The sequence below is a fragment of the Bos grunniens genome, chromosome 2 (assembly GCF_055505025.1).
Source record: "Bos grunniens cultivar Pamir isolate PY7600 chromosome 2, Bosgru_T2T1.0, whole genome shotgun sequence".
Classification (NCBI taxonomy): domain Eukaryota; kingdom Metazoa; phylum Chordata; class Mammalia; order Artiodactyla; family Bovidae; genus Bos; species Bos grunniens.
The window spans coordinates 44,119,771-44,263,949 of NC_141166.1; the positions used below are offsets into that span (position 1 = coordinate 44,119,771).

The following is a 144,179-nucleotide window of genomic DNA, read 5'->3' on the forward strand; positions in this document are numbered from 1 at the left end:
TTCCCAGGACTGGGGAAAGATGAGAGTGGCTGACACAAGGCATAAAACCACAGCTTCGCAGAGAATTTCATCTGCGTAAACTACAGTGACTAATTTAAACAATGAAGTATTTAGTGCTTCTGAGCCTATTTATAGTAGAAAATTAATGGGTCTTTCACACTTGATTTAATGGCCTTTTAAAGAGAATAAGTATAATCATGCCACCATCAAGGGAATGAGTGATACTTACAGATTGAATGATGATTAACTATAGGAAGAAGGGGACAAATTTTTCTCTAGCACTTTGACAGGTGAGGTAGCCTTGAGCTTTAGCTGGAAATAAATAACTTATTTTTGTGAGTATGTATCTGTGTGAAGCTGGAGGCTTTAAACACTGTGGGCAGCAGGCAGAAGGCATGGACTGTGTACCTCTTATAGCAGCTGAAATTTCCTTTTTAGGGTTTCTTTTAGTAGAGCGTGGTTTCAGGTGATTTGCTCTTTTTTTCCTTATAATGCTAGGTATTCCCCCCCTCAACTCTCTAATGTAGGCATTCTATTCAAGAGGAAAAAGATCTATCAAACTAAAGATCTGTCTAAAGATCTATCAACACTTAAGGTTTTTCACTGACTTCACAACTTGCCCCTGGCTTTGATAGTTTTCAGCAAAGTATTGTGTGCAAAAGGGAGTCTTGTTCAAACATTTAAATATGAAGATAGGCCTACATCAGGTTTCCTTAACGTGGGCACTATTTTAATTTGAGGCTAAAAACGGTTTGGTTATGGGGCTATCCTACTCACTGTAGATGTTAACATGTCCTGGAGTGTGAATCAGAGAGCGGTTGTAAACTGTGTTTAAGAGATTGGGGCTTTGGGGTTAGCAGATGCAAGCTATTATATATAGGATGGATAAACAACAAGGACCGATGTATAGCACAGGGAACTATAGTCAATGAAGTGAGGTGAACTCAGGAGCATGCTCAGTTGTGGCTGACTCTTTGCAACCCCATGGCCTGTAGCCTGCCATATTCTGTAATAAACCATAATAGAAAAGAACATGAAAAAGGATGTGTGTGTGTGTGTATATATATATATATGTATAACTGAATTACTTTGCTGAACAATAGAAATTATCACAACACTGTAAATCAGGTACACTTTAATAAAAAAGTACTCTCACTTGGGGCTTGCTGGGGCATATTGAGACATGTTTGAGAGACAAGAGGATGTGATGGGACCACCAGCTCTGCCAGTCCCTTAGATAGTCTCTGAACAATACTGTTTCCTCATCTGCTATGTAGTACCTATCCTTACAGAGTCCTGTGAGAATTAGGATAGAAAATTGCTATCTAATGAACATTTACTGTGTTCTAGGGCCAGTTCTAGATGTTTTGGATGAATCAATTCATTTAATTCCCCTATCAGTCTATGACGTAGATACTATAATTATCCCCATTTTAGAGCTGAGGGACCATAAACCATTTGGTTGTAATTGCAGGGGCTCCAAAGAGCTCCGGTATCATAGTCCTTTACGTCTCAGCATAGAGAAGAATTCAGCGAGAGCAAAGCTGATAGATAAGAAGTGATTTATTAGAATAGGATGCTTGTGAGGCTTACAAGCATGTGGGTAAGAAATGCCACACCCCGAGAACTTAGTGGGCTACAGTTTTATAATCAAAGGAAAAGTTGGGAGGGGGAGAACACCTCATGTCTTTCTGGAGTAAACCTCATGTTTCTAACATCAGCTCCTCCTCCAGGATGGGTAGGGGAGTTTTCTTGTCCCTACATGGTCAAGCTAGGTTCACAAATTGTTTTTTATGTGTGCAGAGAGCATATCTTAGGGATCATGAACTTACTGAGCTCGCTGGGCAGGATGTGGGTCTCATGCCGCTGTTGTTTTATTGTTTTGGGGTACGTCTTGTGCTTCTGTTGCATGGTTTTGTTGTAAAGCAAGCTTGCTTGGTTTTGTGGTTGAGCAAACCTGATTTCTCAATAATCATTAATTTGCAGGTGGTTGTCGTTGAGCTGCTAAGCTGTGTCCGAATCTTTGCGATACCATGGACTGTGGCACGCCAGGCTTCCCTGTCCTTCATTATTTCCCAGAGTTTGCTCGAATTCATGTCCGTTGAGACGGTGGTGCCATCTAACTATCTTATCCCCTGCCATCCTCTTCTCCTTTTGCCTTCAATCTTTCCCAGCATCAGGGACTTTTCCAATGAGTTGGCTCTTCTTATCAACTGGCCAAGTATTGGAGCTTCAGTTTCTGCATCAGTCCTTCCAATGAATATTCAGGATTGATTTCTTTTAGGATTAACTGGTTTGATCTTGTTGCAGTCCCAGGGACTCTCAAAAGTCTTCAGGAGCCTCCAATATTTTTTCTACTTACAATCTCCTAATTAATTACCTACTTTGTCCCTTTGTCTCTTCTCTGGTGGCTCAGATGGTAAAGTGTCTGCCTACAATCCGGGAGACCCAGGTTCAATCTTTGGGTCAGGAAGATCCCCTGGTGAAGGCAATGGCACCCCACTCCAGTACTCTTGCCTGGAAAAGCCCATGGATAGAGGAGCCTGGTGGGCTACAGTCCATGGGGTCGCAAAGAATCAGACACGACTGAGCGATTTCACTTTCTTTCTTTCTTTTCTTTTGTCCCTTTACTCTGTCCCTATCAAGTGGAGGGAATGATGTCATACAGCAGTTTAGTGACGGAGTTGAACTGTGAGCCTAGGCACGAGGGCTTTCAAATCTCCATTTCTACCTCCGTATCACACAAGCCCCTCTAAGATTGAGTGGATACAACAGTCCCCCGTCTATCTGAGGTTTTACTTTCCATAATTTCAATAGTTACTTGCAGTCAACCACTGTTTGAAAATATTAAATATAAAATTCCAGTAATAAATAACCCAAGTTTTAAATTTCACACTGCTCTGAGTAGCCTGATGAAGTCCCTCACCACCCGACACCATCCTGCTAGGGATAATATGAATCACTCCTCTGTCCAGAGCATCCAGCTCATTGGTCACTTAGTAGGTGATTTGGTTACTGTCGTAGTATCACAGTGCTTATGATCAAATAACCCTTATCTTACTGAGTAATGGCCCTAAGCATAAGAGTAGTGATGCTCACAAATCAGTTATGCCAAAGAGAAGCCATAAAGTGCTTCCTTTAAGTGAGAAGATGGAAACTCTCAATCCAATAAGCAAAGAAAAAAAGATTGTATGCTGAGGCTGCTAAGAGCTACAGTAAGAATCTTCTATCCTTGAAATTGTGAAAACGGAAAAAGAAACTTGTGCCAGTTTTTCTGTTGCGCCTCAAACTGCAAAAGTTATGGCCAGAGTGTAGGATAAGTGTGTGGTTAGGACGGAGAAAAGCATAAAATTTGTAAAATAAGATATTTTGAGAGAGACCACACTCACGTAACTTTTATTACAGTATGTTGTGATAATAGTTCTATTTTAAATTTAGTTACTGTTGTTAATTTCTTACTGTGCTTAATTTATAAGTTAAACTTCATCGCAGGTATGCATTTTAGGAAAAAATATAGTACATATAGGGTTGGGTATTATCTACAGTATCAGGCATCTATAGGGGGGAGGCGGGTCTTGAACCCCCCCCCCCAACCAAATAATAGGGGACTATTGTATAATACTTTGTAAAGGTTAAAGCAAGAAATCCATTGTTAATAACCTTCCAGGTCATACCCAGACCCCTCTCCCTTGGGCCAAAACATCTAAAACACCCTAAACATCTTAGTAATGAGCCTCTCTGCTTTGATATTTTTCATTTGCATTGTTTACTTTCTATTTCTACAGATTAAAATTCTACACATCCTTTGAGACCTAGCTCAAATGCCACTGCCTCCAAGGAGCCCCTCCCCTTAATTCCTTTTAATTACTGCCACAGGAGCTTCACACCTCCTTGGATCACCTTCACACATCATACTAATATTATGGAACTCATCATCCTCTAAAGCAGTGCTTATCCCCACTCTAACAGAAAACTCCTTGTGTTCATAAAGGACCCTCACAGTGACAAACTCTCACAGAAGCTGACACAGAACCTCATCATTGTACCTATTGAAAGTGGAAGATTTCTAAATTAATGGAGAGATTTCTAAATTGAGAGGAGTATTGGATTCAACAACAATGATTTCTACCTGTAACCATTTATGTTTGAGTTTGAGTAAACTCCAGGAGATGGTGAAGGATGGGGAAGCCTGGTGTGCTGCAGTCCATGGGTTTGCAGAGTGATACACGTCTGAGCGACTGAACAAAAACCACCATGTACCTCTATTTTACAAGGATAAATCACTCCCCACAATAGTTTCACTAAAGAGAGAAATCTTTAGTCTCTCCCTACACCCAGAAGCAGAGAAGATACAGATGCTGTAAGCACCAACAGAGCACAGAAATCAGCTGAGCATAGCTGCTTGCATAAAATAGAGAATGAATGCTGCTGAGTGAGCCACGGTGACAAGAGTCCTGCAAGTTGTAATCTACCATATGCAACTCTCTCCTCACTCTAGGGAACACTTTCCTACTTGGTTGCTGTTGGGTCATTGCTGTTGAATCCCACCTTACACTGATGGATGATTTGCCATAGATGTTGAAAAATATCTCATTGATCACATTTTACCAACTGTTCAGGCAAGAGATCATGAGAGGAGAGAACGGTTGACATGGGCCTGATGACTTTGCTTACAAAAGCTTTTTGTAGCTGTCATTATCTGGGATTTGCTCCTGTACACTACAGTGTCAATTTCTTAGACAGATTGAACAGGGCTGCCAAAGGCATTCTTCTTTGTCAGATGTTGCACTTATTATTGAGTTTGTACCCAGGGAAACATTTATCTCTTGTGGCGGTGTTGCTGCCCTGCTTGCTTTTCTGATACCAGATCTGGCCCCAGTGAAGTTTAAGGAAGTCTTGTTAGAGCAGAAGGAGTGGGTGTTGAGAGAATGAGACTAATTAGCTTGAAGATGTGTGATCAGGGTGTCAACACAGTAAATTGCCACAAGGTTGGAGAGTCAGAGGGCTTCCACAGTTGGAGATGTTCCGAATTAACTCATTGAGATCATGATGTGTTTCTTAGATACACCTTTCAGTTCAGTTCAGTTCAGTCACTCAGTCGTGTCCGACTCTTTGCGACCCCATGAATTGCAGCACGCCAGGCCTCCCTGTCCATCACCAACTCCTGGAGTTCACTCAGACTCACGTCCATCGAGTCAGTGATGCCATCCAGCCATCTCATCCTCTGTTGTCCCCTTCTCCTCCTGCCCCCAATCCCTCCCAGCATCAGAGTCTTTTCCAGTGAGTCAACTCTTTGCATGAGGTGGCCAAAGTACTGGAGTTTCAGCTTTGGTTACTGGAGATACACCTTTGGTTGCCCTTTATTCCAGACTTTGTTTCTCAAAGATGCAAGTCCACAAGAATTTTTTACTAATGAGAGGCAATAGCAACAAAGCAAGTAGTATTTGATTTCTTGGTGATACATGGTGTTTGGGAATTTTTTAATTAACTAATTATTTTATTTTTAACTTGTTTTTAATGTGGACCAGTTTTAAAGTCTTTTTTGAATTCATTACAATCTTGCTTCTGTTTTATGTTTGGTTTTTTTCGTGGAGAAGCATGTAGCATCTTAGCTACACCAGGGATCAAACTTGTATGTAATCCCTGCACTGGAAGGCAAAGACTTAACTACTGGACCACAAGGAAGGTCTGGGTTTTTTTGGTTTTTTGTTTGTTTGTTTGTTTGTTTAAATAATAATCTAACTACATCCTAATACAAAATATCATCATAACACACACAGTAAAATCCGAGATTCTGGTTAAAATGTCATTGTCTCCTGGGGTATTTTTCCCTTTTCTATCTACCTTTAAAATAACCAGGGGACCAGTACCTCCCTGAAAGAAGAAGCAAAGTCTCTATCAATTGCATTATTAATTTCTAACTAATTGCTGTATAAGACCATATTTTAGGATGCAAGGGGGAGATAGAATGTAATTTCTACTTCTGATGCAAGAGGCAGAAATAGCCCAACTTTGATGAATGATCAATGTTAGAAAAACCCTTCTCTTGCTCCTAACTGTGATCCAGATGTGATTAAAAACAAACTAACTCTTAAGTATCCTAAGCTAAGGAACTCTGCTTAATTTTCTCCCCCAGGCACAGTCATATAAGGGGGAAAAAATAATGCAGCAACTTGACAAGTCCCCCTCCTCACAAAGGTTTATTTGTTGCAAGCAACCAACTTTCCTTCCATCTCTGACTTTTCACAGCATGTGAATTCAGAACACAGCTCCTGTTTAAAAATAATATTTCTTCAGAATAGAAAAATAAACTTGCCTGTACATGGAACATTTCCAAAGTGAGAACATGAACAAACAGGTTTTTAATTTCAGGTGGAAAGTAGATCTTTTGGCCCAAATTTAATTGCAGATAAGAAACTCTTGTCTAGGACTTAACTAGCTACCATCCAATGATGGCTTATTTTATATACACAAATTAAAAGAAAGTATTGTTTATAGAGGAAAGGGATAATTAGTCATATGAATACACTGATACATTCAGAGATGTTAGTATTTCAGAAATCAAGTAACTGAGGAAATTTTTGTCATCATCTTACAGCGCAAGTACAAGATGACAGACTCCTGCAAACAAGTAACATTAAAATGCTTTCCATGTAAAAATCAACAACCTGAAGGGCTATACCTTACAGTGCAAAGTAGAGAACTGCTTGCATGACAGCTTCCAACATCCATGAGAGTTTAATCTTTATGAACTGTAGCTTTACCCATGACTCTCTATTCCAAAGAGCAAGAGTCTGACTTCCTGTTTTATAGTCTGCTGGGTTTTGAAAATTGGAAGCACATTGTTCAATTAAGAACCAATTAATGTGACATTCCAGCATGAAAGAAGCATTGAGGCAAGAGGCACCCCTTGGAAACTAATCAGTTTAAAGTTTCATTGACTCACAATCTGCTGTATCTTAAAGACATGAGTGTTTTGCATTCATATCCCCTCTACCTCTTGGAACTTGTCTGAGTTGATGAACTATGCAGGTTCAAGTTGGGCCAGGATCACATGGTGACCCTCCCAGAGCAGCCCAATCTCTGCAGAAATGTGCCCACCTTGTGTGTACTGTCTCCCTCATGTTGGTACTGTCATTGCTTCCCTGCTGATGCTTTTGTTTGCCATGTGACTCAAAAGATAAATAGTAACCGGAAACTCAAAAGGCATACATCACAACCCAATTCTCTTGAGCACAGTTTGCGGCCCTGAACTTCAGTTTCCTCATCTCTTAAATGGAAGCAACAGGATCTATTAAATAGAACTAAGTGAAGTATCTCGCTCACTACCAGAGAAGATAAATAAACCCTGGTTTTTTGAATAAATGCCAGCCTCAGCAATTAGTCCATCAACTTAAATTCTTCTTGCAGTTTCAATTAGATTGAGAACTCTTCCCTGGTTTCCACTCAGGCTGTTGTGCAACATTTCTGCAAGGCTAACAGCTGTCTTATTCCACCCCAGAGAGAGCTCTATTTCAGCTGCTCCTGCATTCGTAGTTCATAAAGCACTCCGGGATCTAGTGGGTGAAAGGCACTCTTTAGCATTGCAAGATGATATTTGCTAGTAGTAAATAAGGTATGGTAAAAAGGCAAGCAGTGATGATACTCTTTTTAACAAGTCACTCAACACTCTAGTTGCATTCACTCTATCAAGAACAAGTTGAATACCAAAGAATTTGAAGTGACAGATTTCATAGAGGATTTTTTTTTTTAATGTCCAAAGCTCTCATAAAAGAAAAAGAAAAATACCAAAGATGGAAGTTCACAGTCTCTCAGCATCATCTCTCATTTCAAAATGAATGCACCAGGAGATATTCTATACTGCTGTTTGGCAGATTGATTTAACATCATTTAAGGCAGCTTTTCAAATAATATTCTAAAAAAGATGGTTTTACCCACATTCTAGTCTGACCCAGACAGCTATTAGTATATTTGATTCCTTTTTCCTTCATTCTGTCCATTCATTTCTATTGTCATTCAGCCATTCTCACCTCTCTCCACTGTGCTCCTGATATTAGGAGACCTCAAATACTGCCTCCAGTAAGTTCTCCTTAGAATCCCCTCTTGGCATCTCTGTTGTTTATTGTCCATTTGTACTCCTGCCCATCATTTTTCCTCCTCTGAGCCAGAGAGCCTAGCCATGGTGCCTCCTGCACCCAGGCTTCCTTGACAGCTGGCATTAGGTTGGGTTTGGTCAATGGGATGTTAGGAGGAGGGAGGTCCAGGTATTTCTTCCTCTTCTCTCCTCTCTACTCTGCTTCTTTCTTTTGCCAGGGGCTTCATCTCTCCATGCTATAGCTCCTAGTACCAGCTTCTCATCCAGAGCTCCAGCCAACATTTCCTTCCCCTACCCTTCTTCCTAGCAGCAATAATGAAATTCTGCTGTTGCTAGTCTCTGCCTGCAGGTTTCTTTATCCCTGCTCATAGCTCTGCCATAAGTCCTTTCAGTTAATGATTTGAGCTGGATTCCGAGTCCTAGAGAGCTAGGACTCTGATTCTACTCCTTTTTATCTCACATACACACAAATGAAAAGACAAATACAAAACTGCGTTGAATGCATTTGGGGTTTATATTATCTGATTTGAATTGATTGACTACTGCCTGAGCTCTCTCAGACTCTGAATATACAAACCCTTATTTCTGTTCTTAGTTACATACTGCAACTTATGTCACATGATAGAATTAATCATGAAGGAATACTACTTTACTTGGGAATTATGTTGATATAAAGGTAGTAATGAAGTAACAATTTAAATGATGAGCAAATTAGTTATATCCAAATACTTTAATAACAGTGAAAGTGAACTATTAGCCAAAATAAAACTTCTACTTATTCTTTAAAAATAATAAATGTCTTTAATTAGCTACTACTGCTACTAGTAGCTCTCTTGGGGATTAAGCCTAATTTCAGTATTGTCCAGAGGAGTCCTATTAATTTAAAAGGTAGCAGGTATTTAGTAAAAGAGTTCAACTTGAGGAAGTATAAATTTACTCTCATTACATTATAAAGGATTATATTTTTTTAAATGGTAACCAAATATTCATAGTTTGTATACTTCCTTTCACCTTATAATATTTGTCATGAAGATGAATTAATGTTGTGCCATTTTCTGCTCTTATTACAATCTTGGGCCTGAGATGAAATATTGGATGTTTAATACTTTTACAAATTATAGCCAAAAACTGTATGATGTTGACCTTTTAAATATTCTGGTTGCTGACTGGCTGGCATTTCCACTCCTCCTCTTCCTGCAACAATTGCTACTAACATGGAAAGAAAGTTTAGGATAGATAGCCAATGAGAAAGCAGAGTATTAAAAAGGTCAACAGAGTAAAATATTTTCTATAAATTCAAGAAAATTAAGACATTAAAATTCAAATACTATAGCTCATAAGCGAAATATGTAATTAATACTTATAACCCTGTATTGAAATCTCATTACCAGTATAAAAGTACAGCATGATTATTCAAGAGTTAAAATAATCTACTCAATATTTTAAAACAGACAGAATATTTTTTAAAAATCATTAAAAATGGACACAAAGATCATTTTCCTCTCTTTCCTTATGGTAAAAATAATGTATTATTTCTTCAGCAATATTCTAATATCAACAGATAGCTATAGACATGCATGGAAACTTATTTTGAATAGTTGTAATGTTATTCACTGTTTAAAGAATTCTTAATTTAGATTTTGGCAAATAAAAACACCCAAACATTTTAAATCTTATATTCATATTCACTGTTTTATCTAGCACATTTTAGTTGTTCAATAAATTATTGGCTGAATGAATGTATATGCAGGAAAAGTAAAACAAAGTATAGAATTATAATAGAGCTTGCATTTTAGGGGGAGGGGAATATGAATCATCTGGCTTCCCTGGTGGCTAAGTGGTAAAGAAACTGTCTGCAATGCAAGAGACCCGGGATTGATCCCTGAATCTGGAAGATCTCTTGGAGGAGAAAATGGCAACCCACTCCAGTAGTCTTACCTGGGAAATCCCATGGACAGAGGAGCCTGGAGGGCTACAGTCCATGGGGTCACCAAAGAGGTGACTTAGAGACTAAGCAACATAAGAATCGTCACAAACAGTAACAACAGCAACAACAAGAAAAGGATTATAAACTACTACTGGGCTTCATGGTTCATGGGGTCTCATTCTTCTTCCAGCACCTGATACAAAGTGACTCTTCAAAAATGCTGCATGCATAAATGAGGAAAAGGGAAAAAAGCAGCAGGAAAGGGTATTATTCATGGTGTAAATTGCAGTATCACCCATCTGTATTTTTAGTCTGTTTGGCATTCTGGCCTTTCGGGAGTAGTCCAGTCCTAATTATTACTACTTCCCATCCTCCACCATTTTCCCCTCACATCATGATCACCTGATCTTGGATGACAAAGAGGTCTTCCTCCTCGGCTACTATGTTTGAGTGAGGTGGGCATTTAGCACAATCAGGGTTTGTGACTGTCCACACTGAAGGACAGATAGAATACTGAGTGAGAAATATGCTGCTCTTTTTTTTCCTGATTCCCTGGCAGTGAGGACAAAGTATCCCTGAACTTCCTGTGGCCATCTTTGCCACCAGCTAAAGATGATCAGCTGGAGACTGAAGCCAACAGAGGAGAAAGCAAAAATTGCTAGGTGAAGAGAGGGAGAGAAGGCAGGGTGACATTATTTCAATGCCTGGATAGGGCTTTATTTAAAACTTGTGCCACCTCTTGAATGTCTCAGTTATTAATTCCCTTTTTGCTTATGCTAATTAAGCTAAATATGAGTCTGTTACAGTTTGAAGACTCTTAACTATGGAGTTATTGTGAAGCTTTCTAAAGATCCACATGCACCCCAAGCATTAAATATATATTGAATAATACATACAACTATTTGTCAAATGAATGTGGATGCTTTGGTTAATAAATTACAAATATATATGAACCCAGAACAATTTTGTCATCACTGAGTAGAAAATGACAACCCATCCCAGTATCCTTGCCTGTAAAATCCCATGGTCGGAGGAGCCTGGCGGGCTATAGTCCATGTTGTCACAGAGTCAGACGTGACTGAGCGACTGAACATGCACTCACGAATTACTGTACACTAACCCTTATGGCAGAAAGTGAAGAGGAACTAAAAAGCCTCTTGATGAAAGTGAGAGAGGAGAGTGAAAAAGTTGGCTTAAAGCTCAACATTCAGAAAACTAAGATCATGGCATCTGGTTCCATCACTTCATGGGAAATAGATGGGGGAACAGTGTCAGACTTTATTTTTTGGGGCTCCAAAATCACTGCAGGTGGTGACTGCAACCATGAAATTAAAAGACTCTTACTCCTTGGAAGGAAAGTTATGACCAACCTAGATAGCATATTAAAAAGCAGAGATATTATTTTGCCAACAAAGGTCCGTCTAGTCAAGGCTATGGTTTTTCCAGTGGTCATGTATGGACGTGAGAATTGGACTATGAAGAAAGCTGAGCACCAAAGAATTGATGCTTTTGAACTGTGGTGTTGGAGAAGACTCTTGAGAGTCCCTTGGCCTGCACAGAGATCCAACCAGTCCATTCTAAAGGAGATCAGTCCTGGGTGTTCATTGAAAGGACTGATGCTGAGGCTGAAACTCCAATACTTTGGCCATCTCATGCGAAGAGTTGACTCACTGGAAAACACCCTGATGCTGGGAGGGATTAGGGGCAGGAGAAGGGGATGACAGAGGATGAGATGGCTGGATGGCATCATCAACTCAATGCACATGAGTTTGAGTGAACTCCAGGAGTTGGTGATGGATAGGGAGGCCTGGCGTGCTGTGATTCATGGGGTCTCAAAGAGTCGGACACGACTGAGTGACTGCACTGAACTGAAGCCTATTAATATGTGTGTGTACTGCAAAAATAATCTACACTCGGAGATCTTCATACTTAAACAAATTAAGAAAACATTTTAAGTCAATCTGTGATCTATTAGTATTATAATTAATCACAGTTAATTCTAAGAGCTAAGTTTCTCTGATCTCAGAACATGGATGCAGGTCTTACCTTGTCTATGAAACAATCATTAAACATCTATCACTATTTACATATGTAGAGCACTGTACAAGGTACAAAGACAAATTCAATCTTATGGTTGTCTTCAAGAAGCTTAAAATTCGGAGGGGAGGACAAAGGATATACACATGACATGCAAATCAACAACACCAGGCCAAAATAACTTTTAAGGGAATGGTGCCAGCCACAATTCTCAAGGAATTTGAAGCTCATTTATTTTGCATATATAAAAATGGCAAAATCGTAGAAGTTGATCCTAAAAGAGTGTCCATGAGAGAAGGAGATGCCTAAAACAGTTCAAACTCACTCAAAGATGCCTGCACTTCCTGAGCATGTGAGGCTAACTTCTGCCTTGCCTCTTGCTGGTCCCATTGTATAACATGTTCTTTGCTTTCTCATAGTGGACACCTCTCTACCCTCCCCCCGCCCCCTGCCCCGCACCCTGCTTCACCTACTCCTACTTCAAGGCCTTCTTCAGTGTTGTCCATTTTGCTAAATAACACTGTTGGTCCTGACCTCTACTCTGCCCTCTGCCTCTGGGGGCTGAACCTGGGGACTGCATCAACCAAGCTTTCTGGTCTCTTGGCTTCCATTCAGGCTGAGCCAAGGGGAGGCCTTGGTGTTGAGCTGAGAGCTAGGAGGGAAGACAGGACAAGGGTATTTCCTCTTGGGCAGCCTCCCTGCTGGGTCACTGCAGGTTGACGTATTCCTTCAACCAAAAGCCATAATTGCTTTCTCTGAATCCTGGTAGTGCCCTTTCCTCTTGCTCCTTTTAGGTTGAGAGCTGGAAATGGCTCCACAGTTGGTGGGTTTACCATCATGCGTTTTCCCTAACTCTGCCACTTTTTTATAAATCATCCCTTCATTAACCTCCCTAACTGATAAGTTTCCTTTTCTAATACCATCTCGTTGGTCCTGCACTGAACCCCAGTTGAAGTGCCTACTCCTTCCTTTGGCCCCACTCTTATCCTTGTAATCCCTTGAATCATAGCATGGATCCTACCCCACTGCCCACTTTGTTTCCATGTTCATCTCCTCTATTGTCTGGGAGCTCCTAGAGAGTAGACTGCATATATTCCCCAATCTTAGGGCCATAGCAAGTGCTTTAATGCTGAATGAATCAATGAACAGCTGAGAATACTGCCCTAAGTCAGAGTAAGTACCATAGATGTTCATATTAGAGTAGTGGGAATTTCACAGTATTTTGAAGGGTATTAATTCTTGTTTCATCATGGTGAACTCTATCTTGTCCAGGGTTTGATCACTCAAAGCTTACCAAGGTTAGAAAATCCATTCTTTATTTCACTTAGACTGTAGTTAATTTGTTCAAATTTGCCAAACTCACGAGATAAGGATTTTTTCTTAATAAAGTAATTCCATGTTAATAGTGGATGATAGGAACTATAATTGCCAAATGGATAACAGTTTTATTTTCCCCAGAATTTTATTGTGCATTTTCAAACATAAAAGTTTAGCAAATGCAAAACACCCTTATAGTCACCTCCTTGATTTAATAGTAACATTTTTTTTTCCATTTTTACATCATTTAACCATCTATGTTTATAGGTGTACATGTATGTATACAGGGCTTCTCCACTGGCTCAGCATAAAGAATCCACCTGCAATGCAGGAGGTGCAGGAGATACATGTTCAATCCCTGGACTGGGAAGATGCCACGGAGGAGGAAACAGCAACCCCCTCCAGTATTCTTTTGTTTTTATATATAGTGAAAGTGAAAGTCACTCAGTCATGTCCGACTCTTTGTGACCCCATGGACTATACAGTCCATAGAAATCTCCAGGCCAGAATACTGGAGTGGGTATCCTTTCACTTTTCCAGGGAATCTTCCCAACCCAGGGACTGAACCTGTGAGAAAGAAAGGGTCTTTCTCACTGAAGGCAGATTCTTTATCAGCTGAGCCACAAGGGAAGCCCAAGAATACTGGAGTGGGTAGCCTATCCCTTCTCCAGTGGATCTTCTGGACCCAGGAATCTAACTAGAGTCTCCTGCATTGCAGGAAGATTCTTTACCAACTGAGCTATCAGGGAAGCCCTGATATTTTATATATATTATATATTATGCTGCTGCTGCTGCTGCTAAGTCGCTTCAGTCGTGTCCAACTCTGTGCGACCCCATAGACGCCAGCCCACCAGGCTCCCCCGTCCCTGGGATTCTCCAGGCAAGAACACTGGAGTGGGTTGCCATTTCCTTCTCCAACGCATGAAAGTGAAAAGTGAAAAGTGAAAGTGAAGTCGCTCAGTCGTGTCCGACTCCTAGCAACTCCATGGACTGCAGCCTACCAGGCTCCTCCATCCATGGGATTTTCCATGGATGTACTGGCAAGAGTACTGGAGTGGGGTGCCATTGCCTTCTCCATTATATATTATAGTATATATATAATATAATAATATATATATTTATTTATTTATGTGTTGGCTGTGCTGGGACTTCATTGCTGCTCGAGCTTTCTCTAATTGACACTAGTGGGGGCTACTCTCTAGGTGTGGTGAGAGGGCTTCTTGTGAAACAGGGGCTCTAAGCCATGCTAGAGCCTTAGTAGTTGCAACTCTCAGGCTCTAGAGCACAGACTCAATAGTTGTGGTGCACCGGCTTAGTTGCTCTGAGGCATGTGGGATCTTCCTGGATCAGGGAGCGAATCCGTGTCTCCTGCATTGCAAGAAGGATTCTAGACCACCAGGGAATCCCCCCCACTCCAGTATTCTTGCCTGGGAAATCTCATGGACAAAGCAGCCTGATGGGCTACAGTCCATGGGGTCACAAAGTGTTGGGCATGACTGAGCACACACTCATGTATATATACACATATTAGATTTATAATATTTTTTGCTGAACCATTTGAAAATAAGCTGCAAACACCATTAAAGCTTCACCCCTATATACTTCTGCAGACTGTGCACAAGCTCCTTCCAACCACCCTACCAGTATCATGACTAAGAACACTAGCAAGAGTGCCCCATTAACATCTAACATGCAGAGACGCAGTGTGTTTGCCAGCCAGACTTGGGGAGCAGGGGCAGCTTTGGCCCTCAGAGCTGCTCTGATTTAATCAAAATTTTATCTGGCCTGCAGCATTTTTTCCCTAAATGTCAATATCTGTCAGCTTCTGCTGCAAACGTTGAGATCTACACATTTAACTGCACATGTATCTGAGAGTCAAGAGTAAGGGGAGTTCTTTCTGGGCTTCTCTGGAAGCTCACTCTCAGGGATGGGGCCAGGACTGCCGGAGACTGCAGCAGGTTCTCAGCATAAAGTAGCTGCAGCTCTCCCTCCTTTATTTCTTCATCTTTTTCTTAATCCTAGGCCAGGATATCTTTCTTTCTCTGGGCTATACGTCTATCTTTTTCCAAAATAAAGGAAGGAGAAACATCTAGCTGTTAAAGATGACCCTCCTATGGACCATGTAAAATAATCCAAGCCACTCCGGGACTCTTGCTGGGGGGTGCCCTGGCCCACCCTCTCTCATCGACACTCAGTGGTTGTGCTAAAATATATGCTTTAATTGTTGCCTCAGTCAAAAAGCTTTATGTCCTTTATTTTTAATTTGCAAAAAAAAGTGAAGTCCCTAAACTAACAAATTTTAGTCATTTTCATTGACAATTTCCCCTCTTTGCAGAGCAGTTGACTAGCTATTAAAAAAAAAAAGTTTTTCACACTTTGGTTGAAATAACAACATGGCAAATGGAATTAGGCTCGAGGTTTGAGGGCTACTTGGTGAATATTAACTTAGCATGAGGGGAAGTGGATGGTCTTCAAGGACCTCCACTGTGTTGGGGGCAGTGATCCACCAAGCACACAGGAGGAGTGAGTCAGGTTCCCAGGGGTCATGTCCTCTTTCCTTCTCCCTTTACTGAAAAGCAAGTGCTGGTAGGAGGGGACACAGGTATTGTTCCTCTCTCTCTGCTTCTTATGGCCCCTCCAGTTTTGGGTCCATCTCCACAAAGACCCCAGATCCTGCAGGACAACCAGTCCTTTCATGACGCCAGTTACCATTAAGTACTTCTGTTAGCACAATCTCTTCCCAATTTCCCTCCATTAACACTCTGATCCTCACCTCATCATCCACTGTTTGCCTTCACAGGTCTCTGCTATGGAGCTAATTTCCTATATTATATATACCTTACAGACATGTGCAGTAGTTTCTGTTTCCTTAGCTGGACCCTAACTAAAACATCTTTCAAGTATGGCCACTTGGGTAACTTCCCGTAAGAATGGTCAGGATGAATTCTAATTAAATGAGGATTTTCTTCCTAAGTTATTTAGTGCCTACTATGTGTAAGGCACTGGGTCTAGGCACAGGAGAAGCAAATAAATAAATACATATTTATTTATTTAGAGTAGCTCACAATTTGGTAGAGGAAATATATCAGCAGATAATTTTAATAAATGGTGATAAATGCTATAAGAACACAGAAAGTATATTCAGAATGCCCTCACAGTTTTGCTTTACTGTTTAAAGTAAAGTGATGTGGCACAGGAAATGAGCACTAGTTAAGAGCCAGGTTAGGTCTATTATCACTAACTAGTTGTGTGGTTTGGAGCAAGTCATGAAACCTCTCCAGGACTCTGTTTCTTCATTTATGAGATAACATGTGCATTTTCCTTCTAATTGCCAACAGTATTACTATGACATTTTCAATCTTTCATTTAAGAATTCAGAGAGCCCACTAGCATTTATTTTAAAGTTCTTGTCAAGAGCATGACTCACCCCTGTTTAACCTAGGAGTCCTGCTTCTCCAGCTGAGTATACAATACAGCACAACACAGAAAATCATGGACACACACACAGTTGGCACTCCAGGGCCTTTCTGGGGGGATGCAGGATAGCAACTTGAACAACTGGATACAACAGACATCATCATCTGAGAATCAGCTCAGAGGCTGGAGAAAATGATGAAGAGCCCCCTGTCCCCAGTTCTGGGCTCTAGACACACGGGTGAGGTGCATCCAGCTTGAACAAGGACAGGTCTTCCTGGCTGAGTTCTTCATAGACACCTCCATGATTTCACAGCCCTTGATTGGATGGTTTCATTCAGTAGGAACAAAACCATTTAAGGGGGAGCCATACAGGAAATCAATTATTTAAATGTATTCTTAAAAGTACATTCTCACTAATATGATTTTTAAGTTACTACATCATCTGGGATACTAAATCCCTTAATCAATTAAACTATTACACTTTAATATTTAATTCCTGCCAAAGTACAGTTTAAATAATTTTTCCAAATAATATTTGTATGACCATTGAATATACTGAAGGGTCTCACAAGACCCTACACTTTTGTAGAAACATAATGACTCCTTTAGTAGATGACAAACTGATATTAAGACAACATTTTCAGCCCTATAATATTATTATAGGTGCTGGAGGTATAGTGGTAGACAGACCGGATAGAGACTCACCACAATGTAAAGAAAGTGAAGAGAATCTAAGACGGAAAAAATACAGTGGTTGGTGGGCCTTTTAAAGCAAATTTGCCATATTATTCTCAAGAGAGTTATGATTTTAAAATGTACTGCAAATACATGGAGAAAATTCTGCTTTATTTCTATTCAGTGTTCAGCACAAATCAGGTTTAAATTTTGGCAGCAAATTGAATTTTAGAAACAATGAGCTTCAGCCCTGTGCATTATGGGAAGTACAGCCCACTTGCTGAGTCCTCTGTTCTAAAGGGGAATGCTACGCACTTTGTATGGCAGACCAGAGGCTCTTCATTTCCGTGCAGAAAGTAGGTTTCACATCACAGGAAGCTCCTGCTTTTCTTTCTCTCCAATGCTCCTTAGGTTTGTGCTCAGAATGGAAGGGCCTCCCCTGCGCCGCCCCCGCCCCCTTTCCCACGGCCCTAGAATCTGTGTCCGTTACTTCCTGGCAGTCATCAGCTGCTGGGTTTTCCTTCGCGTCTATTTTGAAGGCAGGAAACACAGAGGAGGTGCCTTGGAGACTGAAGGCAGCTTGTGCAGTGGCATGACCTCTGCTCCACCCCACTTGGCTCTCTGCCAAGGGCACTGGGGCAGCCATGTGACCAAACCTGATCTTCAGATGCAGAAGAATCTCCCTGCCCCCACCCTGCCTACACTGGTACCCAGCTATTGGAGTCAGTTTTGTTCCCTTAAAGCTAGGGGATTTTTTGTTGTTGTTGTTTTTTAATTAGGTCTGATGACAGGAAGGACTTAGTGGATACAGAACTTCAGCAAAATCTGCAGTTAGGTATCTGTGACTTTCCAGACATAACAAAGGCCAGGAATGCACACTTCACACTGTCTTATTTAAATAGCGCTCTCAACCAAGGGTGCTTCATAAAACACCTTGAGCTTTTAATTGCTTTATTGTGTTCTTAGCCACAGTCTTGACTGAAATAACAGAAGGTATGAATCTATCTGTTAAAATTAGTTTGCCTGTATATAACAGAAATGCTTTCAATGATGGTGGCTTACACAAAATAGAAGTTTAATTTTTATTCATCTACAAGGAAATTGAAACTAACTCAAGTTCTTTGTAGCTCATTTCTCTGCCATTCCTGGAATGTGGGACTAGAATAGTTTTAGTTTTTAAGTTTAGGGCACCCTTGATAGCTTTAACACCCTTAAAAATTACTCAGGCCTCTCAAAGAGCTTTTTTTAATGTGGGTTACTATGTTAAAAATGAAAACTGAGAAATTTTTTTACACATTTATTTTAAAATAATACTAAACCCACTGCATATAAACAATAACACAGATTTCTGAACATTAATGATATTTTCAAAAACAAAAGAAATTATTGAGAAGAACATTGTTTTACATGTTTTTAAATCTCCAGCTGACTTAATTAGAATACAATATGAATCAAATATCTATTATTGCATGCAGTCCCTTGCAATGTATTACTTTGGTTGAAGTCTATGAAGAAAATTCTAGGCTCCACATAAATATGTGATTGGAAAAAGGGCTTTAAACCTCCCACACAAGAGTTTAGGAGAGCCTATGTGTCCTCAGTCTACACTTTGAGAATTACTGTCTTAAACCTCATAATCTAAAATAGCTGCTGGAGCTCCAGCCATTATATACATATTCAAGGTGTCATAATAGAGAAAAGTTTGAAGAAAAGACTGGTACTCTGCCTTTAAGAATACCTGGAAGACTCGCACCATTCCTGCTTACAGCTCTTCAGCCAACTTTTTCACATGGCAACATTTAACTGCCAGAGAAATGTTTCAGTAGACAGCAATGTGCTCAGCTAAAATTCTTTTTAAAAGAAGGGGAGAAAAGCTACTGAGAAGCAATTAGTAGTCTCTGCCACAGGAAGCGTGAATTAAAAGCATTCCAATGACCCAAAGACTTTATGTGCTGTTTCCATGACTGCAAATTATCAAAACACCACAGATCCCTTTAGGAGTCTCCTGTGAAGAAATTATTGTTTACTTTGTAAATGATTGGTCTATAGTGTTCAAGTGCATTTGAAATTTTCTGCAGAGGAATGGGGTGTGAGATAGAAGTCACCAGCTAAGTAAAAGAGACAAGGTCTGGGCTTTCTGACCAGAACCAGCTTGTGAAATGGTAATGAAAACCCTAACTAAAGAAGAACCATGGTGCTAAGATTTTACTGCAGCTGTATGGACATTTCTTTGTCTTGAAAGACTTTGAGTAACCTTCAAAGAATAGCTGTCAAGAACAGAGTTTGTTGGAAAAGAAAAAATCTTTTTTTTTTCTAGTAAAGAGTGACAGCACAGAAGTTTCCTATAGTTAATAAAAAAAAAAAGTGTTAAAAACTAATTTAAGAGAAAAAGGTGCTATTATTATCCCTATTTTTCTGATAAGAATTTGAGACACAGAGAAGTTCAGCCACTTACCTAAGGTGATGAAGCTGATGAAGGCTAATTTGACACCATACTCCAAGTTCTGGCACCACTAAACAATCCTACATGTATAATCTAAGGGGCACCTGAGGCAAAATCTTGAGAGGGTCCACTGGATGAAATAGAAATTTATCACAATACAATTTAATAATAATGAAATGTTGTGAGTGAGTGAAAGTTGCTCAATCATGTTCGACTCTTTGTGACCCCATGGACTGTTTCCTGCCAGTCTCTTCTGTCCATGGAATTCTCCAGGCCAGACTACTGGAGTGGGTAGCCATTTCCTTCTCCAGGGGGTCTTCCCAACCCAGGGATCAAACCCAGGTCTCCTGCATTGCAGGGGGATTCTTTACTGTCTGAACCACCAGGGAAGTGAAATTTAGTGAGAGCCACTTATTTTCTGCAACTGGATGCTGTTTATTTGAATATGTATTTAGTATTCTGTGTTTAAAAGGAAATATTAGCTATTACTAAACAATGTCCTTTCAATTTGTTAGACTGATCTTTCTGTGAATGATTGTTAGTTCATCAAGGTAACCTTGTACCCTCTCTGCCCCTCTCTTTTAGTAATTCAAACTGAACACTGCAGACTCACTCACAGCTCTGACTTCAGATGTCCCTTCCCTCATTAACCCAGTGGCAGGCACCTAAAGTAGGAACCTATATGCCTAATAGGAAGTGGCTCCTAAAAGGAAGTAATCAACCTCATGGGACACATATTAATAACCCAAACCTTTATAGCAGAGAGTACAAATTGGTAGCCTGTAGGCAAAATTTTGTTTCAGTTCAGTTCAGTGGCTCAGTCATGTCTGACTCTTTGCAAACCCATGAACTACAGCATGCCAGGTCTCCCTGTCCATCACCAACTCCCGGAGTCCACCCAAACCCAGGTCCATTGTGTCGGTGATGCCATCCAACCATCTCATCCTCTGTCATCCCCTTCTCCTCCTGCCCTCAATCTTTCCCAGCATCAGGGGCTTTTCAAATGAGTCAGCTCTCTGCATCAGGTGGCCAAAGTATTGGAGTCTCAGCTTTAGTATCAGTCCCTCCAACGAACACCCAGGACTGATCTCTTTTAGAATGGACTGGTTGGATCTCCTTGCAGTCCAAGGGACTCTCAAGAGTCTTCTCCAACACCGCAGTTCAAAAACATCAATTCTTCTGCGCTCAGCTTTCTTCACAGTCCAACTCTCGCATCCATACATGACCACTGGAGAAACCATAGCCTTGACTAGATGGACCTTTGTTGACAAAGTGATGTCTCTGCTTTTTAATATGCTGTCTAGGTTGGGCATAACTTTACTTCTAAGGAGTAAGCATCTTTTAATTTCATGGCTGCAATCACCATCCGCAGTGATTTTGGAGCCCAGAAAAATAAAGTCTGACACTGTTTCCCCATCTATTTCCCATGAAGTGATGGGACTGGATGCCATGATCTTCGATTTCAGAATGTTGAGCTTTAAGCCAACTTTTTCACTCTCCTCTTTCACCAAGAGGCTTTTTAGTTCCTCTTCATTTTCTGCCATAAGGGTGGTGTCATCTGCACATCTGAAGTTATTGATATTTCTCCCGGCAATCTTGATTCCAGCTTGTGCTTCCTCCAGCACAGCATTTCTCATGATGTACTCTGCATATAAGTTAAATAAGCACAATATACAGCCTGACGTACTCCTTTTCCTATTTGGAACCAGTCTGTTGTTCCATGTCCAGTTCTGTTGCTTCCTGACCTGCATATAGATTTCTCAAGAGGCAGGTCAGGTGGTCTGGTATCCCCATCTCTTTCAGAATTTTCCACAGTTTATTGTGATCCACACAGTCAAAGGCATTAGCATAGTCAATAAAGCAGAAGTAGATGTTTTTTGAAACTCTCTTGCTTTTTCAATAATCGAGCGGATGTTGGCAATTTGATCTCTGGTTCCTCTGCCTTTTCTAAAACCAGCTTGAACATCTGGAAGTTCATGGTTCATGTATTGCTGAAGCCTGGCTTGGAGAATTTTGAGCATCATTTTACTAGTGTGTGAAATGAGTGCATTGTGCGATAGTTTGAACATTCTTTGGCATTGCCATTTTTTGGAATTGGAATGAAAACTGACCTTTTCCAGTCCTGTGGCCACTGCTAAATTTTCCCAATTTGCTGGCATATTGAGTGCAGCACTTTCACAGCATCATCTTTTAGGATTTGAAATCGCTCAACTAGAATTCCATCACCTCCACTAGCTTTGTTCGTAGTGATGCTTCCTAAGGCCCACCTGACTTCACTTTCCAGAATGTCTGGCTCTAGGTAAGTTTGAGTGATCACACCTTCGTGATTATCTGGGTTGTGAAATCTTTTTTGTACAGTTCTTCTGTGTTTTCTTGCCACCTCTTCTTAATATCTTCTGCTTCTGTTAGGTCCATACCATTTCTGTCCTTTATTGAGCCCATCTTTGCATGAAATATTCCCTTGGTGTCTCTAATTTTTTTGAAGAAACCTCTAGTCTTTCCTATTCTATTATTTTCTTCTATTTCTTTGCATTGATCACTGAGGAAACCTTTCTTATCTCTCCTTGCTATTCTTTGGAACTCTGTATTCAGATGCTTATATCTTTCCTTTTTTCCTTTGCCTTTCACCTCTCTTCTTTTTACAGCTATTTGTAAGGCCTCCTCAGACAGCCATTTTGCTTTTTAGCATTTCTTTTTCTTGGGGGTGGTCTTGCTCCCCGTCTCCTGTACAATGTCACGAACCTTCATCCACAGTTCATCAGGTACTCTATCAGCTCGAGTCCCTTAAATCTATTCCTCACTTCGACTGTGTAGTCATGGGACACATATTAATAACCCAAACCTTTTCAGCGGAGAGTGCAAATTGGTAGCCTGCAGGCAAAATTTTGCTTATGATATGCTTTATTTGGTTCATAGAGTGTAGTTTTAAAAAATTGATTTTGGGGAGAACAAAATCCCAAACCAAAATTTCCCCTAAGAATCCAGATGAGAACCTCTGCGCCTTTCAGATAGGCCACATTCTTTCCAGTTTCAGCTTAGCCCCCACCACACCTCGCCTCCCACACCCAGTCTCTTCATGCCATTATGTTACCTGTCTGTCCCCTGCGGGCAGTGGAGTTTGCAACTCTGTCTTTTCAGATATTAAACTCCAAATCGTATTAACCCCCATATTCTACTGTAGCAGAACCTGTTCTGAAATGATTCCTCCTGCAATTTTCAGTTGAACCGATTACTTAGTCACAGCTTATCCACATGGTGGGTTCTGCAATCAATGGAAGCATAGAAGGTAGGAGCCAAATTGCCTGCTGGTGGATAAATGATGGGCTGAATATGACAGGCCCAGGCCAATCACAAAATAATGGGGCAAGTGTCTGGAATACAGTTGTACAGAGCCTGGTCCCTAGTAAAAGCTGAAATGTTTTTGATGAAGGGTTGATGGTACACATGGAGAGCTTTACTAGCTGGAATGCTGGAACCTCTGTTCTGCTTTGATTATCACTATCCTACCTGTGAAGGTCATTGCTATTCACCAACTATTTCTGGCTCTCTGACTTTGGATACATGGTAGGCTTGCACTCCCTGCCCTCTTGCGGTTGGGTGGGGCTAGGTGACTAGTTCTGCCAAATGTGTTGTCATTGGAGGGACATCTGTCACTTTGGGCAAGATCATATATCTGCCAGAAAAAGACCCTCCAGATCCACCTTTTCTCTGACATGATGACCAGCAGTGTTTGAGACCGTGACAGCTCCATTAGTCTAGAATTCTGAGTGTCTGCAATAGGCAGAGGCTTATGCCAACCTAGAATAGACATGTTACCAGAACAAAATAAAACTTTATTAATAGCCACTAACTCACTAAGTTATTTGGAGGGTTTTTTTGTTTGTTTGTTTTGTTTTTTAAACTGCCCATGAACAGTATGAAAAGGCAAAATGATAGGATACTGAAAGAGAAACTCCCCGGGTCAGTAGGTGCCCAATATGCTACTGGAGATCAGTGGAGAAATAACTCCAGAAAGAATGAAGGGATGGAGCCAAAGCAAAAAGAATACCCAGCTGTGGATATGACTGGTGATAGAAGCAAGGTCCGATGCTGTAAAGAGCAATATTGCATAGGAACCTGGAATGTCAGGTCCACGAATCAAGGCAATTGGAAGCGGTCAAACAAGAGATGGCAAGAGTGAATATCGACATTCTAGGAATCAGCGAACTGAAATGGACTGGAATGGGTGAATTTAACTCAGATGACCATTGTATCTACTACTGCGGGCAGGAATCCCTCAGAAGAAATGGAGTAGCCATCATGGTCAACAAAACAGTCTGAAATGCAGTACTTGGATGCAATCTCAAAAACGACAGAATGATCTCTGTTCCTTTCCAAGGCAAACCATTCAATATCACAGTAATCCAAGTCTATGCCCCAACCAGTAACGCTGAAGAAGCTGAAGTTGAATGGTTCTATGAAGACCTACAAGACCTTTTAGAACTAACACCCAAAAAAGATGTCCTTTTCATTATAGGGGACTGGAATGCAAAAGTAGGAAGTCAAGAAACACCTGGGGTAACAGGCAAATTTGGCCTTGGAATACGGAATGAAGCAGGGCAAAGACTAATAGAGTTTTGCCAAGAAAACACACTGGTCATAGCAAACACCCTCTTCCAACAACACAAGAGAAGACTCTATACATGGACATCACCAGATGGTCAACACCGAAATCAGATTGATTATATTCTTTGCAGCCAAAGATGGAGAAGCTCTATACAGTCAGCAAAAACAAGACGAGGGGCTGACTGTGGCTCAGACCATGAACTCCTTATTGCCAAATTCAGACTTAAATTGGAGAAAGTAGGGAAAACCACTAGAACATTCAGGTATGACCTAAATCAAATCCCTTATGATTGTATAGTGGAAGTGAGAAATAGATTTAAGGGCCTAGATCTGATAGATAGAGTGCCTGATGAACTATGGAATGAGGCTCGTGACATTGTACAGGAGACAGGGATCAAGACCATCCCCATGGAAAAGAAATGCAAAAAAGCAAAATGGCTGTCTGGGGAGGCCTTACAAATAGCTGTGAAAAGAAGAGAAGCGAAAAGCAAAGGAGAAAAGGAAAGATATAAACATCTGAATGCAGAGTTCCAAACAATAGCAAGAAGAGATAAGAAAGCCTTCTTCAGCGATCAATGCAAAGAAATAGAGGGAAACAACAGAATGGGAAAGACTAGAGATATCTTCAAGAAAATTAGAGATACCAAAGGAACATTTCATGCAAACATGGGCTCGATAAAGGACAGAAATGGTATGGACCTAACAGAAGCATAAGATATTAAGAAGAGATGGCAAGAATACACAGAAGAACTGTACAAAAAAGATCTTCACGACCCAGATAATCACGATGGTGTGATCACTGACCTAGAGCCAGACATCCTGGAATGTGAAGTCAAGTGGGCCTTAGAAAGCATCAGTACGAACAAAGCTACTGGAGGTGATGGAATTCCAGTTGAGCTATTCCAAATCCTGAAAGATGATGCTGTGAAAGTGCTGCACTCAATATGCCAGCAAATTTGGAAAACTCAGCAGTGGCCACAGGACTGGAAAAGGTCAGTTTTCATTCCAATCCCAAAGAAAGGCAATGCCAAAGAATGCTCAAACTACCGCACAATTGCACTCATCTCACACGCTAGTAAAGTAATGCTCAAAATTATCCAAGCCAGGCTTCAGCAATATGTGAACTGTGAACTTCCTGATGTTCAAGCTGCTTTTAGAAAAGGCAGAGGAACCAGAGATCAAATTGCCAACATCCACTGGATCATGGAAAAAGCAAGAGAGTTCCTTGCTATTTCTGCTTTATTGACTATGCCAAAGCCTTTGGATGTGTGGATCACAATAAACTGTGGAAAATTCTGAAAGAGATGGGAATACCAGACCACCTGATCTGCCTCTTGAGAAATTTGTATGCAGGTCAGGAAGCAACAGTCAGAACTGGACATGGAACAACAGACTGGTTCCAAATAGGAAAAGGAGTTCGTCAAGGCTGTATATTGTCACCCTGTTTATTTAACTTCTATGCAGAGTACATCATGAGAAATGCTGGACTGGAAAAAACCCAAGCTGAAATCAAGATTGCTGGGAGAAATATCAATAACCTCAGATACGCAGATGACACCACCCTTATGGCAGAAAGTGAAGAGGAACTCAAAAGCCTCTTGATGAAAGTGAAAGTGGAGAGTGAAAAAATTGGCTTAAAGCTAAACATTCAGAAAACGAAGATCATGGCATCTGGTCCCATCACTTCATGGCAAATAGATGGGGAAACAGTGGAAACAGTGTCAGACTTTATTTTTCTGGGCTCCAAAATCACTGCAGATGGTGACTGCAGCCATGAAATTAAAAGACGCTTACTCCTTGGAAGGAAAGTTATGATCAACCTAGACAGCATATTCAAAAGCATAGACATTACTTTGCCAACAAAGGTTTGTCTAGTCAAGGCTATGGTTTTTTCTGTGGTCATTTATGGGTGTGAGAATTGGACTGTGAAGAAGGCTGAGCACCGAAGAATTGATGCTTTTGAAGTGTGGTGTTGGAGAAGACTCTTGAGAGTCCCTTGGACTGCAAGGAGATCCAACCAGTCCATTCTGAAGGAGATCAGTCCTGGGATTTCTTTGGAAGAACTGATGCTAAAGCTGAAACTCCAGTACTTTGGCCACCTCATGCGAAGAGTTGACTCATTGGAAAAGACTCTGATGCTTGGAGGGATTGGGGGCAGGAGGAGAAGGGGATGACAGAGGATCAGATGTGAGATGGCTGGATGGCATCACTGACTCGATGGACGTGAGTCTGAGTGAACTCCGGGAGTTGGTGATGGACAGGGAGGCCTGGCGTGCTGCAATTCATGGGATCACAAAGAGTCGGAAACGACTGAGCGACTGATCTGATAGCTGCGGATAGTGACTGCATGCATGAAATTAGAAGATGGTCGCTTCTTGGCAGGAAAGCTAAGACAAACCTAGACAGTGTTCTATAAAGCAGAGACATCACTTTGCTGACAAAGGTCCATATAGTCAAGGCTACAGTCTTTCCAACAGTCATGTATGGAAGAAGGCTGAGTGCTAAAAAACTGATGCTTTTTAACTGTAATGCTGGAGAAGACTATTGAGAGTCACCTGGACAGCAAGGAGATCAGACCGGTCAATCTTACATGAAATCAACCCTTGAATATTCATTGGAAGAACTGATGCTGAGGCTGAAGCTACACTACTTTGGCCACCTGATGTGAAGAGCCAACTCATTGGAAAATACCCTGATGCCGGGAAGGATTGAAGGCAGAAGGAGAAGAGGGAGACAGAGGATGACATGGTTGGATGGCATCACTGATTCAATGGACATGAACTTGGGCAAACTCCAGGAGATGGTAAGGGACAGGGAAGCCTGGCACACTGCTGCAGTCCATGGGTGGCAAAGAGTCGGACACAACTTGGCAACTGAACAAGATAACCTAACCAAGTCTGACTAAAATATTCACTAAATACTAATAAATACTAAGTTAAGATTTTTTTTTAATCTGATTTCAGTGATTTGAGCCATCAATTTAAAAATAGTACAGATGAACCTATTTTCAGGGCAGAAATAGACATAGATGTAGAGAACTGACATGTGGAATGGGGTAGGAGGGGAAGAGGAGGGATGAACTGGGAGATTAGGATGGACATAGACACTACCTCGTGTAAAATAGATAGACAGCTAGTGGGAACTTGCTATAAAGCACAGAAAGCTCAGTCCGGTGCTCTGTGATGACCTAGAGGAGTGGAATGGGGGTGTGGTGGGAGGGAGGTACCAGAGGGAGGGGATATATGTATACATGTAGCTGATTCACTTCACTGTACTTCAGAAACTAACACAAGATTATAAAGCGATTATACTCTAATTTTTAAAAAGCAGCAATGAAAATGCTTCTTTAGGTTCTAGATCACCCTGACTCTGATTCTAGATCCCATTTTTGAAACCTGCTGTTACCCATGAATTCTTCTGCCTTTCTAGTCTGTATCCTTTATCACTGAACTGGTCAATAACAGAGCTTTCCTTTTCGCTAAGGGGAAAGATCCAGCAAGCCTCAAGAAGTAGTGTGACTTCCGAAAGCAGACTAGCCAGGTCTTTCCAGGGCTATATTTTGCAGCAGCCTGACATTCAGAGCCCACAGAGAAGTAAAACCAGTGTTGCCCAGCTCCTCAGAGCCTTGGCACAGTCCTGCCTGTGGCACTTCTGTATGTCCGGTGGTTACAAAGCTTGGAAAGGCCCAGGACCTACTGCTCTTTAGAAAGACCTGAACCCGACCAAATCCAGTCTGCAATGCAACCCAGTTTCTTACAGGTTTCTTTCTCTGTGTGTGTATGTTAACATCGCATCTGTAATTTAATTTACCTTCCAAACTTGGAATGCACTTTATATTGTTGCTGTCAATATTTTAAAAAGAAATCTCTTTTAAGTTTATTTTTCAAAGTGCAGGAATTATCCCCAGGGACCTACTGCTTGGAAGCATATGATCTCATTCGTTGGCAGAAATCACCTTTCTGAAAGGGAAAAGCTTTCCTCAGACCTTATTTTAGACTGTTTTGATCTGAAAAAATCTGAGCTTGAGATGCTCACTAGTGGTTTTAATGTATTATTGGAGAAGTTAGCATCTGAGTAGCTCTTCATTCTGAGCTTTTTAATATGATGTTTAAAGTATTTCAGTAAATCTAGCAAGCGCTGTTTAGTAGGCAGGATGGCCCAGTTGGTGGCTTCATAATCCATTTTCTTTATCAGCAAAGAATTTATTGAGCATGTACTAGACTATGACTGATCTCCTCAGCAGACAGGATTGTGCCTTCTTCAATGAAAGTGCCTTATATTGCAGACACTTGTAGCCTAGTGCCTGCAATATAGTGGGTGTCCAAGATATGCTCTCATAATTACTACTCAAAGTGCCATGCAAATGCACCCAGAGAAATACAAGGAAGTCTTTGTATTTGATGAATTAATAGTCTAGAGGATTAAAGTAAATGTACAAAGAATTGTAGTCTGTGGCAGGAAAGAAAGAATGATTTGAATATTAGCAATGTGATATCAGAAGTGTGATGACGCAAACTCCCACCTGCTATATATTTTGCACATCGCAATGTATACATTTGCTGTGTGACACAGGGAGCTCGATCCAGTGCTCTGTGACAGCCTAGAGGGGTGGGATGGGGTGGGACATGGGAGGGGGGCTTAGGAGGGAGGGACTTATGTATACCTGTGGCTGATTCATGTTGAGGTATGGCAGAGGCCAACACAATATTCTAAAACAATTATCCTCCAATTGAAAAAAAAAAAAGAAAGTGTGTGATGGAGAAGGAAGAAATATGTGATGATCCAAAATTAATGCAGGGACTTGGGGTCCTGGGTTCTGCTGAGTCTCCACTGACAAGCGCTGACTGTAAGAAAGTTGTTCAGCCTTTCCGAGCCACTGGGCATCCAACCATTAAGTGAGGAATTGACAAGCTTTCAACAATTACAAACTTTAAAAAATTGATTGCCCTTGCATGCATTCTTTAGAATTTTAAGCAAAAATTCTCCACTGTTTTAACTTCCTCCCATAAATTTTGGTAAGTGTGTTTTCATTTTCTTTCATCTCAAAGTATTTTCTGATCTCCCTTGTGGTTTTATTCTTGGACCCATTAGTTATTGAGAGTGTGTTGCTTAATTTCCGCATTTTTGTGAATGTCCCAAATTTCTTGTTATTGATTTCTAACTTCATTCCAGTGTGATTGGGAAACACATGCTTTGTATTATTTCAATACTTTTTAATTTTTTGAGATTTATGGCCTATCTTATGACTTGTCCTGAAGAATGTTCCATGTACACTTGAGAAGAATATGTATTTTGCCATTATTGAGTGGAGTTTTCTACAAATGTCTTTTAAAGCTAGTTTTTTCATAGACTGATTCAAGCCTAATTCCTTGCTAATCTTTTGGCTAGTTGTACTATCCATCACTGAAAGTGATATATTGAAGTTTTCCATTATTGTTGAATTGTCTAATTCTCTCTTCAATTCTGCTTGTTTTTGCTTCATGTATTTGGGGTGCTTTGTTGTTCAGTTCAGTCACTCAGTCATGCCTGCAATGTGATATCCGACTCTTTGCGACCCCATGAATCGCAGCAGGCCAGGCCTCCTTATCCATCACCAACTCCCAGAGTTCACCCAAACCCATGTCTATCGAGTTGGTGATGCTGTCCAGCCATCTCATCCTCTGTCGTCCCCTTCTCCTCCTGACCCCAACCCTCCCAGCATCAGAGTCTTTTCCAATGAGTCAACTCTTCGCATGAGGTGGCCAAAGTATTGGAGTTTCAGCTTCAGGATCAGTCCTTCCAATGAACACCCAGAACTGATCTCCTTTAGGATGGACTGGCTGGATCTCCTTGCAGTCCAAGGGACTCTCAAACATCTTCCTCGACACCACAGTTCAAAAGCATCAGTTCTTCAGCACTCAGCTTTCTTCATAGTCCAATTCTCACATCCATACATGACCACAGGAAAAACCATAGCCTTGACTAGACGGACCTTTGTTGGCAAAGTAATGTCTCTGCTTTTGAATATGCTATCTAGGTTGGTCATAACTTTCCTTCCAAGGAGTAAGCGTCTTTTAATTTCATGGCTGCAATCACCATCTGCAGTGATTTTGGAGTTCAAAATAATAAAGTCAGCCACTGTTTCCACTGTTTCCCCATCTATTTGCCATGAAGTGAAGGGACTGGATGCCATGATCTTCGTTTTCTGAATGTTGAGCTTTAAGCCAACTTTTTCACTCTCCTCTTTCACTTTCATCAAGAGGCTTTTTAGTTTCTCTTCACTTTCTGCCATAAGGGCGGTGTCATCTGCGTATCTGAGGTTATTAATATTTCTCCCGGCAATCTTGATTCTAGCTTGTGCTTCTTCCAGCCCAGCGTTTCTCATGATGTACTCTGCATAGAAGTTAAATAAACAGGGTGACAATATACAGCCTTGACGTACTCTTTTTCCTATTTGGAACCAGTCTGTTGTTCCATGTCCAATTCTGCTGCTTCCTGACCTGCATATATGTTGTTAAGTGTATATATATATATATATATATATATATATATATATATACACACACACATTTTATATATACATATACACATACACATGCGCTATATATATATATATATATATATATAAAATATATATAAAGATATATGCATTTATTGGAGAAGGCAATGGCACCCCACTCCAGCACTCTTGCCTGGAAAATCCCATGGACAGAGGAGCCTGGTGGGCCACCGTCCGTGGGGTTGCTAAGAGTCAGACACGACTGAGCGACTTCACTTTCACTTTTCACCTTGTTACATTGGAGAAGGAAATGGCAACCCACTCCAGTGTTCTTGCCTGGAAAATCCCAGGGACGGGGGAGCCTGGTGGGCTGCCGTCTATGAGGTCGCACAGAGTCGGATACAACTGAAGCGACTTAGCAGCAGCAGTAGCAGGAGCAGCAGCATGCATTTATTTGTGCAATATATATGATACACATGTATATAACACATATATATATATTTTACAATATAATATAGCTATGTGATGTATGTAATAAATAATACCTATATATGGTGCATATATATATATATGCAATATTTTCTTGACCCTTTTATCATTATAAAATGTCCTTCTTTGTCTCTAGCCGTAATTTTTGCCTTCAAGTCTTTTATCTTCAGCCACTTCAGCTCTCTTAATGATCATTGTTTATGTTATACTTTACCTTCAGTATATCTTTTTCCACTATTCTACTTTCAATGTATCTGTGTCTTTGAATCTAAAGTATGTTTTTTGTAGACAGTATGTATTTGAGTCATTTTTTTAACTCATTCTGCCAATCATTTCCTTTGACTGGAATGTTTATTCCATTTATGCTTTACTATAATCGCTCAGAGAAGGCAATGGCACCCCACTCCAGTACTCTTGCCTGGAAAAATCCCATGGATGGAGGAGCCTGGTGGGCTGCAGTCCATGGGGTAGCTAAGAGTCGGACACGACTGAGCGACTTCACTTTCGCTTTTCACTTTCATGCATTGGAGAGGGAAATGGCAACCCACTCCAGTGTTCTTGCCTGGAGAATCCCAGGGACGGGGGAGCCTGGTGGGCTGCCGTCTATGGGGTCACACAGAGTCGGACACGAGTGACGCGACCTAGCAGCAGCAGCAGCATAATTGCTAAGCTAGTTTTGTAGATTGTGCATCCTAAAATTCATGTGTGAAAACCCAAACCCTGAATGTCTGCACAGCCAGCCTCTTCTTTATAGAGAAAAAAAAACAGGGTTTTTTTGTTCATAGTGCCAGTGTTCTCAGTTCAGCATCTCTATGCCCTAGCCTTCCTTGAAGCTGAAGTGATGGCACGACAAGAATTCTTACCAATGAGGTAGAGGCAGAAGCCTACTGGGACTTCTGGAAAAGTTCTGCTATCAAGAAACATCCAGTATTCCTTGTTTCTTTTATTTATTTATTTTGCACTCCTGCTTAAAATGGAGACATGAAACTGAAGTTTGGGCAGCTGGTCTCCCTGGAGGCAATGAACATGAAGGTAAGAACATGTGGTTCGGAGGCTGAAATATCAAGCTGAAGGGAACATGGATCTTCTAAGCCTCCACTTCTCATGTGAGGAAAATGAATCCCTGGTGATGAGGCCACTATTTTTCAGGTGTCTGTTACTTGCTACAGAATGCATCCATAACTTATATTCATCAATTTTAAACACCACCTATATCAAGTACCAAATGCCCATAGATACATGATTCTCTTTCTACACTTTTAAGCTACCCCACTGATTTTTAGAATACATTTCTATGATAAAATCACACTCTTTTAACAGCTATAGATTTACGATATGTTTTGCCATCTGTTAGAGTAATGCCTCTGTTTTTTTCTTAAAGGCCTTAGTTAATTCTGTCCATCTTCGCTTCCATATGAATTAAAAAAAAAAAAAGCTTGTCAAGTTCTGTGAAAATTCAGTAGAATTTTGAGTGAGATTACTTTGAATTTATGGATTCATTTGGGAAGAATTAAAATCTTTGAAATTTTCAGCATTTCCATTTAGGAACATAGTATAGTTCTACCTTTATTTATATCTTCCATATTTATTTAGCTTTTTCATATTTATTTCAATAGTTTTAGTTTTACTTACATAAGTTCTGCATATTCTTGTTAAACTTATTGCTATGTATTATTTGGTTTCTATTGTGAGTGGGATTTTTTCCCTATTGCCTTTTCAAATTGGTTTTTTCTAGTTTGTAGCAAAACTATTATATTTTTATTAACTTGATTTTGTATTCAGCTAGCTGGCTAGATTATTTCCCTAAGATGCTTTCTAGGATTCCCATTTCAGCTCTAAAAGTGCTAGAACGTAGGCGTTACAGAACTTTGTAATTGGAAGGTGATACTTGGTCAAGGTCAAAGGAAAAGCTTCATGAAAGGGGTGAGATTTCATTGCTATTATTATTTAAGACTTATTTTTCTGGTGGGACTATCTTAAGTCTGTTTATTATTTTTAGCAACAAGCTATTTCTGCTTCCTTCAGGCTCCTCTGCATTTTTTTTTGCTATTATTTAATCCCTACCTGCACAATTATTTCCAAAGGTTCTATTATATGATAGGCTGAGTAAGCGTTGCATCAAAAATTCCTAAAACATCTCCAGCATTGCTCACAGTGTTCTTAATGGTAATCAATAACATTTTTTGTTCCCAAATCCAAAGAGCTAAGACCTGAATTCTGATTTCCTTACTAGGAACTATGTTGGAAGACAACAGCCAAGTTTTATTAAACATTTTAAGCTTTGGCTTACTAGGTTGAAATTGAACTTAGAATGGTTCTGAAAGACTGGCTGGTAGCCAAAAAGTCTTATTGTCTTCTTTTACTCCACAACCCTCACTCACATTCCCAGATCCCTAAGAAATGTGTCGTCCATTGGTAGTGTTAACAAATATTTAGCACTCAATCCCCAAAGTCTTGCTTTCAATCATGGGAATACACATGCTTTAATGGACCAGTGTTCAAAACTTGGACTTAACCATGACAGCTGTATTGCATGTCATGCGTGTATCTTCACATCTGGAACATTTTAGGCCCTTCCAAACTAAATGAGCAGTGGGGGAGAGGAAGGGAGAGACGGGAAACTCTCTTTTCCAAGTCAATAAGTCTCTGAAATATTTCCTTAAACTCTTTGAAGATATCCGAGGGATAGTGATCTTTGAGTCAAGAGGCCTGTATTAAAACCTGTCTCTACTATTTAATAGCCATACCATTCCCATTATTCATCCTCAACCTTCCCAAGTCTTGCTTACCACTCACAGGAATGTTTAAGGGGAAAGTGAGATGAGGCTGACAAAAGAACGTGTCAAGTGCCCTGCAGAGGTGAATTGTTAGTAACCTCAGAATGCTGAACACGTCTCTTTACCTGATGTAATGTGCTTAGAGATGTGTAACCCAAAGGCAAAAGGAACCCCCAAATGGTCCCAATACATAGGAAAATCATACTTCAGCATGATGAAAATTTTATAAAATATATCATTAAATAAAAACTCATGACTTCATGATAAAATATTAATGAAAATGTTCAAAAACAAATCATAAAATATAAATACAAAATAGCATTGTTTTGATGTTCGAACTAGTGATTTCAAAATCTAAAGAGAAAAAAACCACTGTGACAGCTTGATTGAATCCAATGAACAGAATCACTACAGTCTTATCAAGCCCCCTACTTAATATCTTTCCTTAGTGTTAGCATAACCTTTTCTGATTGGTTAGATTCTGTTTCTCGACTGTGTGTAGGAGGCACTGACTTTCAGATGATCATCATCATTACCATCATCATCACATTAATTTCTGTTGCTGTTGTAACAAATCCCCCCAAACTTGGTAAAAACAACACAGATTTATTATTTTGTAGTTTTAGAGATCAGAAGTCCCAAATGGGTCAGCAAGGATGTTTCTTTTGGAAGCTCTAGGAGAGAATCCGTCCCTTGCTGTTTCCAGGTTCTACAGGTTGCCAGCCTTCCTTGGTCAGTGACTCTCTGCATCTGTCTGACCTCTGCTTCCATCATCACATTATCTCCTTTGACTCTGATCCCTCCTGCATCCCTCTTGTGGTCATCACATCAGCCTACCTGGATAATCCAGGATACACTTCCCCCATCTCAAGACCCTTAGTGACCTCTGCAAAGTCCCTTTTGCCATGTAAGGTAACATATTCACAGGTTCCTGTGGAGGTGGGCATCTCTGGGGGAGGGGTTTTATTCAGCCCATCACAATCATCAACAATACTAACATGAGCATTTTTTGTGTGCCAAGCATTATTCTAGCAACCTCAAACACATTAAAACATAAACCCTTATGAGAAAGACATTATTCTCTCTACCTTAAGGTCATGACATTGAGGCACAGAGAGGTTAAATAACTTGCCCAAGGTCAGACAGTTAGGATTTCAACCGAGGTGGGCTGACTCCAGAGCCCAAACTCTTCACCAGTATGCTTGTGAGAAGTGAACAGATTGGTCCACCAGACTTTGAGGAATCAGGAGCTCCTAAATATAGTTATTGAAGAGGCTGTGATTTTATAGCTATGATGGTAATATCTTATATTTTTAAATTTTGGTTTATAATTTCTAAAGCATATTCTCAGCAATTTCTATGAACTGTCCCCTAATCCCATATTGCAGAATAATCTTTCTTTTCACTAAATCTTCTTCATTTTCAATTTATTTAAATCACAAGGGTTCATAATATGTCTTCCACTGGAATTTGTGTACCTGTGTATTTGTTCTGTTTGTTCACTTGTGAGATCCCTGGGTAAATGTAGAAACAAACATCTACTCCATAAATAAAAACAAAACCCAAAACAAAACTTAGTATAGTTAGTTGAAACTGATACATTCATAAATATATGTTCGGTTCAATAGTATACACAAGTGAAAGTTGCTCAGTCATGTCTGACATGGACTATAGCCCATCAGGCTCCTCTGTTAGTGGAATTCTCAGGCAAGAATACTAAAGTGGGTAGCCATTCCCTTCTTCAGGGAATCTTCCCAACCCAGGGATCGAACCCATGTCTCCTGCATTGTACGCAGATTCTTTACCATCTGAGCCACCAGGGATGCCCAGTATACATGAGACCTAGCATTATTTTGTAAGTACAACAGAACCTGCAAAATAGATATGATAGACTGTTTCTTGATTACCCCAAAGAACCATGCCTTTCAGTATCCAAGCCTTTGAGCATTTCCGTCTCATCTGAGTCTATAACTACTTTGACCAATTGAATATGATGAAAATGATGCTTTCTCCTTCTTGGAAGGGTGGCCTGGATTTGTACCCAGTGCCTTACAGGTCCCTGGATCTGAGAAGAACTGAGAATCTGTCATTTTCCAGGCCCCTGATGCTGGATAGTCTCAAGGAGTTTCTCAGAGCATGGTCCCTGAGAGCACTAGGGACATGCACAGGGTAGGAGGGATTCAAACAGGGCTGGCTGCTGGGTCCCAGAGAGGCTGGAAGCTGCATACCACCTTGGGAATCTCAGTCAAGAGCCTGACAGCCCAGTGCTGGTGCAGTGGAGGCCAAGCACAGTGGATAGCAAAGGCTACAGTAGAAGGCCCAGGAGGGATTGCTGGGACCACTCCCTGAGGCTTTTCTTAATTGCTTAAAGGATAGAAGTCATGAAAGATATCAAAAAAGAAAAGGGGTAGATCTCACTTTCTCACACATATGGTAGGGTAAGCCTACCCCGTGGGTGCATGCTAAGTCACTTCAGTCATGTCCAACTCTTTGCGACCCCATGGACTTTAGCCCACCAGGCTCCTCTGTCCATGGGATTCTCCAGGCAAGAATACTGGAGTGGATCACCATGCCCTCCTCCAGGGGATCTTCCCTACATAGAGATCAAACTGATGTCTCTTATGTCTCCTGCATCAGGAGACAGGTGGATTCTTTACCACTTGGGAAGCCCCCAAGCCCACCCCAGTATTGTTGAAATGGACATGTTCGTTGAATGATGACTATGTGCCTGGCCTTTGCAGACATTTCTCCTTTGGTGCTCATAACAGCCCTGTTATCATGTAGACCAGGTCTCAAAGCTGGACATGTTTGCACTTCAAAACGCAGATCCACCTTTACCTGAAGCTCAGGCTTAGCCATCCCCTTACATCACTTTTCCCAACTCTAAACCCAATTTTAAATTTGAATCAAATTTAGCAGTTTAATCCTCTGATGCTGGGGGGTGAGGTGGGGTGAGGTTCAAGAGACAGGTTTAGGAAAGTTTTTCTTTTTAGGCTCTGCAGAAGAAAACCATATGCAAACATCAAGTGTTACTGGATTAAAGAGAACACATTTCAAAGGGAGTTGTTAACTTTTCAGGATTAAATGCTCTCCTTTTTAAAATCCTGGGTTTGAAGTTTTAAACATAGACAGCCAGTTTGGAGGAGTGGTGGCTGAGAATAGGTGTCTCTTCCTACCACATACCACCCTAATCTTAGCCCTGGATCCCCATGTCCAGGTTGCTCTGCTACAGTCACACCTGAGTCATCATTTTGGACAGAGTCTGTGGACCCCATGAAGGGCCTGTGGGCACCAGAAATCCAGTACACTCACAGGAGTCAAAGATGTTTACAACGTGAATCAGCAATTAAGAGTAACATCCCCCCACCCCCACCCCCCACAAAAAGTCATATCTTTCATTCAAGCAATACTAATTATGCTGTTTAGTTTTGTTTTTCCAAGGCAAATGACAAGAAAAATGTATAACCAAGGGAGTGGTTGACAGAAGTGAAGAAATATGAGACAACTAAAACTGAGAACAAAAAATAATGAGAAAAATGATTAAAAGAACGGAATTGTGTGTCTTGCTTTACTGGTAATGAGCCTGAACTAACTGAAGAAGTTGCATGTACTTATGGAACCTACAGGAGAGCTGGGGGAAGCAGGTTCCTCCCAATCTCTTACTGGATTTTGTTCCCAAGCTGGGTGGATAATATAAGAACAAGGAGTGAGAGGGCTGCCCTGGGGTCACCCTCATTGTGGCCCCTCAAGAGAAGCTGGCCATGTAGACAATTTCTGCTTTTCCCCGCCTCTGCCCTTAGATTCCACCCTGTCTGAACTTATCTGGAATTTCACACCCATTCATACTCACATATTCATTACCTCACTCCACCCCCTTTCCTCAGACCTGTTGAACAAGAATCTATCTTCCACCCAACGTTAGTTTCCTGCATAACAGATTACCCCAAATTGGGTGGCTTAAAACCAACAGCAACTCATTCTCTCATGGTTCTGTAGGCCAGAAGTCTGAAATCTAAGGTGTTGGCAGAACTGAACTCCCATTCAAGGGTATAAGAGAGAATCCCTCATGGCCTCTTATGGCTTCTGGTGGCTCCAAGTATTCCCTGACTTGTAGCCACACAACTCAAGCCTCTGCCCTGACTTCGCATAGCCCTTTCCTCTTCTCTCTTTGCCTTTCTCTTATATGAATACTTGTCTTAGGATTTCGGGCATGCTCAAATAATCCAGGATGATCTCATCTGGAGATCATCTTGACTTACTGACATCTGCAAAGACTCTTTTTCAGCATAACATCCCACCAGAGGTTTGGGGTAGACACATCTATTGGTGGGAAGCCATCATTGAACCTCTTCTAAATTCAAAGATTTCTGACACCCTAGGTAAGAGAACAATCAAAAAGAAATCCATTCACAACCCACCGAGGCGTTTTGTAGGATACTTTTTCTTGCCTCTTCAGTTTTCTTATAGGCCAAAACTGTTTAAGGGCGTAATTCATTTGTGATCTCCTTCTCAGATCTTCCTTGAAACTCACAGTCCATTTGGCCTTAAGGTTTTACATATTCAGCTCTCGTTCTAGTAGGTATACCTTTCATAATGCTTCCTTTGTTACTTTACTATGTAGTCCAGTTTAGTTTTCCAGACCAGTGGCTGTGCATACTGGTTTGTCTGAGACAGTCCTGATTTGAGCCTGTTCATCTCAGTGTCCTTTCTGGGTGGGACACTCTTTGTCAAAATCTTGGTTTGGATGATACCCCTTAGCTGGATTACTTTCCTTTTTGGAGGGAGCATTTGAAGGACAACTGACAGAAAGGACTCTGTTTAGTGTGTGATGAATGATGAAAGGGGAGAGGTCTTTGTCTGAGCTTGTACATTTGGAAGCTAAAACAGGAGTGGGGAAGGTCTGAAAGAGAAAGGCGTGCACAGAATAGGTCACAGTATAGATCAAGACCAGACTTCAGTGACTTCACTCCTTCACGGACTAATAGGAGGATATCAGCATCTCCGAACAGCTCCAGGTCTCAGTTTCCCTGTCTGACATAGTCTAAGAGCAATTAGCTTCTGAAATTTGAGCCTCTGATCCAATCTTAGTATTTGATTTGGTGAAATACAGTCTCTACCAAGTTCGAAAGCAAAATATTTCCCTGAATGACTTGGTGATAATGTAAGAAGCTTTTTTCCCTCCTTTACAAGGAAACAAGGGATTCTGTATTTCAGGGAAGATGCCCATAGAATAATGACCTTCACCTCTTTGTCTCTAGAAACACTCAATAAGGAGCTGTGTAAAGAGCTTGGCATATTGTTCAGTTTGAAAGAACAGGCTTGACTTTTTTGCACCACCCTCACAATCCAATCAATCATCCAAGGGAGTATGAAATGGTTTCTTAAAAGGTTAAAATACCCCTCCCTCTTGACCCAGCAGTTTGACTCTTAGGTGTTTACCCAAGCCTTAGAGAATCTGCTCCTTTTCTCCTTCTTCATGCTCCTGCCTTTGGTCACTGTGATGCAGGCCCCTCCCCACCAGAGTGTCAAATTTGTTCATGCACTGGGAGCTGGCCAAGGTTGTTCTGCCCAAAACACAGCACTCACCATCTTCTCTAAAGAGTTTCCCTCATAGCTTAGTTGGTAAAGAATTCACTTGCAATGCAGGAGACCCCGGTTAGATTCCTGAGTTGAGAAGATCCCCTTGGGTAGGCTACCCTCTCCAATATTCTTGGGCATCACTTGTGGCTCTGTTGGTAAAGAATCCACCTGAAATTCAGGAGACCTGAGTTTGATCCCTAGGTTGGGAAGATCCCCTGGAGAAGGGAAAGGCTACCCACTCCAGTATTCTAACCTGGAGAATTCCATGGACAGTATAGTCCATGGGGTTGCAAAGAGTTGGACTCGACTGAGTGACTTTCACTTTCACCATCTTCTCTTGCTCAACTGACTCCTCTGTCTACTCCAGAAGGTGCAGATTAAGGGAGGTGGGCTTAGGTCCCATTTTAGAGTGCAACTCTGTTACCCTTACTAGTGGTGTCCTGTGCTTTCCCTCACGGAGCCCTCACAAGGATTGTGAAACAGGGTTTAGAGTGATTATTTGCCTATTGCAGCTGTAATGAATTACCACAACCTTAGTGGCTTAAAATAACACAAATTTATTATCTTACATTTCTGGAGGTTAAAAAGCTAAAAAAGGGTTTCCCTGTGTGGAAATCAAGGTGACAGCAGGGCTGCTTTCCCTCTGGAAACTAGAGGAAAATCCATTTTCTCGCCTTTTCTATCTGGTAAAGGTCACATACATACCTTGGCTTGTGGCCCCTTCTCTTTCTCCCAACTCTGTTTTGTTATCACATCTCTCTTGAGTCTTGACCTCTTACCTTTCTAAGGACCTGGAAATGACCTTGGACCCACTTGGATAATCCAGGCTCATTTCTCCATCTGAAGAATCTTAACTTAATCATATCTACAAAGTCTCTTCGACTGTTTTGCAAGTCATATTTACAAGGTCCAATAATTAGGATGTGGAAATCTTTGGGGGGCATTGTTTGGCCTACCACATTCATGTTCTCCCTGAATATGAAGCTCCACTGAAGATAAGGACCACGTCTGTCTTGTCCACTGCTGCATTTGGACTACCAGCGGGTGCCTTACACATTGAAGTGCTAAATAATGCATTTGCTGCACAAAGTAACAGCATTGGCGCCACTTGCAGGCAATTGGCTTAAATTTTAGAATTCCATTTTCAGTTTTCTTTCCAATTGTAAGATTAGACTGTATTTTGTAGCTCTGTAACCATTAAGGAAAGAGGGTCCATTCTACCTAAACCTTCTAGCCTCACATCAAAATTGTTCTAAAACCTACCTGGTTCCATGACTCGGTAATTCAGTATTTTTATCTATAGAGTTTTTCTACTTTAAATTATCTTGACTAATTCATCTAACACTTAGGACCAAACTCCCTTGAACTCCTCCTACTTTAAGAGTGTTCTCCCCTGCCTTCATGAATGCCACACTTTGCATGCGTCATTTGCATCCTCCAGCTCTACAGGCTTCGACGAGACATCTGCCCCTGAGTGTTTCTCCAAGTCAGATCTCTTCAAACACTATTTCCAACCTCAACAGACCATTTTATTGGCAGCTCTACAAATGGAATACCTGATATCAGTATTCTTTGTTAAAATGTATTTTATTGAACTGTAGATGACTTATAATGTTGTGTTAGTTTCTGCTGTACAGCAAAGTGATTCTGTTGTGAGTGTGTGTGTGTGTGTGTATATATATTCTTTTTCATGTTCTTTTCCGTTATGGTTATAGGATATTGAATGTAGTGCTCTGTACTATAGAGTAGGACCTTGTTTATCCATCCTGTGTATACTAGCTGGTATCTGCTAACCCCAAACTCCCAATTCATCCCTCCTTTATGCTGTCTCCCGCTTGGCAATTGTAAGTCTGTTCTCTATGTCTGTGAATCTGTTTCTACTTTGTAGATAGGTTCACTTGAGTCATAGTTTAGATCCCACATATAAGGGATATCATACGGTATTCGTTTTTCTCTTTCTGACTGACTTCACATAGTATGATATATAAGGCACATATTTTTCATCCATTCATCTGTCAATGGACATTTAGGTTGTTCCCACGTCTTGGCTCTGGTAGCTCAGACGGTAAATGGTCTTCTGCTTACAATGCAGGAGACCCGGATTCAATCCCTAAGTCAGGAAGATCCCCTGGAGAAGGAAATGGCAACCCACTCCAGTACGCTTGCCTGGAAAATCCCATGGACTGAGGAGCCTGGTAGGCTACAGTCCATGGGGTCGCAAAGAGTCGGACACGACTGAGCAACTTCACTTCACTTCATGTTTTGGCTATTGTGAATAGTGCTGCAATGAACAACAGGAATACATGTATCTTTTGAATTATAGTCTTGTCCAGTACATATCCAAGAGTGAGACTGTCGGATCATATGGCAACTATATTTTTAGCTTTTTGGGGAGCCTCCATACTGTTTTCCATAGTGGCTTTGCCAATTAACATTCCCATCAACAGTGTAGGAGGGTCCCTTTTCTCTATACCCTCTCTAGAATTTATTATTTTGGGGCTTTGATAATACTATTCTGACAGCCAGATGATGGTACAAAAATGTAGAATAATTTAAACTCAATTTTATGAGTATTGTTTTAGCTTCTGCCATATTGAGAATCTCTCAGGTCAGGAGAGGGAAAGAAGAGGTGAAAGAAAGGGGTGTGTGTGTGTGTGTGTGTTTAAAGCAGGGATACACTACAACTGCATATTGAACCCCTTTCTAAATGGAAACTTTCGTAGGTAAGTGAAATAAGTGAACACTTTCGATCTACTAAAAGAAAAAGAGAAAATTATCAGTCATACCAATTCCTCAATGTCATATCATCAAGAAAGGAAAAATTGGTTATCTAAAGATTTTTTTTACAGCTGTCTTGATCCTATATAGGCACAGTCCAATTTGAAAGTATTATTCAAAAGAACCAAACAGATTTGAGACACTGTTAAACTTAGTCCTGCTCGTGAACATCTTGTTTCACCTGTTCTGGTTTGAAATCTTGTCTTAGCTTGTTCCACGAGGACCTCATGAAGCGTTCCCCCTGCCCCGCACCCCAGAAAATGGAGCAACACAGTCGTTAAGCCCATTGTCTCCTCCCAGCCTTGCCCAGACTCAGAGCACAATGCCTGGACACATGAGGCTGCAGATTGTTATTCACTGCTCACAGAGAGGCCAAGTGAGTTGGGATTAGCCTCAACAATGCACCCTGCTATTTGCTATTTGGCCAGGAGCAAGGTTCTCATCCAATACAATGCTTGTGCACATTCAGCTCATTGCTTGTCTGTGCACATCCCCACACGCAGGGAGGACTTTTACAATCCAAAGTGACAACCGTGTGTCCTTGGCTCTGTTCCACCAGGGACAGGAAGGAGACTTATCTGCTCTCTGCATTCTATCTCCTTGGCTGCTGACCCTCTAATGCATTTATCTGAGCGGAAGACTTGAGTTTGCTTGTACTCTTTATACAGACATCTTGTGCTGGTTATTAAGGCATTTTCATTAGTAAAGAAGCATTTTGACTTTACCTCAAGTGGGCACAAAGGTATCCAGGCATTATGACAAGAACTTCACTGGATCAATACTAGAAAATTCCTTCAAGCAAAGGGAAATCAAGATGAAGAGAAATATGGCCAAGAGAGTCATATGCGGGGTTTCCCAGGCGGTGCAGTGGTAAACAATCTGCCTGCCAATGCAGGAGACTCGGGAGGTGTAGGTTCAATCCCCAGGTCAAAAAGATCCCCTGAGGTAGGAAATGGAAATCCACTCCAGTATTCTTGCCTGCAAAATTCCATGGACAGAGGAGCCTGGTGGGCTGCACTCTGTGAGGTCACAAAGAGTCAGACATAACAGAGCATATACACAAGGCTGTGTTTCTGAATATAAGCAAGAAGTTTGAAGAATAGACAAGTTTTATAAAAGAACAAGACTGTTGCATTTAGAGTGCTAAAATTGTTATAAAATTTCTAAGTCCAGGTCTTGTAAAGTCTTGCCTCCCTTCAGTCCTTATTTGATTAGATCCCTTCTAGGGCTGAGGGTAGAGAGTGAGGGACTCCTGACTCATAGGAAGCCAGTGTTACTACCAGTACCTACCAAAAAGCTATCATTTTGAGTCCAAATATGTATTCCAGCAACAGAGGCTGACAGAAACTGACCCTCATTTTGAATTTAGTACCAACAGGTATGCAGTGATCACCAGTGTGTGAAGAAGCCTCTATATGAGAAGGTTACTCACCCACATTATCTCCGTGTTGTGCCTAGAGCAAAAATCAACCCTTCTAATCAATACCTGTATTACTTTCCTATTGCTCTGGAGACAGATTTCCCCACCATTACAGGTTTTAAAGCACAGACTTAGCATCTTATAGTTCTAGTGTCCCAAAGTCCAAAATGAGTCTTTTGGGGAAAAAAAAAAAATCAAGGTTTCAGCAGAGTTACTTTGTTTCTGGAGATTCTAGGAGGAAATACTGGGTTGGTCAAAAAGATCATTTGGGTTTTTTTTCTGTAAGAAAGATGTTATGAACTTTTTGGCCAATGCAATACATTTCATTTCCTTTTTCAGCTTCTAGAAGTTGCCCACAATCCTTCGTTCATGGCCTCTTCCAGCAATCTCACACCTCTGACACCTACATCCATTGTCACATCTCCTTTTATAACCCTCCTGTCTCTCTCTTCCTCTTATAAGGACCCTTGTGATTACATTGGGCACACTCAGATAACCCAGATCATCTCAAGATCATTAATTTAGTCACATGTGTAAAATCCTCTTTGTCATGTAAGGTAATGCAGTCACAGTTTCAATGATTAAAACTTGAACATCTCTGGAGGCTATTCTGCCAAACACAATACCCTTTTCTATATACAAACTGGAAGTTATTAGACATTTCTGTATTTAACTCTTACTGCTCTACTCATCTCAACTGACCACCTGAGCCTTCTTTTCCCCAAAGTATTTATTTGTAGCTTCCTGCTCCTTTATATGATTGAAGGCGTCTTGAAAAAGCAGATGCTGTGTTCTACTTACTTATTATTGTATTCTTCAGAGTCCTTAGCATGATGAAAAGAATGTCAATAAAATGGACTTACTGAAAATTTAAAACCTGCTCATTGAAAGACATCATTGAGCAGTGGGGCAAAATTGGATGGGATTTCTGCTTCCAGTGATGTCTAAATAACAGGGACCAGATTTACCTTCCTTCCTGAAACAGCTAAAAAACTGGACAATATATATGGCACCACAGTAGTGAAGAGACATTGAGCCCTGAGAAATGGGAAATATATGCATAAGCCCTTTGCTTGCCCTGATTTACTCCCTGGAGGGGGTTTCTGTCTGAGGCAGAGAGGAGATAACAGGGAGATACATTGATGGAGTTTGTGTGGACAGAGTTTGCAGGGCAGAGAGTCGGAGGAGAGAACAGAGGTCTGTAAAGAGTCCTGCTTGAGTCTTCCACTAAGTACTGATCAGTGCAGGTTTGTGAGGAGACTATCAAGGTTTGGGGAAGGAGCTCTCTGAAAAGATTAGAACAGTGCCAGGAACTCACACAAGCCAGAAATGGTTCCTGTTCTCACCACATGGAGTAGAAAACCTCATAATTCATGGGGCATCAGGTAGAGTTCTCAGAGTCTTAGCATAAGTTTTAAGACAAAGGTACCCTAGAATAAAGTCTGCTCTAGTTCCACATCAGTTCAGTTTAGTTCAGTTGCTCAGTCATGTCCAACTCTTTGCAACCCCATGAATCACAGCACGCCAGGCTTCCCTGTCCATCACCAACTCCTGGAGTTTACCCAAACCCATGTCCATCGAGTCAGTGATGCCATCCAGCCATCTCATCCTCTGTCGTCCCCTTCTCCTCCTGCCCCCAATCCCTCCCAGCATCAGGGTCTTTTCCAATGAGTCAGATCTTCTCATGAGGTGGCCAAAGTATTGGAGTTTCAGCTTTAGCATCAGTCCTTCCAATGAACACCCAGGACTGATCTCCTTTAGGATGGACTGGTTGGATCTCCTTGCAGTCCAAGGGACTCTCAAGAATCTTCTCCAACATCACAGTCAAAAGCATCAATTCTTCAGCACTCAGCTTTCTTCACAGTCCAATTCTCACATCCATACATGACCACTGGAAAAACCATAGCCTTGACTAGACAAACCTTTGTTGGCAAAGTAATGTCTCTGCTTTTTAATATCCTCTCTTGGTTCCACATAACAAAGCTCAAAAGCAAATTCTGAAAGAGTAGTACTGTTTGTAAGTAACTCTACTGCATCCAGAACAAAACTCAAAAATATTTACAGAAATACAACAATATCCAGCCAATGAAAAGGTAAAATTCACAATGTCTGACATCCATTCAGAAATGAACAGAATTAACATTCAAAAGAGGTCAAGTATGACCCATAATGAGGTCAAAAATCAATCGATAGAAATTGATCTAAGAGGTATACATATAATAGAATTGGTATTGTAGATAAGACATTAAAAAATTATTATGACAGTATCTCATAAGTTCAAACTACTAAGTCGCTTCAGTCCTGTCTGACTCTGTGCAATCCCATAGACGGCAGCCCACCAGGCTCCCTAGTCCTTGAGATTCTCCAGGCAAAAACATTGGAGTGGGTTGCCATTTCCTTCTCCAATGCATGAAAGGGAAAAGCGAAAGTGAAGTCGTTCAGTCATGTCCAACTCTTCGCGACCCCGTGGACTGCAGCCTTCCAGGCTCCTCCGTCCATGGATTTTCCAGGCAAGAGTACTGGAATGAGGCTAGAGGAAAGATTGCACATGAAAACTAGTCACAAAAAAGACACAAAATGACCCAAATTATCTTCTAAAGAGGAAAACTATTGGGTTGGCCAAAAAGTTTGTTAGAGTTTTCCTTAACAGCTTACAAAAAACCCAAATGAAATTTTAGGCCAACTTTATACCATATCTGATATAAAATACACAGCAGATTAAACACTGGAGGAAAAAAAGATTAGTGAACTTGACATAGCAATAGAAGCTATCTAAAATTTCAAATTCTGAATGATGATGCTGTGAAAGTGTTGTACTCAATATGTCAGCAAATTTGGAAAACTCAGCAGTGGCCACAGGACTAGAAAAGGTCAGTTTTCATTCCAATTCCAAAAAACGGCAATGCCAAAGAGTGCTCAGACTACTGCACAATTGCACTCATCTCACTTGCTAGTAAAATAATGCTCAAAATTTGCCAAGCCAGGCTTCAGCAATACGTGAACCGTGAACTTCCAGATGTTCAAGCTGGTTTTAGAAAAGGCAGAGGAACCAGAGATCAAATTGCCAACACCCACTGGATTATCAAAAAAGCAAGAGAGTTCCAGAAAAACATCTACTTCTGCTTTATTGACTATGCCAACGCCTTTGACTGTGTGGATCATAATAAACTGTGGAAAATTCTGAAAGAGATGGGAATACCATACCACCTGACCTGCCTCTTGAGAAACCTATAGACAGGTCAGGAAGCAACAGTTAGAACTGGTCATGGAACAACAGACTGGTTCCAAATAGGAAAAGGAGTATGTCAAGGCTGTTTATTGTCACTCTGCTTATTTAACTTCTATGCAGAGTACATCATGAGAAATGCTGTGCTGGAAGAAGCACAAGCTGGAACCAAGATTGCCGGGAGAAATATCAATAACCTCAGATATCCAGATAACACCACCCTTATGGCAGAAAGTGAAGAGAAACTAAAAAGCCTCTTGATGAAAGTGAAAGAGGAGAGTGAAAAAGTTGGCTTAAAGCTCAACATTCAGAAAACGAAGATCATGGCATCCAGTCCCATCACTTCATGGGAAATAGATGGGGAAACAGTGGAAACACTGGCTGACTTTATTTTTGGGTGCTCCAAAATCACTACAGATGGTGACTGCAGCCATGAAATTAAAAGACGCTTACTCTTTGGAAGGAAAGTTATGACCAACCTAGACAGCATATTAAACAGCAGAGACACTACTTTGCCAACAAAGGTCCATCTAGTCAAGGCTATGGTGTTTCCAGTGGTCATGTATGGATGTGAGAGTTGGACTATAAAGAAAGCTGAGCACAGAAGAATTGATTCTTTTGAACTGTGGTGTTGGAAAAGACTCTTGAGAGTCCCTTGGACTGCAAGGAGATCCAACCAGTCCATTCTAAAGGAGATCAGTCCTAGGTGTTCATTGGAAGGACTGATGTTGAAGCTGAAACTCCAGTACTTTGGCCACCTGATGCAAAAAGCTGACTCATTTGAAAAGACCCTGATGCTGGGAAAGATTGAGGGAAGGAGGAGAAGAGGATGACAGAGGATGAGATGGTTGGATGGCATCACTGATTCAATGGACATGGGTTTGGGTAGACTCCAGCAGTTGCTGATTGACAGGGAGGCCAGGCATGCTGTGGTCATGGGGTCACAAAGGGTCAGACATGATTGAGTGACTGAACTGAACAGAAAAATAAAATCCTGAGAGAATTTTTTAAAAGTTGAAAAATAAAATGAACAGAGCATCACTTGACGGAGGGGACAACTTTAAACATCAAGCATACATCTAATTGGAATCCCCAAAGCAGAGGAGAGATTTCAGTTCTGATCTATTTTGAATAAAATTGCTATGAATATTTATATAATATGTGGATGTATGCTTTAAATTCTCTTGGGTACAACATCCAGGAGAGAAACTGCTGGGTCCTAAGGATCATGTAAGTTCAACTTAAAAAAAAAAAGTCAAATACTTTTCCAATGTTGTTTTATCATTTTATACTCACTCCAGCAATGTGTTAAAATCCCAGTTCCTTTGCATTTTTGCCAATTTATTTACATTTTCACACTTAAATTTTAGCCATCCTAATGTTGGTGTAGTGATATCTCGTTGCAGTTTTAATTTGTATTTCCCTGGTGATGAATATTGTTGAGCCTCTTTTCATAGGTTTATTGGCCCTTCATATATATTTCTTTATGAAATATCTTTTGAAATCTTTTCCCTATTGTTTTATTGGTTGTTTCTCTCCTTATTATCAAGTTGTAAGAGTTATAAGTCAAATATAAGTATTATAAATATTTTCTTCTCATCTTGACCTTTATCATTTTTAAAATTATATCTTTTTAAAAAGCGTTGTTGAGATATAATAGACATGCAACAAACCACATTTTTTAAATAAACAGTTTGATCAGGTTCAACATATGTGTCTACCCATGAAACACTGATTCCAATTAAGCTAATGGACATTTCCATCAAAATCAACAGTTTCCTGATACCCCTTTCTGAACACTGCTTTACTACTCTTCCATGCCCATCCCCAGGCAACTATCAATCTTCTTGGTCATTATAGATTACTTTGCATTTTCTATACTTTTATATACCTAAATCATAAGTATTACATCTTTTTGTAGCTTTTTTTCATTAGCATAATTATTTTCAGATGCATCCACATAGTTTGCATGATAATATTTCTTTTCTTTTTATTGCTGAGTACTAGTCCATTGCATAAACACTGCACAACTTATGTATTTATATATCTGATGATGAGCATTTGAGCAAATTCCAGGTTTTGGATATTAAAAATAAATCAAATGACTATTTATATAACAATCTTTGTATGCACATATGTTTTCATTTCTCTTTGGTTTAAAATCAATGACCTCAGCATCCACTTTAAGATATAGAAAAATAAAAGCAAATGAAATGTATGATGAACATTTGAAAAGAAACAGTAAAGATGAGAGACAAAATTAATGAAATTAAAAACAGAAAAACATGGATAAAATTAATAAAGAAAAAATTTGATTTTTCAGAAGATAATAAAATAATAAACTTCTAGCAGACTGACAGATTAATTAGGAAAAGAAAACACCAATGGCACACACACACACACATATATGTATGTGTCTGTATATATGTATATATGTATGTATTAGGTTGGCCATAAAGTTCATTCTGGTTTTTCCATAACATCTTGAACTTCACCAAATGAAGAATGCCTGCTATTCCAAAAATAGTGTAAGAATATGAAGAGTGAAGACTCAGAATAGGAGAAAATATTTACAAATTGTGTATCTGATAAAAAGCCTATATCTAGAATATAGAGAACTCTCAAAACTTGATTTAAAATAAAAATCCAACAACCCAAGTTAAACACTGGCAAAGATTTGAACAGTCACTTCATGGAAGAAAGCCATTATATGGATGGCAAATAAGGACATGAAAAAACGCTGATCATTAGTCATTCAGTTCAGTTCAGTCACTCAGTCATGTCCGACTCTTTGCGACCCCATGAATTGCAGCACGCCAGGCCTCCCTGTCCATCAGCAACTCCAGGAGTTCACTCAGACTCACGTCCATTGAGTCAGTGATGCCATCCAGCCATCTCATCCTCTGTCATCCCCTTCTCCTCCTGCCTCCAGTCCCTCTCAGTATCAAAGTCTTTTCCAATGAGTCAACTCTTCGCATGAGGTGGCCAAAGTACTGGAGTTTCAGCTTTAGCATCATTCCTTCCAAAGAAATCCCAGGGCTGATCTCCTTCAGAATGGACTTATTGGATCTCCTTGCGGTCTAAGGGACTCTCAAGAGTCTTCTCCAACACCACAGTTCAAAAACATGAATTCTTTGGCGCTCAGCTTTCTTCACAGTCCAACTCTCACAGCCATACATGACCACAGGAAAAACCATAGCCTTGACTAGATGGACCTTTGTTGGCAAAGTAATGTCTCTGCTTTTGAATATGCAAAATAACTTTCCTTCCAAGGAGTAAGCATCTTTTAATTTCATGGCTGCAATCACCATTTGCAGTGATTTTGGAGCCCCAAAACATAAAGTCTGACACTGTTTCCACTGTTTCCCCATCTATTTCCCATGAAGTGATGGCATCATTAGTCATTAGGAAAATGCAAATCAAAATCACAGCAAGATATAATCATGTTCCTATTAGAATGTCTACAGGTAAAATGATGGGCTATGTGAAGTGTTGATGAGGATGTGGAAGAACAGCGTCCCTCATAAAGCTGCTGGTGGGAATGTAAAATGGTGCAACCACTTTGGAAAACTGTTTGTCGGTTTCTCAAGAAGTTAAGTACACATTTACTAAACCACCTAGCCATCCCACTTTTGCATAGTTTCTAAGACACAACTTTAGCTCTGTACATTTGGGTAACCCAAATTTTGGAGGGAGCTTCAAGTTTGTGGTTTAGTTTCCTTCACAAGAAAGTGTTATTCAGAGGTTTGACATAGATAAAATTCTGTCAATGTGACATTGTCATTCCTGTCAATGTGAGGTTTCCTGTTGCTGATGGGAGAGCCATATACAGCCTCTAGGTTGAAATATAATTTTATATTTTTCCTAAATCACAGCACTATTTGAAGAGTAGCCTTCATTCATTCAATATTTATTAAATATCTATTCTGAGTAGTAAATGTTTGGTCCTCCATGCTTAAGGAGGCATAAAAGCCTTAACTAAAGCTCTAAACAAAATGTTTTAAAAAATTTGAAAAAAAAATTAATTTGATCACTTTTAAACTCCCTTTCAGTTATTTTGCACATTTATTACCTGTCTATTCATCATCATCTAAAAATCTTTTAATAGCTCAGCTACATTTGAAACATTTTTTTTCCTAGCCTAGTTCAGTTCTTCCATTATCATCTCTGATTCATATTTTCCAGTGAAAAACTAAAATACATCTTCGTTTTAGAGTCTTCAAGACAAAATTTCAGCAAGCAGAAACCTGACTGGTACTTCAAATCTGAAGATGAATTCAATGTCTGTTCTCTTTATGTAAACTCGTCTTCAGACATGCACAGTAGCTGGGTTCACAGATCAGCAGAGGTGATCAAGCCTCTATCATGAGGTCAAGGAAAATCAGTTTTCTTGCCAGTAAAAACAGAGTAGCGTGTTTCCAAATCTCACAGCTCCCAGCAAGCCCTAGTGTCTCCATTTGGTCTGTGAAGCAGTTAAACTCACCCTCTCCCGCTGTTGTGACAGGCTTTGTCTACACCTAGCAGCACAAATACCAAAGGAAAATGGGACCAGAAGCTGCTTTCCTTGCTTTGGAGAAAACAGACATGATTTCACAGCAAAAAAAAAGACACCTGATCTTTTTAGCCCCCTTTGTTTCTTCTCCCCAAGTTTTACAGCTCTTTTTATCTGTTTAAGAAAAAAAAAAGTTGTACACACATTTTCAAAATGTGCTGCATAATACAACTTCATACATTTAGGAGGCTGACAGCTGCCCTCTGAGGCACAGCCTGACAGCCTAAAATCCAGAAATCAATCATTTAGATATAGTGATGCTCTGCTATTGCTCCTGGTATGTACTGCAGCACCCAGGAATCACTTATTTGAGATGTGCCATCGTAACTCTGATAGATTAAAGCACCACATCCAGGAAACAATTGTGTTGTGTGTTGTGGGGGGAAGGGATGCTCTCATAGATCTGCCATGTTACAGCCCAGAATCCAGCAGCCAACCGGGCAAGTCTGTGCTGAATCGGAGCTTCCAGAAACCTGTGAAGCAGCAGGATGACAGCTCTGTTCTTCAACAGCCCATTATGAACTAATTAGCATACATGAATTGCAGATTTGAAGCATTAAAGTGATGTACAAATCATTAATTTTTTGTCAAATCCATGTCATCCCTGTGTATGCCTTCCTATTTTAATGTTGCATGACAGTGAAAAGAGGTACAATCCACTGTATATAAAGAGGAGAGATTTGGTGTAGCTGATATAATGAGATCTATTTAAACACTATGTATTTTCCAGCTTTGAATATATCTACTTGGAAAAATGCTACACTTGTCCCATTAGGGTTAATTGTAAAAGGATGTTAATATATTCAAAACCCCAGGGGTGGTTCTACATGTTGTCTGAGTGAAACAGGAGATGTAAGACCAACTTCACATTTAAGCTTGCTTTTTAAAAAGTCCTCTTTCTGATGAATAAAGAGAGCCATAAAATCTTTCTCACTGACTATGGAAGGTGTCACTATTCAGAATGGTAGCTAAGCTTTGGGGTGGGTGAGGGCTCCAACACAGCAGATCTATTCTCATTAACCCAATGCCAAACTTAATTTATAAAGATGTACAATGCAGTGCAATGAAAAAGGGAAAATAACATTAAAGCTGATTTTCACACTGGAAAAGGCTTCTAAATATTAATTTGTGGGTTTTTTTGTATTGTCTCTGTGTATTTAATTGCTAAAGCTATTTGTACTTAAGCAAATGCTTGGTGTATCATTTGAATTTCTTTTTTTTTCTTATTACAGTGGAGTCACAATGCTTAATTTGTTAGTACTGTAATAGTTGTCATGGTAACAGACTCTAATGTTACATATAAATATGTATGTGATATGTATATACGAACATATTACAAATATATAGTACGAATGATTATGACTTGATACCAAGAGCATATTTGGAAGATTTAGCTCTCAAGGAAAACCCTAATTAAAAATACAGTTATACTTTATGAGCTTAAAGATACTGGTCACAAACTCAGATCTCTTTTTCATTTGGGAAAAAGGCAAGTTCCCAAATGAAAGGAAAGGGGAGATGTTTGCTTTCTTCATGTGGGGTCTCTTCTCCCTGAAAGCAGAGTCATACATGCCTAGGGTTATGAACCCTATAGACCTTTTTCTTCTTCCCACTTCCTTCCCCACCAATTTTTTCTTTAGCCTCAAAAATTACATAAAATGAAAACCAAGACCAAATCCTAGGGGCATATCCTTTTCCCAAAACCATTCTTATTATCAAAAGAATACAGGATGCGTTGAGGAAACAGTAGTAGAGGGTGAGATGATCTGTTCCATATTTGTATTATTAAGAGAGGTGACTTCATAATCATGAAAAATATCCACATATGTAACACTTGAGTTTGGCATTCCATGCAACTCTCAGGTAACGTTGAAGGTCGATCTGTACAGTCTTCATTTTAGAGGTGAAGAAGCTGAGGCTCAGAGTGGAGGAGTGAAAATTGTCGTGAAGTTTAGATTTACCAAAGCCCATGCTCTGTACAATGTCATGTTGCTACTTTGAGGCCTTCTTTAGTACAAGGTCCCAGAACCATAAGTGTTCTCCTTCCAGGCTTATTAACATCACACCTGGTCCCTGATACAGTTGAAGCTAGGTCAATGAAAATGATACGTCTTATGAACTGTGGTGTTGGAGAAGACTCTTGAGAGTCCCTTGGACTGCAAAGAGATCCAACCAGTCCATTCTGAAGGAGATCAGCCCTGGGGTTTCTTTGGAAGGAATGATGCTAAAGCTGAAACTCTAGTACTCTGGCCACCTCATGCGAAGAGTTGACTCATTGGAAAAGACTCTGATGCTGGGAGGGATTGGGGGCAGGAGGAGAAGGGGATGACAGAGGATGAGATGGCTGGATGGCATCACTGACTCGATGATCGTGAGTCTGAGTGAACTCCAGGAGTTGGTGATGGACAGGGAGGCCTGGTGTGCTGCGATTCATGGGGACACAGAGAGTCGGACACGACTGAGCAACTGAACTGAACTGAACTGATGCTGAAGATAACTTTGGTAGTAAACAAAGAATAAACCTGATCAAAGGGGAGAATAGTAAGCCTACCTCTATCAGTTGGTATTGTCTTCAGCTTCCTGTAACAATAACAACAGCAACAATAAAGCTACTTCAGCTTAATTAAATAGAAGTTTATTTTTTGTAAATCATCACAAATCCAGAGATAGGCAAGCTTAGGCTGGTACAGAGACTTCTCAAACCTATCAGGGACTTGACAGTTAAGCAGCTGTTTATCTTTCTGCTGTGCCATCCTTAGCAAGAACTTATAATCCCCAGGCTCATGAGATGGTTGCTGCCCCACTGGACATCACAACTACATTCAGGCAGGGAGAAGAAGAATGAATAAAGGGAAAATGCATGGAGGGCAACAGTCCATAGGGTTGCAAAGAGTTGGACACGACTGAAGTGACTGAGCAGGCATGCACACATGAGCCAGTAGAGCTTGTCTCCCTCCTCCTCTGTGTTTCTCTCTCTCTCCTTTTGGTGAAGAAAAAAAAAAAATCACAGTTTTAATATTTGATTCTTTTTTTTAAATTTTATTTTATTTTTAAACTTTACAATATTGTATTAGTTTTGCCAAACATCAAAATGAATCCGCCACAGGTATACCCGTTGTGCTTTAACTCATTTGTTCTCTTGGAATTAGCCAGTGAAATATCAGATCTTCTGAGAACTCTGCAAAATACAGAACACTTCAGAAATATGTATGTCATCCTTGCACAAGGGCCATGCTACTCTCCATATTGTTCCATTTTTAGTATTGCCAAAGCAAGCCCAAGCTTGTATTTTTTTAGCAACAATCAATAACTTTTCAGGAAGCCCTAAGCAAAAGACATTGGACAATCTTGGGTCATATGGCCAGCCCATAGAGGCAAGGAAGTCTATGGAAGTGAATCATTTTAACTGAGCCTATTCCTGCCCTTAGTAAAATGGGAAGTTCCATTAGTAAAGAATAGAGAATGGTTGTTGGGCAGGCAATGAGCAATGGTCATCTCCTGTGGTAGATATTTCCTTGCGACTTCATCAAGAGTACACACCAGTGTAGAGAAAGAAGGCCTTCCTATCAGGGAAAAATATTAAGTGGATATTCTGGCATATGCTTAAACACCATCTTGGACCTTACTCATTTTCTTACTATTTCTGGAATCTTCAGGTTCCATTTTCACATGTCTTCTCTATTTAATTCTTCTAAGTTGGAGTATTGATATTTGCCTTATTGACATTTAACTATTGCCTTGTTTGCTTGGTGCCTCTATTCCCCATGTAAGATGGTGGTAATGTTCAGTTTGAGGGATCTGATTTTTCACCAGCTGCATAGTGGGTAGTCAAAAACTAAGGATTCACAACAGAACTGGGTTAAACTCAATTTCACTTCATATAACCTGAGTGACTCTACCCAAGTTTCTTAACTTCTCTGAAACTTGGTTTCCTCATATGACAATAAAGATAATAAAAATGCTTTCCTCAGAGGGTTTCTATGAGGAGGAAGTAAGTCAGTGCATATAAAACATATAGAGGGATATCTGACACATAGCAAGCATTAGATTGAATTTAGCTGATCTTAGCTATTATTATTATTGTTGTTGTTGCTGCTATTAATCAAGTTGACCTGGATTCAAATCATTGATACACCATTTTCTTAGTTAAGTTACGAAAAGTCTTTGACTCTCAGTATCATTGTCTAGAAAATGGTCACCGGGTTATGTAAGAGATGGTAAGTATGTAAAATATATGACAACTGTTAGTCAGTTGTGTCTGACTCTTTGTGACCCCATGGACTGTAGCCCACCAACATCCTCTGTCCATGGAATTCTCCAGGCAAGAATCCTGGAGTGGGTAGCCATTTCCTTCTCCATGGGATATTCCTGACCCAGGGATCAGGCCCAGGTCTCCCGCATTATGAGCAGATTTTTTTTACTACTGAGCCACCAGGGAAGTCCTGAGTATATGACAAAATGACCAGTAAATAGCAAGATTAGTAAGCACTACTAGTTGCCTGTCACTCTCCATTTCCCTACTGCCTTGCAGCTAGGGGATGCCAAAGTCAATGTAAGTTTAATTCCCTAGAGAGACTTTTCCTTCCGAGTAAAAAGGCAAAAACTTATTTTGTGAAATCTCTTTGCTCTCTGTGCTTCCCCGTCAGATGCTTGGAGATACTCCACTCATCTTGAAAGCATGGGGGCAAGGGCCGCAAACGAATGATAATGGAGCAGGAAGATAGGCTTTGGGTCCCAGATTGCATCATTGAGGCCTAGTACCAGCTTTAGATTGCCCAACTCTAGATGTATTATATGAAAAGAAAAAACCTTAGTTGTTTAAACCAATATTCCTCGAGTTTTATTTTCAGTTCAGTTACTCAGTCGTGTCCAACTCTTTGCAACCCCATGGACTGCAGCACGCCAGGCCTCCCTGTCCATCAGTAACTCCCAGAACCTACTCAAACCCATGTCCATCGAGTTGGTGATGCCATCCATCTATCTCATCCTCTGTCGTCCCCTTCTCCTCCTGCCTTCAATCCCTCCCAGCAACAGGGTCTTTTCCAATGAGTTCTTCGCATCAGGTGGCCAAATTATTGAAGTTTCAGCTTCAGCATCAGTCCTTCCAATGAACATTCAGGACTGATTTCCTTTAGGATGGACTGGTTGGATCTCCTTGCAGTCCAAGGGACTCTCAAGAGTCTTTTCCAACACCACAGTTCAAAAGCATCAATTCTTCGGTGCTCAGCTTTCTTCACAGTCCAACTCTCACATGAATACATGACTACTAGAAAAACCATAGCTTTGACAAGACAGACCTTTGTTGGTAAAGTAATGTCTCTGCTGTTTAATATGCTGTCTAGGTTGGTCATAACTTTTCTTCCAAAGAGCAAGTGTCTTTTAATTTCATGGCTGCAGTCACAATCTGCAGTGATTTGGGAGCCCCCAGAAATAAAGTCTCTCACTATTTCCATTGCTTCCCCATCTATTTCCCATGAAATGATGGGACCAGATGCCATGATCTTCATTTTCTGAATGTTGAGTGTTAAGCCAATTTTTTCTCTCTCCTCTTTCACTTTCATCAAGAGGATCTTTAGTTCTTCTTCACTTTCTGCCATAATGGTCATATCATCTGCATATCTGAGGTTATTGATATTTCTCCTGGCAATCTTGATTCCAGCTTGTGCTTCATCCAGCCCAGCGTTTCTCATGATGTACTCTGTATATAAGTTAAATAAGCAGGGTGACAATATATAGCCTTGACGTACTCCTTTTTCTATTTGAAGTCAGTCTGCTGTTCCATGTCCATTTCTAACTGTTTTGCTTCCTGATCTGCATACAGATTTCTCAGGAGGCCGGTCAGGTGGTATGGTAATCCCATCTCTTGAAGAATTTTCCACAGTTTGTTGTGATCCACACAGTCAAAGACTTTGTCATAGTCAATAAAACAGAAGTAGATGTTTTTCTGGAACTCTCTTGCTTTTTCGATGATCCAACAGATGTTGGCAATTTATCTCTGGTTCCTCTGCCTTTTCTAAATCCAGCTTGAACATCTGGAAGTTTTGTTTTACATGCAGCCTAACACAATCCATGATGACATTGATTTTAGCTCTGTGGAAATTGTATTAACAATCGTCATCATCATCATCTCTGTCTATATAGGTCTAGGATGTCCACATCTGTGTTAATTACCAAAGGGTTTGATCAAGACTCCATGGAAGAAACTTAATCTGCAGCAAGTATTGCTTAAGACTCCTTGGGTCTTCAGTTCTCATAAGGGCAGTGGAGGAATCTTAATTGCCTCTGGAACTTGGAGACAAGGACCATGCAGTACAGAACAAACCATAGAGTCCTGAGGGGACTACTCACCCAGGAGAGCTTGTGCATCCATTGAATCCCACTGACTCCCTCTGGGTCTAGAGTCTGGAGACCTGTGAGGTTTATACCATAAATACCTGGGTGACATTAACAATATCTACCTGGTGGCTAAAAAGAGATCAATGCTGAGTGAAGGGTAATGTTGCAAGGATTATTCTGTGGATAATGTAACCACCACTAGAGATGAATGAACAGTGACTGTGTTGAACACAACTCTTCACTGGTTTAGATTAAAAATAATTTTCTGACCAAATTTAGTCATACATAAAGGTATATATTTAGCATTTATTATGAAGCAGGCACAAAACACCACATATAACCAAGTTTATAAATTTAATGAAATTTCAGCAGTTGGCCTTTTAGGTTGCATGCAGTGTTCACGTGAAGCAGAAATGACCATTTTCTAGAGGCAGAGTTCCATTAACCTCATAGTAGATATCAGGCCCTGGCATACTAAGACTAAGCCAATGGCCAGGCACAGGACAGTCTAGGAACAATAGCCCTAAGGGCACAGGTCACATGGTTTTCTAGATTTTTACTCTGTTTATACAATGAGAGAGGGAGTCTTTAGAATATATTATACAATCCGTATATCTTTAAATTCACTATTTGTACCAGTTAAAACCCATTTCTAACATCCCTAATGCATATTGACAAGTCATTAATTTTACCAATGAAAATCCATTTTTAACAGACATTCTACTAATTAAGAATACTCTGGTGGTGGTGTTGGAAGGCTAAGACAACTAAATCCTTTCTAGGTAGCACCCCTGGAGAAGGAAATTTCTTAATAGAAGACTGATGACACATAGGGTTGACATTTTGATTAGGGCAAATGATCATCCTTCAAGTGTAGCTTAAGCTAACTGACATATCCTAACTTTATACTCCGTATAAACTAAAGAGGATGTTTAAGTTATACACATTCTATTAAGCGACTCATATAACTAATAAAGGACAAAATCAGACTTGGCTCCTCTGACCCCCCAGTTTGAAAGTTCTTACTACTATTGCATCCCAACTTGACATTAATTCTACAAACAGTCCAAACTCTTTACCCTAAGAAGTAGCCTATTCTAAGTTAGCCTATTATCAAAAATTTTTCCACTTAAAGTAAAAATAGCAAATTTAGTTGCTGCTGTTTATCTTGGAGCATCATTGTAAATGGCATTAAGGCAGAATTTAAAAAAAAAACAGAGCATCAGGTAATGAAAGCTTAGATTTGTAAGATGTGGTCAAATGTAAAATAGTTCAGTTCAGTTCAGTCACTCAGTCATGTCTGACTCTTTGTGACCCCAAGAATTGCAGCACGCCAGGCCTCCCTGTCCATCACCAACCCCTGGAGTTCACTCAGACTCACATCCATCGAGTCAGTGATGCCATCCAGCCAGCCATCCTCTGTCATCCCCTTCTCCTCCTGCCCCCAATCCCTCCTAGCATCAGAGTCTTTTCCAATGAGTCAACTCTTCGCATGAGGTGGCCAAAGTACTGGAGTTTCAGCTTTAGCATCAGTCCTTCCAAAGAAATCCCAGGGCTGATCTCCCTTAGGATGGACTGGTTGGATCTCCTTGCAGTCCAAGGGACTTTCAAGAGTCTTCTCCAACACCACAGTTCAAAAGCATCAATTCTTCGGCCCTCAGCTTTCTTCACAGTGCAACTCTCACAGCCATACATGACCACTGGAAAAACCATAGCCTTGACTAGATGAACCTTTGTTGGCAAAGTAACGTCTCTGCTTTTGAATATGCTATCTAGGTTGGTCATAACTTTTCTTCCAAGAAGTAAGCGTCTTTTAATTTCATGGCTGCAGTCACCATCTGCAGTGATTTGGAGCCCCCAAAAATAAAGTCTGACAGTGTTTCCACAGTTTCCCCATCTATTTGCCATGAAGTGATGGGACCGGATGCCATGATCTTCGTTTTCTGAATGTTGAGTTTTAAGCCAACTTTTTCACTCTCCTCTTTCACCTTCATCAAGAGGCTTTTGAGTTCCTCTTCACTTTCTGCCATAAGGGTGGTGTCATCTGCATATCTGAGGTTATTGATATTTCTCCTGGCAATCTTGGTTCCAGCTTGTGTTTCTTCCAGCCCAGCATTTCTCATGATGCACTCTGCATATAAGTTAAATAAGCAGGGTGACAATATACAGCCTTGACATACTCTTTTTCCTATTTGGAACCAGTCTATTGTTCCATGTCCAGTTCTAACTGTTGCTTCCTGACCTGCATACATAACAAATCATTTATTAGAAAATAAGAGAAAACAGGATAAACGTTGCTGAGAAGTTCAAAGCAAACTTTGTCTATCATCCCTCTTCTATTTTGACACTGCAATGTCTGTATTTTGCAGGCCTGCTCTGATTTCATAACCATTTATGTTAACCTCTTTGATAGTTTTTTCTTATTATTAATAAGTGACCACACTGTGTATGGCTTCTAATTTATTTTTTCAGAGGAAATTCTGGGCAAACAAAGAGTTCCCAAATATGATTACCGGTTTGTAGTGATATTGTTTACACCAATGATCTCCAATCTTTTTGGCACCAGGAACCAATTTTGTGGAAGACAATTTTTCCGTGGACCGGGGGTAGGGGGATGGTTTTGGAATGATCCTCATAAGGAACCAGCAACCCATGCTCAGGTGGATACGAGTGATGGGGAATGGCTATAAGTACAGACGAGGCTTCACTTGCTGCTCTCTGTCACTCACCTCCTGCTCTCTGTCACTCACCTCCTGCTGTACAGCCCGGTTCCTGAAAGGCCAAGGACCAGTACTGGCCTGTGGCCCAGGGGGTGGGGATCCTTGCTTTATACTTTTGAAGAAGCCAAGACAGATTCTGCTGTGGGTATTCAGAGGTCATCCGAAGAAATAAAGAGGGTCTACACCTGCCATTCCTATGCTTCTTCCAAGCTGGGCCCAGAGACCCAGAGGGGCCAAGCTCACACAGAGGGGAAGCCTTTCAGTTCCTACACGTGCTTCATGGCTATATGTAAATGTGTTTAGGGTTCTCTGGCTTTTCTTGTTTAGGTAAATCACTCTCAACTGTGATCTTATGTTTGCTTGATGGCTGTGGAGGTGAAGGCTGGAGATTGCCAACAAAACATTTTGAGAAGGTCTTGTTTTACTGGAGAAGGAGGTTCAGTAAGCATGAGTACATCAACTGAAGCTAAAACTACGATGAAATTGTTGGATTTCTTGAGGGAGTGGTGAGGAGTAGGTAGCATTAAGCTACAGCTAAAGAATCTGGTACTTCCCCAGACCTCCATCACCAAAACCAAACCAACAAACAAAAACTCACACTTTCTCCATCTGTGAAACAAAGATAATTCTTCAGTCTCCTTCATGGCACTGACAAAATAAAAGCTCCTATAAAAGGCTTAGTTAGACACTAACTGTGAAGTCAATTCTTAATGATAATCTACTGAAGTCTTTATTGATTCATCTTCTGGGAATTAAAAACCACTGGGCCTTCCTTGAAAGCCTCCACTGAGAATAGCGTATGGCTCCTAGAGTCTGTGCAATTAAGTTCCTGGAGAGGAGGAGGCAGGGAAATTGTTGACCTCTGAACTGAGAGATGAAAACAAGAAACAAACAAACAAAAAGATAGCCGATAGGTAAATAGGTTCAATGGTTAAGCAGTGACGAATCTGAGTACTGATTCTTTCTCTAGTAAACCTAATATCAAAGGAAGAATGCCATGATAAGGAGTTCAAAAGTACCCTAAGCTTAAAACAGCTTTGGAAAAACCAAGCTGGTTTAACTGATATAATTACTGCGGATTCATTGAAGTCTGAACAGCAAAGTATTTAAAGCACTGTCAGGAAATATTAAATCTCCCTTCTGAGACTAGGATGGAAAAAGGTAGGACAGCTCATTTTTTACATTAAAGCAGGATTGGGCCTGATGAGTATTTGAAATATTTCTTTCCCAATTTGGGGCGGCATTAGATTTTGGCTAGTAAAATATAAATGAACATCATTTGTACATGACAACTGCTGAGCCTAACCACTTAAAATTCCCTGAATGTCTTTTCTTTAGACGGGTTGCCAGATTCTCATCATCAAAGCCAGCAGAGCTGACCAAAGGCAGCTCTGTGGTGGAGGCCCCGCCTAAGCTGTGATGGGTTAGAGAGATAGCTGTTTGTTTTGTGTAGACATGAATCACTATCAGGGCCATTACAACATTTCAAGCTAGGTCACAGTACTCCAGATCACTCTACATTTTGCTCTGAGGCCAGGGAGCTCAGAGACTTGCTGTTGCCTGTTTGTTTCAGTGGATCAAATCCATTCCAGCACCACTTCCTGCTGCTTTCCGTTGAGACCAAAGAGTTGAAGAGAAATATACAAGCATCAAGTGTTAAAGCCACAATACTAAAAATGACTAATCTAGTAAATGGTTTTGTTTTATGATTTGGAAAATGGATTAAGACTAAAAAAAAAATTAACTATTTTTTCCTTTGTCCTTGGAGGGAAATTTAATCATGGTTAGTCCTTGCCATTATAATGGTTTCATTGAAGCTACTTCCTAGGCCAAAGGAAACAGTTCATTACATACAAACTAATTCAAGAGATCAGATTGCTTTGTCTCTTTTTGGAATCAAGGTCCCTATCTTTCCATTAGTCTAGTTTAAAAATATGGTGGCCAGATTCACCTAAGACTCTCAACTCTCTCTAATACCCTCCTCCCCATGACCCAGACTTGATTTCAAGATCTTGTCTAAAAGATCTATTAGAACAAAGAGCCTACTAATTAAGCAGCTAACCCCAAGACTGTGCCTTTAGCCTGGGGGGACTTGTTGTATTCCATTAATTTGAGAGCTGTTACTTTATCTCCACCGGTAATTAGTGTGTTAAGTCTATCTGGGAGGAGATACAATTTACTGTAATTTGAACTCAGTTTTATACCACAGTTTAGACTGGCAGGTCCCAGATTTTTCTTTGTTAGAGTGATCTTGAAGAAGCATCCTTGATGGTGTTTTGGAACACTGTTTCATCTTTATCTATTATCCATGCAAACATTTTGTGTTTAGTTGAGGCTGTAGCTGATAGAACCAAAACGCTTAGCAGATTTTGGATTGATTCTGCTCTCTGCCGCCCAGTTTGCTCTTTGCTGTATGAATGGAGCATGAAAGGTCACAGTAAATAAATCCTGGCCTGGGTTTGCAAAAATGTGAATAGAAGGTAGTCAGTCATGGTAGCTCCCTTTTGTGAGAAGGTTATTAAAGTTCACTGGAAAACAATTTCCCCAATCTCACATTTATAATTGAATACTGCTGTTGTGAGGTTTCAGTGAGATGAAGTATGTGAAAGTGCTTTGTAAACTCTGCAAAATAAAAAGTTTGAAAGAAGAGCCATATAGCTATTAACTGGGGTTTCTGCTGAAAAATAGGATTGTGAGGGAAACTGTCTCATATATAGATTTTTCTAATGATTGAATTTTTAAAACTACAAATGTGTGGCTTATAAGATCAGCAAGATATGCAAAAATCTTTCCTTTTTAAAGTGTTTTCCACAGGAAAGGATGTTAAAAATAGGCAGTCTTTTGCCATTAAAATTCACAGAGCCTTGGATTTCAAATGACTAAAATAGGGGTAATTATCAATAGTTTTTCGAGAAAAAAAATCAGATATGTCAAATATCATTTATGAAGTCAAGAGGGCTTTCTCCGTAGATCAGTGGTAACGAGTCTGCCTGCAGTGCAGGAGACATAGGAGGCTCGGGTTCGATCCTTGGGTTGGGAAGATCCCCGGGAGATGGGTGTGGCAACCCATTCCAGTATTCTTGCCTAGAGAATGCCATGGACAGAGGAGCCTGGTGGGCTACAGTCCAGAGTAACAAAGAGTCAGACATGACTGAACTGACTGAGCACGCATGCATGAAGTCAAAAATACAAAAACTGAAATTAGATTTTTTTCAGAATCATAATATATTCTATAGGTATAATTTGCAAACTATTTAAGAAATTTTGAAATATCTTATTTTGCTTTTAGCTGTTCAGTTTGTTTGCTCAGTCGTGTCTAACTCTTTGTGACCCCACGGACAGCAGCATACCAAGCTTCCCTGTCCATCACCAACTCCCGGAGCTTGCTCAAACTCATGTCCATCAAGTCAGTGATGCCATCCAACCATCTCATCCTCTGTCACCCCATTCTCCTTCTGCCCTCAATCTTTCCCAGCATCAGGGTCTTTTCCAGTGAGTCAGCTCTTAGCATCAGGTGACCAAAATCTTGGAGCTTCAGCATCAGTCTTTTCATTGATATTCAGGGTTGATTTCCTTTAGGATTGACTAGTTTGAGACATTTTCCAGTAGTCATGTATGGATGTGAGAGTTGAACTATAAAGAAAGCTGAGCACCAAAGAATTGATGCTCTTGAGAGTCCCTTGGACTGCAAGGAGATCCAACCAGTCCATCCTAAAAGAGATCAGTCCTGGGTGTTCATTGGAGGGACTGATGTTGAAACTGAAACTCCAATACTTTGGCCACCTGATGCGGAGAGCTGATTCATTTGAAAAGACCCTGATGCTGGGAAAGATTGAGGGCAGAAGGGGACGACAGAGGATGAGATGGTTGGATGGCATCACCGACACAATGGACATGGGTTTGGGTGAACTCCAGGAGTTGGTGATGGACAGGGAGGCCTGGTGTGCTGCGGTTCATGGGGTTGCGAAGAGTAGGACATGACTGAGCGACTGAACTGAACTGAGTTTGAGACAAATACAGAAACTGAAATCCCAGATACATCAGGGAGGCCTAAGTGGACCCCCTTGTCTAGGGGGCAAATATCCCACCTTTTCTTCCTTTCTTAAGTATAACAAAGCTTTATTAAATTTTTTCTTTGCAATGTTGTGTTAGTTTGTGCTGTACAACAATGTGAATCAGCTATATGTATATATATATGCCCTCCCTCTTGAGCCCCCCTCTCCACACTCCACACTCCACACTCCCCATCTCACCCCTCTAGGTCACAGAGCACTGAGCTGAGCTCCCTGTGCTTTATAGAAGCTTCCCACTAGCTACCTATTTTACCCGTGGTAGTGTATATATGTAATCCCAATCTCCCAATTCATCCCACCCTCCCTTTCCCTGTCCTCTGTGTCCACATGCTCATTCTCTACATCTGCACCTCTTTTTCTGCCCTGCAAATAGGTTTATCTGTACCATTTTTCTTGATTCCATATATATGCTTTAAAATACAATATTTGTTTAAGAAACCCTCACTCTGCTGATTGCTGTTCTTCCGTGTTCTCATTCTGGGCTCCAGACATCCACTCTTCATTTGGACTGCAGAGTCAGAAGATTCATGCTACCAGTTATTATTAGCTTTTGGAACCTGGGACCATGATTTAACTGTAGCCATCTCTGTTAAACAGAGGTCTGTGATGATTAAATGAGATTGAAAACATTTAGATCATAGAGATAGCCACCCAGAAAGTACATTGTTGCTGTTTTTCAGCCGCTCAGTTGTGTCCAACTCTTTGCAACCCCATGGACTACAGCACGCCAGACTCCCTTGTCCTTCACTATCTCCTGGAGTTTATTCAAACTCATGTCTGTTGAGTCGCTGATGCCTTTCAACCATCTTATCCTCTGTGGCCCCCTTCTCCTCTTGCCCTCAATCATTCCCAACATTAGAGTCTGGGAAAGATCAGAAAGTACGTATCCACAAACAAACGTAAGATAGAATTTTATTTATTTCCTTTCCCCACTGCCTTGTCCTTGTTGACATTCATGCAGCTGGAGTCCCATTGCCTAAGGACTTTGTTTGCTGCAGTTAATCTGATAAAGTAAACTCTGCTTATGTGTTAAAAGGTGCTAATAAGTTAACTTAGTGCCCTTCTCAGGTAATATGTTTACATTTGGGAGGAACCGAAAGGATCTTTTTCCTTCTTAAATTTGGGAAGAGGAGGAGATAGTGGGAAGCATTCAGTGTCAACACTTAGGACCTTCCCCTTGATCCAAACGCTCTGACGGGAGCTCCATAGTCACTGTTTTTAAAATCCACACACACACACACAAAATAAAATCCGCACAACAAACCTATGAGATGTGTACATGGCAAAGATTTCATAACATCTTTTGTGTAAGTGAATCAGTTCATTAGGGAAACGTGAAGGTTATAGTGTGATCAAAGCAGGGATGGGCACCATGATTTGGAACTTGCATCTTAGGGAAAAAAGCTGTCAATTGCAGTTCATTATTTAGTGCTTTGTTTATTTTAATAATGGGTAATCAGAATTTTAAGAATGTGTATGCAACCCAAGGCTAATGACAGTGCTGGAAGGGAAAAGAAAAGGACTTTCTCTCTTAGTTAAAAAAAAAAAAAATGTATAGTGAACCACCATTTATTCGACATTTATCAACATTTCTCATTACTTGTTTCAGCCATTGCCTCTTTTATTCTGAAATATGTTAAAGTGAATTAGTGACTTTATGTTATTTTGCTCCCACAAAACAATGGTGAAAATGATAATTTTTCTTTAACTTTTTTCTCATTGACCAGGGCTGATTACACTGAAACACAATTCATACAGGAAAGTTAGGTTCAATGCTTCATTTTCCTCTTTAATTGCCAATTGTCGGAGTGAAGTATTGTATACCGATGACATTCAGTGGGGACGGAGGAGGGTATGTGTGTGTTGCATTTTGATTTTTGCTTTTATTGCTTTGACCACTCCTCTTTGTTTGAGTTTCGTTATGAACTCACAAACCTTTTAACGTAGTCAGTGTTGTAGCAGATGTCACTGATGCCCCCCTGTTCATGTCACCCCAACACACACCATTCCTGAATATGAAGATGGCAAACACCTGCAACTCTTCACTTGAGAATTTTTATCTCATCTTCTGAATAGGACAGGCAGGAAGTGCCAGAAAACTGACACATTGGGAGCATCTCTCAGTCAGGACTATAGAAGGACAAGTCTGAGATATGCTCTATAACGTTTCCCAGAGGTCCCAGCAGGAATGAACCCCAGGTGCACTCCACAGTGACTTGCTTATTAACATACCTTATTCTGGCTTCCTACCCTTTCCTGTCTTGCTGTCTCATTCCCTGACCCCTCTCTCCTAGAATCAGCCCCCCATGAACCACATACACTCAAATCCTTGTTCAGAGGCTGCTTCTGGGAGAATCCAGCCTAAGGACGTTGATACCAACAGTTGTTATAGGAAGCAGACACTCAGAATGAGATACCGATGGGAAAGATGGGCTAGCCCCACTTAAGTCGGGTGATGATTACCTCTGGTGTGGCAAAGCACTGGTTTCTTAGATTTCACCTATTTTGGACTGAGAAGGGAATCCTGTGGAAGGAGATGTACTGGTTTATGCAGTAGCTCCAAAGCTAGAAAGATATGAGGACTGGGAAATTAGTTGCTGTTGTTAACATACAAACGAAGGAAGAAAATAGAAGACTCAGATCAACAATCTATCAATTCAAGGTGTGGCGTGAAAACCAAATGCATCAGTGGTATTGTTTAAAAAGATCCAGAAGGCTGTGCTAATAATCAGATCCGAGATTTAGATATAAGTGGTGGAACTATGAAGTCAGCCTCTTGAAGTCATCCACAACTTGAGACCTAGAATGAGGACTTCTGGGGGGAGGTACTTGAGCTCTGTCAACCCCTAGATTTCTCCGACCCCTGGACCAATAAAGGTGAGCCTTTCCCCTTGGCTGGAGGAAAGCAGTCTTGTATTTTCTGAAGACTATGCAAGGTCCTTTCCTGCAACGATGACTTCAAGACGTGTTTGTCCTCCTTGAGATCTCCACTTTTTCTGGACTTCTTCACTGCTTTAACATTTGTGTTGTCCAATTTAACATCCACAAGCCTCATGTAACTATAAACTAATGCAAATAAAATAAAATCAAGAATCTTTGCTCTGTCACTAGCCATATTACATGTTCTCAGTAAATACTTGTGGCTAGGAGCTACCATGTTGGACAATGCAGTTAGACGGTTTCATCACCACAGAAAGGTCTATTAGATATAACTGATGTAGACTAGGGTTGGCAAACTTTTTAAGAGTCAGAAATTCAATATTTAAGGGTTTACAGACCATATGGCCCTTGTTTCTACTACTAAACTGTGCCTCTGTAGCATGAACATCTCTATCTTGAAGTCGCTCAGTAGTGTCCAACTCTTTTCGACACCATGGACTGTAGCCTACCAGGCTTCTCAGTCTATGGGATTTTCCAGGCAAGAGTACTGGAGTGGGGTGCCATTTCCTTCTCCAGGGGATCTTCCCGACCCAGGGATTGAACCTGGGTCTCCTGCATTGTAGGCATGAACATAGCCATAGATAATACATAAATGAGCATAGCTCTGCTCTTTAATTTTACAGCAACTTTCAGTGTCCAGCTCATGTGCCCTCATGGACCAAGCTCTGGTCTATAACAAAAACTAGGGCCAAGTCTTACTATAGTGCAAGCATGAAGCACTGTTCACGCATCAGATGAGTGTCATTTCCATAAAAAGGAAAATAGCTGGACTGACAATGAGGACCCATGAACCACAGCGCTCTGGGAAGGTATCTAAGAGACTACGCTATTCCTAGGGGCAAGAAAGCTGGGCATCTGATGATTCCGTTGCTTGACTTATACGATCAGAACATCAATAGTGGGAGAGTAGAAAGTTCATGTCAAGTACCACCTTGGAAAATTACAATTTCTCACAACGTCCGGCACTATGGGAAAAGGGGAATTATTCACCAAAGGGCTTACAAACGGGGGCTTCCCTGATAGCTCAGATGGTAAAGACTCTGCCTGCAATGCAGCAGACCCTGGGTTGATCTCTGGGTTGGGAAGATCCTCTGGAGGAGGGCATGGCAGCCCACTCCAGTTTTTTGCCTGGAGAATCCCATGGACAGAGGAGTCTGGCAGACTACAGTCTGTGGGGTCACCTAGAGTCGGACATGACTGAAGCAACTTAGCACGTGTGTATGCACACATGGGCTTATATATACCAACAAATTTCAAGGCAACATACTTGGGAATGCAACTTGAAGCTGTTCAGAGAGGAATATAAGGTTTGATAAGGAAAAGTGTATTGATAGGAGTGCTGGCAGGATCTACATCCTGGCAAGGCTATTGGAGCCCAGCCTAATCTACTGCAGCAGTGGCAACTTCACTCACAAGCCTCCCATTTTCTGGAGGCCGAGAGTAAATAAAGTGGAGATGCCAGAATTGTCTTGGCACCATATTAAGGAAAGGGTCAAAAGGATCATAGATATGGACATCTATGAATGGATTTATTACATAATAAAAAAGTAAAAATAAAACCCAGCTCTCTATGTTCCCCAGAGGGTCCAGAAGATATCCCTTCACTATTGCAATAGGGGAGGAGAGAAGTTAATGGTGGTTATCATTTGTGAGCCAGGCAGGGTGAAATGAAGGTTATTACAGACCTGGGCTACTTAGCATCATTGGGGATGATAAGCCTCCAGCCCACTACAGGCCAGGTGGCAGCATTTAACCATCAGAAGCAAGGTGAATATAATTTCCATAATGGGTGTACAGCTAGAATGACAATGAGGAGCCCATGCCCCACAGGAATCTGTGAAGATATCTAACAGATCAAGGTATTCCTAGGGGCAAGACAATTGAGCCTCTGATGAAGGTGTTTCTTGACTTATATCACAAAAAAATCAGTAGAGAGCCAACAGAAAACTGATGTCAGATGCTGTATTTTGGAAAATCACAGTCCCTCACACTATTCTCAGGCTCAGAATCCACTAGTTAAAGGGAAGGTTATTTCCTTTGGAGGAAGGGAGCTATGATGTCACAGAAGTATGACATCACATAGCAGCATGTGATGTCATAGCAGTAGCTACTTCCCCAGTCTACCCCCAAAGGACTTATGGTTATTTACCCCATAACGGCACACTCAGGAAAAGCAGATTTTCCAAGGGCGATTGGGTACTGGATTATAGATGATAGTGGTAGAGTATCATCTAGCAGTGCTATGGAAGTCATATGATAGAGTGCAGTCCCAAGTCCATCTTACAGTGAATACAGTGGATCTGTGGGCCATGCAGTGATGATTTTTCAAGCCCTAAATGCATAATTAGGCTGAATTTACCTAGAGGTTGACAGAGCCCTCACATTCATTACTTGACTGAGGAGTGTTATGTTAGAGGAAGTTAGTGGAAGCATGGCAGCAGGATAATGGCTTTGCAAAGATGTCCATGTCCTACTCCCTGGAACCTGCAAATAAGTTAAGGTACATGGCAAAGGGTTAAGGTTGCTAACCAGCTGAACTTTGGCCAAAGAGATTATTCGAGATTATCTGGGAGGCCCAATGTAATCATGGGTCTATAAATGGAAAAAGGAGGCAGAAGAGAAAATCTGATTTAAAGAGAGATCTGAAGATGATATGATGCTGGCTTTGAAGGCAGAGGAAGAGGTCACAAACCAAGGGATGTAGAAGACTCTAGAAACTGGAAAAGTCAAGGGAAGAGATTCTCCCCAGATCCTCCAGACTGAATATAGTTCTCTCAATACCTTGATTTTATCACAGTGAGACCTTCAAAACTGTAAAATAATAAATGTCTGTTGTTTTAAACACTAAATTTGTAGTAATTTGTTATAGCAACAATAGAAAACTAATAGAAGAAGCTCTTAAATTTGTACCACTACTCTCCACCCGACAAGGAATTAAAATTAAAGCGATATTGCATCCTGGATGAATAGCAGAGCTGAGTACTCCTCTCCAGACTTACAGGTTGCTGAGGTAGTGGATACTATTCTTTTTTGATTCACTGTATGGTCCCTGAAAAATCAGATGGATCATGGCAGAGGATGGTAAACTATCACAAACTTAAACAAGTGGGAGCCCTAGCTGCAGCTACTGTGCCAAATGTAGTATCTTTACTAAAAAAAGGTCAAAATAGCCTCTAGCTCTTGGAATACAGCTATTAATCTGGTGAATGCATTCTTTTCAATTCCCATCAGGAAGGAGGATCAAAAGAAGTTCAGATTCACCTGGGAATGAGAAGAGTACATGTTCATTTACAGTTATGCCCCAGGGTTATGATACGTTCCTAGTTTTGACAGTCTTGACATTCCAAAAGATAGGAAGTTGACCCAGCATACTAACGTTATCACGTTAGCCAGAACTGTTGAGCAGGAAGTGGCAAGTACTCTGAATGTCCTGAAACACATGTGCACAACACAGTGAGAGAGAAATCTTATGAAGATCTAGGGACCTCACACATTGGTGATATTTTTAGGGGTCTAATTGTCTTACTGTGCCAGGACACTCCCTCCAATATAAAAGACAAATTACTGCATCTTGAACCTCCTACCATGAAGAAAAGAGATATGCATTTTAGCACTATTTCTTCATTTTCATTTTTTTCATAAAGTAAAAAGTATAAATCTTAAGTGTATTATTACATATATATATGTGTGTGCACACATATATATACAAAAAAGTTAAAGTGAAGGTCGCTCAGTCATGTCCAACTCTTTGCAACCCCATGGACTATACAGTCCATGGAATTCTCCAGGCCAGAATACTGGAATGGGTAGCCTTTCCCCTTCTCCAGGCAACCTTCCCAACCCAGGGATAGAGCCCAGGTCTCTCACATTGCAGGTGTATTCTTTACCAGCTGAGCCACAAGGGAAGCCCAAGAATACTGGAGTGGGTAGCCTATCCCTTCTCCATAGGGTCTTCCTGACCCAGGAATTGAACCAGGGTCTTCTGGATTGCAGGTGGATTCTTTACCAACTGAGCTACGAGGGAAGCCTGTATATATGTATGAGGGACAGAGAGATGAAGTAATCATGACTCAGATTGGCTCATATCAAGGACATTCCCAGAAATTTGTTCATGACCTTTCCAGTCAGTATCCCATCCCCCCAAATGTAGCAATTATTTGATTTCTATCTTCATAGATGAATTCAACTTGTTTCTTACTTCATCTAAATGAAATCATAGTACATGCACTTTCACGTTGGCTTGTTTGACTCAACATGTAATTTTTTGAAGTTTGTGTATGTTGTTTCACGTTTAGTAATTGCTTCTTTTTTCTTATGGCATAGTATTTCGCTGTGGATACACAGCGAATGGATGTATCAAAATAAGCTTATCTATTCTTCTGCTGAAGGATGTTTAGGCTGTTTCCCATTTGGATATATTATGAATGAACTTCCATGAATATTTTTAGATCAACTTTTGGGACACATGCATTCATTCATTTTGGATATACAGATGAGAATGAAATTGCTAGTCACAAGTGAGTATACATCAACTTCTTTAGAAACTGTCAAACAATTTTCCAAAGTGGTGGGTCATTTTATATCTCCACTAGCTACACATGAGCATTCAAATTATTCTCTACCCTTGTCAACTTGGTTTTGTCCATCTTTAAACAATTTTAGCCATTCTTGTGTTTGTGTTTTTAATTTTCCATTGTGGTTTTAATTTTCAGTTCTCTATTGATCGATGATGCTGAGTATCTTTGCATGTGCTTATTGGCCACTTGAATATCTTCTTTGGTAAAATGCTTGGTGTTTTACCAATTACTCTATTGGAATTTGTCTTTTTCCATAGTCTTGATACATACATATTGCAAATATTTGTTAGACAAACATATTGCAAATATTTTCTCCAAAGCCTTGGGCTTCCAGTTTTTACTTTCTTAAACATTTCTCTTGATGAGAAGTGGACCATTTGGACAAAGTCCAGCTAATTTTTTTCTATTGTGGTTTGTGTTTCTTGCATTCTGTCCAAGAAATCTTCCTTTACTGTAAAGTTATAATGATATTTTCCTATAATGTTATAGTTTATACTTTCCCATTTATGTCTGTGACCCATCCCAAGTTACTTTATATGTATAGTGTGAGTTAGTGGTCTAAGTTCATTTTTTCCGCATAGAGATAGGCAGTCACTTCAGCATCATTTATTGAAAAGAATTTTCTTTCATCTTTGAAATGCACTGAGGCCTTTGTTGAAAATAAGAAAATTAAACACATGCTGGTGTATTTTTGGACTTTGTATTCTGTTACATAGATTTATTTGTATCCAAACACCACACTGTTTAATTGCATAGGTTTAGAAGAAGTCTTAGAACCTGACAGTGTAAATACTCCAAATTTCTTCATCTTCAAGATTATCTTGGCCATTCTAAGTCTTTTGAATTTTCATTTAAATTTAAAAATCACCTCTCAATGTATATATGTATAGTTTGCTGTGATTTTGACTGGGATTATATGATGTCTATAGGTCAGTTTGGTCATTTTACTAGAAAGTAGATTCCCTTTGATTCTCTAAGTATATAATCATATCATATGCAAAAACAGTTTTATATCTTCTACATATTTTTTATTGATTTATATACATCAGATCAGATCAGTCACTCAGTTGTGTCCGACTCTTTTCGACCCCATGAATCGCAGCACGCCAGGCCTCCCTGTCCATCACCAACTCCTGGAGTTCACTCAGACTCACGTCCATTGAGTCACTGATGCCATCCAGCCATCTCATCCTCTGTTGTCCCCTTCTCCTCCTGCCCCCGATCCCTCCCAGCATCAGAGTCTTTTCCAATGAGTCAACTCTTCGCATGAGGTGGCCAAAGTACTGGAGTTTCAGCTTTAGCATCAGTCCTTCCAAAGAAATCCCAGGGCTGATCTCCTTCAGAATGGACTGGTTGGATCTCCTTGCAGTCCAAGGGACTCTCAAGAGTCTTCTCCAGTTTCATCTACCTCATTAGAACTGATTCAAATGTATTCTTTTTAATGGCTGAGTAATACTCCATTGTGTATATATACCACAGCTTTCTTATCCATTCATCTGCTGATGGGCATCTAGGTTGCTTCCATGTCCTGGCTGTTATAAACAGTGCTGTGATGAATACTGGGGTACATGTGTCTCTTTCCCTTCTGGTTTCCTCAGTGTGTATGCCCAGCAGTGGGATTGCTGGATCATAAGGCAGTTCTATTTCCAGTTTTTTAAGGAATCTCCACACTGTTCTCCATAGTGGCTGTACTAGTTTGCATTCCCACCAACAGTGTAAGAGGGTTCCCTTTTCTCCACACCCTCTCCAGCATTTATTGCTCATAGACTTTTGGATCGCAGCCATTCTGACTGGCGTGAAATGGTACCTCATAGTGGTTTTGATTTGCATTTCTCTGATAATGAGTGATGTTGAGCATCTTTTCATGTGTTTGCTAGCCATCTGTATGTCTTCTTTGGAGAAATGTCTGTTTAGTTCTTTGGCCCATTTTTTGATTGGGTCATTTATTTTTCTGGAGTTGAGCTGTAGGAGTTGCTTGTATATTTTTGAGATTAGTTGTTTGTCAGTTGCTTCATTTGCTATTATTTTCTCCCATTCTGAAGGCTGCCTTTTCACCTTGCTAATAGTTTCCTTTGATGTGCAGAAGCTTTTAAGTTTAATTAGGTCCCATTTGTTTATTTTTATTGAAACATGTATAATATCATGTATGAAATGAGTTGCCAGTCCAGGTTCGATGCACGATACTGGATGCTTGGGGCTAGTGCACTGGGACGACCCAGAGGGATGGTATGGGGACGGAGGAGGGAGGAGGGTTCAGGATGGGGAACACATGTATACCTGTGGCAGATTCACTTTGATATTTGGCAAAACTAATACAATTTGTAAAGTTTAAAAATAAAATAAAATGTAAAAAAAAAAAAAGAGTCTTCTCCAACACCACGGTTCAAAAGCATCAATTCTTCGGTGCTCAGCCTTCTTCACAGTCCAACTCTCACATCCATACATGACCACAGGAAAAACCATAGCCTTGACTAGATGAACCTTTGTTGGCGAAGTCATGTCTCTGCTTTTGAATGTGCTATCTAGGTTGGTCATAACTCTCCTTCCAAGGAGTAAGCGTCTTTTAATTTCATGGCTGCAGTCACCATCTGTAGTGATTTTGGAGCCCAGAAAAATAAAGCCTGACACTGTTTCCACTGTTACCCCATCTATTTCCCATGAAGTGGTGGGACCGGATGCCATGATCTTCATTTTCTGAATGTTGAGCTTTAAGCCAACTTTTTCACTCTCCACTTTCACTTTCATCAAGAGGCTTTTGAGTTCCTCTTCACTTTCTGTCATAAAGGTGGTGTCATCTGCATATCTGAGGTTATTGATATTTCTCCCGGCAATCTTGATTCCAGCTTGTGTTTCTTCCAGTCCAGCATTTCTCATGAGGTACTCTGCATAGAAGTTAAATAAACAGGGTGACAATATACAGCCTTGACGAACTCCTTTTCCTATTTGGAACCAGTCTGTTGTTCCATGTCCAGTTCTAACTGTTGCTTCCTGACCTGCATACAAATTTCTCAAGAGGCAGACCAGGTGGTTTGGTATTCCCATCTCTTTCAGAATTTTCCACAGTTTCTCGTGATCCACACAGTCAAAGGCTTTGGCATAGTCAATAAAGCAGAAATAGATGTTTTTCTGGAACTCTCTTGCTTTTTCTATGATCCAGCGGATGTTGGCAATTTGATCTCTGGTTCCTCTGCCTTTTCTAAAACCAGCTTGAACATCAGGAAGTTCACGGTTCACATATTGCTAAAGCCTGGCTTGGAGAATTTTGAGCATTACTTTACTAGCGTGTGAGATGAGTGCAATTGTGCAGTAGTTTGAGCACTCTTTGGCATTGCCTTTCTTTGGGATTAGAATGAAAACTGACCTTTTTCAGTCCTGTGGCCACTGCTGAGTTTTCCAAATGTGCTGGCATATTGAGTGCAGCACTTTCACAGCATCATCTTTCAGGATTTGGAATAGCTCAACTGGAATTCCATCACCTCCACTAGCTTTGTTCGTAGTGATGCTTTCTAAGGCCCACTTGACTTCTGGCCAGGACCTCAAGTCCAGCATAAACTGGAAATAAAGAGAGTGAAAGTCCTTGACTTGTTTCCAATTTTATCAGATTTATCAAGATAACACTTCATGTTAAATATTGAATACTTTTCCAAATTTAAGGGAAAGACGTGCTGGGTCATATAGTAAATCAGCTGGAGCAATATTATCAAATGTGATGTATGCTGTCTATGTTTCTACTTTCAGTTGAGATATAGGAGACTGGCAAATCATTATTTCTTGGGGGAAAATGAAAAATTAAATTTAAAAAATTTTATATAGAATACATTAAAATTAAGTTATATATGTATTTAATAGATGATTTTTAAAAATCATCATTTTAAAAGAGAATTTTTAAGTTCATACCAAAATTGAGCAGAAAGTACAGAAAATTCCCGTATATCCTCTGGTCCTCTTCCCTGTCAAACTCTCCCCCATTTTCAACATCTAACACTACAGTGGTGCACTTGTTATACCTGATTAACTCCATCTAGACATCATAATCAAACAAAGGCTGTCATTTACATTCACTCTTGGTGTGCATATTCTGTGGATTTTAACAAATGTATAATGACATGCATTCACCACTGTAGTACCATATGGAACAATTTCACTGCCCTAAAATTACTCTGTGCTCTGCCTATTCATCCTCCTCTCCACACTCCACCTCCCGGCAACTGCTAATCTTTTTATTGACTCCATGTTGTTATTGTTCAGTCGGTCAGTTGTGACTGACTCTTTGTGACCCCATGGACTACAGCACACCAGGCTTCCCTGTCCTTCACCATCTCCTGGAGTTTGCTCAAACTCATGTCCATTGAGTTGATATGCCATCCTACCAGCTCATCCTCTGTCGTCCCCTTCTCCTCCTGCTCTCAATCTTTCCCAGCATCAGGGTCTTTTCAAATGAGTCAGCTCTTTGCATCATGTGGCCAAAGTATTGGATCTTCAGCTTCAGCATCAGCCCTTCCAATGAATTTTCAGGACTAATTTCCTTTAGGATTGACTGGTTTGATGTCTTTGCAGTCCAAGGGACTTACAAGAGTCTTCTCCAACACCACAGTTCAAAGCATCATTTTGAACTGAGTTTTATAAGAAATCATACTGTCTTCCAAAGTGGCCATACCATTTTGAATCCCCAACAGCAATTAATGAGAGTTCCAGTTGCTTCAAATCCTCGTGAGCATTTGATGTGATTGGTGCTTTGGATTTTGGCTATTATAATAGGTGTGTAGTGGTATCTCATTGTTGTTTTAATTTGTATTTTCCTATGACATATGATCAGAGAAGGCAATGGCACCCCACTTCAGTACTCTTGCCTGGAAAATCCCATGGACGGAGGAGCCTGGTGGGCTGCAGTCCGTGGGGTTGCTAGGAGTCGGGCACGACTGAGCGACTTCATTTTCACTTCTCACTTTCATGCATTGGAGAAGGAAATGGCAACCCACTCCAGCGTTCTTGCCTGGAGAATCCCAGGGACGGGGGAGCCTGGCGGGCTGCCGTCTATGGGGATCGCACAGAGTCGGACACGACTGACCAACTTAGCAGCAGCAGCAGCATGACATGATGCTGAGAATTTTCTCTGTGCTTATCTTCCCTGTGTATCTTCTTTGGTGAGGTGTCTATTCAAGCTTTTGCACACTTAAAAAATCTGGTTGTTCAGTGTTAAGAGTTCTTTGTATATTTTGGACATACAAAAGAACTTTATTATATATGTCTTCTGCAAAGACATATTATTTATTAGATATGTCTTTTGTAAATGCTTTCTCCCAGGCTGTGGCTTTCTTCTCACTCTCTTGACAGTATCTTTTTCAGAGTAGATGTTTTTAATTTTAATAAAGTCCAGCTTATCCATTCATGGGTTGTGCCTTCTGGGTATTTTATCTAAAAAGTCATCACCATAGCCAAAGTTGCCTAAATTTTTTCCTATACTATCTTCTAGGAGTTTTATAGTTTTGCATTTTACATTTATGTCTTGATCCATTTTGAGTTAATTTTTGTGAAGAGTGCAAGGTTTGCATTTAAATTGTTTTTTTTTTTATTTAAATTTTACATGTGGATGTCCAGTTGCTCCAGCATCATTTATTGAAAAGATTATCTTTTCTTCAAGGTCATGTATTTTTAAAAACATATTGGAACACTGTGGATGCAGATATGCCTAAAGGAGGTAAATTCTAGAAAGAGACAAGCCTGTCCTAGTTGGGCAGAGATTTCATTTAATTTTCACAAGAACTCTGTGAAGTAGGATTAATATTAAACTACTTTCTTAAAGTCACACAGCTCAAAGGAAATGAGGAAATGTCCAGAGGAATTGTAAATGTGTCAGTGATCTACTTGTCAAAACCAACAAACACTTTAGCCAGCATCTTGTTGGTAGTATTTTGGCCATGTTAAATTTTTTTTTGAAAATTCTCCCCTTTGATTCTTGTGACACTGAACTCTTCCTTCTTTTATTCTGGCCCTTCCTTTTCAGTTTTCTTTTCCCATCTCCTTAGATGTGGGTATTCCCCAAAGAGCCAACTACAACATTCTTCTCGCCAATGTCTTTCCTGGGTGATGATGTTTCTCTATTCTGGAGGTCCAAACCAATGCTAATGATTCCCCCAAATATTTACTACTAGTTTAGATATTTCTGCTAAATTTATGGCAGGATCTCTACTTGAATTATCTCACAGAAGCCCAAATCCAACCTGTCCAAAACTGACCTCAACTTCTGTGCTGTCTGGTTTAGAGAATGGAAGTATTTGAAAGTTTTCAAGCCTGAAAGTTGGCCATAATCATAATTCTCTCCCACCCCTGTTTTCAAGCAGTTACTAATGATTATCACTTACATATTCTTAAGTAATCTCTTATATCCACCCTTTCTATTCATTCTCACTATTAATATATTATTCTAGAATGTTTCCATTTCTTCCCTGTTACTGCAACAATCCCTTAACCTCTCTCCTGCCTCTAGCCTGATTCCTGTCCAATCCATCATCTGTCATAGTGTCAGGATGGTCTTTCTAAACCCACATTTCTTTATGTGCCTCCCCTTCTTAAAACCCTTTCCAACTGACTTTGGGAAAAAGAAACACATCCTTTAACATGACTTCTAAACCTAATCAGTTAAGTAGCCCCCAATTCATCTCTCTAATGGCACTTCTCATGACTACCATTTGCATTTTCCTAAGCAAGCCATATTCTCTCTTATCTAAGAGATTTCTAGCATATTATTGCTTCTTCCTGGGAATTAGGATGCTTCTCCTTTTATGTCCTCATCACCTTTTGTTATTATGTTACTTATTGTAGTTTTTTTTTGATTATGTGTTTTCTTCAGGCCTTCCCTGTTACACTGTAGATACCTCAGAGGCAAGCACAGTTGGACTTTAGCATCTCCAGCCTCAAAAAATTTGGTTATAAATAGGTGAAGGAAGTACATTTTCCACAGCTGAGCTCTGTACTCTGATAACTATGACTGCCTACTCTGGTTTTTTGGGGGGATTTTTAAGCCTCAACATGGTGCTCCAGTGTCCCTCTAGTCCTCTGTGGCCTGGTTTAATCATATAAAAAGTCTTGCTATGGTCCCTACATGACTTTTTATCACCCACTGACATAGACCTTCTGTCTTTTGAAGAACTAGGCCTTGGGGGGTAGATTGGGCCTCTTTGTAGACCATACTCCAACCCTTATATAATCTCCAGACTCAAGCTTTGCTTTGTTTTTGTTTTATTTCAGCTTGGAGATCCCTTAGCTACAAGTTGCAAGAGTTAACTTCTGCTCAAAGAGGTATCTTCTGTCACCTACTAGCTTGCCATTGCTACCTTAATGGCAATTAATGTTTAGGGTCCCCAGTTGCTTAGAAATAAAATAACACAAAGATCATGATAAAGGGGGTTTAGGATAGCTGGTACACATCTAATAGAAATTGTTGGCATAGATTTTAAGGGAAAATAAGGTGGATTTAGGAGAGGGCAATGGCAACCCACTTGAGTGCTTTCACCTGGAAAGTCTCATGGACGGAGGAGCCTGGCGGGATGCAGTCCATGGGGTCGGGAAGAGTCAGACATGACTGAGTGACTTCACTTTCACTTTTCACTTTCATGCATTGGAGAAGGAAATGGCAAACCCATTCCAGTGTTCTTGCCTGGAGAATCCCAGGGACAGGGGAGCCTAGTGGGCTGCCGTCTATGGGGTCGCACAGAGTCAGATACAACTGAAGCGACTTAGCAACAGCAGCAGCAGAAGGTGGATTTATAATTAGCAAATGGAAAAACTAAACTTATCATTTATCTTTGCCACCAAAGGACAGGGGCCAGGAATGAATGAGCAACCTTTAAGCAATAGAGAAATAAAGAAGGTAAGAAACATCATTTTATCCTCGGGTACTTCTACAAGTTACTTTGAGATAGCTGTTCATGGGGGATTCTCAGAAGGGGCTCACAGACTTCTAAGTCACGGTCCCTTAGGCCCCTCTGAGAATAGTATGTGAGGAGGTTCAGATCTCTATTGACTGGAGGTAGAAGAGTTGAGGAAGCATCGGAGAGGTGAGGAATCAGATGGAGAATGGGCTCTGCAACTCGACAATCTCTGTCATAACACTGGTTCCATTGCTTCCTAGAACAAATCTATGACTTCTCTCTGCCTGAGTTTTCTAGTGTACTCATTGGAGAATTAATAGTATATCAGAACAGAGAAGAGTTACATCAAATAACTAGTGTAAATATCAGATGATGATGATGTGACTGTTATTTTTCTTTTGTGACATTCTGAGTCCTGAGTTGACCCAAGAAAAATTGGTGGGGATTTGGGTGTACTTACCTTAGACTGTGGGGTTGGATGGCTTATTCCATTCCAGCTATTAAAATTTCCTACCCCATGCAAGTCAGTCCTGGCCTATTTGCTCTCAGATCCACCCTAGCTCTTTTTTGTTCAGTTCTATATTTCAAGGGGTCTACTCCCTGAGGAGAGTGTCCCAGGTTCCCACGCCTACTATCTTCTGTTTCATTTAGTACAAGGCACCAGAAGAAACAGGAGTGTGGGAGGCAGAGAAGTCAGGACATTTCCCTCTACCTGGCCGCCTCAGGAGGTGTCTGCAGTCACCGAGTTTCTTCTCTGGTTCCAGATCCAATTGGATAAGCCCATCACAGTTTCAGCTTCCACTGAGCTCCACTGACTCATCCATTCAAAGGTGCACTTCCTAATGGCTTCCTCTTCCAGCTAATCTCTGGGTTGCTTTACTATCTCCTGGTTAACTTTTAGTCCTTCCATTCCCTGTATACCCAATCACTTTGATTAAATCCCCTCTTTTTAAGAAGAAAGTGGTTTTTGTTTTCTGATTTGGATTCTGACCAATACCCTCTGTGTTCCTGTCCCAGCCCTCCTGTCAGTGTCTTTGGATGCCTGAAGTTAGGGGACATTGCCTGGAGCTCGTGCGGCTCTAACAAGTGGATGCTGACTGACTCCACTGCCCTCTCGCCCCTAACAGTGCTCAGACTTAGGGACAGGAAGCCCCTTAGCTACGCACAAAGGCTGTCAGGCGGCAGCACTCCCCAGCCCGAGCTGTGTGGGACGATTCCCCAACAGTCCCAAACATTGCTGCTATCTATATGACAGCAAAGAAATGTTTTGGCAGAAGCCAGTCTGGGCATCAAAATGCTGAGGCCCATATGTTCCTGCTAACTTCCTGCCAAAATGTTGTTGTTTGACTTATGAAGAGTATAACTTTTTAATCCAGAATGAAAAGGGAACGCTAACCCAGGGAAACATTTTAAACTGAAAAATAAGAAACACAAATGAGTTCAAATGTAATAAAATGGCAAATGGGAGTGACTGAGATTGGGTGGTTAGGGAGGCAAAGTCTAGGAATTGTATCAGGGTTTCTATTGTCTGCTTCATCCTGGACTTTTAAGCTCAGGTGCTCACTTAGCCTGACTTCTAAACAGAAACTGAAGATAGCAGACATTTCCAAGCAATCGCTCTTCCCACTCATACTCAACCAATGCTTGCTCACCTCTGGTCTTCCTGATCCTGGGTTCTGGACTCTACCTCAAAAGTAGCTGCTTGCTGCCCTCTCTGGTTTTTGTAACTCACCCATCCTCCTCTTTGTTTGTTGGGCTTATGTTTATGACTCTGCTTTCACTTTTCTACCTTTATGGTAGCCATCTCTTCAGCTTCAGTAAAAATTCCCTCCTCTTCTCAATAACCCTACCAGTTGGCTAGTCAAGAGCTCTTCAACATTGTTCTGTGGACAAAAGGCATTGTTTTGTGATAAAAGGGAGAATTTGGCACTTATAAAATATAACAAGAAGGAGAAAGTGGCAAAATCCAGTATAGAGCGGCAAGAGAGCCCTGCACGGAGAAAGAAGCAAATTTTAAAATGTATAACTTCTTTATTTCTTGGGAGAAGCCATAATTTTAAAATTTTAAGATACACTGAAGAGTTATCAATAATAATAAGAGAGAGAGATGCTGGTAAGGAATTGTGGTTACATGGCCTGGCGATTCAGAGATTCCAAGGGGAATTATTTTAATATACGCTCTTTGCTATTTGTATCCCACTCATATCTCCAGGTCCACCTCCACTCCAGAGATTACCTGCAGACAATTCCCAGATGCTCCAAGGGTGTCTTCTCTCTTGCTGCCTGGGGGAGCTATCTGGCTAGAGGTATGGAGAGTAACATCCCAGGAATGATCGTCAAACATTAAGAGACAGGAGTTGATCCAGGTTCTTCAAGCTCTCATGGAAAAAATATTTATATAAATACAAATATATTTAGCGTGTTCTCTAGAATATCCTGGAAAGCCCCAGAGAACTCCCCGTTGTCCACTGTGGTAACCCAGTCACAACATACCCATTACTGTCTTCAGTCCCTTCCTCAGTCCCCTTCTCACTTATCCTGCTTCCTGGAGTCACCTCTCAAATAAACTATCCTTGGCTCAAGTAGCCAGTCCAAAGAGAACATCATCTCATCTGGACCATCAGTCCATCCTTCCTATCAGATCCTTCAGAAGTTATCAAAACTACATGTAAACTGGGGCTTTTGAAAGCCAACACCATAAGGAATGCCAAGATTCCCAACAAAACCCCTAAATCTTAAAGTGGTGATGGTGGTTTAGTTGCTAAGTCATCTCTGACTCTTGCAACCCCATGGACTGTAGCCTGCCATGCTCCTCTGTCCATGGGATTTCCCAGGAAAGAATATTAGACTGGGTTGCCATTTTCTTCTCTAGGGGATCTTCCACGGATCAAACCTTCATCTTCTGCATTGCAGGCAGATTCTTTACCACTGAGCCACCAGGAAAGCCCCTAGTTTTAAAGTTGCAATCAACAGACATCTGAAAGGGATCTTGCATGGCTGCCAATGGTCAAAACTGCCTTCTGTAATTATTTTAAAAAGGACACTAAGTCCTGAATTAGAATAGGATATCCCAATGCATGAAACCTAGAACAAACTAGAAATACTCTATTGGGCTTTTACAAACCTTTTTTGGAGACACTCTTCTAACCAGATATTATGCTAGAACTTTACATGTTATGGTGTTAAATATTCACAATCGCGCTTTTATAGTTAAATAAAATAAAGTTCATTTTATAACGAGAACAAAGACTTAATGGTAAAGTAGCCTGCCCAAACTTCAGATTTCTTTTGTAGTTATTTTGGATTTGGTATTTTGGTGCTATATGTGACAGAGTGCTCCATCTCTAAACCTGTGGGCTCTATGATGTTTCTTAACTTACTCTGCACTTCAGTTCAGTTCAGTCGCTCAGTCGTGTCCAACTCTTTGCGACCCCATGAATTGCTGCATGCTAGGCCTCCCTGTCCATCACCAACTCCTGGAGTTCACCCAAACTCATGTCCATCGAGTTGGTGATGCCATCCAGCCATCTCATCCTCTGTTGTCCCCTTCTCCTCCTGCCTCCAATCTCTTCAGGATCAGAGTCTTTTCCAATGAGTCAACTCTTCGCATGAGGTGGCCAAAGTATTGGAGTTTCAGCTTTAGCATCAGTCCTTCCAAAGAACACCCAGGACTGATGTCCTTTAGAATGGACTGGTTGGATCTCCTTGCAGGCCAAGGGACTCTCAAGAATCTTCTCCAACACCACAGTTCAAAGGCATCAATTCTTCAGCACTCAGCTTTCTTCACAGTCCAACTCTCACATCCATACATGACTACTGGAAAAACCGTAGCCTTGATTAGACGGACCTTTGTTGGCAAAGTAATGTCTCTGCTTTTGAATATGCTATCTAGGTTGGTCATAACTTTCCTTCCAAGGAGTAAGCGTCTTTTAATTTCATGGCTGCAATCACCATCTGCAGTGATTTTGGAACCCAAAAAAATAAAGTCTGACAGTGTTTCCACTGTTTCCCCATCTATTTCCCATGAAGTGATGGGACCAGATGCCATGATTTCCATTTTCTGAATGTTGAGCTTTAAGTCAACTTTTTCACTCTCCTCTTTCACTCTCATCAAGAGGCTTTTTAGTTCCTCTTCACTTTCTGCCATAAGGGTGGTGTCATCTGCATATCTGAGGTTATTGATATTTCTCCTGACAATCTTGATTCCAGCTTGTGCTTCTTCCAGCCCAGCATTTCTCATGATGTACTCTGCATAGAAGTTAAATAAGCAGGGTGACAATATGCAGCCTTGACGTACTCCTTTTCCTATTTGGAACCAGTCTGTTGTTCCATGTCCAGTTCTAACTGTTGCTTCCTGATCTGCGTATAGGTTTCTCAAGAGGCAGGTCAGGTGGTCTGGTATAACCATCTCTTTCAGAATTTTCCACAGTTTATTGTGATCCACACAGTCAAAGGCTTTGGCATAGTCAATAAAGCAGAAATAGATGTTTTTCTGGAACTCTCTTCCTTTTTCCATGATCCTTAGGTTAGGGTTTTTCATGGGGATCTGACCAGTGAAAGGTGAGATGAAATAATGTAAACCACTTCTAGAACATCCCTTAAAGTTTTCTAGTGTGGTTATCCAGGCTTTGTATCCCCCAGATCCAGTGACCTTGCAGGCCAGGATCGAGATGTTATAGCTATAAGACAGGAGAGGGCTATCTGTCATGTATCATACACTATATGAGCTGGAAATAATATTTTGTTAAGTCATTAAAAATCACTAAGTCACCTTTTGTTAAGTCACAAGGTATTAGTATGTGGCAATGAATAGTGGATGATCAGCAGACAGTGAAGAAATTAATACTGAAGTCTGGAAAAATCTTTTTTTTTTTTTTTTTTACGTTTTAATATAAATTTATTTTAATTGGAGGCTAATTACTTTACAATATTGTATTGGTTTTGCCATACACTGACATGAATCTGCCACGGGTGTACATGTGTTCCCCATCCTGAACCATCCCCCTCCACCTCCCTCCTCATCCCATCCCTCTGGGTCATCCCAGTGCACCAGCCCCAAGCATCCTGTATCATACATTGAACCTGGACTGGTGATTCATTTCACATATGGTATTATACATGTTTCAATGCCATTTTCCCAAATCATCCCACCCTCTCCCTCTCCCATAGAGTCCAAAAGACTGTTTTATACATCTGTGTCTCTTTTGCTGTCTTGCATACAGGGTTATTGTTACCATCTTTCTAAATTCCATATATATGCGTTAGTACAGTGACTGCAGCCATGAACTAAAAGACGCTTACTCCTTGGAAGGAAAGTTATGACCAACCTAGATAGCATATTCAAAAGCAGAGACATTACTTTGCCAACAAAGGTTTGTCTAGTCAAGGCTATGGTTTTTCCTGTGGTCATGTATGGATGTGAGAGTTGGACTGTGAAGAAGGCTGAGTGCTGAAGAATTGATGCTTTTGAACTGTGGCATTGGAGAAGACTCTTGAGAGTCCTTGGACTGCAAGGAGATCCAACCAGTCCATTCTGAAGATCAGCCCTGGGATTTCTTTGGAAGGACTGATGCTAAAGCTGAAACTCCAGTACTTTGGCTACCTCATGCGAAGAGTTGACTCATTGGAAAAGACTCTGATGCTGGGAGGGATTGGGGGCAGGAGGAGAAGGGAACGACAGAGGATGAGATGGCTGGATGGCATCACCAACTCAATGGACATGAGTCTGGGTGAACTCCGGGAGTTGGTGATGGACAGGGAGGCCTGGCGTGCTGTGATTCATGGGGTCGCAAAGAATCGGACACTACTGAGCGACTGATCTGATCTGATCTAATACTGTATTGGTGTTTTTCTTTCTGGCTTACTTCACTCTGTATAATAGACTCCAGTTTCATCCACCTCATTAGAACTGATTCAAATGTTTTCTTTTTAATGGCTGAGTAATACTCCATTGTGTATATGTACCACAGCTTTCTTATCCATTCATCTGCTGATGGGCATCTAGGTTGCTTCCATGTCCTGGCTATTATAAACAGTGCTGCAATGAACATTGGGGTACACGTGCCTCTTTCAATTCTGGTTTCCTCAGTGTGTATGCCCAGCAGTGGGATTGCTGGGTCATGTGGCAGTTCTATTTCCAGTTTTTTAAGGAATCTCCATACTGTTCTCCATAGTGGCTGTACTAGTTTGCATTCCCACCAACAGTGTAAGAGGGTTCCCTTTTCTCCACACCCTCTCCAGCATTTATTGCTTGTAGACTTTTGATCGCAGCCATTCTGACTGGCGTGAAATGGTACCTCATAGTGGTTTTGATTTGCATTTCTCTGATAATGAGTGATGTTGAGCATCTTTTCATGTGTTTGTTAGCCATCTGTATGTCTTCTTTGGAGAAATGTCTGTTTAGTTCTTTGGCCCATTTTTTGATTGGGTCATTTATTTTTCTGGAATTGAGCTGCAGGAGTTGCTTGTATATTTTTGAGATTAATTCTTTGACAGTTGCTTCATTTGCTATTATTTTCTCCCATTCTGAAGGCTGTCTTTTCACCTTGCTTATAGTTTCCTTTGTTGTGCAGAAGCTTTTAATTTTAATTAGGTCCCATTTGTTTATTTTTGCTTTTATTTCCAATATTCTGGGAGGTGGGTCATAGAGGATCTTGCCATAATTTATGTCGGAGAGTGTTTTATCTAGGAGTTTTATAGTTTTTGGTCTTACGTTTAGATCTTTAATCCATTTTGAGTTTATTTTTGTGTATGGTGTTAGAAAGTGTTCTAGTTTCATTCTTTTACAAGTGGTTGACCAGTTTTCCCAGCACCACTCATTAAAGAGATTGTCTTTTCTCCATTGTATATTACCTCCTTTGTCAAAGATAAGGTGTCTATAGGTGCATGGATTTATCTCTGGGCTTTCTGTTTTGTTCCATTGATCTATTTCTCTGTCTTTGTACCAGTACCATATTGTCTTGATGACTGTGGGTTTGTAGTAGAGCCTGAAGTCAGGCAGGTTGATTCCTCCAGTCTTGAAAAATCTTGATTCATGTTATGTGAGCCAAAACATTTGGAAAACTTACCATCTGCAATACTTTGGGAGACAAACCATGTGCTTAGTGAGCTGTTATCTCTAGGAGAAAATGTTGGAAAACAGCATGATAGTATTGTGTGTTGGCTACAATTGGCTATGTTTTGGGGGTTGGGGGGGAAGAAGAGATAAAGAAAAGATGAGCTCAGAAGAGAACTGACCAGTTTACAAACAAAAATTGATTCCAGAAATCTGAGGCACTGTAGGATTGGAAAAGCTTACTGCTTCTAGATTCTAAAAGGCAAGAAGCAGAAAAATGTTTTGAGGAGCAAACACCCAATAAACTGTAAAGTGACTGAACACAGATTAGATTAAAGGAGTGACTTTCCAAACTTGAAAGGTGGCCACCATTTAGTTGAAAAAGATAGGAATGGAAAGAGGAAACAAAGAAATAGAGTAGACTTGAAAACAATGACTAAAAGATATCTTTGGATGTATTTGTTATTACACGGAGATGATGAGAATAAAATAGATCAAAATTCTATTGAATTTTTGAGGGAGCAGTATTTTGAGTTCTATGATGTTTGGTCCCCAGCCTTCCATGAACAGAAGCAAATGTTGAAAGTCACAGCATTGAGGAGGAAATGATTTCTCACCCCCATTTCAGGAGTGATCAGAGAAGAGGATATACAAGTCCCTTTAGAGGACAGTTCGGTTCAGTTCAGTCGCTCAGTCATGTCCGACTCTTTGCGACCCCATGAACTGCAGCACGCCAGGCCTCCCTGTCCATCACCAGCTCCCAGAGTTCACCCAAACTCATGTCCATTGAGTTGGTGGGCTAATCAAGGAACTACCCTCACCCTGCGTGGAGTCTCCCCAGCCTGGCCAGCAGGATTTCAGAACCCCAGATATGTGGTTACTTTGTATTTCTTTCTTCTGCTTTTTGAATTAGGAGCATCTGTTGTGGTGATTTGTCTTTATTACACCATTGTACTTTGGACAAGACAATCTTTTTTTCCTTCATTTATCTTTTTTGTCATATTTTTTAAATGTTTTAATAGTAAAAATTTGATTTTTACAATTTTGTGTTGGTTTCTGCCATACAACAACATGAATCAGCCATAGGTATACATATATCCCCTCCCTCTTGAACGTTCCTCCCAACCCCCACCACATCCTACCCCTCTATGTTGTCACAGAGCACAGGGTGAGCTCTCTGAGTCATACAGCAAATTCCCACTGGCTAGAGAGATAATCTTTTTAAAGTTCATTGGTCTCTGGACTGGGAGAAGCCACGTGCAAACTTAATAGAAACTATTGCCTATCGCACAGAGACCCTGAACTTGAAGCTGAATGTAGTGGATTTAGGGTTGACTCTAGGAGGTGGGGGTGATGCGACTGGTTTCTGTGTGTGAGAGCAAGGAGCAAAGAGGTACCCCGAAACAAATATCAGGCTGAAGCAGAGCTGATGGTGCTCACTATATCATGCATAAGCTCTAGTGCATTTGCTCCCCAGCTTCCCTAGTAGGTTGGGGTCATGTGACTGGGGTCTGGTCATTAGAAGTAGGTAGAATGACTCCATCTAATTTTCCAGCTCTCTCTTCTTCTGCCATGGGGACCATATGGGTCTTAGATCCCTCATGTTCCTGACGCTATGCTGATAAGATGGAGGAAGACTGCCTCACACACATTGAACTAGGCAAGAGCTAGAAATAAACATTTATGGAATGAATGAAATCATGGAGACTTTAGGGTGTATTTGTAACTGTATCATAACTTAGTCTATCCTGACTAATATTCTCTCCTATTCAGAGAAGATTCATAGTATGGGAATTTTTGAGATAATTCTCAAGTCTAGCAAATTTGGAGAGAAGGCAGGCAGAGTTCTTTTTTATTTTTATCTCAGAGTAGACATTATGTGTAAGACAAAATAAGATTTTAGAATTTCATGAGATGACATTTTATATAAACTGAAAATTAAATCCAAGGATCTAAGCATTACAAAACAATTTTTGAAGAAAAGCTATTTTGCAAAAGGTTGCCCTCTGCCATTGCTGGAAGCGCTGGTTCAGGCTCTCTATTAGATCTCTCCTGTCTCCTCAGTCTAAGGTTTGTCTTTAGCTTAGAGGTTTCTGTCTTTTGAACACAAACCCAAGAGTTTGCCCAAGAAAAAATCTTAGCAGTGTTCTTTCATCTTCTGGGTCAAGAAAGAAATCAGCTCTCAAGAATTATAATATTGTTTTGAGCAAAAATGAACAATGTAGGATCCTTTAAGCTTGTAAACATCTTCAAAATTCTTTGACAGTGCTGTAGACTGATACTTCTACATGGAGTTCTGGACGTTTATTATTAACTGATATAAAGCAATTATACCATGACTGAATTCAATATCAAGTATCTGGGTATAACAGTACTGTTTCAGATATTAGTTTCTTTATCAGCCTTTATGGCATTTCTTGATTGGAAGCAAGAAAGAAGACTATTCATCAGAAGCCTAATCACCAGAAGGGTTCTGTAGTCCTTACCCTATGAAGAGGTCTGGAACAATGATTAAGCACTGATCACTGCAATTCACATCACCCACATATTCAGAATTTGGTGCCAGTGAGCTAAATAAAGCTTGAATGACAACCACAAGCTTTGCTTGTGTTAACCATTTTGCTGATATAAGCCTCAAGATATTCCAATTGGACTCCATGCCCATTATTCCATACTATGATCTTAGGACCAGTGTTACATGCACAAGGAAAAGCTCTGTTAGCCATTAGAGTAATTAATGGTTTTCTTGTTATGAGATTGAAGTGCAGACCAAAAATTTTTCTACCTCTGACTGTTGTCTTGACACAACTTTCTATGTACCAAGAAGGGCAAAAAAGTGAGGAGAGGTTCCTGTTTTCCTTAAACTCAAATGCTGTTCTTTTATTCCTTCCCTGTCAACACCATCACCTCCATATGAGGACCTCTGCTTTAGGAGTCCACTTCATCTCACATTCTTATTACAAAGTGAGTTCCTAAGGCAGACACCCACCAACTTCCCTTCCTCCTTTCTGAACTCTCATTCTTTTTCAGGTATCCACCCATCCACCCAAATGAAAGATTTTCCTTTTGTCATTGAATTTGCTATCTCTATTGCCAGTGGTGCCAGGCATGGATTGTTACCATTTCCATCGAGTCAAGGCTATGGTTTTTCCCGTGTTTATGTATGGATGTGAGAATTGGACTGTGAAGAAAGCTGAGCGTCGAAGAATTGATGCTTTTGAACGGTGATGTTGGAGAAGACTCTTGCGAGTCCCTTGGACTGCAAGGAGATCCAACCAGTCCATTCTAAAGGACATCAGTCCTGGGTGTTCATTGGAAGGACTGAGGCTGAAACTCTAATACTTTGGCCACCCCATGTGAAGAGTTGACTCACTGGAAAAGACCCTGATGCTGGGAGGGATTGGGGGCAGGAGGAGAAGGGGATGACAGAGGATGAGATGGCTGAATGGCATCACTGACTCGATGCACATGAGTTTGGGTGAACTCTGGGAGTTGGTGATGGACAGGGAGGCCTGGCATGCTGCGATTCATGGGGTCGCAAAGAGTCGGACGCGACTAAACTGAACTGAACTGATCTACATGAAGCTCTCTGTTCTGGCAGGGAGGCTGCTATTTTAACCTTGACCTCCCACCCAGAACAACCATTTCCAGAAAGCTTGCAGTTGCTGGTCCCTCTGCATGGGCTGACTTCCCTCCAGATACCCCATCACTTGCTTCCTCCCTCTTCCTGACCATCCTATTTAAATTTTCACTTCTTAGCTCCACCCATAGAACTCCTGATTCTCTTGCTCTACTGCACCTGACACACTATTTGTATTTTTTTCATTTTTTTCTTTGCTGTTTCCCCAACTTAGATGCAAGCCCCATGGAGGCAAGAGTTTTATCTGGTTCTTTACTGCAATAGTGCAGGCACCTACAATAGTGCCTTCCATTTAGAATTACAGTGTATGGAGTATATGACAAAACTGAGCTGATTTTATGATTCAACAGTCATTCAAAGGGGCTCTGAGGGTCAACACATCTTTGGCGTGTGTGCTGAGGAGGGTGAGGGACCCTGGAAAGTAAGGTCAGTGCCAGGCCAAGTTATTTTGGGTACAAGGCAAAAGGAAAAAAGTCACCAATCCTGTCTTTATTTAACATTTTGTTCCCTATAGAATTTTTGCTTAGTTAAAAAATGTTGCATTAATTTTAAAAAATATTGCATTAAGATATTATTTACCTATTGAGATTTTGTGTCCCCTTGAATTTGTGCTTGAGACGGATGTCACTAGCCTCTCCCTAGTCCTGGCCCTGAGTAGGTTCACAGGACCTTAGAACTGATCCCCGAGTTATGTGCTGATCAACTAAGAGAGCCTGAAAGACCCTCTGCATCCCACCCCAAGAGACTCTAGGGAGAGTTCTGCTTGTACAGTGTGTGTGGTGGGGAGACTTTAATCTTTTGAGGGGAACTCTGAAGTTCCAATACTTTGACCACCTGCTGTGAAGAGACAACTCATTAGAAAAGACCCTGATGCTGGGAAATATTGAGGGCAAGAGAAGGGGGAAACAGAGGGTGAGATGGTTAGATAGCATTACTGACTCAAAGGAAATGAATTTGAGCAAATTCCAGGAGATAGTGAAGGACAAGGGAGCCTGGTGTGCTGCAGTCCAGGGGGTCACAGAGTCGAAGGTGATTCAGCAACTGAACAACAACAGCTAACAACTGAGGACAATGCCTAAAGATGGAATTTCCAGACTGACAATAGGGACTTGTGACAGGTCATTAGTGATGACGATGATGATAACTACCATGATGACTATGTTTAAGGTGCCAGTGTATCCAAGGAAGGAATTAGAACAGCAAGGCAAAGCCTAAGGCAATAATGACATTTCATCAGAATTTTCTTTGATTTCTTAGAAAGTCATTCTGGAGTCCAGGAAACCACAACTCTGAACGAGCTTAACATGTCTATCTGTTCTTCCAGCGTCCGAGCAGATTGGTGTTTCTTCAGTGTGTGCACCAGATGAAATAGCTGGCTGACATTTAAGGTACATGGCATGAACAAATGCATACTTTAAAGATCTACTGAGGGGCCATGAGATGCTCGTGGTATGAGAAGCACTTAGGCGCTGAGACTGACCCAGGGCCCACAGAGTCATAGCTCCCTTCTGCTCCACTCAGGTTGCACACTCATTTAGTGACCACACAAGTTAAATATTTATATTCTCTTTTTTCGTGATCAGTTGTTGAGGACATGGGATGAGGCCAAGTTCAATGTAAGTTACAATTCTGCTACTTTGTCTATTTACTATGTGTAGACGTTGTGCTAACTGCGTACATGCATTATCATTTAGTTTGCACAACAGCTGTCTGAGGTAGGCACACTTATTACACTCTACTGAGCACACATGCACATTCTTCCCTCAAACCATGTAAACTAGAGCAGTGGGAGTCCTACAAAGCTATATAGTTGTCAAAGAGCTGTCTTCTCTAAAAAAGTTCCTGCTTTTGTACAAAAGAAGTGGCTTAGACATTCTTGGCTTCGGAGGATACATGCCCATAAAGAAGATCTTTAAGGCTGAGAGTGTCCCTTTTACTGAAATTCTCTTTCTTTTATAATTATTTCCTAAATCACTTTTAAATCTTACCTTAGCTTTAGAGTGATAACAGTTTAAAGTGATAATAATTCAATAAAACTATGCCATAAGTCTTTTCCAATTAAGTGTTTTGTGGTAGCTACAGACACATTAGATCATGAAATGGTATCATGGACGATTCCAGCTGAGAAGGTGGTATGGAAAATAACCTCATTATTTGTGTCAAATGGACTATAGCCAGCCAGGCTCCTTTGTCCATGGAATTTTCCAGGCAAGAATACTGGAGTGGGTTGCTGTTTCTTCCTCCAGGGTATCCTCCCCACAGGGATCAAAACTGCATCTCCTTGGTCTCCTGCATTGGCAAGCAGATTCTTTACCACTGAGTCACCTGGGAAGCCCTTGGATGAAGAACAAGTTTGAGTAAAGTAGCCATTGTATAAGTAACACAAGTATAGTTACTGAACTCTGTTCACTGGATTAGGAACGACTGGAGCTTATGGACAGACTGCTCAGTTATTCCAACTGAGGAACTGAAAAGATTTTGAAATCAACACCCAAATACCAGGGCCAGGATGGGATCTTCAAGGAAGAAACTCAGGTTGGAGATACAGGATCACCCAGGGATCTTAATTTTAGGCTGATGCCACCACTTAAAGGAAAACCTTTACCATCACCTTGGTAAGGGATCAATTCAGTTCAGTTGCCCAGTCGTGTCCAACTCTTTGCAACAACATGGACTGCAGCACGCCAGGCTTTCCTGTCCGTCACCAACTCCCAGAGCTTACTCAAACTCACGTCAGTAGAGTTGGTGATGCCATCCAACCATCTCACCTTCTGTTGTCCTCCTCTCCTCCCGCCTTCAATCTTTCACAGCGTCAGGGTCTTTTCAAATGAGTCAGCTCTTCACATTAGGTGGCCAAAGTATTGGAGTTTCAGTTTCAACATCAGTCCTTCCAATGACTATTTAGGACTGATATCCTTGAGGATGGACTGGCGGGATCTTCTTGCAGTCCAAGGGACTCTCAAGAGTCTTCTCCAACACCACAGTTCAAAAGTATCAATTCTTTGGCACTCAGCTTTCTTTATAGTCCAACTCTCACATCCATGCATGACTACTGGAAAAATCATAGCTTTGACTAGTTGGAAGGGATAGTGTATAATAAACAATGAAACCATTCGGTACAACAGGGATCCATAAACCCCAACCCCTGTAGGACAGTCCATTAGGAACAGGGCTGCTCAGCAGGAGGTAAGCAGTGCCCTATTGCTCCCTATGGCTTGTATCACCGCCTGAATCATCCCCCTCCCCAAATCCATGGAAAAAGTTTCTTCCATGAAACCAGCCCCTGGTGCCAAAAAGGCTGGGGACTATTGCTGTACAATATTTATTATTTACTGTGAATGTTTACACTTAACTGATTTTGCTCTTTGTGGTTTGTTTTACAGGGTGAATTTAGTTTTTCCCAATAATTAGAACCTTTCTTTATAAAGCCCCCCTCCTTTCTTTACTCTTCCTCCTTTCCTTACCCCTCCTTTCCCTCCATTCCTCCCATCCTTTATTTTTAATACATATTTATTGACTGCGTCATTTGTATCTGTATTCCATACATGTATAGTATATGCCTAAAATGTTGAGTAGAAAACAGATATCATTACTGCCTCACAGAGTTTTTAGAGTTATGCCAGTGCAGAACCTCTTCCAATAATGTCAATTATTTCTCCTTGGTTCCTATGAACTCTCTTAAGGAGCGTTCATAGGAACCAAGGAGAAATAATTGACATTTGCCTTCACGGTAAATGTGGACGCTCATGGTCCCCAGGGTTAGCATGAGCCCCTTGTACACAAATAAACCTCTTGAGCGACATAGCTTCTAATAGCTCTCATGTATAGAACATCCACTTAACCTCCTGGGAAAGCAGCAGGCAGCATAGTTAAGAATGCAGGAAGTTTCAAAAGTCATTTTCACCAAGGTGAGGGAGGTCTCTAGAACAAATATCTTAGTACCTCTGTAGAAAATGACTACTGGAGAAGGCGATGGCACCCCACTCCAGTACTCTTGCCTGGAAAATCCCATGGATGGAGGAGCCTGGTGGGCTGCAGTCCACGGGGTCGCTAAGAGTCAGACACGACTGAGCGACTTCACTTTTCACTTTCATGCATTGGAGAAGGAATGACAACCCACTCCAGTGTTTTTGCCTGTAGAACCCCAGGGATGGGGGAGCCTGGTGGGCTGCCGTCTATGGGGTTGCACAGAATCAGACATGATTGAAGCGACTTAGCAGCAGCAGCAGCAGAAAATGACTACATAATTTCAGTTTATTTCTCTCCATGTGTACTGAACACACAAAATGTGTAGCTACCAGCTACAGGGTAGTAATTGTGGACTCACTATTAGTTGTTGGACATCAAAAGTGAATGAGAGGGACCTCTTGGTGGTCCAGTGGCTAAGACTCCACACTCCTGATGCAGGGGGCCCAGGTTCTATCTCTGGTCAGGGAACTAGATCCCCCATGCCATATCTAAGAGTTTGCATGCTGCAATGAAAAGGTCCTGCATGCCACAATGAAGATAGAAGATCCTGCATGCTGCAACTAAGACCTGATGTAGCCAAATAAATAAAAATATTAAAAAAAAAACAGTGAATGAGACATGGTTCCTGCTTTCACGTTGTTCACAGTGTGGCAGTTCATTTAACAAATGAAACAACAGTTTAGTTTGTTGATGAAAAAACATCATCAAATCATTACAACAGAGTGCAAGAGATGAGGGTTGTGAAAATGTGTTATAAGGTACTGAAGTAGTTCAGGAAAAACAGGAATTGATTTCATCTTGTGGTAGAGAAAAGCCAGAGAAGTTCTCCCAGTGTTGACTGTCACAAAGAGTTTGAAAAGTTGAATAGGAATTTTCTAGGCTAAGGGAGTGGGGAGCTAGGATGGGAAGGAGAGGTGGGCACGCAGGGCATTCCAAGCAGAGGAAACTTGGCATACGCAGGCATGGAGGTGTGTAGAGGGGAAGGGGCATGCTAGTAGCTTCATGGTTCTGCATCAGAAAGCATGAATGTGCTGGAAGGAGAGTGAAGATGGAGATCAGGCCCTACTTCTTGTGCATCTGCTTTAAGAGCTTGGGTTTCTATCTTCTAAGCAATGGGGGTGAGGAGGCTGCCTCTAAATGAGTTGAATGCATGAGAATGGCAGTGTTGTAGTTGCTTTTCCTTCTTTCCCCAGAGCTGGATCAAATAGGACCTTTCACAGGTTCATGCAGGTCACATTCAAAGTTGTCCCTTTCTCTCAGAGAAGCCATCAGATCCTCATGAAAGGACCTTCAGTTCTTGAGAGAGGCTGGCAGATTCATTTCCCTCTTGGGAATTGATATATATACATAATCTGTTGACTTCCCTGATAGCTCAGTTGATAAAGAATCCCGCCTGCAATGCAGGAGACCTGGGTCCAATCCCTGGGTTGGAAGATCCTCTGGAGAAGCAAAAGGCTACCCACTCCAGTATTCTGGCCTGGAGAATTCCATGGACTGTATAGAGTCAGTCACAACTGAATGACTTTTACTTGCAATCTGTTGGGTATGATGTAGTGGGCTGCAAGGAGCAAACCAGTTCAATCTAACTTAAAAATAAACATTTAAACCACATCATTTGAGGATGAAATGTTAACTCAAAGACTTCAGGGCAATAATACAATCAGGCTTCAGGAAGGCTCTAACTGGGAGCCTTAATCCTATTTTTACCTTTTTCATCATGTCTTCTGTATTACTTTTCTTTCTCTCTAGATCAGCTTTCTTGGCTCTCTGGTCAAGGAGGAAAATTTTAATTCCTGACACTGTATCTTCTAGATTCAGCTGTATTGAACAACTTCCTAAGTGCCAATTTCAAATTCCCAGAAGAGAGGATTTCACTGGTCTACCTTGGGTCAGGTGTTACTGCTGGTCCAATCAGCCATCTCCAAGGGCAGGTGTTACCCTCCCAACATGGACAGCAGGGTCATGCATCTGTGCTTTCAAGAATTAGATGTGGAGCAAGAGGACAGTTGCACAGTAAGGAAATTACCTGAGATCTGGGCAGACACTCTGGAAGTAGGTCCTACTAATACAGACACAGTCACTGATCACATACACACAACATCCAAATGTTTGCAGTATTCAAGAACTAAACAAAATTGTAATTACTTAAACTTCTACAGTCAAGAAAAAAGCATTGTCTTAAGTGAAATGTCACTATTTTGACCTTCTTATTTCTCTCAACTAAGGGTTTGAATTTTCTAACCTCTAAGATTTCTTCTAATGCTACAGTTCTTTGATTAAAGGCACAGGGGCAGTGTGAATTTTCACATGTCTTACATTTGCCAACAAGCACTTAATAAGCTCAGAAGGCATTTTGTGTTGCTACAGCCAAACTTAGGGAAGAGGATGTTATTTTAGAGAGGGTGCGATGATTTGGGAGAATGGCATTGAAACATGTAAATGTCATATAAGAAACGAATCACCAGTCCAGGTTCGATGCAGGATACAGGATGCTTGGGGCTGGTGCACTGGGATGACCCAGAGGGGTGGTATGGGGAGGGAGGTGGGAGAGGGGTTCAGGATAGGGAGCACGTGTACACCTGTGGTGGATTCATGTTGATGTATGGCAAAACCAATACAATATTGTAAAGTAATTAGCCTCCAATTAAAATAAATAAATTTAAATTAAAAAAAAAAAAAACTAACACTTAGCTGCCCATTCACTAGTTACCCTGGCTCCAGATAGTATTTGACTATTTTCAAAAATCAAACCCACCCCGAGTGACAAAAATCTTTCTCCATTGACAATATTCAATAGAAAACGCTGGGCAGCCTTAGTAGCAATTCCTGCTGCTGTGTTAAAACAAAACCACTGTTAAAAACTAAAAGCTAAAATTAAACAAAACCTCAGCCTCCTAAGGTGACTGTTTTAAGGCATTGATAAAAGTCTGGGCTATATAGAAGTTCTAGTATGTTTGTTAAAAAAGTCAATATCATTATCTTACTATTATTGCATTTCGTGTCTATAGACTTTGGCTAGATAAAGAACCATCCCAGGATTCAAACATTCATCAAGCCCACACTTCTTACACTCTTAACGAGTCTTATCCTTCATTTGCCCTTTGCTTTCTCAGGTCAAAAGAAGACAAGGGATTAAGAAAATATACACAAAGACTGCAAGGTATATCTGAACTCCCATGAAAATTAAAAAGAAAGGGAATAGACAATGTGCATTTAATGTCATTTCAACCTTGTGCATAATTTAGGACTCTCTGCAGGCTAACTTAGTTTAGATCAGTGGTCCTTTAGGTAACTACATTCACATAGCCTTATATTATAAATCTACTTACTAATTTTTTGCCAGAAGGAATTCTGGAGGTGATTTCTAGCTGCAGTCCTTCACATAGATGATAACAGTAGACATGTGATCTGGAACTTCTGATTTTCTTTAGTCTAACAAACCGTTTCTTCTTATCGCATATTTAGAAGCCCTGGAGCATGAGGAGCAAAGCAGGATTTTTAAATGGACAAACAAAATCTTCATCCTATATTTATTTCCATTAGTCAGAAAAAATATGCAAATCTCCTATCGGGAGTACAGCTGTGGGATACATAGGCAGGTGATGAAAGACATTCATTTGAAATACAGTTTCTCTGCAGTTGTTGGAGCCCCTCCCCACCCTCTTCCCCAACTGTCTGGACTAGGTGGGGGAGAGGTTACTGAGCTATGAACGTATTTCCCATATTGGATCTGAAGCAATAGTGTAGCTAATGTACTGTGTATTCAAATGAGACTCTTTAAAGCAGAGCTGAATTGAACTCAGATGCAAATCACCGTGGCAGAAGCTCTTTCTGCTGGCCTTTGTCCTTTCTGTCTGTGTCCTTAAATACACAGTCAAGGACTCACAGCCGAGATATTTAGCCTTCTGAGAAAGTAAACAATCTTGTCCTCCCCCTCTCAATATAGATGCAGTCACGATGCGCCCAGCCTGCTGAGAACGTGTCAGCAAGAATGTTCGCATCAGAGATGGGTTGAGGCTGGGAGATGGTTCCAGAAGGAACGACCAGTCTCAGAAAAGGCAAGAAAGCAAACTCTCAGCTGAGGAATGAGAAACACTGCAGATGAAGGAAGGAACAGTGATGACAGGAGAGAAGGATCTGAAATTCACTAGATATAATGGCAAAAGGAAAAAAATGAAAAAGAAAGGAGATTCCCTTACCTATGAATAAGATGTGGCATGACATTTATACGTGAAACTTATAATCCCATGTAAGACCGAAAGGCCAGGTCAAGGCCTCAGTAAGCTTGACCTTCCCCCACCTTGGATGCTCTGAGAAACAAAGCAAAGAAGATAAAGAAAATGTACACAGCCCGGCTCCTCCCTCTAAAAGGTGGTGTATTTTCATTTACACGATGCATTGGGCTTGAACTTGGTTCTTAAAGGAAAACACCATGTTCTCTGAGGCCCCCTTCTGCTAATGTTTCCAAAAGAATTCCTGCCTGGCAAGGTGTGCCCATCATGTGTGGTGTTCCCACTGGAGAAGAAGGGAAAAATAAGGCCTGCACACTCAGCTGAAGTCACCCACAGTCAGACAGGGTGAAGCTCTGTCTGCATTCCAAATGCTCCCTTAGGGCCTTGTCTTTCTGCCCCCTCCTCCTCTTATCTTCAGTCCCCTCCCTCACAGAGGTTAAAGATTCATTGGCAAAATCATGCATGGCACTGAGAGAAAACTCCCCAGATCATTTGGCTGGAAACGGAGCCCTAAACAGCCTTTTATGGGGGAGGGGTGCAGGAGAGCTGTCTCTGTGTACTGTATTAGTGGCTGAATTGATATAGGAATAAAATAGAATGTGATCTCCTTAAAAAATTGCTAAATAAAATACATCAGGCTAATTTAAATATATGAGCTAATTATCTGTTGCAAGTGAATTAAAAATATGGGAAGTTTCACCAAGCATATTGATTTTTTTAACATAATTTTACTTTCTGCTAAGTAAATGTCATCTCCAATTGCAGGATCCTGTTATATTCTTTTTAGCTCTCATGATTCTATTTATTATTCATAAGAGAGAAAAAAAATCCCATTTCATACCACCATAACGAGAAACATCTTGCTCTAGGTGGACACATGAAGAGCAACATTTTGGAAGAGTGGACCCCTTATAGCTTCAACGGATGAGCTCAGTTTGTTGGAACACTGAATGCTGTGTGTGTACAAAGTAATTTGGGCCAGTTGGGCATGTCTATAGAGTCAATATACATTGAATGTGCCAGAGACATAGTTATGATGGAATTCAATCCATAGCAGGTAAACGTCCAGTTTCTTATCCATGTGGTGAGTTTTGGTCATGGTTTCGGGTCCACCATAGAAAAGGAAACTGTTATTATCAAAACACGCAGCTTTGAAGGGGACACATAATGATGGCCCTGCTGCTGCTGCTGCTGCTGCTGCTGCTAAAGTCACTTCAGTCGTGTCCAACTCTGTGCGACCCCATAGATGGCAGCCCACCTGGTTCCCCATCCCTGGAATTCTCCAGGCAAGAATACTGTTGTGGGTTGCCATTTCCTCCTCCAGGGGTTCTTCCTGACCAAGGGATTTAACCTGCCTCTTCCTGCATCTCCTCCATTGGCAGGCAGATTTTTTTTTTTTTTTAAACCACTGAGCCACCTGTAGCCCAGGTGGTTGCTGGTGGTTGCTGACACTTATTACCCACCATGGGCAGAACCTCAATTCACCAAAAAAGACATAACTTCCTATGACTTGTAGAGAGTTGGAAGGTATATTTTTCACTCCTGTGAAGGAAATTATCTACTCTCCCCCAACCTAGTAGCATCTAAGTCACTTCAATTATTTTATCAAATGGAAAACCAGGATAGAAAAATAGCCAACAACACACTGCATCAGAAAGACTCTCAGAAATCAAAAGAATATGTGTTTCTAGGGTGGATGAAGGACAAGAGGCAAGGCAGTATGTTTTGGAAGACAAGTCTCTTATCACCAAATGAGGGCAGCAGGTGCACGACCTCACCTTCAAATACCAGTTGTAGCTAATTTACAGTGTCAGCAGTGGGGAAGAATCAGCAGCAGCCCGCTCAGCTAAGTGATGCCTGTCAGGTGGTGCCAGGACTTTGTTTGGGGAACCTAAGAGTAAAAGTGATGAGAGAGGTGGATTTTTAACATACAGCACATAGGGGTGGAACAGGTTTACCTGCTGCCTTTACCTAAACTAGGCTTCCTGTTGAACCAGAAGCTGTATGAGGTTCCCATGGGGCTTCTGTACATGGAAGGGAAATAGCATTGGGTTCAAGAACTTGACTCTGAATGATTTTGATATGCTCTGTGTGTCTCTAGACAGTGTAGTCTTTTTCACTTATCAATTAATCACCTCTTCCCAGAATCTTTCTAGGGTGAATAAAGAATACAACAAGATATTTTGTAGGGCTGCCAGGAGATCAGGTATAGAAATAATGTTGAAAAATACTTAATAAACTGATGTCTCAGAAAACTTTCTTTGGGAAAGTCTTCTACAGCAGTGCAGAAGGAAAAATTAAAAGGAAGCAGGAAAAAAGAAAGCAAAGAACAAATGAGGCAATGAAATCAAGATTTTCAAAAGGAAGAGAAACCAGACTGCTTTTATTCGCCCTTTTACAAGCATTTTAAATAGGATTTTTCTTCAACCTGCCGCACAATATTCGTGTTCTGTCAGTATTATCAAGCTGAGTATTTTTTTTTCCCAGTGAATAAACAGCAAACTGTTTCTTCAGGAGTAAATTGTATTTACTGCATACCCAATTAACCATAGTGCTTACATGTCTTTAGAGTTGTTTTCCTTCACAGTCTGGTTGTGCGGAGGAACTTGGGAATACACAAATGATCAAAACTCAGCACAATTTTCTCCATCATCTACTCAAGAAAATCAATCTGCTTCTGAGATGTCAAAGGTGCCCTTACCCTCCACAAACAGTGGAAGTCAAAGGCCAAATAACTTATTATCTATCTGACTTACTAAGACTTTTTATTTCATTTTGGGGCTTAGTGTGTCTTGCTCTGGTCTTCAAGGATGAAGGATGTGTGTGTTGGTGCTTGCCCACTCCAAACTTCCTCTTAGTTGCTTCCATTCCTTGAAGGTGGCCATGTGGCTAGGGCATGGAGTGAGGTTTAGGGAAATAGGTGCCAAGTCTTCCGCTTAATATTAATTCTTAAACAATTTAATGGCAGTTGTGGAGATATACTGGCACCTCTGCTATGCGACTTCTGGTTCATACAGAAAGAAAGTGGTTTAGCAAAATCATTCCTGGTCAAACCTGAGAAATAGGAAAATGATTAGTCATGGATAGAAATAGACTATATATCTGGCTGCATATTTTGATTGATAGGATGAAAATTACTAGAGGTGATATAAGAGTCAAGAGATTTCCGTATCTGGAAAAAGCAGAGATTTAGGGTTGAGATCAATGAACACCCAAGTATAAATATCTTAGATAATAATAAAATATTTAGAGAGGTCATAAATAATTTAGCTACAGCGTTGGGTCCTAAATTTATGTCCAAGGAATAGTGAAAGGTGTTAGTCACTTAGTTGTGCCTGACTCTGTGACCCCCATGGACTGTAGCCTGCAAGACTCCTCTGTCCATGGAATTCTCCAGGCAAGAACACTAGAGTGGATAGCCATTCCTTTCTCTAGGGGATCTTCCCAACCCAGGGCCCGAACTCAGGTCTCCTGAATTGCAGGCAGATTCTTTATCATCTGAGCCATCAAGAAGCCCAAGGAATAGTAATAACAACAACTGTAACATAGTATTTGGTATAACCCAGGTACTATTTAACGTGATTTAAGTGTATTTACTTACCCAATACTCACAATGACCCTATGAAGGAAATAATAAGAGTTATTCCCCTTTTACAGATAAGGGAACCATGGCTCAGAGAGTTTAAATAAGTTGACACCTATGCTAGCAAGCAGAAGAGACAGACTTGAACCCAGGCAGGTTGGTCCAGAGCCTATGATCTTGGGCATGATATGAACCAACTCAGATATAGGGAAGTATATTTTTATCAAGGGGATTTTCCCCATATCTACAGTTACCATTAGTGCTTACCACTTGCTGAGCTAATATAAATGATTCTGACACATTCACTGCCAAATTCTGAATATTCAATGAGAGGAACACGCTATCAAATAAAATATTTAAAAAAGGATTTTTTAAAATAATCAATGGAACTTCTAGTTCTCTGGGTACCAACTCATTGTCTCTTATTATTCAAATTAGGCTTATAGTGATTGCAATCTGTACATTTCAGCCTGCTCTTAAAGAGAAACTATAGTCTGTAATTCACCCTTCTAGTATCCAGTCCTTTTGCCTAAGGCAGTTGTCACAACTGCTGTGAATTAATGACTTATTTTGTTACATGTTCAATGTTTACCTCTTTCTCTGTATTTCTGGTTCACAGCCTGGTACCTGGCACACATGCTTAAGAAATTTTTGTTGAATAAATGAAGAAATCAAGGAATGACTGCAACCCAGCAGCATCTTCCTATGTTCACCAAAGTCAACTTCTTCTTTCTAGTAGTTTTCACCTTACGGAAATGGGGGCAACATATGGAATTTTTACCCAGTGCCCTTCCTTTGCAATTCATCACAGAATTTTCCTGTTCACCAGCAGATTCACATGCTTGCTTTGTTTAAAGGAGATTTCAGTGTGTTACCCAGGGGGTTTTTTCCCTAAGGATATGATTATTCCCAGCTTGCTCCTGCTGCTGTGATATGATCACGCTTGGCACAGAGCTCACGTGGCCTGGGATTAGGCTGTCCTCATTGTGTGGAGTGCCTTGGACACACGCTGCACTTATTAGAGTGGGGTATTGTGGATCACTTTACAAAGGCAACAGCTGCAGCCATTACTCCAACAGTTATGTCATAATTTGGTATGTGCGACACCTCCGCACTATGCACGCAAAGAAAACATTTATTCTTCTCATCTGTCAATATATTTGTGCCTTGCATCTCTCTTTCTCATTTCCTCCTTTTTTTTTTTTTTCTGCTCCTTTTCACAAGTGGCAGAATGCATCCCAATTCCCAAACAATTGGCTCCTCCACAGAAATATTCTTAAGGCAGCTGCTTTCTTATAGCACAATTTTGAATGATTATGTGTATATAAATATATATGTTTCTTAATAAGAAATAGGCTTTTTGAAATGCAGAGTCAGTTTCACAGCTTCTAATGATATTCAATTAGCCAAGTATGGGCAACACCTCTGTGGTGCGGGTGAGCTCAAACACGGATGCTTGAGGTAAACTAAGACTTTCATGGGATTATTTGGTCGAAAAGACACCAAATCCTTAAAATAAACCAGAGGAGGGCAATTTTCTTAATGCCCCCACTCCATCCCCAGCCCCAGACGATCCAGGATCTGAGACTGTATGAGATAATCCCCCAATCAGGTTCCGCAGGAAACTGAGCTGAAATGGTTTCTCTGAAATCACACAGTTAACCAACAGTAGAACAGGACTAAGCTCAAGGTTGCTGGATCTCAGCCATGTGCATATTACACCTCTTTCAAACCATGAGTCCATAAGCCAACTTGACAGTGATTGGTGTGGGTGGGGTTGAAACGTTAGGGTCAGGTGCCTGAGTCAGTCCTGACATGAATATATGGTGAATATGACATGAATATACTGATACATGAGGCAAGTTCTCCTGACATCTCCATTTCTACCCCCCGGTCCTAGGGGCTATGTGCCACTCTCTATTTACAGAGCCAGAAATGTTCATTGCCTGCCTTGAACCTGGACAGTAGGCTCTTCCTACTATAAGTCCCTCCAGCTGCCAGAGTGTGGGCAGACCAGCCATTCACTAAGCTGAAGGGTCTGATGGATATTTAGGAGGAGGAAGCAGGAGTGAGAGATGTCAGCTAAAGCAGTGAAGAGGTGGAAGAGGATCACACCAAGAGGGTAGTGTTTATAGAGTTTCCACCACGCTCCATGAGACTTTCCCTGGTGGCTCAGACAGTAGAGAATCCATCAGCAATGCAGGAGATGCAAGAGATGCAGGGTCAGTCCTTTGGTTGGGAAGATCACCTGGAGGAGGAAATGACAACCCACTCCAGGATTCTTGCCTGGAGAGTCCCACGGACAGAGGAGCCTGGGGGGCTACAGTCCATGGGGTCACAAAGAGTTGGACACAACTGAGCAGCTTTCACTTTCACCATGCACCATATGCGATGACATTTTCCTGTTCTTTTACTAATCAGACAATGAGATTTTAAGAGGTTGCTTGACAGGCCCATTTTCCAGTAAGGGCAGCAAATCTTTGAACCTCAGTTTGTCTAATTCCAGGATTTCTGTCCAGAGCATCCCTCAAGGTGCTGCCAGTTGTGTGCTGGTGCAGAGGTGCCAGGTGCAGGGAGTGAGTAGAGTTGAAATCCAGCCTCCACCCTTCTTATCCACCATATCCACCTTCAGCTGGCAGCAGAGGCTGAATGAAGAGGGACTCTTCATTTTGTCCCTCTGTCCCCATGGACCAAGCATCCAAAGTGTAGAGAATAATGATCTAAAAGCTTACAGTGGACAAAGGTAGCCCCAGATAACAGAATGCACTGAGGCTCTGCTGCTGCTGCTGCTAAGTCGCTTCAGTTGTGTTCGACTCTGTGCGACCCCATAGACGGCAGCCCACCAGGCTCCCCCGTCCCTGGGATTACTCCAGGCAAGAACACTGGAGTGGGTTGCCATTTCCTTCTCCAATGCATGAAAGTGAAAAGTGAAAGTGAAGTTGCTGAGTCTTATCCGACTCTTAGTGACCCCATGGACTGCGGCCTACCAGGCTCCTCCGTCCATGGGATTTTCCAGTCAAGAGTGCTGGAGTGGGGTGCCATTGCCTTCTCCAGCACTGAGGCTCTAGTCAGGGTTTTAACTGATTGCCTTTGTAATTGCCTGTCTCCTGCTGGATGTAGGTGGCCTAGGATTGCTAGGTGAGGATCATAGTTGAAGAAAGCTCAAAGTTTTCAGGTGTATCCTGGTCCTGATAGAGGCAAAAACATACATGCCCAGATTTCCTGGAGAATGTCTTTTGCTGAATTCTGTTTATTGCTTTTAAATCAAAAGTCATGTCTGACTCTTTGTTACCCCATGGACTGTAGCCTGTCAGGCTTCTCTGTCTATGGAATTCTCCAGGCAAGAATACTGGAGTGGGTTGCCATTCCCTTCTCCAGAGGATGTTCCCAACCCAGGGATTAAGCCCAAGTCTCCTGTGTTGCAGGCTTATTCTTTACTGTCTGAGCCACCAGGGAATCCCTTTTAAATCAAGTGTTAGGTGAAGTTTTGAGATTGACAGAAGTAGGCAGTGAAGACTCAACTGAAATTGATAGAAGCATCAAAGGAATGCTGTCCAGGCTTGCAGGGCTGAGAGGAATAGGAACAGGAGAGTACATTTGAAAGCATAATGGAGCCTTCACCCCAGGGTGATCAGGTCAAATCATCTTTAAGAAGTGAGAATAATTTGTATCCAAGATCTAAACCAGACTCCAAAACTACTTTAAGAATGTGACAATCCCAACCAGATTGGCTTAAACAATAGAGAAATTTATTTATTATCTCATGCAAAAGGACTTCCTTTCAGAAATAGGGAAGGCTTTAGGGTTTCTTAATTCCACAGCTCAGAATTTTTCAGACCTAGGTAGGTTCTTTTTGGGTGTTCTGTCAATGTCTTCACTTTATCCTAAAAGTGGTTCCCTATATGGTCGCATGACAGCTGCCATTAGCAACTGATGCAGCATGCATGCTTTTGTGTTTATTTGGATGAAAAAGATGGACTTTTGATTTCCAGAAGCTCAGAGCAAGCCTCTCTGTGCATCTCGTTGGCTTAGACTGACTTGAGTCTGTTCACCTCTGAACAAATCCCTGGCAAGAGGATGGAACCACCTGGGTTGGCTTTGACTAATTATCTGAGGTGGAATGAATATTGGGAAGTCTTCCAGTTCTTCTCCAAAATGTTGCTACACCCTGAGACCCCCACTTGTAAGTGTATCCATCAGAGTTGAACCAGAGAGGCAGAGTTACTATGAGTGGCACAGAATAAAGAATTTATTATGGGGATTAGATCTTATTCAATTGTGGAAGCTGGTGAAGTGGGGAGTTTGTGTAGGACACTGCCTTCATGGCTACTGTTAAGCCTGAAGTCACTAAAATTCAGCTAGACTAGCCATTGGGAAGGAAAGCTGGTGCCCTTCAGTCAGGACTCAGCTAACAGAGGAGATTTGGCACGTGCTGGAGAAGCTGAGGGGCTCGGTCCCCTGCAGGCCAACAAGGTGAGCCAGCAGGTCAGTGACAATGTGCGTGGGCTGTCACAGTGCCTGGCACTCTGCAGAACCTCAGAGCATAACCAAACAGCTGAGGCTTCACAGATCTCAGGCAAAATGCCTCTTGCACTCATTCCCAACCTGGAAACATACAAAAGAAGGAATTCTGGGGGGAATTAGCTCCCAGTTAACTAAATTGAGAGAGGACAAAGCAACCACAATAAGAATAATACAGTGTATTGATTCTCAATCTGGGATATTTTGCCTTCAGGGGTCATTAGGCAATGTCTAGAGACGTGTTTTTGGTTGGCTCAATTGAGAAGAAGCTATTGGGATCTAGTGCAGAAGCCAGAGATGCTGCTAACTATCCTAGAACGCACAGGACAGCCCCTCACAGCAGAGAATTATCTTATCCGAAATGTCAACACTTTTAGGTTGAAAAACCCTGATCTGGGGTGACCACCGATTGTAAACAAATTATGTTCAAGCTCTGACTCTGTTTCAGCTTCATAGAGCAGGGAGAACCGTGGCTTAAGTTTATTTGGTGGTGGGAACTAGTGGTGTATGTCTGCATTTGAGAGCATAGCACCTGTCCAGGATATTTGACCTCTATTTCATGCATTTATTATCAGAAGGCCCTTACTTTGATTTTTTTTTTAAAAAAGATTAACATAGGTTTTATCCTCAACTTCATATCAAGTCCATGAAGAATATGACTCACCCTTTATATGTCTCCTCCCAACCCTATAGTGACTTGTTTCCAGGGTGATGTCTGTTGTTTCTGGACTGCTTTTACTAGAGTATGCAGAGGCAAACAGCCTTTCATATCCAGCCACACTTATGTGTACGTAAAATCCATTTGTCAATAGAAGCTTTACACTGTACCAGGAGATAGGCTCTCAAGCCTTTTGGGACATGGTTTATAGGTACAATACGGATGCTTCTTTGGTTGATATTTCCAATTAAATTCTCAGGCAAGTTCTTCCTGGTGATTTTATGACATCATTTGTGTCAGAAGTCACTTGACTGATGAGATGGAAATTGCTGGAAAGAAACTTAAGTCAAGGAGTGTAGTGTATCCCTTTGAAACTTTCATTTTCTATTAGATTATTTGTACTTTTCAGATATCCCATGGTATGGATTCAGTAACAGCCCAGGAAGCAGTAGGTAATAAAAAAAAAAAAATAGGAAGAGACACTGATGGATGGCAAATTGCTTATGGATCTGATGCTATAACTCTCTGGCACTTTAACTGATGCATGAGGATAATACCTAGTGAGATGGCTACCATTCCTTGCTGGACTGCCACTATGGTGGGATTCATTCCAGGGATGTGGGCTTTGGCCAGCCATAGGGAGGAGAACCAGTGAGGAAACTTTGATATCCCTGACTTCCCAATCTCAAGGTGAGATGTGGATATGTATTCTAGGACAATTAAAAGTAAGGAAATGTGAATATATACATATGATATAAAATATAACATTTGCATAATGGAAAGGATGCTGTGGAATTGGACAGGTGAGTGAGGCATAGATTAACTGGGCCCATATGAACTATAATTTTAAGGCATCTGATTAGCCTTAGTTATTTCATTGAAGTTCTTCTTGAGTCTCCTGAATCAAAAGCTGTTCATTTGGAAGTAATAGAAAAACAAATCCAAACTGAAAGGAGATTTATTGGCCGGAAGTGTGCCAGGCATCAGATATAATTTTTTCTAAGGCTGGCTTTGCTCCTCGTGGTCACAAGACAGCTGCTCTCAGAGCCACTGGTGCTCTGTGTTTTCATGTCCAGGGACTGTTAGCACAATACTTAGCACAGTTATTCAACAAATGTCCTAATTTCTGACCCAATGGAACTCACCTGTATCATTGACTGTGGCTGGGGAAATGCTATGCTCTGGGTGGATTAGGCTAAGGATTATCACTCATCGCTCATCCACTGTGGTTAAAGGATTGATGTCATGTTACTGATTTATATCCCTGGCCCCCATTCACACAGCCCTTAGTAGGGAAGGTTGGTTTTACAAAGGTGAGTCTGGTTGCTGTTGGGAATTAGGAATATGGAGAATGCATGCAGATACAGAAACAGCAAATGTCTCCTCTATCCCTCCAAATTGATAAATGGAAGCTAAAAAGATTCCTGCTTTAAACAGTGTTTTCCACCCAAACTGAATGTCTCAAAGCACTTAACTATCAGGGGATATTACTAAGAGGTGAAACGAGAAAAATGATGCTTTATGATCAAATCAAGTTAAGGTAATTATTTGCTGCTGCTACTAATTTTCATTGTGAAACTGAGAAAGAGAAAGAGAGGGAACAAGAAAGATGTTTTCTAAACTTATTTCACAAGGGAACCCTTGCTTTGAAGAATTCCTACCACATATTTCAAGACATGGTTTGGGAAATGCTATAGCCTATTGCTTCCTTTGATTGAAACTAATTCCCCTTAAGGTTTCTAGGCTAATAAAGCTTTAATAATCCTTTCTGATTATAAAGATAAAGCATACTCACTTAAAAAATAAAAAGAGAAATCCATAAAGAGCAATATAAAAAACAGTATTTCTACTCAGAACTACTATTAATATTTTAGTGAATGCCCCTTTTCTTCTTTTCTCATATATATACTCTCTCCATATACATTTAAACATTTAGCCGAAAACTTGAATAATATTGTACATATTGTTTTGTAACTTGCTCACTTAAGAGTTTCCTCATCTCAATAGAAATCTATTTTTCCACTATTAATGGTTAGACAATATGCAGTTAATAAGATAAACCACACTGTATTGGACCAATCTCCAATACTGAAATTTAGGACTTTTAAGAAAATATATTACAAATAATCTCTGCTGAACACAGGCATACCTTGTTTTATTGAGCTTTGCAGATACTATGTTTTTTACAAATTGAAGATTTGTGGCAGCTATGTCAAGCAAGTCTATTGGCACCATTTTTTCCAACACCATTTGCTTACTTCTTGTCTCTGTGTCATATTTTGATAATATGTGCAAGACTTCAAACTTTTTCATCATAGTTACATTTGTTATGGTGATTTGTGGTCAGTGATATTCCATGTTACTATTGCAAAAAGCTTACAACTCTCTGAAGGCTCAGATGATGGTTAGCATTTTTTAGCAATAAAGTACTTAAGTTATATACCTTCAACTATCAGTTAAGGCATATCAAATATGGCATATTAAAAAGCAATGTTTGTTTTGGACATAATGTCACTGCAGGATTGGTAGACTACAGTACAATGCGAACATAAATTTTATATGCATTGGGAAACCAAAAAATTTATGTGACTCACTTTACTGCAGGATCTAGAACTGAGTCATCAGTGTCTCTGAGATAAGCCCATATCCTTGATATACAAACCTTTTCAAAGTTGAACACTTGAACATTTCTTTCCTCAGGAAAAATTTCTGCCAGTAGATTTACTGGGTCAAAGGGCATTTATATTTTAAGGCCATAGACATTCATTTTGGAGCTAATATTTCATTACCAATATTATATGCTTAATCCAGGGGGAGGGTTTGCACATGAATTGCAATCATGGGTTTTATAGGATACAAATGGCGTTGCTCTGTGCTTTTTCTTTTTTTTTTTCTGAGAGCAAATGTGCCAGCTAGCAGTAAATATTAAACAAAACCTCAGTTCTGCAATCTGGCACTCAATTGTTCATTTCTTCAACATAGCAGGGGGAAAAAAGTTATTTTGATAGTGTAACAAACACATTGATCTATTGAAGTACTACCACAGACATATTTAATTTCTGTGAAAATAATCGAGTCTGCAGGAATAATTATAGCTATCAAATTGTTTCTTCCAAAAAAGAAAAGAAAGGGGGTTTAGCTATTAGAGTTATAGTTCTTTTGATCCTGAGGAAAAGAAGCAAGAAACTCGTCCTCAAATGGGAGAGTGGGCAGGGAGGGAGAAAGGAAAGGGTAGTCCTTATGGGTCCCCAAAACACAAAGGGTTGGCAGGATCTCAGGCTCATTCATCTGTCAGCTGTCATCACTCTTGGCCTCAGACTTTGGGCTAAGGAGGCACAGGTGGGGGATGTTGCTGAAAGAAGAGGCTTAAAGTTTTGTGCCTTTTACATCACAAGGGCAAAAACCATGTCACCTTGCTTATAAATCTGGTTAATATACTTTCATACATTATTTTACCTAATCATCGAAACTATCCTATGAAGTCTGTGCCATTATGTACATTTTACATATGAGAAAATAAGGATCAAAGAGATGAGAGGTTGAATTGATTTGCTGTTGTCAGCTAAATTGTAACAGAGAGGGAAAAGGAGTTTGAACCCCGACACTGAAAGCTGTAATTTCCTGGTAACCCACCACCCTGTATTTTCCTATTATTCATTAAGGACTCTGATATACCAAGTACTTTCACGTGAATAATCAAATGTTTAACCATTGGAAAAATCCTCTGAAGTAGATGTTACCATCTGTATTAGTTTGCTACGGCTGCTATAACGAAGTATCACACACTGAGCTGCTTAAAATAACAAAACCTTGTTGCCTCATAGTTCTGGAGGCTAGAAGTCCAAGATCAACGTATCACCAGGGCCACGCTCCCTCTGAAGGCTCTAGAAAAGACTCTATTCCGGGTCTCTCACTAATTACCTTCTGGTAGTTTTTTAACATGTGATTGCATAAACTCCAGTCTTCACATGGCATTCTCCTTATGTGTTCCTGTCTCCAAATTTCCCTCTTATAATGACACCAGTCACACTGGATTAGAGGCCCATTCTACTTCAGCATAAACTCGTCTTTACTAGTTACATCTGCATTGACCCTATTTCCAAAGAAGATCACATTCCCATCATGTTGGGGCTTAGGACTTCAACATATGAATTTGGGGGATTGCAATTAAACCCTTTAGAGCAGGAAATGGGAAGCCACTCCTGTATTCTTGCCTGGAAAACCCCATGGACAGAGGAACCTGGAGGACTATGGTCCGTAGGGTCACAAAGAGTTGTACACAACTGAATGAGCATAATTCAACCCATAGCACCATGTGTCACATCATACTGGTTGATGTAAGGTTGCTGAGCATGTAAAGATCAAGGCCAGAATTTGGAGTCAGCTTTTCTGACCATGAGCCCCCAGGATTTTCCTATTACAGTCCCCTTCTTCTTGAAAATCGCTCAGCTGTGTCTGACTCTTTGCAACCCTGTGAACTATACAGTCCATGGAATTCTCTAGGCCAGAATACTGGAGTGGGTAGACTTTTCCTTCTCCAGGGGATCTTCCTGACCCAGGAATTGAACCGAGGTCTCCTGCATTGCAGGCAGATTCTTTACCAGCTGAGTCACAAGGGAAGTCCCAAGGGAAGGGAGCACACGGAGCTGGGCATTGCGGGGTGATGCTGGCAGCAAGCCAGAAACCCACGAGGTGAGGAAGGTGGCAGGAAGGCACTCACCAGGGGCCCACCAACCTGCCCTGCCTGTGGCAAGGCCAATGACTGCCCACGCTCAGCCCACGAGTCTCCTTACTCGTGGATAAAATCAGAACCAATGTGACTGAGGCATAAACAACTGTCATGCAAATTGTACATTAAAAATGCAAATACAATGTAATTACAAAGATGATTTAATCCCAGTCTGGCCTATTTGGCTAAGGATAATGAAAAAGTCACAGAATTTTGATTTAGAGAATATAGGACTTTCAGACATGTAAGACTGCTAGGCAAGAGATTAGATGCTTGGAAGCCAGGGAGAGAATAAACTGGCTTTTTTGATAAACACTAAAGAAGAGAACACTGAGAACAAGGTACTATATGGAGTCCAGAGAATGAACACATGAGGCTGAGGATCCCAGGATGCATGACACCCCTGCCAGGTTCATGGTGCACCTGGACTGGCAAAAATGGCTAAATAATTCCAAGACAGGTGCTAATAATGCAAGCTGGTTTCTAGTTTACTTGAGGCAGAGTCACCAAATACTCTGGGTTGCCTGGGTCTAAGGGGTTGCCCAGAATAGTATTTTCAGCATTAAAACCCAAATAATCCCAGACAGATAGGGGTGGTTATCACCTACTAAGGGGTGAAACCAGATGTCAGCTGTGAACCGGATTAACAAGCGGGGCCTCCTGGTTTAAGTTCCATGCCAGTGAGTCAATAATTTGCCACAGGAATCCTTCAGCTTCTGGTGAAAATAAGAACAATGTCAGATACCACACCTAATCAGTACATAGCTGTTACCCCATAGAAATACACAGCGTGGTTATGTTCTATTGCTTTCTGGCTAGCTGAGTTAAAGACAGGCGATGGGGGATTCACTGAAAGTGAAGATCATACACAGGCGTTGGTCCTTTGTAACTGAATATAGCAAGGCTGCACCTGTCCCATCAGGGACCCTTCTGTTTCACCCCCTTCTCTTCCATCCCTGCTCCTGTCCCCTATATGAACAGTGAGAGAGAATTTCTCAAACTTTCCTGGCCGTGAAAATCAGCTAAGGCACTTATTAAAAGTAGATGCAGTGAAAGTCACTCAGTCCTGTCTGATTCTTTGCGACCCCATGGACTATACAGTCCATGGAATTCTCCAGGTCAGAATGCTGGAGTGGGTAGCCTTTCCGTTCTCCAGGGGATCTTCCCAACCCAGGGATCAAACCCAGGTCTCCCACATTGCAGGTGGATTCTTTACCAGCTGAGCCATCAGTGAAGCCTAAAAGTAGATTCAGAGACAAACGTATTTAGAATCTCCAGGGAGGAGCTGGAAGCTACATCTATATCTCTATGTGTTTACTAGATAAAGTTTTAAGCAAGTTCTCCGGGTGATCGTTGGGTCATCAGAACTAGCAGCCTTGCCAGCAGGAAACTAGACACCCATTTCTCCTCTCAGAAGAAACTAGGAGATTCATCCGCCACCATTTCTGTCTTCAGAATACACAGAGAGGGGAGAAGGGGGAGCATGCTAGTTTCTGCTTAATTCTTCTGTGTCTACTTCAGAGACACATTTGGAAAGACAGAACTCTCTTTCTGGATAGAACTTTTTTTAGATAGAACTTTCTTTCTGGATAGAACTTTTTTAGATAGAACTTTTTTCCCCTGTTACTCGGCTCAGTTTGATTCCCTGATAGCCATGTTTTTGGCAAGCAAAAGGAGCTGGGGAAGGAAATGGAGGTGGTTTGAGGAGGGGGTGCCAACGGAACGTCAGAAAAGGGCAGGTAGAGAGGCGTCAGCTCTTGGTGCCGAGCTTTTATCTGGGTGGAGGATGAGGAGGGTTCCAGATTGTTAACTCATGGCGGCTGGCAGCTTTATTGTTTTTTAATTAAATAACCCCCAGCCAGAGGAGCGCACACCAATCCCCCACCTCCTCCTCATGAAACCTCATTAAGCAAGAGGACTATAATTAAACCTGGAATCCACGGCTGACACTCCTATATCTGTCTGTGGCTCATGCGCCAGCTTTGGGCACAAAGGCAGCTCGCTCCTCCGCATTTTATGGGCAGAGGGCGAGGACCAGGGCAAGGCCATCTTTATTTATCACTTAATGGGCAACTTGGCCCTTCCTCCAGGGTAACCAGATGTGCCTTTTGTCCTTAGCCACCTCCACTGTGTATGGGTGCCCATCAAATAATGCAAGACATCTACTCGGAAGGGCCAGTTTACCTCAAGCAGGTGAGGACTTTGATTTCTGAGAGCGAGAGAATTTTCCAGACATTCCATTGCCCAGCGTTCGGGCGTTATGTCAGGAATATTTCCACATGATTGGAGGTGGAGAGCCATCAGCATTTTTAGCTTAGGCCTATTCTGTCTTACTCAGGGCCCTCTGGCTACAGAGGAGGCTGTTTTTCCTACCCTGCCACCTCATTCTCTCCTCCCCTCCTCCAAGTGTCAGCCTCAACCTGTACCTTAACCCTTTCCCAGCTCTCTTGACTTCTTGGTCAGCCATCCTCCTGTTTCTGAACTTTCCCCACCCCCACCCCAATCTCTAATTGCAGAGCTTATTAATATGCGGTGGTTCTTCTCCTTGATATCAGGAAACCAGTTTCTTAAGATAGGACCAGACTCCTTTAACATTCTGCAACATGAGGGAGAGGGGAGAGGGGAGGGGAGCGGGTAGGAAAGAAACACAGAAAGGCAGAGCTCTTTTCAGATGTAATCTATTGTGGAGAGCCAAACTCTTCTCCCCACCCCCAGCTTGGCCAAAGTGCTGGTAATATTATTTCCTGCAAAGCCCCCAAACCCAGTGAAGACGCATTTATCATTTACATCATTTCTCTTTGTAGTTCTGACAATTCATATTACTGCAGAACCTGACATCTCCACTTTCCTCCAATTGATAAATAATCTCTTTTTGATTTCTGTAACTGAGGAACATCATAAGCCTAACATACAAAGGAAGATTCATTGGTCGTGTATTTCACATGTGAGCTCCTTGAAAAATTGAGTTTGCGTCGCCATTTGGGCGTTAATTCCTGACACATCACTTATCATGTTTTGATTGTTTCCAAGAGAACACCATATTTTAACTCTTTGGGAATAATTTAACTGATCAAATACACGGCATCTGGTTGTTATGGTAACCAAAGTTCTAAAAATAATATAAAGAAAAGACCACCTTTAATTGAAATCACAAGAAGTTGTTATGGTAACTGGAATTTTTAAAGTAACTAGGTTAAACTACATTTCATTTTATCTAGCACTTTACACAAACAAATTCTGATTGAAATATCAGGTTTAATTTAATCAGTTAATTAATGTCACTAAATGTCATTTATCTTATAACTCATTTACATTCACTGTTGCATTATCCAACTTGCTAATTTATAACCATTCTGCCTTCAATTTAACATTCTGGAACCTGGGGCAAAGTATTTAGTGAGAAGGGGAGAGAGTGAAACTAGGATTGGTTATCCATCTAAGATCTGACCCTACCTCTTACTAGTTTGCTAAAGCCTCTGTTTCTTTTTCTGTCAAATGGGGATGATATTACCAGCTCTGCTCTTGTCACATTATTTATATGGGTCCAATAAAGCTAATAAAGTTTTAATAGTCAAGAACCTACCACACACATTATTAGTATGCCATATTATTTTGTCCACTCATTGTTAATTGAATTTTTAAAAAGAAACCACATGAAAATATGCTAGAGACATTCACAGTTACAACAAGTACATAATTTTGGATCTCATGACTAAATTTAAAATGGCATATTTTTTATCTCATAGGTCAATACTCTTTAAACAAAAATTAAAGATAACGAGAAGAAAAGGGTGGTATGAAAACTTCTCTTGTTACCCTGGAGGTGTCTTGCATGTAGGAGGTGCTTAAAAGCTAGTTAATGAATTTATATTAATATACAGTGTTTTAGTAGTGGATTCCACAAGCATGAGCCACGGTGCTAAAATAAACTTGTACATATCATATATGAAACGAGTCGCCAGTCCAGGTTCGATGCACGATACTGGCTGCTTGGGGCTGGTGCACTGGGACGACCCAGAAGGATGGTATGGGGAGGGAGGAGGGAGGAGGGCTCAGGATGGGGAACACATGTAAGCCTGTGGCGGATTCATTTCAATATATGGCAGAACCAATACAATATTGTAAAGTTTAAAAATAAAATAAAATTAATAAAAAATAAATAAATAAAATAAACTTGTACAAAAATTCAAATTATCCCTGTCTTGAGAGGCAAAGCTGACATAAAAACAAGTGTTCTCAAATTTTAGTTTCCATAAGAGCAGAGGGACCGGTTATCTCTACAAGCAAGTGAAGGTATTGCAGGGAAAACCAATTGACTCCATGTTGGAACCGTTTCTTTGACGTGTTTCTCGTTGCTTTTGTTACTATAGTCACACATAAGGGTCTGCCTCAGAGAATCCTGTCCCTCTGTCTGACTGTTAAACTAAAGAACCCTGTCCACCTGTAGATGGCAGGAAGGAAGAAATTAACACATCCTTTGCTTGAGGCTTGCCATTCTAGGGAGATATTTGCAAGAATAATTAAGGCCTTTTTACTTTATTTCCTCACCTTCCCTCATCTCTGAGCTATAAAAGAAATTGGCATCCAGACCCCGACAAGATGGTTACTCTGAGACATTAGTCTGCCATCCTCTCAGTCAGCTGGCTTAGCCTGCTTTCCACATAAAGTCCTATTCCTTCCCTAAGCTCATCATCTCTGATTCATTGTCATGTCATACAGTGACCAGAGCGAGGTTGGACTCGGTAACAGATGGTGTGAGAGGATTTAAGAAAGGACTGATGAGAAAGTTCACCTTAAAGAATGTGTCCTGGGCTGAGAGAATCTGGAGATAATGGAAATCATTCCATTCATTGGGATCACACTTTTTCCAAGCGGTTGTCAGTATCAAGAGAGAGGCAGCTCAGAACAGAATATACAGAACCCTAGGCCATTGCCTATTCAGTACTAGAGAGGCAGCACTTCAGAGCTGAAAAAAAGTATTAGTTCCAAAAAGAAAACTGCAAAATTGAATTTAATAAATGTTTAAACATCTACAAACTGTAACATTGGGCCAACTTTATTAATTGTCATGTTTATGACTCCTAAATATTTCATCACACCTAAAACAATTTGAAAGTTAAATTTTTCACACTTTGCAAGATCCTTGCAAAGTGATTGCCAAGAAATTCTAGCCAATCTCAAATTAAATTAGTTATCTGTAGCCAAATAATTTCATAAGCAAAATTACATTTTTTACCCTAAAAGTAGGTATAGGTTAGTATTTGAAATGAGGTTGGAGAGGAAGAGAAATTTTCTCTGCTCTTCCTGGACTTCTGGCTGCTCTAAAAATTAAATTGACAGATTAACAGGAGAAAAGTCAAATTTAATTTTGTATATAAGGGGGCCCCACATACATGAGAGGGTCCAAGACAGGTAGAATGAGGTATATGTGCCATCTTGAACTGAAGAATGGCATAGGGGTCTGGAGCTTCCTAGGACAGGAGGGTCATTCACAGGACAATAAGAAGAAGAGCAGATATTTGGTAATTAGATGTTTCTTGGCCATATAGACAGGGCAATTGAGATAAAATTTATCTTCGGTAATCTTTTTTGGGGAAAAGTCCTCAATTTAAATTCTTCTCATTGTCTACCACAATGAGAAATCCATACACCATGACTAGAGAGTGACCCCCGCTTGCTGCAACTAGAGAAAAGCCTGAGCAGCAGTGAAGACCCAGCACAGCCAAAAATAAACATTTTGAAAAAAGCATGTCGAGGATTTAAAAATAAGAGGCGACAACTGGCAAAAAACAAACAAACAAACAAAAAAAACGATTTAAGATGCACATATGTCAGAACAATAACAAAAAAAGTTTAATGAGAAACAAGGCTGTGCTGCAGAAAGTTTAGTGAAGAGAGTCAGACCTGAGTTCAAGTCTGGCTCCATCCTCTGGAGCTCAGCTTCACATTCTCCAGTGTTGCAGGCAGCTATGACCAGCACCAGCATCTTTCAAAAGTTCTTGAAATTCCCTCACTCTGAAAGCTCTTTGCAAAGATGAGATCAGGGTAAAGCTTTCCTGGTCTTTTTTCCTCTAGCCTTTGCAACGGCTTTATATTTAATCATTCTCCTGCATGAAATCTCCAGGAGTCCTGATTGATCCGCTGTTATTATTACAGTTATTGTTGCTGGAATGACTCCCTACTAGTCTTAGAAAGAGGATCTAGTTTTACATACCACGGTATCCCTTGAGCAGAATATGGGGACTTGTGCAGAGATGGCAATGCACCTTGTGCTGCTTCCTCCTTCTTTGCTCAGGGCTGGACTCAACTGAATATCAATGTGGCTGAGCATCTTCCTTCTCAATACGGAGCTCCAAACAGCTACTACTTGCCCATAGAAGATGGTAGTACATATGAAATCTATTTGTTATTCCTGAGCTAGCTGAGAAAAGAGTATTCTAAGGATAAATTAATGTACAAATGTAAAACAACCTTGACTTAAACTCTTTGCCCTTTTAAGGATATAGCATGTGTCCCTTGCTCCTTAGAAGAAAAGTTATGACCAACCTAGACAGCATATTAAAAAGTAGAGCCATTACTTTGCCCACAAAGGTCTGTCTAGTCAAGGCTATGGTTTTTCCAGTGGTCATGTATGGGTGTGAGAGTTGGACTATAAAGAAAGCTGAGCGCCAAAGAATTGATGCTTTTGAACTGTGGTGTTGGAGAAGACTCTTGAGAGTCCCTTGGACTGCAAGGAGATCCAACAAGTTCATCCTAAAGGAAATCAGTCCTGGGTGTTCATTGGAAGGACTGATGCTGAAGCTTAAACTCCAATATTTTGGCCACCTGATGCGAAGAGCGGACTCATTTGAAAAGGCCCTGATGCTGGGAAACATTGAAGGTCGGAGGATAAGGGGATGACAGAGGATTAGATGGCTGGATGGCATCACTGACTCAATGGACATGAGTTTGGGCGAACTCCGGGAGTTGGTGATGGACAGGGAGGCCGGCGTGCTGCAGTCCATGGGGTCACGAAGAGTCGGACACGACTGAGCGACTGAACTGAACTGATGTGTCGCTTACCTTCTGCTCACAGGTGTGATTGCTTTTTAAAAGAAAATGTATGAATTTAGGACATGGAAACTTCTGAAAAAAGTTACTTTCTGCTTTTTCTTCAAATACAGGAAAGTAGAGAATTAATAATATGGGAAATATGAGAGACCCCATGGACTGTAGTCCACCAGGCTCCTCTGTCCATGGAATTCTCCAGGCAAGAATACTGGACTGGGTGACATTCTCTTCTCCAAGGGATCTTCCCAACCCAGGGATCAAACCCTGCATTGCAGGCAGATTCTTTACCATCTGAGCCACCAGGGACTCAAAGAAAAGTATAGGAGTATGTATAATAATGATGTGACCTATATAATATTTTACAGAAGGTATCTCTGTCCAATCTGCATTGGTATCCTGGATACCAATATATAAATTCACTTCAAAATAAGGGACTTTTTCTTTACTGAAAAACTAGAAACAGAATATAAGGTGATCCTCTAGTTTATGGTTTAGAAGTGAACTCTATTAATGTAATGGTTTTTAAAGTTTTTGTTTTTGATCATAGAATCCTTAAACCAGAAAATTTCCCAAGGGCTCTGAGGCTCTACCCTCTGCCTGAACCTAAATGTCCTCTGACTAATGATTGTCATCTTCTCCTCAGAGACTTGCTTCAAAGTAGTCAATTTTTGTTTTACTTTTATCTTTAAAAAAAAAAAAAAAACCTACTTTGTCACTGTTTCTCTATGATTAGCATATGTTTTTAATTGGCTTACTCGTCTTCCCTCTCTCAACTGGATTTTTCTTTTCACTGATTTTTAAAGGATATTTACCCACTCCAGTGTTCTTGCCTGGAGAATCCCAGGGACAGGGGAGCCTGGTGGCCTGCCGTCTATGGGGTCGCACAGAGTCAGACACAACTGAAGCAACTTAGCAGCAGCAGCAGCAACCCCATCTTGAGTTGAATTTTTCTTATCAAGCCATCATTTCACCTACACTACTTTTATAGCTAAGGTTCCAATATCTGGGCAAAGGTAGTTAATTTTTATGTTTTTTTATTACCTTTGTTACTAAAGAGTCTGAATTATTGATGTTATATGGTTCTTCCTGAAACAGTAACATTATCTGTTTATGTGTTAAGAATACCTTCTTGTGTAATAACACTTGTAGAATGACTATAGATCTAAAAGTAACTATCTTGTGATTTTCATGTTTGGCACAGAGGAGGAGACCGTTGGATGGCATCACTGATTCAAGGGACATGAATTTGAGCAAACTCCCAGTGATAGTGAAGGACAGGGAAGCCTGACATGCTGCAGTTCACAGGTTGCAAAGAATTGGACATGATTTAGTGACTGAACAACAATAAATCTTGTGATTTTCATGTTTTGCAATATTGCAGGTGCTAGTACAGACTTGCCTTCTCACTGTACATGGCCATTTTCAGACACTGGATAATAGTACAAGACTGTAATCCATGATAGAAGGCAGACAAGGTGAACCTAAGAATCACGGTTACCTTCTTTGAAAGCAATTTCTGGACCATGGCCCACAAAAAGGAAATCCAAACAGACTGCAGTAGTCTTGCTAAATTAAAAAGACAAAGACAGAGTTTGTACAGGCTAAGACACCTGGGATTTATAAGACAGGACTAAAGAGGAGAAAGATATGAAGAGAAATGGCTTCAAAAATCAATTGCATCTTCTCTATTGTCTTATTCTCTAAGCTGCTTTGTTCTATTTCTTTTTTCAGTGTTTTCTCTAAGGTTTACAATACTCATCTTTGACATATTCTTGATATAGAGCAAAAATACTACATGCAAAATATATCATGACCAAACAGGGATTATCCCAATAAGCAAAGTTGACTTACCATTTGAAAGTCTATTAATGCAATTCACCACTAACAGAATAAAAGGGAGGGAGGGTAAATTCATACGAACTTCTCAATAGAAACAGGAAACAAATATTTTGACAAAATTCAATACAAATTCATGATAAAATCTTTCAGCAAATTCCAAGAGGTGAAATTTGTTCAAGCTGACAAAGGGAATCTGTCAAAAAAGAAAAGAAGCAAATATCATTCTTAGTGATGAAAAACAAAATGTCCCTTTTATTAGTAATAATAAACAGTGTTACTAAGTATAACAGTAAGAAGGAATGGAACCATGACAGCTGAAGAGCCCTATTCCTATAGATTGGAGGAATTTCCCTAAGGGAGATATACAGCTCTTTTTGACTTTACATATTTGACTTTTCTGGGCTTCCATAGAAGCTCAGCTAGTAAAGAATCTGCCTGTAATGTAGGAGACCCCAGTTTGATTTTTGGGTCAGGAAGTACCCCTGGAGAAGGCATAGGTTACCCACTCCAGTATTCTTGGACTTTCCTGGTAGTTAAGACAGTAAAGAATCCTCCTGCAATGCAGGAGACCTGGGTTTGAATCCTGGGTTGGGAAGATCCCCTGGAGGAGGGCATGACAACCGACTCCAGTATTCTTACCTGGAGAATCCCCACGGACAGAGAAGCCTGGCAGACTACAGTCCATAGGGTCATGACTGAGTGACTAAGCACAGCAACAGTATGTACTCTTCATTAAAAGTATGATTTTAGAAAGCATTTCATTGTAAAAAAGTTCAGACAGTGTAAAATTGTGTCAAAAGAGTCTTTATAGCTAGAAATAAAAATCAAACACTGAATACAGCCAAACTTGTCTTCCTAATCCCCTCCTCCATCTTCCTCCTAGAAGCAGACAGTTCCTTTCAACAATTTCATGTTTTTTCATTCTGGGGCTTTTTTGTTGTTGTTGTTGTTGCATATGCCAGCATATATATATTTGTGTTCCTTAATGTATGGTTCCATATCAAAGGCTCAAGGCTGCTTGCTGCTGCCGCCTTTGATATATGTATGTTTACAAGCACTAAAATGGCCAAAGAATAAACAGTGGGAGGTAAATGTGCACAGCAAAGCACTTGGTTAATTTGGTTAATCAGCTTTATCATAAGTAACCTGGCCCTGGCTACACAGCACAGCATGCTAGAAGCTCCCAGCAGGGAAGGAGGAGGGAGCTGGCTATGGGGGAAATTAACTGATCATCACGTCCTATTGAGTCTGATTCATGCTGCTGTTTACATCTGAAGGGTCTGATTGGAGGGAGTAAGGCAAGAGCTGCTGCTGCTGCTGCTACTAAGTCACTTCAGTCATGTCCAACTCTGTGTGACCCCCATAGACCACAGCCACCAGGCTCCACCCTCCCTGGGATTCTCCAGGCAAGAACACTGGAGTGGGTTGCCAGTTCCTTTTCCAAGGCAAGAGCAGTTGTCAGCATTTCAGGACATCAGCCTTTCTTGGTTTTAGTTTATGGAGATTCAACATGCATGATTCAAGGGACATTGAAAACATTATACGAATGCAGAGTAAGGCTTTTTAGCCTATTTGGCTCCATTTCAGAGCCTGGAACTTTGGGGCCTGGGCCCTGGGTGAGCTTTTTCCAGGCTGGGTGACAATGGAGAAGGCAGGTTATAGCAAACCAATATCAATAGAGTGGAATCTAGAGAATTTTATACTGTGAAAGTTTATATTTCACTTCTTATTAAAGATTTCTTCAGTTCAGTTCAGTCACTCAGTCATTTCCAACTCTTTGCAACCCCATGGACAGCAGCACGTGAGGCTTCCCTGTCCATGACTAACTCCCAGAGCTTGCTCAAACTCATGTCCATGGAGTCGGTGATGCCATCCAACCATTTCATCCTCTGTTGCCCCCTTCTCTTCTTGCCTTCAATCCTTCCTAGCATCAGGGTCTTTTCCAATGAGTCAGTTCTTCACATCAGGTGGCCAAAGTGTTTGAGTTTCAGCTTCAGCATCAGTCCTTCCAATGGATATTCAGAACTGATTTCCTTTAGGATTGACTGGTTAGCCTTTGCCCTGCTTCATTTTGTACTCCAAGGTCAAGCTTGCCCGTTACTCCAGGTATATCTTGACTTCCTACTTTTGCATTCCAGCCCCCTATGATGAAAATGACATCTTTTTTTGGGTGTTCATTCTAGAAGGTCTTGTAGGTCTTCATAGACCGTTCAACTTCAGCTTCTTTGGCATTAGTCTTTGGGACATAGACTTGAAATACTGTGATATTAAATGGTTTGCCTTGGAAATAAACAGAGATCATTCTGTCATTTTTGAGATTGCACACAAGTACTGTATTTTGGATTCTTTTGTTGACTATGAGGGCTACTCCTTTTCTTCTAAGGGATTCTTGCCCATAGTAGTAGATATAATGGTCATCTGAATTAAATTTACCCATTCCAGTTTCTTTTAGTTCACTGATTCCTAAAATGTCAATGTTCACTCTTGCCATCTCCTGTTTGACCACTTCCAATTTTCCTTGATTCATGGCCCTAACATTCCAGGTTCCTATACAATATTATTCTTTACAGCCTCCAACTTTACTTCCATCATCAGTCACATCCACAACTGGGCCTTGTTTTTGCTTTGGGTCTATCTCTTCATTCTTTGTGGAGTTATTTCTCTACTCTTCTCCAGTAGCATATTGGGCACCTACCGACCTGGGGAGTTCATCTCTCAGTGTCCCATCTTTTTGCCTTTTCATACTGTTCACCAGGTTCTCAAGGCAAGAATACTGAAGTGGTTTGCCATTCCCTTCTCCAGTGGACCATGTTTTGTCAAAACTCTCTACCATGACCCGTCTGTCTTGGGTGGCCCTACATGGCATGGCTCATAGTTTCATTGAGTTGGACAAGGCTGTGATCCAAGTGATCACTTGGATTAGTTTTCTGTGATTGTGGTTTCCATTCTGTCCTCCCTCTGATGGATAAGGTAAGAAGCTTGTGGAAGCTCCTTGATGGGAGGGATGAGCTCTGGGGGAATTTGGGTCTTGCCCTGATGGTCAGGGCCATGCTCAGTAAATCACTAATCCAATTTTCTGTTGATGGGTGGGGCTGTGTTCCCTCCCTGTAGTTTGGCCTGAGACCAAAGTATGGTAGAAGTAATGGCAGTAATGGTGACTTCCTTCAAAAGGACTTATGCCAAGACTGTTGTACTCAGTACCCCTGACCCCACAGCAGACCACTGTTGACCCACGCCTCCACTGGAGACTTCTGGACACTCACAGGCAAGTCTGGCTCAGTCTCCTGTGGGGTTACTGCTCTTTTCTCCTGGGTCCTGATGCACACAAGATTTTGTTTGTACCCTCCAAGAGTCTGTTTCCCCAGTCTTGTGGAAATTCTGTAGTCAAATCCCACTGGCCTTCAAAGTCAAATTCCCTAGGGGTTCTCAGTCTCACTGAGATCCCTAAGTTGGGAAATCTGTTGTGGATCCTAGAACTTTCACAACAGTTTGTGGGTTGTCTGCTCAGTGGCTCTATGGTGGGGCTCACACATCACATCTTCCAGGTCTGCTGCAGCCAGAGCCCCTGTCCCCACAGCAGGCTACTGCTGACCCATGCAGGAGACACTCAAACACTCAAAAACAGTTCTGGCTCAGTCTCTTGTGGGGTCCCTGGGTTCTGATGAGCACATGGTTTTGTTTGAGCCTTCTGAGCATCTCTGGAGGGTATGGGGTTTGATTCTAAATGTGATTTTGTCCCTCCTACCATCTTTTGGGGGTTTTTCCTTTGCCCTAGGAAATGGGGTATCTTTTTGGGGTGGAATCGAACATTCTCCTGTCAATGGTTTTTCAGCAGTTAGTTGCAATTTTGCAGGTCTCACAGGAGAAGATGAGCACACATCCTTCTACTTTACCAGGGAGCCACCTGGGAAGCCCAAGATTCCTTAAACAATTTTTTTTTTTTACTTTAGGATGCATTTCCAAATAGTTATAGGTTTATGGAAAATTTTTGAAGACATCCCTGGTAGCTCAGCTGGTAAAGAATCCACCTGCAATGCAGGAGACCCCAGTTGGATTCCTGGGTCAGAAAGTTCCCCTGGAGAAGGGATAGACTACCCACTCCAGTATTCTTGGGCTTTCCTGGTAGTTCAGATGGTAAAGAATCTGCCTTCATTGTGGGAAACCTGGATTCAATCTCTGGGTTGGGAAGATCCCCTGGAGGAGGGCATGACAACCCACTCCAATATTCTTGCTTGAAGAATCTCCATGGACAGAAGAGGCTACCACCATGGGGTCACAAAGAGTCAGACATGACTGAGCAACTAAGCACAGCACAAAGCAGAGTCCACTTATTCACTAACATCTAGTTTCACCTATTATCATCCTCTATCAGTGTAGTGTATATGTCATGATTAATGAACAAAAATTGAAGCAAAATTAAATAAAGCCCATATTTTATTCAGATTTTGTTAGCTTTTACCTAATGTTCCAGGATGTCACATTACAGCTAGTCATTATGTCTCCTTAGACTCCTCTTGGTTGTGACAGACTTTCTCAGATGTTCAGTGTTTTTGATAATCTTGAAAGTTTTGAGGAATTAATGGTCAGGTATTTCATATATACACATGTATATATACAGGAGTTCAGTTCAGTGATACAGTCGAGTCTGACTCTTTGCGACCCCATGAACCACAGCATACCAGACCTCCCTGTCCATCACCAACTCCTGGAGTTTACCCAAACTCATGTCCATTGAGTCAGTGATGCCATCCAACCATCTCATCCTCTGTCGTCCCCTTCTCCTGCCTTCAATCTTTCCCAACATCAAGGTCTTTTCAAATGAGTCAGCTCTTCGCATCAGGTGGCCAAAGTATTGGAGTTTCAGCTCCAGCATCACTCCTTCCAATGAACATTCAGGACTGATCTCCTTTAGGATGGACTGGTTGGATCTCCTTGCAGTCCAAGGGACGCTCAAGAGTCTTCTCTAACACCACAGTTCAAAAGCGTCAGTTCTTCGGCACTCGGCTTTCTTTATGGTCCAACTCTCACATCCACACATGACTACTGGAAAAACCACAGCCTTGACTTGATGCACTCTTTTCTCAATTTTGAACCAATCTATTGTTCCATGTGGGAGAAGACGATGGCACCACATTCCAGTACTCTTGCCTGGAAAATCCCATGGAGGAGCCTGGTGGGCTGCAGTCCATGGGGTCGCTAAGAGTCAGACACGACTGAGCAGCTTCACTTTCTCTTTTCACTTTCATGCGTTGGAGAAGGAAATGGCAACCCACTCCAGTGTTCTTGCCTGGAGAATCCCAGGGACAGGGGAGGCTGGTGGGCTGCCATCTATGGGGTCGCACAGAGTCGGACACAATGGAAGCGACTTAGCAGCAGCAGCAGCAGCAGCATTGTTCCATATCTGGTTCTAACTGTTGTTTCTTGACCTGCATACAGGTTTCTCAGGAGGCATGTCAGGTAGTCCGGTATTCTCATCTCATTAAGAGTTTTCCACAGTTTGTTTTGATCCACACAGTCAAAGGTTTTAGTGTAGTCAATGAAGCAGAAGTAGATGCTTTTCTGGAATTCTTCTGTAGAGTTTTGGCTTTTCCAGAATGTCATATAAATGGAATCAAACAGTATATAACCTCTCCAGATTGACTTCTTCCATTTAGAACATTGACTTAAGGTTCACTCACTTCTTTGCCTGATTTGATAGCTCATTCCTTTTTATCACTGAATAATATTCCATTATGTGAATGTACTACAGTTTGTTTATCAGTTGACCTATTGAAGGACATCTTGTTTGCTTCTAGTTTTAGTGATTATGAATAAAGCTTCTGTAAACATTTCCTGCATATTTTTGTATGAATATATGTTTTCAAATCAGTTTGGTAAATATCTCAGGACATGATTACTATATTGTGTATTAGTATACATTTAGCTTTGGAAGAAATAGTCAAACTGTCTTCCAAAGCAACTGTACATTTTTCATTTCCACCAGCAATGGATAAGTTCTTGTTGCTATGCAGTTAGGATAATTAGGTTTTTTTATTTTTGCCATCTAGTCACAGGAATGTTCTAGTATTACTTTGTTGTTTTAATTTAAATTTTCCTAATAACAATAGGAAAAGGAGTACATCAAGGCTGTATATTGTCACCCTGCTTATTTAACTTATATGCAGAGTACATCATGAGAAACGCTGGGCTGGAAGAAGCACAAGCTAGAATCAAGATTGCCGGGAGAAATATCAATAACCTCAGATATGCAGATGACACCACCCTTATGGCAGAAAGTGAAGAGGAACTCAAAAGCCTCTTGATGAAAGTGAAAGTGGAGAGTGAAAAAGTTGGCTTAAAGCTCAACATTCAGAAAACGAAGATCATGGCATCCAGTCCCATCACTTCATGGGAAATAGATGGGGAAACAGTGGAAACAGTGTCAGACTTTATTTTTCTGGGCTCCAAAATCACTGCAGATGGTGACTGCAGCCATGAAATTAAAAGATGCTTACTCCTTGGAAGGAAAGTTATGACCAACCTAGATAGCATATTCAAAAGCAGAGACATTACTTTGCCAACAAAGGTCCATCTAGTCAAGGCTATGGTTTTTCCTGTGGTCATGTATGGATGTGAGTTGGACTATAAAGAAGGCTGAGTGCTGAAGAATTGATGCTTTTGAACTGTGGTGTTGGAGAAGACTCTTGAGAGTCCCTTGGACTGCAAGGAGATCCAACCAGTCCATTCTGAAGGAGATCAGCTCTGGGATTTCTTTGGAAGGAATGATGCTAAAGCTGAAACTCCAGTACTTTGGCCACCTCATGTGAAGAGTTGACTCATTGGAAAAGACTCTGATGCTGGGAGGGACTGGGGGCAAGAGGAGAAGGGAACGACAGAGGATGAGATGGCTGGATGGCATCACTGACTTGATAGACGTGAGTCTGGGTGAACTCCGGGAGTTGGTGATGGACAGGGAGGCCTGGCGTGCTGCAATTCATGGGGTCACAAAGAGTCGGACATGACTGAGCGACTGATCTGATCTGATCTAATAACAATGTTGGGCATCTTTTTATATGTGTATTGGCCATTTGTATATCTTCTCTAGTAAGGAGCCTGTTCAGATCTTTGCCCATTTTTAAATTATGTTGTCTGTTTTCTTATTCAGTTTCAAAAGACATTTTTTATATATTATGGATATATGTTGTTTATTGATATGTGTTTTACAAATATTTTTCTCTAAGTCTGTGGCTTTTTTCCCCCATGTGATTAACAGTGATCACAGAGCAGAATTTTTGAATTTTAATAAAATTCCCAGATTTTAGAGGTTCAATTTTAATACAAAGTATTTTTTAAAAAGTACCAAGTAAAGGTTTTTCTTTCATGAATTATATTTTTTGATAGTGTATTTCAAAACATATCACCAAACCCAAGACCATGTGCATTTCTCCTACATTTTCTTCTAAAAGTTGTATAGTTTTGTGTTTTATGTTTAATCTTACTAAAGTCTTAACTTGCTCATGATATAACTTCTTTTTAGGTGGTTAGGTTTGTGGGAAATGGTAATTTATTTGACAGCACCTATTTCTCTTTCTGTGTTTGTTTTTCTTCCTTCAAATGGGATAAAGCAGAAAAGATGACTAGCTTAATGTGAAGTCTGATGAGTTCAGAGAGAATTTGTTTCTGTTATGGATTTAGAAATGGTTCTACAGTGACTTTTTAATTTGTAACAATTTTCATATACTGATAAGCTTTATTTAACAAAAAATAACGTATGGCAGGATTGTCAGAAAAAAGATGGAGAGAAATATCATCCTAGCTCTAGGGTTGGAATAGGAACTGAAGAACTTTTCTTTGGACAACAACATCAGAAGCAGGGGCCAGACCTCATATAATGAGATCACCATGGCCCTCAAAAGCAACCTTTTAACTTTCCTCTGATGGAAACATTCTCATAGTCACATCAGTTATAGGGCATTTATTTCCACTTTTATTCCACTGTAAACAATAATTTAAATTTATACTTTTTTTGAATCCCATTTTGGAACATCCCATAAATTTTGTTATTTACCATTCTTACTGTTGTTAATTTCTAAACTATTGTTGTTTCTAAATTATTTCTAATTTCTAATTATTTGTAATGTTTTCTTACTCCTTACTCTCTAATCAGAGTGTAAACTGTATACTTTTGGCCTTTTGTAATTTTATTGGTATGTGATCTTTTTATTCATTTACTTGATTGGAGGCAGGAGGAGAAGGGGACGACAGAGGATGAGAGGGCTGGATGGCATCACTGACTCGATGGACGTGAGTCTCAGTGAACTCCGGGAGTTGGTGATGGACAGGGAGGCCTGGCGTGCTGTGATTCATGGGGTTGCAAAGAGTCAGACACGACTGAGCGACTGATCTGATCTGAAATGTTTTATTAGTATTGTAAATAAAGGTATATTCTATGCTTGTGTGGTATAAAGTTTGATTTACATTTATCAGCCACCAAAACGTTATTAAAAGCTTCCCATTAGTATTTCACTTCTGTCCATTTCTCCTACTTTATAGCAGATTTCACTTTTTGGATTGTGTTTCATTGTGAAATATACTTTCTGACAGGACCTCTTCATTCCAGTTAGTATTTTTGCTTTAATTTCTATCATATTTATTATTTGTATTGTGATTCTTTTTAAAAATGTTTTTGCCTGATATATTTGCCCATTGTATAATCATTTAATAATTTTTTATTAAATAATTTTGTATCTAAAGGTGGTCTTTAGACAATGTCACACAGAAGAGTTTCTCTTCTTACTACAGAATCTAAGGATATACTTTTTTAATGAAGGAGATTTTCCCAGTTGTAGTTACAGACGTAATGAACATATCTGGTCATATTTTGCCATCTTATTTTTGGATCTCTCCCATTGGGTTTTCTTTCCTTCTCCTAGTCCTCTTCTACTTTTTCTTTCTCTTTCTCCTCTTCCCTATCTTTCTCCTTATCTTTTTTCCCTCTTTTTGTTTGCTGCCTTTTATTAATACCATATGACTATGTTTTCTTTGCTTTCACTGTCTCTCATATTTTGGAAGAGATCTGTGCTGTTTTTTTAAGCCACTAATAGTCACCATCATTTGAAAATCTACTTCAGTCCAGGGATGGCAAATATGCAATGTCACTCTCTGCTCTTCCAGGGAGGATAGTTTAAGTAGATCAGAGCAGTTTTCCCAGATATGACCTCAACAAAGCCCCCAGGCAGTCAATGCCAATTAACAGGAGTGGAAATTAAGCTGAAATCTTGATGCCATCCTTGCTTTTTCCTATTTAATGAGTCAAGCCACTGGTTCCCAAACATTGCTGTGTTTTGGAAGAAGCTGAGGAGATTTTAGTTGCATTCCATACCAATTAAATAAAAATGTCAGAGGGAGGAAGTCAGGCATCAGTGTTTCATAGAGTCCCAGGAGATTCCAACACACAGCAAAATTTGCCAACTACTAACTTTAAGCACAATTTGACTTCTCACCTTCTCGCCTTCTCATTTATGTCATTATTAATGTTTAAATATCATTCTTAATGACTAAAGTTCTCTGTGCCCCTCTGTCTCCCTTCTTCCCTTCCTCTCCTGTTCCCTCTCTTCTTTCCTCCAAACCATTTTTTGTTATTCAGTCACTAAGTCATGTCCGACTCTTTGTGACCCTATGCATGCAGGACACCAGGCTTCCCTGTCCTTCACTATCTCCCTGAGTTTACCCAAACTCATGTCCATTGAGTCGGTAATGCCATCTAACCATCTCATCCTCTGTTGTCCCCTTCTCCTCCTGCCTACAATCTTTCCCAGAATCAGGGTCTTTTCCGGTGAGTCGGCTCTTGGTACCAGTTGGCCAAAGTATTGGAGCTTCAGCTTCAGCATCAGTCCTTCCAAGGAATATTCAGGGTTGATTTCCTTTAGGATTCACTGGTTTGATTTTCTTGCAGTCCAAGAGACTCTCAAGAGTTTTTTCCAGCACCACAAAGCATCAATTCTTTGGCTTTCAGCCTTCTTTATGGTCCAACTCTCACATCCATACATGATTGCTGAAAAAACCATAGGTTTGACTATACAGACCTTTGTCAGTAAAGTGTTATCTCTGGTTTTTAATGTGCTGTCTAGGTTTGTCATAGCTTTCCTTCCAAGGATCAAGCGTCTTTTAATTTCATGGCTGCAGTTACCATCCACAGTGATTTTGGAGCCCAAGAAAATAAAGTCTGTCACTGTTTCCTTTTTTTCCCAACCATTACATATATTCTAATTTTAAAATAAGTTTTGAAGTTGGCATCTACTTTATAACCACACTTAAAAATTAATTTGGATCTCTTTCAGTTCTAAATGGTTCAGTGTTTGTGACCAGCCCTTTTATACAATCACCTTCACTTTTTGAAACTTCAAAAACTTTGTTTTCTTTCTCAGGTAGTAGAAGCACATCTTCAATTTTTTTTTTTTTTTTAAGTCCCTGTGAATAGCGTATTGCACTTTTGAAAGAACTTTCTTCTGCTTCATTCACACAAAATTTGTCTAGGTTACAAAATGTCTGAGATGACATTGTTTCTGTTTAAAATTCTGTAGACATTAATTCCTTGTCTTCTAATACCTCAAACTATAGAAAAGATGTTTGAGGCCAGTCTCATTTTCATTCTTTTGCAATATATATTTTCTTCTGGCTTAGGACCTTGCATATTCTTCCTTTCATTCTTTTAGTGCCAAAGTTGACCAGAATGTGCCTGGACTGGGTCTTTTAAAATCCATTTGACTTGGATGCAATGGGTGCTTTGAACCTACAAGTACAGGTTTTTTTTTTTTTTTTTTCATATCAAGAAAGCATTTTTCTTTTTAACTTTGATTATTTTTTCTCTTCTATTTAAACTGATCTCCTTTCTGGGAAACAAATGATCTATGCGTTCTCTCCATTATATACCTTCTGTATCTAATATCTTATTGGTCTTCCCAGGAGGTGCTAGTGGTAAAGAACCCACCTGCCAATACAGGAGGTGTAAGAGACACAGTTCAACCCCTGGGTTGGGAAGATCACTTAGAGGAGGGCATGGCAACCCACTCCAGTATTCTTGCCTGGATAATCCCCATGGACAGAGGAGACTGGCAGGCTACAGTCCATAGGGTCATAAAGAGTCAGACACAACTGAAGCGACTTAGCATGCACACACTCACTTATTGCATCAGTTCAGTCGGTCATTGGTGTCTAACTCTTTGCGACCCCATGAATCGCAGCACACCAGGCCTCCCTGTCCATCACCAACTCCCGGAGTCTACCTAAACGCGTGTCCATTGAGTCAGTGATGCGATCCAACCATCTCATCCTCTGTCTTCATCCTTCTCCTCCTGCCTTCAATCTTTCCCAGCATCAGGGTCTTTTTAAATGAGTCAGTTCTTCACATCAGGTGGCCAGAGTACTGGAGTTTCAGCTTCAACATCAGTCCTTCCAATGAACACCCAGGACTGATTTCCTTTAAGATAGACTGGTTGGATCTCTTTGCAGTCCAAGGGATTGTATATCTGTCCTTTTTCTTGGGGAGGGGCATAGAGGTTACTATTTTTAAAAATTTTTAATTGGAGGCTAATTGCTTTACTATATTGTATTAGTTTCTGCCATACATCGACATGAATCAGTCATAGGTATACATATATCCCCTCCCTCTTAAAACTCCCTCCCAATCTCCCACCCCATACTACTCCTCTAGGTTATCACAGATCACCGAGTCTGAGCTCCCTGCATCATACAGTAAATTCCCACTGGTTATCTATTTTACATATGGTACCTGTCCTTTTAATTTTTCTGATTTTGCTTCTGCAAACCAGGAAAACTTTTTAAGTTCATTTTCCATATGACTGATTCAAAGATTCACCATATGATTCAGATTTTAGCTATGTGAATTCCATTTTTTCACTGCATTTATCCAAAAGATCTATTTTTATTGACATATAGTTGACTTACAATATTGTATTAATTTCAGATATATATTATATTGATTCAATATTTTTATAGATTATACTCCATTTAAAGTTTTTAAAAGTAATGGCTATACTTCCCTGTGTTGTCAAAAATATTGTACAAAGGATCTTACACATGTTCTGCTTCTAAGAATCATTTTCAGAGCATGTTGTTCTTGTTTTACATATGTAACTCTTTTATCTTTGGAGTGATATTAATTACAGTTTTTTTTTTTTTTAATGTTCTCTTCTCTCTGCACATTGTCTTTTTCTTCCAGTTTCCTTTTGTCTTTTGTTTTTGCCTTAGTCTTTTACACTGTGGGGTTTTTTGTTTTTTTTTTTACTAATAAATAACTTTGGTTGTTTGCTCATATTTAACAGGGGAGTGCTAATGGGCTAATAGAGTGTCCTCCAAGTGCCTTGGTATAGTTGATTCTTTGTGAATCCATGAAGAGTTTTTACTGTCCCCATTGTTAATATCTGGGGGCTTTTAGCAACGTGGGATGGCCATATCCCCTAGGGAAGACTCATCCATTTCTTTCTTGAAAAGTGAAGAACTGTATTTTGGGAGCCAATAGAGGAAGAGACGAGAGTTCAGCAATCATTATGTGTGTTAGTCACTTCAGTCGTGTCTGACTCTGTGGCCCTGTGAACCACAGGCTGCCAGGCTCCTCTGTCTGTGGGATTCTCCAGGCAAGAATACTGGAGCGGGCTGCCATGCCCTACTCCAGGGGATCTTCCCAGTCGAGGGACTGAACCTGCATCTCTTAAGTCTCCCGCACTGGCTGGCGGATTCTTTACCACTAGCTCCACCCGGGAAGCCCATCAGTATATATATGTGTGTACTTGACCCTTTTGGTTGTGGTATAGAACTATAAGGCACCTGTTGGTGTCCCCGAGTCTAGAGATTCTTCATTTTACCGTATCACATAAACCTCAGCTTCAAATTTTTCAGTTTTTCTTCTTCTGTTTTTCACTACAGAGAGATACATATAGTACTTACATGCATATAGTACCTATATGCAGAGATAGACATATAGTACTTTTATAAGGGTTTTGCAAGGGGTGAGATGTTAGTTCACAGCTGCATCTTTATGTGGACGTCTCATTACCTTTCTATATCTTTTGGTATCTTTGTTAATTGAACTGAATTTTAATCTCAGCTTTTTGTCACCTTTAGCACCTAATTTGTAATGGCCTGTCTTCCTGAATTCTTCCAAGGATTCCCAATGATTTCCTGGTGTTATCTTCTGAGTCTTGTAGTAGATCCCTTCCAGAATGAGCACCTGCCTTGAGTTAAATGTTCCCATTTTTTACACTGTAGTATTTTCTTTCTTGAGACTCATTAATGTTTGTAAAAGTATCTTTATTTGTTGAAGAACAAGTATAAATACATCCAGCCTTGGAAAAGGAGTACCTCAAGGCTGTATATTGTCACCCTGCTTATTTAACTTATATGCAGAGTACATCATGAGAAACGCTGGGCTGGAAGAAGCACAAGCTGGAATCAAGATTGCCAGGAGAAATATCAATAACCTCAGATATGCAGATGACACCACCCTTATGGCAGAAAGTGAAGAAGAACTGAAGAGCCTCTTGATGAAAGTGAAGGGGGAGAGTGAAAAAGTTGGCTTAAAGCTGAACATTCAGAAAACAAAGATCATGGCATCCAGTCCCATCACTTCATGGCAAATAGATGGAGAAAGAGTGGAAACAGTGACAGACTTTATTTTGGGGGGCTCCAAAATCACTGCAGATGGTGACTGCAGCCATGAAATTAAAAGACGCTTACTCCTTGGAAGGAAAGTTATGACTGACCTAAACAGCATATTAAAAAGCAGAGACATTACTTTGCCAACAAAGGTCCGTCTAGTCAACGCTATGGTTTTTCCAGTAGTCATGTATGGATGTGAGAATTGGACTGTGAAGAAAGCTGAGCACCGAAGAATTGATGCTTTTGAAGTGTGGTGTTGGAGAAGACTCTTGAGAGTCTCTTGGACTGCAAGGAGATCCAACCAGTCCATCCTAAAGGAGATCAGTCCTGAATGTTCATTGGAAGGACTGATGATGAAGCTGAAACTCCAATACTTTGGCCACCTGATGTGAAGAGCTGACTCATTTGAAAAGACCCTGATGCTGGGAAAGATTGATGGCAGGAGGAGAAGGGGATGACGGAGGATGAGATGGTTGGATGGCATCACCAACTCAATGAACATGAGTTTGAGTAAACTCTAGGAGTTGGTGATGGACAGGGAGGCTTGGTGTGCTGCAGTCCATGGGGTCGCAAATAGTCAGAAACTACTCAGCAACTGAACTAAATTGAACTTGGTGTTTATCAGTAGGGAGCTTCACAGCTTTCTACTCTTTCAGTCTCATTTACCACTATTGGGTCATGGGAGTCTAGGAGAACCAATATCCAGTACTTCCAGCCCCTAGGGTGTATGAGAGGGTGGGTGTTTACAGCAAGGAGGAAGGTGACAAGGAATGCCTGTGACGTAAGCATCAAACAGTACTTGCTTCCCCCCCGTGAAAATCATGACTGTATTCTCTATAAGTAAATCATGAATACTCACTAGGACAAACCAAAGACCTCTTTTTATGAGCAAGATCTGTGTAGTCTCCATACTTGGTATAGTCCTTCTTTTCCTGAGTAAGATCAATATAGACATTGTCAATAGTGAAAGTGAAAGTCACTCAGCTGTGTCCAACTCTTTGCAACCCCATGGACTATACAATCCATGGAATTCTCCAGGCCAGAATACTGGAGTGGGTAGTCATTCCCATGTCCAGGGGATCTTCCCATCCCAGGGATCGAACCCAGGTCTGCCTCATTGCAGGCAGATTCTTTACCACCTGAGTCACCAGGGAACAGTAAACCAATTTTGTTTGATTGTGTATTAGCTTCAAGAAAGCTCCAGGACAATTTTATGGCTCATCACTGGTAAGCATTATTTCTTATCATATATAATATTTGAACTTCCAGCTTCACTTGAATTCCCCCTCCTTAATTTTCCCAATCCCATCTCATGCAAGCTGTTTTATTTCATTTTGACTTATTGTATGTATTTTTACAAATACTCTTAGCCCTTAGATCCTTTTGGAACAAGGCCAAATCTAAATAACAATTAATTAACTACTGATGTTTTTATAACCTGGTATTAAATTGTACTCTAGAATTAGAATTGGGGCTGCATCTTGCTGAACTTTGTATCTCCTATGTTTCTATATATATAGTAGCACCCAATAAATGTTTGTGGAATTGAACTGATGCATCCCCAGGGGCACATGGGTCCTCCAATCCCCTGAAAGTGGCCTGCCTTTAATTTTCTAAGGGCTTTTAAGATTATAGGTATCAACCATCTGAGCTTGTGTTCATGGACAGATGACTAGAAACAAGTCATCCCCATCCTTGTGGTCCAATGTGTGAATTCCTGGACTGGCCTAAGAATATTGTATCTGACAATACTTAGCAGTATTGATCTGATTTGACCAAATATTAGCTCAGCCAAGCCAGCACACAGCCACCAGAGTCACACTGGGCCACAACAGCTGGAGACAAGCGAAGGAAACTAGAAATTATTCAGTCACAGCCCCTCCAAACCACGTTTGACATGCTATTTATCTTCTCCCACTGAAACTCTCTCTTTCCAAATAAATGGGAGTGGGTGATAGCTCGGGGTTGTTTACCTTCTACTGAACAAACAAGTCTGAATTAGGAATTAGAATCAGCGAGTCTAAAATGATGAACGTGCTTACCCTGGCATTACTTAGAAAATGGGAAAAATAAATCAGATTACTACTTGGAAGGACTCATTGGTTTGGAGAGCAGCAGGGACTTAATTGCAGGTCTAAGGCAGTGCAGCCTCCAGTTTTCTTCAACACAAGCTAGGACCTTTCTCAGGGCAACGGGCAGAAAGAGGATCCCTTAGAAGGTTCTGCGATGTGCAGCAAGCCAGCAGAGACAGAGCAGGATAAGATCTGCAATTTGCCCGCTAATGACATGGCGATGCCACCTAGTCTTGGGCACTATGGTTATTACCTGGCATCTTGTTTAACACACTGACTGTCTTGGAGAGCCTCAGGGCACATCTTTTTGTGCTGGGGGGATGTGTGAGAAGCAGCATCATGAGAGAGCTTGTGAAGTGAAAGAAAAGATTTTTATTTCTTAGGCGGAATAAACAGAATGCTTTACTCCATCAACAGCTGTCCTTGATGTGGTAAATTCTCTTGGAATAACACACAACAACATAATGCAGTTTGCTTCAACTTCTAATTAAAATGAGGTACTTGTCTCCTGCCTCAGCCAAATGAAATTATGGAACAAGACTTCCAAGCAGCAAGGACTCATTTCAGCTGTGCAACTAGCCTGAAAAATAGGAATCCCTCAGCCACAAAGTCAGCATTCAGAATGGTGGGACTTGTGGTGACTAGTGGTCCCAGCTAACAGCATGTGTGTGTGACTGTGTGTGTGTGCACACCTGCATGCTTATACATACAGAATAAAAAGCTGATGCTTCTAAATACTGTACCATTCATGGAGCAGTAATAGAACTTGTGTTAATATTGACATGCAATATAAGCTTCACATAATGCCAGCCTTCTGTTCCATGGCATTGACTGATCTTTTTAGGTAAAGCCACCTTAAAAAGAGGTCCATTTGTTACTTTAGTAATGACTGCTCTGGCTGATGCCCAAGGTCTGCTGGTTATATGTTGCCTCATCAATAAAATCCCAACATATTAATATGAATGGCATTCCATGTCTCCAGATAGTTTTCTGTGGACGTAGGTATATTTTAAAACCAGATTCCGTGAGAAACTAGAAGAGAGTGTAGTAATCCATGGCCACTCATACCAGAATGATTTTTTTAAGGACATAGAACAAATATTTTGTCATATAGTTCACCAAAAATAATATGAACTGATACTGTATATTGATGAATACCTTCTAAATGTCAAACACTGTGTATTATTCATTGCTTCCCAAAAGAATCCCCTGAATACTGTTATCATCCACACTTAACAAATGAAGAAGCACATTCAAAAGGGTAAATTACCTGCTCCAGGTTGCCCAGATAAGATGCAACAGACCAAGAATTTGAATTCAGGCAGCCTATCCCAGACCCTGGACTCTTAAATACAAATACCAATAGCCAACACTTATATAATTCTGTGGTGTACAAAGTGCTTTACATTTTTGAGACTCATCGAACCCTCACATTGACATTATAAGGTAGGTGTTGAAATTAACCTAATTTTATTGGTGAGATGAAGGAATTACACAGGAGCCGTGTAACATGCCCAGTGTCCCCCACCTGGTCAATGGCAAGGTCAAGTGGGACCAGAGACTGTTTTAGCTGTGAAGCTCTCTTCTCCATCAGGCCATTCCAAGACCTAGCAAGCTTTCAAAACACACTTCTTCCAGAGGTTCTGCTGGAACTGCATTTTGTTGGTTTTGATTTATATCTTCCTTTTTAAAAGCAAGAAAAGCCATTTTTAAAAAAAGAGGCTTCCCGTAATTATCCTTTTATATTTGCCTCTGCTTTTCCTTTGTGGATGGCAGCTGGCAGCTAAGAGAAAGAATTAAATAAGTGATAGCAGAGGATGAGATGGTTAGACAGCATCACCGACTTAATGGACACGAATGTGAGCAAACTCTAGGAGATAGTGTAGGATAGAGGAGCCTGGTGTGCTGTAGTCCATGGGGTCGCAGAGTTGGAAATGACTTAGTGACTGAACAACAACAATAACAACAAAAGCTTAGGGCAATGCGGATGTTACTGCACACGGGGATTTGGAAACCCCTCCTCATTTATAAGTCCTAAATGATTTCTTGGCAATAAATGAGTGGCCCAGCCTTAGCTATTCCTTAGGCTGATATAGCAGGTATTTCTGTATAAATCTGAGTGATCAGGTGCATAACAGGTTTGCTGAAACAGCTGAAAGCTAGGAATCAAATGAGGTAAATTAACTTAAAAATGTGTTCTCTTAGAAGCTCCCTCTCCCTAAATATGAAGAGCAACCAGTGCCAACAATCACACTATAATACAAAGCTGAGAACCTGAGTTAGAGACAATTATACAGATAAATTTGGCCACAGAGGCAGTGGGGGTGGGACAGGGAAAGACAACTCTCTTTGCAAGCCAGAGTGATAAATTAGGTTGGACATCTACATCAGTGTGTGCTCAGGGAATGCCAGCTAATCTCACTATTAACCTGGGAACCTAGAATTAACCAAGCATAACTCCTTGTATAAACTTCCACATCATATAAAATATCCAGAAGTAAACTGGGAATGTGGTCTGTGCTGAGTTCACTTCTGGAGACCGAATTACAGATGTAGATCAAAGGTTGAGGAAACTCATACAATGAGTGGCTTCTCATGGTTTTAATAACAAGGAGATGGAAACATTGACAACATTCAAAATCAACAAACTGTGGCTTCTATTTATATATTCATCTGATTTTTGTTGTTGTTGCTGCTCTTTGGATTGGACTTCTGTTTCTGCAAACTACTGGTTCCATACCTGTCTCAAGTTATGGAATTCAGATTATGGACTCACAAATAATAAATATCACTTATCAGGCACCTACTAAGTGCCAAGTATTTTTTTAGATGTTATCACCTTTATCCTCCCAACAGCCTTCAATGATCAGTAATTATTATCCTGATTTTTCAGGCAAGGAAACTGAAGCTTGGTGAGCTTGCCCAGGGAGCCAAGTGACTGAGATATAAATGCAGGTCTATTTCCAAAGTACTGAGACTACTGTCTCTAAGAGAATATATTTGAAGAGTACTCTGACTATGAATCTGCAAAAAAATTATAAAAGCAGTTCTAATCCGAGACAAAACCTAAAGGTATACTTGTATACGGGCTCTAAAATGTTCAGTTTGAAACCAGAAAAATAAAATAAAAAATAAATAATATTTAATAGAATAATATGCAAATATCCTATGATATCCTATGGAACATTAGGCACCTGTTAAAGAGAATGGGGTAGTGCCATATGTACTGATATAGAAAAAAATCTTCAAATCATATTCAATGGTCAATCAAGTTGTAGAACAGTATGTATGTATGGTGTGATCCAATTTATTTTTTTAAAAGATATGTAAGCATGTACATGTATATTTGGAGAAGGAAATGACAACCCACTACAGTATTTTTGCCTGGAAAATCCCATGGACAGAGGAGCCTTGTAGGATGTAGTCCTTAGGGTTGCAAAGAGTTGGACATGACTTGGTGTCTGAGCATGTGTATTATACAATCATAGGAAAAGAATTGGAAGGATTCATCTGCTTTCCTGGAAAGGATGTGAGAATTTAGAAAGAACAAAGGGGTAATGAAAGGCAACTTTCAAATTTTTCTCTATAAGTTTACATAAGTGTTTCGATCTTTTATAGTAAGAAAGAACTCATTATTGGTTTATGGGATTAAAAAAAAAAAAGGAGTGGACATTGTGACAACCACAGTAAGCTGGCGAGAGTATGTTTGTGTTTTCTTAAACTTCTGGGATATGTTAGTGTACAAGAGATTTTCTCTTTTAGAAGTCTGTTAAATCCTTTCAATTCCCACCCCTTTCCCAACCTTTAGACAATTTCTTCAGTTCAAGCATATTCCAGCCATGGATGATTAAAACTTCTTTCAGATAAGAGTCTTGGTTTTGTTCTGTGACATGTTACAGGAACATCAACAAACAATAATGAAAATCAGTAAGTTTAGGATCTTTGTTTAGCCATTTCATAAACTAAATGTACCATTTGGGAACATCCTCTTGATGACTCTAGTGGCCCCCAGCCCAGGCAAGAGCATGTGGGGACTCATTGACCAATGTTCCGTGACTTCTGCATGAGAATATTAGCAATTCGCTTGAGGACCTGAAAGCATCCGTGTGATCGTCTCAGAAGAGACTCGAACTGGAAAAGGAGGTAGAACACAGGACGGCTTCCCAGAAGGAGATCCAGGGCCTAGAATTCACCACCCTGGATAGTCACAGAATCCGTAGTCATGGGCCTCAAGCCAGGGAAAATGTACTTCGTGGGCACATCCCAGCACCCAGTCAGCACTTGTGGGACTACAAAGAAGCTAGTACCATCTTGCATTCACCAAAAAAGAAAAAAATGTGACATTTTCTAGTTTTAGAAACAGCTAATCCCAGACCTGTCTATCGTGTTGTCCAAGTGACAGTTCAAATGGACTAAAAGATAGCTGGAATGATCAGGCAGCCAGGGCCACTGTCTCATTATTTTGATAGTGCAAACATGGCCTTTAATAGCACCTTGTCATCATCATATTTGTCTCAGGAACACTAGATGCTGATGGCTATTAGTTTGCATTTTAAAAATATGCCTGGATATCTGACAAAGTTTATATACAAATTAAAATAATAACAAGAATTCAGGCCGGTGGCTTGTCCTGCAATCGTCCAGGGCAATATTATAACCTATGATGACATTTTCCCCATTGTTAGTTCCCAAAGCTACAGGACAAAATCTCCATAATAATAGCTTCTTCTGCTTTTAAAATGTGAAATATTGAAACAAACAAATAGAACACACCGTATCAGATACACTTCCACAACACACACAGAGGCTGCTTAGGTTTTTAACCTCAGGGATAAAGACATATGAAAATATCTCATTCTTAACAATTCTAACACATCATGCTTATTACCCCCCTAAATTTGGCTTTTGTTTGGGTTGCTAATTATATTTCCTTCTAATCTGCAATTATCAATTTGCCCATCCTGTTTTACTTTATCCTATTATCCATGTAAGTATCATCTATTTAAGATTATTATCTCATGTAGAGCCACCATCAGCAGTATTTTTGCATTGCAGGCCAAAGGGAAAGTGCTTGAGGAAGAAAGGGGGTGAAGACGGAGGTACTCAGATAGGCAGTGGTTCCAATGTAAGTGGTTGCAGTTGTAAGACTGCATTGATGTGACCTCCCTTTGCTCCTGCCAGTCTGGTGGAGGTGGCCCAAGACAGTATAAAGAAGCAAAAGCCTACGAAGACATGTGGCAGATGGTAAACCACATGGGGACCAAGCAGCATCATGAGCCAGTGGGCAAGAAAGAGCATCCTCAATGCCCCCTTGGATGCAGTTGCTGTCCTCTGACAAGGAGACCAGGGCCCTGCCACTCTTCTCTGTTTTGTTCAGGGCTCAATGGTGTACCATGCAGCAGAGGCTTGTTAAAATATATATGACAATGGTAAATACTGATTACAACAAAGTGCTGCGAAGCCAAGCCTATTAACTCACCTTGAGGCTCTTGCCCTGATGGAGAAGCCAGGCAGAACAAATGGGCCTGTAATGCTCCAAGCCGAAAGCCCCCAGTGGGAAGACTTTGTGACCAGCATGTGCGGAGGAATTAACTACACACTCCCTTTAATGTTCATCAGAATTGAACACCAGTACTTTACAGCACTTTAGCATTGCTGGGCCCCTTAGAGTCTTTCCAATTATGCTAGTGGGGAGGTGACTGGCCCATCCACAGTCCCCATGGTGAGACTGTGGAAACAGAACTTGGCAACAGAGGCCTGGGGCCCCTGTGTCCCCATCCTAATGAGCTGCATCGTTCGTTCCATTCGTCCAGTCTGTGACCCGGTGCTCCTAGTGTTCACTTCCTGTACTCGTTCTGGAACAGAGAAGCAGCGTGGTCACATAGCCAACTCTGGGAGCACAGTGTGTATAGCCTTGTATTTCTAGTTAAAAAGCAATAAATCTTAAGGCAGGTAATGAATTCCATTTTGAATAATCTCATTATGGACATCTATTCAAAGAGTCTATATAGCACAAGCAGGATGACTGGAAAACCCAGTATAATGTGCTGGCTTTTTTCCCTGTGCCAAATTAACAGTGAAGGCCTCTTAAAAGGATGCTTCATTTGGGCTGTCTTATTATCAGAAATATTATACAAGTTGGAATCGGGGCCTGAGTGCAGTCACACTGCTGAGATAACTCCTACTGTTGGATCAATGGCTGGCAGGAATCCACCATTAAAGGAGCTCTGAGCAGCGATGCAGGCTCCTACCCAAAACCCCAGTGTGCTGTTCTCTGCTGGAGCCTAGAAGATGAAGAATGAATAGGGGAAAGAAAGTCTAGGGAGGTATTTTCTAAGATTATCTTTCAGGATCAAATAAGGTGTATTGTGCAGGATCAGTTATAGTCAATCCATCCTATATACAATGATCAAATTGTTCTTTCCAGAACCTAATGAATTATGTCACCACTCTATAACCTTCAGCTGCTGCCCATTACTGTCTTAAAAACTTTAGGTTTCTCACCCAGAAATTAAAAGGGCTTACCAACATTTACATGCCCATGCCCATCTTGTTAAACCCTGGTCTGATTCATTAATTAGCCATGGGGTGAGGCCTGAGAGTCAGCATTTGTAGTAAGCATCCAAGTGATGTTAGTGTTGTAAATGAGGCTGTGGACCACACTTGGAATAGCAAGACTCTAGAATATTGATTCTCCCAACTTTGACCTGCATTCGAACCACCAGAGAGCTTCCCAGGTGGCGCTAACGGTAAAGAACTCGCCTGCCAATGCAGGAGACCTAAAAGACTTGGGTTCAATCCCTGGGTCAGGAAGATCCCCTGGAGGAGGGCATGGCAACCTAC

At 40.8% G+C, this 144,179-nt stretch overlaps 2 long non-coding RNA genes and 1 other non-coding gene across 4 annotated transcripts in view; all 3 read right to left on the minus strand.

The window, feature by feature from the left end:
- Positions 1-54,449: 54,449 nt before the first annotated feature.
- Positions 54,450-114,074, minus strand: LOC147377985 (uncharacterized). 2 transcript variants are annotated; one of them, XR_015151161.1, is made up of 5 exons: positions 113,936-114,074; positions 113,328-113,435; positions 101,007-101,119; positions 98,326-98,466; positions 54,450-54,796 (listed from the first exon to the last, which is right to left on the minus strand). It is a non-coding gene; the product is annotated as an uncharacterized LOC147377985 (long non-coding RNA). The 2 variants fall into 2 exon arrangements; XR_015151162.1 differs by having other exon boundaries at positions 113,328-113,432; positions 113,936-114,073.
- On the minus strand, positions 54,998-55,099 carry LOC147377986 (U6 spliceosomal RNA). The gene has a single exon (XR_015153646.1). It is a non-coding gene; the product is annotated as a U6 spliceosomal RNA (small nuclear RNA).
- A 28,852-nt stretch (positions 114,075-142,926) lies between the features above and the next one.
- The window catches only part of LOC147377987 (uncharacterized), a 4,253-nt gene continuing 3,000 nt past the window's right edge, over positions 142,927-144,179 (minus strand). Inside the window, exon 2 of the long non-coding RNA XR_015151179.1 lies at positions 142,927-143,191. This is a non-coding gene — a long non-coding RNA (uncharacterized LOC147377987). The remainder of the gene's footprint in view (positions 143,192-144,179) is intronic.